The 135,782-nt window shown below is 36.8% G+C and overlaps 14 protein-coding genes across 25 annotated transcripts; 8 read left to right on the forward strand and 6 right to left on the reverse strand.

Annotated features, from left to right (window-relative positions):
- Positions 1-2,319: 2,319 nt before the first annotated feature.
- On the forward strand, positions 2,320-12,922 carry LOC109112353 (phosphatidylinositol 4-phosphate 5-kinase type-1 alpha-like). The gene is made up of 16 exons (XM_042744979.1): positions 2,320-2,601; positions 2,868-2,971; positions 4,484-4,518; positions 5,083-5,172; positions 5,647-5,777; positions 5,868-5,985; positions 6,303-6,455; positions 6,567-6,866; positions 8,454-8,650; positions 9,874-9,957; positions 10,034-10,082; positions 10,194-10,278; positions 10,361-10,558; positions 11,939-12,071; positions 12,232-12,325; positions 12,842-12,922. Exons 2-16 carry the CDS (start codon positions 2,929-2,931, stop codon positions 12,842-12,844), a joined length of 1,713 nt encoding a protein of 570 aa, XP_042600913.1. The 5' UTR covers positions 2,320-2,601; positions 2,868-2,928; the 3' UTR covers positions 12,845-12,922.
- A 2,702-nt stretch (positions 12,923-15,624) lies between these two features.
- LOC109111865 (26S proteasome non-ATPase regulatory subunit 4-like) lies at positions 15,625-19,200 on the forward strand. Its single transcript, XM_042745956.1, has 10 exons — positions 15,625-15,781; positions 16,406-16,546; positions 16,651-16,765; positions 16,942-17,028; positions 17,159-17,227; positions 17,324-17,539; positions 17,712-17,820; positions 18,239-18,370; positions 18,463-18,515; positions 18,724-19,200. Exons 1-10 carry the CDS (start codon positions 15,756-15,758, stop codon positions 18,892-18,894), a joined length of 1,119 nt encoding a protein of 372 aa, XP_042601890.1. The 5' UTR covers positions 15,625-15,755; the 3' UTR covers positions 18,895-19,200.
- Positions 19,201-19,283: 83 nt separating this feature from the next.
- Positions 19,284-30,931, reverse strand: LOC109111861. The gene is made up of 5 exons (XM_019124855.2): positions 30,416-30,931; positions 29,063-29,191; positions 28,554-28,868; positions 28,178-28,480; positions 19,284-28,063 (listed from the first exon to the last, which is right to left on the reverse strand). The coding sequence occupies exons 2-5, from the start codon at positions 29,144-29,146 to the stop codon at positions 19,958-19,960; spliced, it is 8,808 nt and encodes a 2,935-aa protein (XP_018980400.2). The 5' UTR covers positions 29,147-29,191; positions 30,416-30,931; the 3' UTR covers positions 19,284-19,957.
- A 308-nt stretch (positions 30,932-31,239) lies between these two features.
- LOC109111873 lies at positions 31,240-36,824 on the reverse strand. The gene is made up of 9 exons (XM_042745983.1): positions 36,681-36,824; positions 36,525-36,579; positions 36,273-36,423; positions 35,623-36,180; positions 35,010-35,019; positions 33,509-33,668; positions 33,150-33,300; positions 32,718-33,005; positions 31,240-31,754 (listed from the first exon to the last, which is right to left on the reverse strand). The coding sequence occupies exons 1-9, from the start codon at positions 36,807-36,809 to the stop codon at positions 31,427-31,429; spliced, it is 1,830 nt and encodes a 609-aa protein (XP_042601917.1). The 5' UTR covers positions 36,810-36,824; the 3' UTR covers positions 31,240-31,426.
- A 1,733-nt stretch (positions 36,825-38,557) lies between these two features.
- On the reverse strand, positions 38,558-43,477 carry tomm40l (translocase of outer mitochondrial membrane 40 homolog, like). The gene is made up of 10 exons (XM_042744921.1): positions 43,323-43,477; positions 42,688-42,893; positions 41,908-41,975; positions 41,731-41,823; positions 41,498-41,599; positions 41,295-41,400; positions 41,045-41,167; positions 40,464-40,540; positions 40,267-40,369; positions 38,558-39,361 (listed from the first exon to the last, which is right to left on the reverse strand). The coding sequence occupies exons 2-10, from the start codon at positions 42,890-42,892 to the stop codon at positions 39,222-39,224; spliced, it is 1,017 nt and encodes a 338-aa protein (XP_042600855.1). The 5' UTR covers position 42,893; positions 43,323-43,477; the 3' UTR covers positions 38,558-39,221.
- A 2,705-nt stretch (positions 43,478-46,182) lies between these two features.
- Positions 46,183-53,109, reverse strand: LOC109112355 (probable ATP-dependent RNA helicase ddx6). 4 transcript variants are annotated; one of them, XM_042745205.1, is made up of 14 exons: positions 52,917-53,109; positions 51,235-52,048; positions 50,658-50,721; positions 50,316-50,420; positions 49,220-49,349; positions 48,984-49,130; positions 48,790-48,884; positions 48,487-48,609; positions 48,250-48,378; positions 47,430-47,546; positions 47,236-47,299; positions 46,999-47,100; positions 46,653-46,881; positions 46,183-46,482 (listed from the first exon to the last, which is right to left on the reverse strand). In XM_042745205.1, exons 2-13 carry the CDS (start codon positions 51,417-51,419, stop codon positions 46,673-46,675), a joined length of 1,470 nt encoding a protein of 489 aa, XP_042601139.1. In that variant the 5' UTR covers positions 51,420-52,048; positions 52,917-53,109; the 3' UTR covers positions 46,183-46,482; positions 46,653-46,672. The 4 variants fall into 4 exon arrangements, with proteins under 4 accessions (XP_042601139.1, XP_042601138.1, XP_042601140.1 ...); XM_042745204.1 differs by having other exon boundaries at positions 46,183-46,487; XM_042745206.1 differs by having other exon boundaries at positions 46,183-46,487; positions 52,952-53,105.
- A 352-nt stretch (positions 53,110-53,461) lies between these two features.
- LOC109111883 (hormone-sensitive lipase-like) lies at positions 53,462-60,471 on the reverse strand. Its single transcript, XM_042745303.1, is given in 12 exon segments — positions 53,462-54,838; positions 54,914-55,284; positions 55,406-55,633; positions 55,873-56,017; positions 56,129-56,281; positions 56,423-56,608; positions 56,935-57,080; positions 57,210-57,301; positions 57,464-57,571; positions 57,573-57,697; positions 58,101-58,353; positions 60,251-60,471. Coding segments are annotated over 11 exon segments (2,031 nt in total). The 5' UTR covers positions 58,344-58,353; positions 60,251-60,471; the 3' UTR covers positions 53,462-54,604.
- A 1,855-nt stretch (positions 60,472-62,326) lies between these two features.
- Positions 62,327-66,980, forward strand: LOC122140765. 6 transcript variants are annotated; one of them, XM_042745663.1, is made up of 8 exons: positions 62,606-63,362; positions 63,435-63,515; positions 63,993-64,044; positions 64,657-64,828; positions 64,912-65,090; positions 65,197-65,338; positions 65,490-65,629; positions 66,476-66,980. In XM_042745663.1, the coding sequence occupies exons 5-8, from the start codon at positions 64,989-64,991 to the stop codon at positions 66,779-66,781; spliced, it is 690 nt and encodes a 229-aa protein (XP_042601597.1). In that variant the 5' UTR covers positions 62,606-63,362; positions 63,435-63,515; positions 63,993-64,044; positions 64,657-64,828; positions 64,912-64,988; the 3' UTR covers positions 66,782-66,980. The 6 variants fall into 6 exon arrangements, with proteins under 6 accessions (XP_042601598.1, XP_042601600.1, XP_042601597.1 ...); XM_042745664.1 differs by lacking the exons at positions 62,606-63,362; positions 63,435-63,515 and adding an exon at positions 62,327-62,589; XM_042745666.1 differs by lacking the exon at positions 63,435-63,515 and having other exon boundaries at positions 62,603-63,362; positions 65,206-65,338.
- Positions 66,981-70,655: 3,675 nt separating this feature from the next.
- On the forward strand, positions 70,656-82,503 carry LOC122140816 (sodium/hydrogen exchanger 3-like). The gene is made up of 16 exons (XM_042745917.1): positions 70,656-71,216; positions 75,736-76,038; positions 76,252-76,412; positions 76,568-76,646; positions 76,859-77,036; positions 77,172-77,392; positions 77,492-77,694; positions 77,877-77,966; positions 79,069-79,139; positions 79,255-79,384; positions 79,572-79,735; positions 79,891-80,008; positions 80,177-80,350; positions 80,650-80,701; positions 80,834-80,914; positions 81,165-82,503. Exons 1-16 carry the CDS (start codon positions 70,934-70,936, stop codon positions 81,431-81,433), a joined length of 2,577 nt encoding a protein of 858 aa, XP_042601851.1. The 5' UTR covers positions 70,656-70,933; the 3' UTR covers positions 81,434-82,503.
- Positions 82,504-83,743: 1,240 nt separating this feature from the next.
- LOC109112356 (sodium/hydrogen exchanger 3-like) lies at positions 83,744-92,410 on the forward strand. The gene is made up of 17 exons (XM_042745918.1): positions 83,744-84,280; positions 85,237-85,539; positions 85,622-85,782; positions 85,876-85,954; positions 86,056-86,233; positions 86,711-86,931; positions 87,650-87,852; positions 87,953-88,042; positions 88,232-88,302; positions 88,403-88,532; positions 89,216-89,323; positions 89,591-89,743; positions 89,823-89,996; positions 90,077-90,125; positions 91,252-91,323; positions 91,458-91,701; positions 91,772-92,410. Exons 1-17 carry the CDS (start codon positions 84,052-84,054, stop codon positions 91,788-91,790), a joined length of 2,484 nt encoding a protein of 827 aa, XP_042601852.1. The 5' UTR covers positions 83,744-84,051; the 3' UTR covers positions 91,791-92,410.
- A 713-nt stretch (positions 92,411-93,123) lies between these two features.
- ago3b (argonaute RISC catalytic component 3b) lies at positions 93,124-112,459 on the reverse strand. 3 transcript variants are annotated; one of them, XM_042745914.1, is made up of 19 exons: positions 111,756-112,451; positions 107,546-107,717; positions 106,502-106,622; positions 104,553-104,761; positions 104,192-104,328; positions 103,769-103,903; positions 103,136-103,223; positions 102,551-102,698; positions 102,283-102,402; positions 101,975-102,118; positions 101,176-101,309; positions 100,896-101,080; positions 100,596-100,755; positions 100,388-100,478; positions 99,993-100,187; positions 99,122-99,256; positions 98,920-99,021; positions 98,539-98,738; positions 93,124-97,850 (listed from the first exon to the last, which is right to left on the reverse strand). In XM_042745914.1, the coding sequence occupies exons 1-19, from the start codon at positions 111,772-111,774 to the stop codon at positions 97,742-97,744; spliced, it is 2,604 nt and encodes an 867-aa protein (XP_042601848.1). In that variant the 5' UTR covers positions 111,775-112,451; the 3' UTR covers positions 93,124-97,741. The 3 variants fall into 3 exon arrangements, with proteins under 3 accessions (XP_042601848.1, XP_018980397.1, XP_042601849.1); XM_019124852.2 differs by having other exon boundaries at positions 101,996-102,118; positions 111,756-112,449; XM_042745915.1 differs by lacking the exons at positions 93,124-97,850; positions 98,539-98,738; positions 98,920-99,021; positions 99,122-99,256 and adding an exon at positions 99,578-99,640 and having other exon boundaries at positions 111,756-112,459.
- Positions 112,460-122,118: 9,659 nt separating this feature from the next.
- On the forward strand, positions 122,119-124,783 carry olah (oleoyl-ACP hydrolase). Of its 2 annotated transcripts, none has more exons than XM_042745217.1 (7): positions 122,119-122,203; positions 122,731-122,864; positions 123,051-123,189; positions 123,412-123,511; positions 123,692-123,861; positions 123,950-124,032; positions 124,226-124,783. In XM_042745217.1, exons 2-7 carry the CDS (start codon positions 122,735-122,737, stop codon positions 124,366-124,368), a joined length of 765 nt encoding a protein of 254 aa, XP_042601151.1. In that variant the 5' UTR covers positions 122,119-122,203; positions 122,731-122,734; the 3' UTR covers positions 124,369-124,783. The 2 variants fall into 2 exon arrangements, with proteins under 2 accessions (XP_042601151.1, XP_018980414.1); XM_019124869.2 differs by lacking the exon at positions 122,119-122,203 and adding an exon at positions 122,215-122,580.
- Positions 124,784-124,924: 141 nt separating this feature from the next.
- On the forward strand, positions 124,925-130,026 carry tekt2 (tektin 2 (testicular)). Its single transcript, XM_042745218.1, has 10 exons — positions 124,925-125,095; positions 125,941-126,101; positions 126,190-126,315; positions 126,922-127,127; positions 127,277-127,417; positions 127,612-127,729; positions 127,901-128,008; positions 128,565-128,708; positions 129,647-129,726; positions 129,822-130,026. Exons 2-10 carry the CDS (start codon positions 125,946-125,948, stop codon positions 130,018-130,020), a joined length of 1,278 nt encoding a protein of 425 aa, XP_042601152.1. The 5' UTR covers positions 124,925-125,095; positions 125,941-125,945; the 3' UTR covers positions 130,021-130,026.
- Positions 130,027-131,466: 1,440 nt separating this feature from the next.
- On the forward strand, positions 131,467-134,117 carry LOC109111872 (free fatty acid receptor 3). Its single transcript, XM_019124867.2, has 2 exons — positions 131,467-131,600; positions 133,096-134,117. Exon 2 carries the CDS (start codon positions 133,248-133,250, stop codon positions 134,115-134,117), a length of 870 nt encoding a protein of 289 aa, XP_018980412.1. The 5' UTR covers positions 131,467-131,600; positions 133,096-133,247.
- The last annotated feature ends 1,665 nt before the right edge of the window (positions 134,118-135,782 follow it).

Below are 135,782 nucleotides of genomic sequence, written 5' to 3' on the forward strand. Positions count from 1 at the left end.
AAGTATTCTCATAGCTTTGTAAAATTGCAGTTGAACCAATGATGACACATGGATAATTTTAGTGATCTCCTTGCTACGTTTCTGAGCCTTGATCGTGTTAGGATCCTTGCTGCCGAACGTTATATGGGAGGGTCAGAGAGCTCTCAGAATGCATCAAAAATTAATACAGTAATTAATGACATAATTTTTGGGTGAACTATCCCTTTAATGCAGCGCTGCACAGACCGATCGGTGTATCATTAAAGTACAGCAAGAGCGATAAGAGGGCAGACCACTTTCACGCTTTCGAATCGCTCTCGCGATACTTCGATTAGTCTTCGATCAGCTGCTTCAAGTTGTGCACACCTGTTAGCATATGGTCAAACTGACAAAACGAGCACAGAAAATTTTAACCAAGTCATGTGACCGCCATACTCAGAACAACCTCAGCTATGATAATGATAAAGGTATTGGATGAAAAATTCTTCCTCGCGCCTCCTACAAGAGACTGAAGAATATGTATCCTGTGGTGCATGTTGCCTGTTTAAGGGTTAAAGACACAATATATAATTTTCACCACTGGAGGGCACATATTCAAAGTAAACAAAGAGACAAGGGCGTAGTTTGATGACTCCGTGACTGAGTGTGGAATCATGGGAGTTGTGGTCTTCATCCCCACAGCCGATAAAATCCGATGGGACTCTGGCAGAAATCATGTGCATGGATGAGCTAATGATTTATTAACGTAGTAGAATGAAGTGTGAGGCTGAAAGCCTCTAAAAACAAAACCTCTAAAAACAAAACCGGAAATCGAGGGGTTATGACGTCATTGGCAAGCGACACAATCCCTTCATTTTAAAGTGCCTACTTATACTACACACTTAAAGTATGTACTCTTTTGGTGAAGAAAAAGTACACACTTTTGAGTGTGTAGTAGAATCCCTGCGTCTCAATGTTCATACTATCCATCCTAAATAGTATGTAAGATTAGAATAAGCGTGTCCTAAAGCTTAGTATGTTGAAAAGAGTATGCCAAAAGTCCCCGGATGGTCTACTATTTCAGGTAGATTTCTGAAGTGTGGATCTGTGCACACTTTAATGGCTAAAATTACCCACAATCCATTGCGCTTTGGCGAAGGAATCGGTCCAGAACTACAAACACAAATAAATATGTTAGAAAAACTACAAACTTGGCGAATGCGCGCGATCGACAGTTAGGTAGAGAGGTTTAATTAGGGCTGGACAATATATCGAACGATATGATCATGCGCATCTCGTCAGTAAAGCCGGTTCCATGATTAGCGGTAAATCCCCATCACCTGCTTTCAAATGGAGCTGCAGTTAATACACAAAGCCGTAGTTCACTGAGAAGCTACGCTATATCGAGTTCATTATCAAAGGCGATTCATCTTCAATAATGAACTCGATATAGCGTAGCTTCTCAATGAACTACGGCTCTGTGTATTAACTGCAGCTCCATTTGAAAGCAGGTGATGGGGATTTACCGCTAATCATGGAACCGGCTTTACTGACGAGATGCGCATGATCATATCGTTCGATATATTGTCCAGCCCTAGGTTTAATAATAATAATTCCTTACATTTATATAGGGCTTTTCTGGGCACTCAAAGCGCTTTACATAGAAGAGGGAATCTCCTCAACCACCACCAGTGTGCAGCATCCACCTGGATGATGCGACGGCAGCACTGATCTATATATGATCTATCTATATATATATGTTCTATATTATAGATCAGTGGACGGCAGCCAGATTGCACCAGAACGCCCAACACACACCAGCTTATTGGTGGAGAGGAGATATGGGGATGGTTAGGAGGCCTTGATGGTCAGAGGCCAACGGGTGAATTTAGCCAGGATGCCGGGGTTACACCCCTATCCCCTTGGGATTTTTAATGACCACAGAGAATCAGGACCTCGGTTTAACATCTCATCTGAAAGACTTTTTGTCAGTATAGTGTCCCCGTCACTACACTGGGGCGTTAGGATACAGTCTATGGTTAGGACCCACACAGACCACAGGGTGAGCACCTCGTGCTGGCCTCACTAACACCTCTTCCAACAGCAACCTAGTTTTTCCCAGGAGGTCTCCCATCCAGGTACTGACCAGGCTCAACCCTGCTTAGCTTCAGTGGGCAACCAGTCTTGGGCTGCAGGGTGATGTGGCTGCTTTTTTTGCAAAAAGGGGTCTAACACTGGTGTAGTGTTGTTGTTTTTATATATATATATATATATATATAAAAAATCTTACATATTGTGACCTTAAATGCCCATTTGGACTAGTCTGTATCAGTCGAGCGCCCCCTGTAGTGTAGAAAGCCAGTTTATCCCACTTCTACGGACACCGCGCCCAGCAGGACAGTGCGGCGCAACAACGTCACTTCCGCTCGTTTGGGAGTGCTCGAGGAACGAGGACGCTTCTGCGCGTTTCAGTTGGTTGTTTATTGCGAATGGACCCGGTAAAGTAATAAAAACAAGAATATCGAGTACCTGAAAGATTCACACGAAGCATCGAGCAGTTCTGAACGTAAACAAAAGTCTAACGGCCCTGTGTTTGATTCTTAAATAACGAAGTGATAGTTAAAAACGAAGTGAATAAGTGAGGTAAGTTAAGCGCTTTTACCTGTTGTTATTGTGGCTCTCTAGCCATTAAACCACTAGCATGCAAGCAAGCAAACATTTTTTTATGTTTAGCATTTGTTTTAAATGAGAAAGCAAAAGTACGACAGCTAGTGTGGAACTAATACCACGCTCCTCCAGTAACTTACATGTCAGGATAGAATATTACCACACTAAGTTAAGTAACTTTTGTAATCTTCTATCAGCTGGTTTCTTATAACGGACCTTATTTGACCATGCTCATCTTCCAGGGCTGTGGGGCATAAACCACAAGTGAAAACAAGCAGGACCATATGAAACTTCCGCCAGAAGATGGCTACGCCGGCTGTAGTTTCCACGGATGGAGCGAGCTCCAGTAAGACAGCGTTTTATTTCCTCTTCGTGTTTATGACACATTAGTATAAGGAGACGAAGTTATTGTGCTCTGGATTCAAAGAATGAAGCTCATGTAAATCAGGCTTGTGTTTTAAAGTAAGAAATTAATAACTAGATGTGTTGAGCCTGTGTGGAAGCAGTGACCACACAGAGCTATTTTATTATTATTATTATTATTACCTGGTGAAGATTTTGATGTCTGCTGCCAGGACGTAGTTCAATAACTAACATATTTCTTTTTGCGGCCTTCAGTTTAGCACACAATGATTTTCTAGTCATTACTTCTAAATATGCATGAATTTTGCAGATATTCAGTAGTTCCCAAAGCCTTTAGTGGCACAGATAAAATATAAATATGTATTATAATGCTCAGACAAGTGATGTTTGTTTTCTAACAAAATGAGATCTGAAAAAGGTGCTCACTTTAATTATTATTTCATTAGTATGAGAGTCCGTTCCTGCCATGAGACAAAAAAGGGTAATTGGACTTTTTATGCCACAATTCAATTCAACAAAAAACTCATAGAGACATAAGCTAAGAACTGTAATATATAAACTCAATTCTAAGAGGAAAAGCAATAATTGTGAAATATAAAGAATTTCACAATTGTGAGAGAGTCACAATTAGCTCCTTTTTTTTGATTTCATGGCAAAAATGGCCTTCCATATATTAGTGATAGTAAAGTTAGAAAGTTTCCTATGTTTTTTTTTTTTTAATTACTGTTGTCACTCTTCAGATGTCTTTATTTTGGAGGTTATCCCAGCAGAGAGGTATATGCATGTGTGTAAGCACATGTGTGCCTGTGTTTGCATATGAACTCGGTTTGAATATCAGTGTCTGTAGTAGGCCTTTGACTGCCTGGGTTGTTATTTTGAGCGTAGTACTAGAGCCACTACGCACTCAGCTGGTGTGATTGGGTTACATTGTTTTCTGGGAAGAACAAAGGAATTGAAACCCAGGTGTCTGTGCATGGTGCATGCTTACACTCATAGTTGTGGTTAACGACACATCTCAACTCAGTGTGAACAGCTTTCTTTTGCATTAGCATTTGCATTATTTAGCATTTTATTTGTAGTGTAGTTTTTCACACAAAAGCGAAAGAAGAAAAACACCCTCAGGCCATTTAAGAGGTAGATGAGTTTGGCTCTTCAACAGAACAGTTCTGGAGAAATTCAGCATTACATCAGTTGCTCACCAACGGATCCTCTCTGGTGAATGGGTGCCGTGAGAATGAGCGTTCAAACAGCTGATAAATCACATCACAATAATCCACAACATGACTCCAGTAATGTCTTGTGAAGTGAAAAGCTGCCTGCTTGTAATAAACAAATCTATGAAGACATTTTTAACTTGGATTTTGATATGAGAGGGCTTTTTCACTAAAGGAAGTGTTAATGTATTATTATTTTTATAATTATTATTATTTATCATTATAAAATTTGGGTGAAACCTTCTTTTTTTTAAAAAAAAAAATTCTTCTGGACTCCATAGGTATTCCTGGAAATCGAAAGGTGGCTTCCTCTGAGGTAATTATACGCTTCTCTATTGCTTTAATAATAGCTTCACATTCACTTTTTGTCCCATCCACTTTCTGTGGTTATTGGCCAATTTATTTATGGCTCCATACTGTAACTGTTTTCCTAATCAGTGCTAGCAGACATCATAAATTGTCTACAATGTGATTTTTGGACTCTCTGTCCTCTTCTTTTATTTCTATTTATTTCTCATGAATCAGCACAGCTCTTGATGCGGGTCTTGATTTACATCCATTAAAGTGTTCACAATATATCCTGCATAACTTCTGTGCTACAGTACCTGTGTTACTTTATTCTTGCAATTAATTTTGCTTGTTTTTTTGTTGTTGCGTTGAGAATAAACAGTGTTTTCTTTTTCTTTTCTTTTTTTTTGAACTTGAATAAATCACAATTTTAAATGCAGTCAGTGATGCTGAAATGTGTTCTAGAATCGCATCGTTGTATAATTTGTTCAAATTGTTGTTAACATCCTAAATAAATTATTAATAACTGAAATACTCAGATGTTTTTGTCTTCTTGTCTTATGTGTTTACTGAGCAATCATATATCTTTCAGCTTCCCAGCATCTCTGGTTCATCCCAGACGAACAAAAAGACCATGGGCCACAGAGGAATTGACCCCACTGGGGAAACCACATATAAAAAGGTGTGGATATCCAGATTTTATATCCTCATTTTGAGTACTGCTACATATGCACTGTAAATATTTTAAAATAGAAGTTTGTAAGAGATGGGACCAGATCAAACGTATCGTCAGTTCAACTTCCAATCTCTGTGTCATGATGCACATTCCTGAATTTGTCAAATCTTCCTGCAACACATAGATTATTATTGTCTTCACTGTTCTTTGTATGGCACCATGAAGAAAGATAAATCCTAATAAATGGCATGGGCAGGTACATACAGATAATACCAGCAGGCCTTGAGTTATTGCTACTCCCTTTCAGTTTTATTAAATCACATGCGTCTTTTGTAGGCCTTCAAACAAGATGTATGTATCAGTGTTATATGTAGGCTAGTTTTAAAATTAGTTCCAGATGAACTGTCTTGTTATTTTCTGTATTGCACACAAACACATTCTTATTCTGTTCTTCATGTGCCCTCCATTGGAACCCTTCAGACCACATCATCTGCTTTGAAAGGTGCCATTCAGCTGGGCATCACACACAGTGTGGGAAGCTTGAGCCAGAAGCCAGAAAGAGACGTGCTCATGCAGGACTTCGAAGTGGTAGAAAGCATTTTCTTTCCCAGGTATGTGTGTCTGCATAAAAGTAACCTTGAAGAACATTTCATTAGTAGTCACACTGTACATAAATGTGCTTGTTGTTGTCTCCCTCTTAGTCAAGGCAGCAACTCAACTCCAGGTCATCACCACGGTGACTTCAAGTTTAAAACATATGCTCCCATTGCGTTCCGCTACTTCAGAGAGATGTTTGGGATCCGACCTGATGACTACCTGGTAATCTTGTTTGTTCACAAAATAGGGTTCCCATGGTTTTTTTTTTTTTTTTTTTTTAGGTGTGGAATTGTCATTGGAATTTTTTTTTTAGGGGAAATATTAATATTAATTTTTGAAACTGGTCTGAAATATTTAATAAGCTACAACTTCCTGTTGTGTAGAGTTAAACTTGTGAATGATTCATCATCACTGGATTCTGAATCAAAACAATATCTGGAAAAGCCAAAAGCTCTTCTCAGTGACACTGCATTTAGTTAAGTGGACACCTGCAAGCCTCCAGTCATATGTTAACTGCTGTGCATGTGTGTTTTCTGCAGTACTCTCTTTGTAATGAACCTCTTATTGAGCTGTCTAATCCTGGAGCGAGCGGGTCCATCTTCTACGTATCTAGTGATGATGAGTTTATCATTAAGACGGTACAACACAAAGAGGCAGAATTCTTGCAAACACTCCTGCCAGGTTACTTTATGGTAAGTGTGTATTTCTATGTTTTAAAAAAAATCTCAACATTTGTTGTTCATTTTATCATAACATATTAAGCGCAGTAGATTACACCACATAATTCACTTTCCATCTTCTAGAACCTGAACCAGAACATGCGTACGCTGCTTCCTAAGTTCTACGGCCTCTACTGTGTTCAGGCTGAGGGGAAGAACATCCGAATTGTAGTGATGAACAATCTGCTGCCAAGCGCTGTACCCATGCACCTTAAATTTGACCTGAAGGGCTCGACGCACAAGCGGCGTGCTTCACCGAAAGAAAGGGCCAAGGATTTGCCTACATACAAAGACCTAGACTTCATGCAGGACATGCCTGAGGGCATATTTCTGGAGAGTGACCACTACAATGCCCTATGCAGGACTATTCAGAGAGACTGTCGGGTAAGAGTGTGTGTGCTGTAGACCGAAGCTGACATATTGTAAGAGGAAAGAGATGCAAGCAAGGATGGCGGAACATTGTCCTTGAATTTTTGCTTACAAATTTTGAATTGTCAGAGTAGTAAAAAAAAAAACACATTCTTTTTCTTTTTCACACTCCTTTGAACGCTCCGATCATTTCCTGTTTTTATGAAGCCCCTCCCTCAGAAATATGCGATGGACTCGGATTGGTTCACTGACCCAGTGTGTTGTGATTCGCTAGATTCGCAACTAGTGCATGTCTAAACGTCACGCCCCTCACCTCAGTGCATGTGCTTCAGTTGTATTGTAAACAATGACGTCGTCAATATTGCTTATCAATTTGAGCCCGATTATCTGAATGAGAGAGAGAGAGATGCAGAGCAGGGGGACGCGAGGAACAGGATTAAGAACCGCTGCTTTAGAACATTGATTTTGAAACTTGTGAATCCATTAGAATCGTTAGAAGACAGAATCACGATTCATATATGAATAGATTTATTCGTGCACACCTAGTTTTCTCTTCCTCTTCTCTAAAGCAGTGCAGCATGTCCTCACCCCCTTTGCTGCATGTTCCCAGGGGTGGGGTTTAGCAGGGTTTGTGATGTCACAAACCTGGGAAGTAACTTGTAGTCCCTACGAGTCGTTTATGTAGGCAAAAATTGCAAGAATTTTAAAGGGGTCCTATTATGCTCTTTTACAAGGTCTTGATTTTGTTTTGGGGGTGTGCTAGAACAGGCTCTCATACTAGGTTGTTCGAAAAACATTATCTTTCACATATTTTACATTATTACAGCACCTCTCCCAGTCTGGCATGAATGGCTGGAATAGTTCCTGTATTGAATGAAGGCCCGCCTTCTGAAACACAAAATGCACTGTGATTGGTTAGTTGGGCCAGTGTGTGTTGTGATTGGTTAGTTGGGCCATTGTGTGTTGTGATTGGTTAGTTGGGCCAGTGTGTGTTGTGATTGGCTCCACTCGGCGCCTGGTCGGGAAATGTCATGCCCCTTACCATAGCCACCTGAGAGCTTCAGTGTAAATATTGCGTCAAAATCAAATCAATTTGAGCACGATTTGAACCTGGTTGATTGTAACCACTCTAAGTTCATCTGCCTTGGGAACACTAGCGCGTCTCCGACATAGTGATAACACTCGTTGTCTTCTCTAGTGCAGCTCAACCAGGTCTCGTCCCATTTGTCGATCTGTGATATCACAAATCCCGGAAAATATGCGTTGTAGTCCTAACGAGTAGTTTGTTGTAGTTTTTGTAAAGTGATTTCTGTTAAATAGAATACCTCCTTTTGAATTGGACTTTGAGCTAACTTTGCAGATATTGTTTATGCTCAAACAGCAACATCACACACTAACTAACGTTAAAAAAGTGAAATCGCCATCAACCACCCCTTTAAGATACACCTGTGCCTTTCACATGATTCAAGGTTCTCATGGTCCACATGGTTTTGCACATTCGTGGTAGCTTAATCCATCCTTTAAAAAAAAAAAAACTGTTGTAATTGAATCACTCTAGGTTTGCATCTGCTGATGTGCCTCTCTATATTCCTGTATGTTTAGGTACTGCAAAGTTTTAAAATCATGGACTACAGTCTGTTGATGGGTATCCACAACTTGGACCGGGCAGGTGAAGAGGCATCTACTGCAGTGCCCGATACCCAGAAAAAGGCACAAGGCCAGAAGCCCCTATACTGTACAGCCATTGAGTCTATTCAAGGAGAATCCAAGGGCAACACTTCACCACAGCCCTATGAAAGGTTAGTGATCCACGTTTGGCTGGCATCTTTTTTTTTTTTCTTCATGTATTTTAAATAGGTTTCTTAAGCTCAAGACTGCATTTATGAACAGTATCATTGTGCAATTTCAGCTTTAAAATACAATTTAATATATTTTCGAATGTTATTTATTCCTGTAATGGCAAACTCAATCAACCATTACTTCTGTCTTCACTACAGAAATCATTTACTAATAGGTAGGGATGTAACGATATTATCAATATTGTGATAGCTAAACTGTCTCGATATTATTAGATTAGATTCAACTTTATTGTCATTATGCAGAGTACAAGTACAGAGCTAATGAAATGCAGTTAGCATCTTATCATGCTCACATGACGATATGAAATGATAGGTCTTCTTGGCAAAAAGTGTAGTTTTTAAAATATATTTGTTTTGGGCCATTATGCTTTGGCACAGTCTCTGTCAAACAAACCGAACTCGTTTATTGCACATGCTGAGTTTAGTGTGGGTTTGGGAATGCAATAGCCACAAGTTAGGCTTTATTTATATGGCAGATGATTACAGCATTTCACTAGATTTGTAGTGAGACACATTTTTGTTTTTGTAAGCGTGTTTCCACTGAAGCTGGAGTTTCCTTCAAAATAAAAGCTCTACTGCCGTTTCTCTCAAAATAAAAGCTTAAAAGTGCAGCATGAATTGCTGACAGCTAGCGGTTTACATGGGTAACATTACTGCAGTCCAAATACGTCATATCAAATATATTCAAAATATCTCTTTCAAGTGTTGAAAGAAGGAAAGAATTTGTCGTTTCCGTACTGTAGTGTAAAGCAAAAAACTACTGCTGTCATTGTTGTTGTTATTATTATTATTCTATTCTAATTTGTTTGGCTTCCTAAAACACCAGTGTGGATGTAATTTAGACTGAGACAGTATATCAGAAAAAAAAGATTAGATAGAATAATTTAACTTTAAAATGTACAAAATTCTAATTTTCCCCCAATTCTTCATTTGTCTTTTTTTATTTATAAATATCGCAGTAAATATTGTATCCTGGGCTTCATATCGCAATAATATTGAGATTTTGATATTGTTACATAATAGGTTAATTGGCTATTAGGTGACTAGTCAGTCAATGTGACACACCCTTGGTTAAGAGCAATTTTACTGTTAAGATTATTATTACTGTGAAATTATTGTGCTTGCACATTTGTTAATGTGTGATATTTGTTCTCTATTTGCAGCATGGGAGGAATTCCAGCATTTAATTCAAAAGGAGAAAAATTGCTGGTTTTCATCGGCATCATTGACATCCTTCAGTCTTACAGGTAAACTGTATTTCCATATCTTTGCATTTTCTCCAAAATAAATTGCTATAATTTGTTAATAACGGTGTATGTTTAGGCTTGTGAAGAAGTTGGAGCACTCATGGAAAGCTCTGCTGCATGATGGGGTATGTCTCGTATTTTATATCAAACATTGCATGAAGACTAACTATACAAATGTATTTTGTGTGTTTATTTTGTATTTTTTCTCTCTCCGCTATTTTCCATTTCCTCTGCAGGACACTGTATCTGTGCACCGGCCGAGTTTCTATGCAGATCGCTTCCAGAAGTTTATGTGCAATACAGTCTTCAAAAAACCTACTTGTAAGTTTGATAGTCACATTGAAACATCTGCAACAGATGCATTAAAGGGCTAATGCATTAAAAAATTGTATTCTTCTATTAGTGAAAACATCTCCCTCAAAGAAAAGTCGAGGAGGAACTGTGGGAACCGGTGGGAAGAAGTCAAACATTTCAGTATCTGGACTATCACAACAACAGTCCCTTCCTGTAGCAGCAGAACAAACACAGCCACAACAGACTACAGCGCAGCTGTGCAGCAGTGGAGCTGTGTCCCTCAGCCCAGACACTCAAGGAGACAGCGGTATGAGAAGACATTGAGCGATAGGAGGGAAATGGGAAGGATAAGCAGGATAGCCTACCAAGATAGCAGTCAGATGAGCCTTTAAAATGCTTGTGCTTCCCAATATCATTCTCTCATGATAAGAATATCTTCTAAATGCCTTAAATGTAAATCAATAGCCATGTTTCTAGACTGGTTGAGATTGCTCAAGGAAATCATCTATGCGTTTCCTCATTGGTTCAGTGTTAAGATGTAAAAAACTTAAAATTTATGCTGTTTTCTGAGTAGATTAAAAATTAAACATTAAAAACTGAAACACTGATAACTGGATCGAATGTTTAAGTTATTTTTGGCATTATATTGTAAATGATGAAAAATTTATACTTAAATGTAAGATTACATTTAAAAGTGTTTTAAAATTTAGTTTATAAAGTTCATATAAAAAGGCAAAAGGTAATATACATGTACAAATAGAGGAAACGAGAAATCAAAATTAGTCAACATGAAAATTAAAAAAAAAAAAAAAAAACTGTTTTCTAAATATATGTAAGTGATCTTTTTGCAAACAATTCTTTTATGTATACATATGCTGTTTTAGACTTTTTGACTTTGTAATTTTTTTCTATTTAAATATCATAAATAATCCACTCCACCCCTGCAAGCTCATGTCCACATGCTTTCACTTTTGAATGCAACAGCTATATCCCAAAATCCAGTCAACAACCTATTACTAGGAAAAAAAAGTCCCTATCTTATTTTCTTAGTATCTGTTACACTCAGGTATACGTCAAAATACGGAAGAAAATGTCCTTTCCATTTCATTGCAAATTTGAAAGGCTACTGATACTGATATATTAGAAGAACATATTAAATATTGGCCTAAATAATATGAAACTGATATGTTGTGCATATCTAATCGTGTTATTTTCATGATTGCTAATGACCATTTCCTCTATGCAGAGTTTACTTTTTGCATTCAAGCTATTTGGAGGTCTGAACTCTTAGGCCAGGGTTGCTCAACTTGTCCTCGAGACTATGGAAAACGTTGTTCGTGCTATGCTTTGTTTGATTTCAACACTAGCAGAAATTGCATGATAACTTTGTGTAGTTTAATAGTCAGATGTCCTTGTGTGCTGATAGCAGAGCAAATAATAGCTGTAAAGTCTGCCCCCTACAGCCCATGCCCTACAGACAATGTCAGCATTGTTCTCATAATTCAGGAATCAATAAAGCCTTCAGTTCTCTCTGAAGTTTATGCATTTGAATCTTCTGACATTTTAGAAGCCTAAATTGACTCATCAGCTAGTAGTGAAAAGCAGTTTTGTAGTCCTTCCTGTCATTGTTCATTTCAGATCATTATTGACTAAGGAGCGCTTACTCTTTTCTCTCGTCTTTCCTCAGGTGTGCAAACTGCTCGTCCTGACCTGCTCCCACAGCACCTGAATGAAGATGAGATCACAAGTAGCTCAGCTGATACGACACTGTCAGCAACCTCTCCTGGAAGTTTTCAGCCCTCAAACACTGTAGCTCTGAGGTAAGTGGATTAACAAGTTTGGTTGAATTTGTTTAAAAAAAGTCAGCTACTACTAATAATACTATGTATTGATTCTATGACATACTGATGCACACTGTCTTTTCACTCATAATAAACATTTACTGACATTTCTGTTGATTCAAGTACATTTCATTCCCAGTCGTAGCAGTATAGCGGCTCAGTCATCAGGGGAAAGCTTGGATGTGGAAGCCATTTCATTCAGTGAGATTGTTCCTCAGACAAGCACGTCAGAAGTAAGAGACATTTTGTTCTGGGCCGCAATCTGTGTCAGTGTAGACTAAACAGTCACACTTGTTATTTTAGGCGTGTTTTGAATGTCCTGCAGCAGTGGTTCTCAAATAGTTGGTTGCAATGATTGACTTATGAAACTTGTCATATTAATCATTTTGCATATTGTTCAGGTTATGCATGGTAATATTAATGCAATTTAATGTTTGATTTTGAGATTTATTTAAAACCATTTTGCTATGGTATTGGGTCACCACTTGATATCTATTATAAAATCTGAAACCATTTTATCTTGCCAACAAATATGAAATGTGAAATGAAAGGTTCTCTTTGTCCTCAATGCATGCGCATTTACAAATCCTTGACTGCAATGTGATCTTTGTGTCATTTAATAGCCCTTGTATGCTGATAACAGGAAATGAGAGCTGCCTTTTACAAAGCATGCATTGCTGGATTACTCGTCTTAGTCATTCTACTCTATTCTGCAAAAGTTTAATTTATTCTTTTTCTTGCTATTGCAGTGAAAGACTTCGGATAAACAGGACAAAATAAAGCCCTCAAGGACAAAGACGTATTCTCTTTTAAGGACATCAGAACGGAAAGAAAAAGAAAAACATAAAAGTAAGATGGACTTGCTATAAACACCTGGGAAGTGGAAACCAGAGAATCTGGATAACAGAAGAGAGTAGTGCACATGTTCATAGAACTGTAAAGACGTAAGGATAAAGATATTCTCCCGCTTTTTTATATATATATATGTATTTTTTTGGATGTCAACCGTACAGCATCCAATACTGCTGCTATGAAATGGAACCAAAAGAAGATGCCACTGTAGTACCTCAACAGTGTGATATCACTGTTCTCGAACAGTGCCATAATTACAGGAACTTCCAGAACCTGATGATGTTAACAGCAGAAGTAGAGTGATGAACTTCATGTGACCTGCTCTTGGAGAGCAAACAGGTCTTTTGAGTACCTCTGTGAGAGTTTTCTAGTGGACTTCATTTGACCATGCATCTTTCTTCTCTTAGTTTGCCTAGGAGACGAATCTACAGGAGTCATGTTATTTACTTTGCTAAGGGACAAAAGGATAATCTGGTTGATTGTGAGTTTTTATTGACTATTTTAAAGACATTTTAGGAATATGGCAAGATTATCAAAAAAAAAAAAAAAAACGTAGGATGAGTCGAGCCACGGTTGCCTGAACAATCACATGAGAAGACACTTTTCAAATCTATCAAATGTATTCGACTTGGTTTTATGAATCGATTCGATTGCAGTACTGTGATATTGTATTGGATATTTAAATGTGCCTTAATCACAAGAGTTATTTTGCCTTGTCTTGAACAGGAAGCCTTTTACCATGCATGATGACTGTGAGTTAACTGCGCACAATTGCATGGTCTCCTCAATTGTGGAAATTTTTTTTATGTGACTATTATCATATACTTATTTTTTAAAAAATATTTGGAGATTGTCAAGAAAATGTTTTTCCTAGTTTTATTTGCTTTACATTGTTTGCGAGAGAGAGAGAGAGAGAGAAACAAAAGCAAACACAGGGTAAAAAGATACCACAAATTAAAGACCAAATTCAGTATTTCGGCAGGCGGGACTAATTTTAGTATTTTCTTTGTTTAGCATTGAATTTAAAATGTTTTTTTTTTTCTAGGGCACAATAATACTTCATACCTGGCAGCCTAACTACTGTAACACATAGCATCTGACTGTTTGCAGTATCTTTTTGTTTACATAAACTGGGTAGAATAGGAACTTATCTTAAGGCCTCGGTTTTGTGAAGAGAGATGAAATCAAACTCAATTAAATCCTAAACCAAAACATTTTTCATTATTTTTGAATATGTTCATGCTAATCAGTAAGTCTGAATGCAGAGACATTGGTAATGAAGATATTTTTTTAATTCAATTAAGTAATGGATTATTGTTGGATTTTTTTCTGTGACAATTTTTATAAACAAAAGAAACATTCCTGTACAAAGTCATATTTATTTGGATGTTTGCATGTAATTTATTTCTTTAGCTCTACTTCTAAAGTGTCTGATACTCGAAGGCTGTGTTAATTTGTTTAGGAAGCTGAATGCGTTTTTTACTGTACACTCACCATCTGGGATTCTTGTGCAATTGCTGTTTATTCTGAAAATGCTGCCTTCATTCTCATCGTCTTATCAAACTGAGAATGGTGTTAAGTAGTAGCTTTAAATGAAAATATTCCCCACTCTTGCAATGACATATAACTGCTTTCTTTCAAATGATATTAAGACTCGGAGTAGAAAATATCACAACATTTCATGCTGTATGCAAATGAATGAAATAAACAACACTGAAAAAAAATAACGGAGTGTCTATTTATGCTAAGTGCAAACAGCCCACCTTGTTGTTCAACTCCACCCACCAACGTGTGACTGGGATAATCAACATTACAACACAGGATCGTCTAAAACGGGTGCCCAATAGGAAAATGACACAGAAGGCCTACAATAAAAGTATCTAAAGTAATTTCAGGATGTTTCCTATGATTTTAAATTATCAGAATGTGTCTATGACAAAGGGTTCTAAAAATGGCTTCTTAATAAAAAAAAAAAAAAGTGTTTCTGTGGCTCAGTTTGCCCCAGGGTGGGGGTAAGTTGACCCAAATCAGTGGGTGAGATGCACCATCTGAGTGTAAACTGACCATCTGACTGAATCTGATTCAAACCCATGTGAAATGTTTAGATTATTTACCTCTTTTAAAAACTAATTTAATAATCAAATTTCTTTTTTTTTCAAACAGTCATATTTATTTTCTTAAAACGAACTTAACATAAAACCAACCAAATGAAGTTTAAATTTCAATCTTTAATTGTTTACATTTCTGAAACAATATATTGAATACCAAAGTTGTAATCTTCCAAAAAACAGACTAAACGGAGTTTGTTGAGTAAAATTAAATAAAAAACTGAATAAGAATGAAGGAATAAATGTCACTGAAACTAATAAACATTTTAGCTTTTCTGAAATGTTGAATCGCTCTTTAGGGACTACAAGGTGGAAAGATATAATCTGATTATAATGTGATGAAAAGCAGCTTCTGGTTCTGAAGGATTTGGTGCATTTGTACACTGTCCCTATTAAATAAACAACAAATAGTACGTAAACTGTATATATTGTATGTGTGTATAATAATCCCAAATGTGGGTGAGAAAATTATGGCAATTTTAATGTTTGGTGTGAACTATCCCTTCAATCAACGTCTTCAGCAACGCGAACTCCCTCCACACGTGGGCGCGACAAGTACATTTCTACACCGCGTCCTGCAACAGAAGTAGCGTCGGAACCGTCAGCCAATCAGCTTTGCTGTTACAAATCTCGTCAGTGTCCTACATCTGTAAGCCAATCAGCGACGGCGTGACTTTGGGAAACGGACTAGAGGATTTCCAAGATGGGGCTCGAAAGTACTATGGTCTGGTAAGAAATAAACAAACGCGTTGTTTTAGATATATTTGCGCTTTTTTACATAGTCAATACTCCTCTTAATTACTGTAAATCCATAGGTTTTCTGTTCTGTCACACTTCTGAGCCCTTAAATGAGAACAAGTCAGAGAATTCAATAGTCGGTTTCTGATTAGAATGACATTCTCCTGAGTCATTATTCAGCACGGAGCTCTGCCATGAAGAAACGGACCACTGACACAAAAACAGATTTATGAACCATAAACAATCATCACTTATTAGTGATTTCAGTTTGATAGCGGCTTATTTAGTCTTCTAAAACTGTCATGAAGCGGTACTAGCTGTGTCTCAGACACTAGTGAGCAGAATTATTAGTATAACGCCCTCAAAAGATGTCTAGATAGGCAGCTCACTTGATTTTGATTCACGGACATTCATCTAAAGCAGTTTTCCACTGCTGGGATCCAGTTTACTTACTCTGGCTGTTATGTAAATAAAACTAGGACCACCAAATGCTAGTGTTTTTTATTTAGTTATTTTTTTTTTTTTTTATCTCTTGCAAATGTCAGCACTAAGGTTCTGCTCTTGCACTTGTATACATTGGATGGAAACATGCTGATTGTCTTCCTGTCTTAACAGTGTGGACAACAGTGAATACATGAGGAATGGAGATTTCCTGCCCACCAGGTTGCAGGCACAGCAGGATGCTGTCAACATTGTCTGCCACTCAAAGACCCGTAGTAACCCAGAGAACAATGTGGGTCTAATCACAATGGCAAAGTAAGTATGTCGGTGTTGTATTTTATGTCATACGTGTATGATCTGTCAGACAATGGTGTTGTTTGCATGTAATAACTAATAACACATCTTTCGGTTTGGTGCAGTAATTGTGAGGTCCTCACCACTTTAACACCAGACACAGGCCGCATTCTCTCAAAGCTTCATGCGGTTCAGCCACTGGGAACAATCTCCTTCTGCACTAGCATACGAGTGGCACATGTGAGTACACTCATAGACGGCTAAATGGATAGTTTACTCAAAGATAGTTCCTTTTGTGTTCCATAGAGGAAAGAAGTTCATGCAATCTTTGGGGAATTTCCTTTATTAAAAAAAAAAAAAAAGTGAAAGTAGTTTTTAATCTGCTAACATTTACATTTGTGTATGTCTGCATCTAGTTAGCACTAAAGCATAGACAAGGCAAGAACCACAAGATGAGGATTGTTGCTTTTGTGGGCAGCCCAGTAGAGGACAACGAAAAAGATGTACGTTTATTTGTTGTTGTTTTATTTTTCATGAATGAAAAATTATTTTCATCTTTCATTACTAATCAATTGTGAATATTTTGGGTAATACAATTAAAAAAAGATATAATTTTCACCAAATCTTTTCCAGCTGGTAAAGTTGGCAAAGCGGTTGAAAAAAGAAAAGGTCAATGTAGATGTGATAAATTTTGGAGAAGAGGTAACTGGCATGAAACCTTTCTTTTGACCACTTTAAAATCTTTCAGATTTCCTTGCTTTGCTTTTTCACTTCCTCTCTTTTAATCACTCTGTTCAGGAAGTGAACACGGAGAAACTGACTGCATTCGTGAACACTCTGAATGGAAAGGAGGGCACAGGTTCTCATCTGGTCACAGTGCCCCCTGGTCCCAGCCTGGCTGATGCCCTTCTGTCTTCTCCCATCTTGGCTGGTGATGGTGGTACCATAATGGGCCTGGGTCCAAGTGACTTTGAGTTTGGAGTGGACCCCAGTGCAGACCCAGAACTGGCCCTGGTAAGATACAAATTCTTCTTTTGTATAAATGCACTAAAGAATGAGTCCATAAACTCTGAATGGAAAGGAGGGCACAGGTGAAATGTATCTTTTGTGTGTGTGTTTTTACTTCATTCTAATTCTAAAGACATTGGAAGGGGAGATATTTATTTAAGTTGCTCTTGATCCACAGGCTCTGCGTGTGTCTATGGAGGAACAAAGGCAGAGGCAGGAAGAGGAGGCTCGAAGGGCGGCCGCCCAATCAGTAGCTGAGGCTGGCATTCCCACCTCAACCGCTGACGGTTAGGATGCGTAAATGTTTGAAATAGTGAAGGATGATAAGCATCTGGGCTAGTACTGGGTAGATTGCAGGTTTCAAAATTGACCAACATTTTAAGGATTGCACATTAGGTCTTGCTGGTTAGTATGACCCTGTTAGCCACTGCTGGTAGATGCTGGTACTACACGATCTGGCAGCATAATGCATCTTTCACATTTTTGTAGCCTTTCATGGTGACTTTAACATGGTCCTAATTCTGAACAACCTTTTCATGTATTGATTCATTTGTGTAGCCTGTTCATTTTGAAGTAGTAAAATTGCACTGATGTTTGCTTTTTATTATTAAACAGATTGTCAGTCTTTGATTATTTACAGTTTATTTGATTCCCATTGCAAGGCCAAGTCCTGATTTTCTGTGCCACTTTTGTTCTCCCCTTCAGAATCAGAAGAAGCTCTTCTGAAGATGTCTGCCTCTCAGCCTGAGAGCAGTGTGGCAGCACTGCCAGACTTCAGCAACATGACAGAAGAAGAGCAGATAGCCTATGCTATGCAGATGTCCCTGGCAGGTGGAGGTTTGTGCCTCCTCCTTGTACCTTCTTAGTCTTAGAATATGCTCTGTGCTTGACATAGTATGTAACATTGACTTTTATTCCTCTTATGTCAGAATTCGGAGAATCAATGGATACAGGAGCTCCAATGGACACTGCGGAATCTAAGGTAATAAAAATATCTGCTGGGCTCATCACAGTCTCAGGATACTGAGAAATCAAATTTCAAATTTGCTTGTATTTTATAGTGTCAAATTGCTGAGCAGTTTTTGTTCATTATATATATGGTACCCATGTCTTCCTTGTGACAGAACACTGTTCCCTTATATTCCCTGCTGACTTGTCTTTTTTCTTGCGCTTTTTAACTGATTCTACAGGAAGAGGATGATTATGATGTAATGCAGGACCCAGATTTCCTCCAGAGTGTCCTGGAGAATCTACCCGGTGTTGATCCCAACAATGAGGCCATCCGTAATGCCATGGGCTCCCTAGCCTCTCAGAGTGGTAACAAACAAGAGGGGAAAAAAGATGATGAGAAGAAGAAATAAATTCAAGTGTCCTGTGATTGATGTACAAGCAGTTTGACATGTGAAATGTGTTCATTCAAGAAGTGGCCATCAGAAGTCCTTATAAAAGCAGTTTTAGATGCATATGGAGTTGCTAAGACATTCACTACCAAATTACTGCAATGTTGTGTGGTACCTCAAAAATTCACACATAGCTTGCTTATAATCTTTTTCCCCTTCTGCTCTGTGCACAATTGATCGAATATTTGATAAAACCATGCAAAACATGTAATCTGAACAGTTTCTGCTTTTTCTATTGCCATTAAAACACATGACATCTGGTCACAAGCCTTACAGTTTGTTATTTTGCTGAGAAACACATATCTTGGTTTGTCAGTAGGATTTTTGACAATATAAATAAAAATTACACGTCAAGTAGTATGTTTTATTAAAAAAAAAGAATCCACTTCTAAAGCATAGAATCTTTTGGATCTTTTCAAAGCCATAATTTTCCAGAAATATTCTAATGTTCTCAAGATCTACACATTTTTACAATAAACAATATATTTTTGTCCCAGCCAGCAGTCATATATGAATGCTCAAGGTTAATCTACATTTAACCACCTCTCAATATTACAAAATTGAATTTTAAAAGGTGTTGAAAATGTAACCATGAGATTTTTACAGAGGAAGGACTAGGAGGTTTTGGAGTTATACAAGATTATGTATATCTATTTACAGATCTTTTACAGAACCTAAACTCGCTGAAGGCACAAAAAGAGATGATAAATGGCAGTACAGAGATGACTGAGATAAGGCATAGTGACATGACTCCAGGAATACAGTATCTAAGAGTGGCTAGTGGGCAACAACTTTTAAACTGATTAAACCTGAGGGTGGAAAAAGCATGTTAGAATGAAGAGTCGTAATGCAAAATATTCACACTGTTCAACGTAAAAAATACAAGTTAAGCATTCTGCCAATATTTGCTTTAAACATTGCAACTGTAAAACAGATAACAGTGTCAACACATATTTGTGTCAAAACATTCATTTTAAAGCATAATATCTGTGGGAAAATGTCTACCTTAAAACATTATCAATGATCAGTGTACTTGTACATATGCATCTCCCATTGCATGAAGTATGTAATGCTCATAAAGGCCCAACACGCTGGTTAGTTTTTCAGTACAGTCTGCACATTCAAAACTCTCCTCAGACTCTTCTTCTTGAGTAGGTTGTTCTACTTCCATGTCAACACTTGTCTCCACAAATGTAGGGCTTCTCTGACAGTTGAGGCTGTAATTATGTTGACCATTTGCCATCATCTTTATGCTTTCACTTGAGTTTAGGTTGGTGGTTTCCTGATCTGAAGTGGCCTGAGGTAGGTGTGTGCTGTCAGACTGAGAAGTGATTTCACTATTTGGAATTTCAGGACCAGGATTCTGAGAGTCTGAGACCTCTGGTTCATCAGGGTCCAAATTAATGACTGGAAGTTGTACTCTGTGACTAGGGGACACATAGAGCTTGTCAGGGTGGGAATAAACATACAGGCTGTCATCATTGGGTATGCCATCAAGTTTGAGGTTTGATATATGATTCCTGTGAGTGGAAGGTGGGGAAGATGATGTGTCATTACAACAAGAATCGGACAGTTTTGAGGTAGGTAATACTGCTGGACGGATGTAAGTCTTTGCATCTCGAGAGTGGCGTATCTGATGAGCGTAGAGCAAATCTCCAGTTGAAAAGCTAGCTTTACACCTTTTGCATTTGTGAGGAAAATCAAGTGGCTTTGATGGAATATCAGGGAGGGCCGGTCCATGGTGTGTGGTGTGTGTTTTCAAGTGTTCCTTTAAGACTCTTGTATTTGTGAAAGATAGATTACAAAGGAGACAAATGTGAGAGGTAGAACCATTGTGCAGAAGACTGTGCTTGATTAGGTTTGTTAAACTACTGAAAGTCTTAGAACAGACATCACATTTCAGACTTTTACAAAGTTTATGAGACTCACATTGGTGAGCATGTAAGCTTGCCTCCTGAATGAAGGTTTTGGGACAGAGCGGACAAGCATATGGTCTCTGCCCGGCATGGTCAATCATATGCTCTCTGAAAGAGCTAAAGAAACGAAACTGCAGATTGCACTGCGTACAGGAGTAACAACGGCTTTTTAGGCGATGACGCTGCTGATGTAGCCATAGTTTACTCCACCTTCCAAAGAACTGTCCACAATGTGCACAAGTATATCTGAAACCAGGAGCATGCGTTTGCAGATGAGCACTCAAATCCCTGTACCTCTCGAATCGCTGACCACAACGTGAACATTTAAATTTCCAAATACTCCGAGTGATTTCAATGCATTCCAGAGAGCTACTTGGGGAAGTACAGTTAACATCAGAACGAGCGGGTGATTGGGCATTTGGGAGCTTGATGGGTGAATGAGCAGAATATGTTTTAGGAAGTTTTGAAAGCTCTGTATCTCTTGTTTGTGTAGGTTCCACATCCATCAATCGAGGCAGCTGCGGGAGCTGTTCTGAGCTGGATGGTGTTTGGGAATTCAGCTGAAATCCTGTACTTGGTAGACTCTGAGATGAAGTACACTTTAGAGGGTAGATTTGGGTAACACTTTGCAAGATTTCGGCGAGTGATGCACCACAAATCTTCTCCTCCCCACTTGACTGGCAACACACTTCACAGTGCACATTCATCTCTGAATCCGTCTCATAACACTGTCCACAAGAAAAACAAATATATGGGGGAGAGCTGGTGTGTGTTTGAAGGTGAAGAGTGTATTGGCACCATTTCCTGAAAAGCTGTTTGCATATTTGACACTTGAAGAATACTGGTGTGTTCACTTGACCGTCAACTCCTTGACTCACAATGAAGCCCTCAATGTTACTGCTCGCCTCATCATTTTTCCTTGCGATGCATGTTTTGGATGCTTGGTGCATCCTAAGTGCAGACAGGGCACTGAATCCACGACCGCAGTGAAAGCAGGAGAAAGGTGTCTCACCAGCATGGTCTTGAGAATGCTTTTTTAGGGCTTTTAGTTTGTTAAAGCCTTTTCCACAAATCGAGCAAGCATATGGTTTAACAGGCCAGTGAGTTTTTTCATGTGCTATGAGGCTTGACTCTTTCAAAAATGTCTTCCCACAGTCTTTACAAGTCAAGGGCTTTTCCACTTCATGCACTTGCATGTGATCCTGCAATTTGACGCGTTTTACAAAGTTTTTCTTGCGAATAAGGCATCCACAATTGTTTGGGGTCTCCGAAGACACATTTGATGAAGTATTTCTCTTGCTCTTTATGTGCTTCTGTGGTCCACTGTTTGCTTGTGATTCCTGCAGGTGAACTTTGAAATGACATAGCAAATCATCTTTCTGCAAAAACCTTCGGCTACAGCAAGGACAAGGAAAAGAGGTATCCTGTTTATGTACGTTATGGTGGGATTTTAGTTTAGACAGTTGAGAAAATGTTTTTCCACAGATCTTGCATTTGTAGGGTTTGTCCCCTGTATGAACACGTTGATGAATGGTGTATGCTGTAATGTGCCGAAAAGAAACTCCACAGTATTTGCAGGTGAGAGGTTTCTTCACTATTTCTTTAGGCTTGGATCTTATTGTCCTGTTATTAGTCACTTTGTTTGGCATTACAACACAGTCTTCACTATCCTGTGTGAAACTATCCTCCTTCCATTCTGTAGAAGGCTGGAATGCATTTTCTGGCTCTGGTGGGTTATCAAGTACTTTTTCTCCTGACGTTTCCACGCTTAGTGCATCAGCTTCCTGAGTACATTTCAGCTCAATGTTGGGTTTCATTTTTGTATCCAGAGAAATTAGTTCTGACTCCTCCTTGACCACATTACTAGAAATTAAATTACAAATTCCTCTTGAGACTCCTGTATTATCAGTACAGGATTGCACAGAAACCTCAAACGCACTGTGTTCTTCCACTTTGCACTTCTTGACTTCTTTCATTAAATTGGAGGACAGGTCACTGGGAGAACTGCATAGGATGTCTTTTTTTGGTGTTATCTTGCAGGTCTCTGCAGTTATTGGTGTGATCATTTCAACATTGTCTGACTTGGTTTTTTCAATATCATTTTTCTCTGGTGTGAGTATATTATTTTGGTCCTCAGTGAGACATTTACTGGTCATACTGAACTTTGTCAGTAAACCTTTGGCTGGTTCACAACAATCTTGTGTTTTTAATCTTTGAAGCTGTCCATCTTTAATTTTTCGTCTCTTCCGACCACGTTTTCTTCCTCTCAGTACTTTAATTGTTGCCTTATTCTCTATCTTTTTATCTGCCAACACACTGCCATCTTGAATAGCATTTTTTTCACAGAGTTTCTGTTTCTTCACTGTCCCAGATATAGGCAAAGATGTTTTCCCTTCCTCATTAAACACATTTGTGGAGTTTTGTAGGAGGGAAGTTATGTCTGCTTTTTGAAAACCTGTGACGGATGTTACAGATGTTCTGCTAGATACTCTCAAGCTTGTTAACTTTGGGTCTCTTATTGGTCTTTTAGGGTTCTTCCCTTTTTTACGCCCAGATGTAGGGATGCTGGGTGACAAGGGATCATTAGCACTCTGAAGGGATTCTGAGGGATCAGTCCCCAATTGTTTGGTAACAATTACATTTTTATCCATATCTTCTTGCTTTATTGGACTTGCAGCTGCTTTGACAGTACTTTCTGTGCTGTCTGGACATGGAGAGAGATCTGAGATCTGGACAGATGGAGAGGTGTTATCTTCTAAATGTGCTACAAATAATTTCTGTTTCTTGCCTTTCTTTGAAGGGGGTCTTCCTCGTCTTCGTGGCTTTTTCTCAACAGTGTATCGGTCTTCACAATCAGCAGTTTGCATGGAATTTGAAAGAGTCTCTCCAAGTGTTGTGTGACACCCAGTGATGTCTAAAGAGACTGTGCTCTTGCCCTGGGTTAACAAATTCTCAACAACTGGACCTGAGTTTATTTTTTGTGTCCAGGTTGATTTTCTTGATTTCAGTACTGGTTCTTCTGGAATGTCAGAAGTTTGAATTTGTGTGTTGTTTTTAAAATCACAGGCAGTTCTGTTGTCATAACATATATCTTTATGTTCCTCTTCTTTAATGGTTTGAGTTAACAGGCAAGCCATCTTCCTCTTCTTTCGTCCAGGTTTTCTACCCCTTTTCTTAGGGGGATTTGTGGCTTTGAAGTCAACCATAGCATCATCTTTTTCAGGCTGCTGTGAGCCTACGGTCTGACTATCAGACAGTTTACATAAATCTGCAACCTGTGTAACAGTGACCATGACACCTGCCTCATCTGATCCAGTATTGTTCTCTTGAGACAAAGAAACACTAGTAAATCCATGTGCTTCTGCAATTTCCATAGATTTTTTGGATTTCTTCTTAGCAACCTTTATATGCTGGTCACAGCTGACTGTTTCAAAATTCTCAGAGGCTACCCCTCTCACAACAGATGGTAAATCTGACATTTTGTCCTCTCTGTGAGCCAGCTCTAGGATATTGCTTTGTTCATTCTCTTCTTTTTGCTCAAGCAGTTGTTTCCTTTGTGTTTTCTTTGCCTTTTTCAGTGAGCTCTGAGGGCTGGCAACATCTTTAGTAGTGATGGAAACCTGGTTTTCAACATGACTTTCAGCTGTTTCATTCACATTGTCTGTCTTTACGCAAGGGTCTTGTGTTGCATCCTTACTCTGAGATACTGGTGGAGGCAGAACCACGTCCTCTGGTTGATCATTTCTGACTTCCAGTGCCGATGTTCTCTTTTTCTTACATTTCTTTGTCATGTCTTCTGACCTTGAATTTGTGTTTCTGTTTGAAACTAAATTTTCTTGCTGCACAGTAGACTGTTCTCTAATATCGCTGATTGCTTGGGTAATGTGTGTTTTGCATTTAGTGGCCTTTTTAGGCTGTTTTTTCATCTTCACTTTTGTCTTCTTTTGTTTGAGAACATCTGAATGATCCATTTCTGTGGCTGATATAGAATCAAATGGATGGATTTCTTGTTGCATTGTTTGGTCAGCTGCGGGTGTATGTACTGCTTCGTGTTTAATGTCAGACATTTTCCTAGATATTTTTGCTGTGCTGTGAACTGAAGTTGATGAACATTCCGTTTGCTTCAGAGTGAGTGTAGAAGCCTGCATTTTGAAAAGAGCAACTGAATGGTCATCCTTAATTTCCTGCCTAATTGCCTTTTCCACAGTTCTTTTTTCTTTTAAAGTCATTTGTGAACTGGAGGCTACTATGTTTGCACCAGATTTTGAGGGTACTGCAGCCGGATCTTCTTGCTGGTTTACACCGAGTATTTCTGCTGCCTCATTTTTGATTTTGGTTACAGTCTTTTTTCTTGGCTTTTTCAGTGTGCTGCTTAGTCTAAAACGTCTTGAAGAGTCAATCTTTGTAGGTAAAATAGAACTTTCTTGCATCACAGTTGCTAATAAAGATGTTTCTTCAACCAAATTGCCATTTAAGTGGTTGTCACTTGTTTTGTTTCTAGAAAATCCTTTGTCTTTCACAGTCTCTTCTGGATTTGAAACCACAATAGATGAAGTAGTAGTGGATGATTGAGCTTCCATAAACTTGATGTCTGTCTTTCTCCTCTTACTTGATGTATTTTCTGTGTTCTGATGGCTGGAACCTGAATAGTCAGTTTCTGTAGCATACACAGAATCAATTGAAGAAAGAGTCATATGAGCGGGTTCACAGTTCTCACCAACTGTGTTATGAGAAACTTTTTTGTCAAGTTTTTTTCTTGTTCTGAATCTTTTTGTAGTTGGTTCCACAATGCTGACATCAGATTCTGAGAGTGCATTCAAAACACTTTGTTGAGCTGTTGTTTGGTCAAATACAGGTATATGTATTGCTTCACATTTAATCTGTGACAATTTCTTTTTCTGTGACTTTCTTGGTGTGCTGAGAATAACAGGAGACTCAACTTCATTTCCTACATTTGAAACAGAATCTGGTTGCTTAGCAGTGGCTGTAGAAGGCTGCGTGTCCAAAAGAGTAGTTTCATTGTCATCTGTTCTAATTGCCTTTCTTAGGGGACTTTTTGCTTTCACAGTTTTTGTTTTGGGAGTCATCCTGATTTCCATATCCTCTTGTGGGCACACGTTGGATGTTTTTGCTGATTTGTTGATATGTGCTCTTTTCTTCTGCTTTGATTTCTTTGGGTTATTCTGAGGGCTTAGAGTCTTTAAAGATTCAGTCACTGAGGTTGAAACAGAATCTGTTTGACCCTCAGAGTCTTGTGAAGACTGTCTATTCAGCAGACTAGTTGCATTCCTATTTTTTCCTTTACAAGCCTTTAAAGGAAATCTTCTCAACTTCTGATGCCCTTTGACATCCATGTCTGCCTCAACTTCTGAAAATGTTGGGGGAACATCTTTATGTGGATCATCTTTGCTTTGTAGTGTTTGCGTTGTAGCCTTTTTTCTGGATTTTTGTAATTTTTTTTGAATGGACTCTAGACTAGAGGTGGCATGTTCCAATACTGTTGGATTACTGACTCCTTTCATTGGAGTTGTGTCACTGACCGGAAAATGTGATGTACAGTCCTCTTCTGGGGACAAGACAGTACTTTGAGACGAACACTGATTGCCAAGGCTAGCAGAGTTTTTTGTTTTTTTCTTCAGTTTCTTTCTTGAAACAGCCTTCCTGTTGATCCTAGCATTTGATGCTACTTCTTCCCGTGTGGCTTCAGAGCAGCTTTGATCTGGCTTTTGTGAGGACTCTGCTGTATCTGCCAGTAGCTCAAGTTGTGCCATCCGACATTTTTTCCTAGGTGCAGGTGGGTTTACATCACCATATGTAATTAAGTCCTCTTTTGGTGCAGTGCTGTCATGATCAGCCAATAAAACATTTTGATTAGCTTTCTCACATCCTGTTGTGTCTAGTTTGACAGCACTGTCTAATACTTCTGATCCATATATAGAACAGTCATCTCTTTTATTAAATTTGTGTATTGGTCCTTTTAATGCCTCAAGCTCAGATTGTTTTCTTTTTCTTGCTTTCTTATGCCTTTGCAATTCTTTTTGTAGGTTATGCTGAGAGGAGCAGTCCGTCCTTGATGTGGGAGAAGGTGGAGCTTCCTGAACATTCTCAGTAGATGAAGGAATACTGCTTTCTGAAGTAATGTTGAGAAGAACCTTTTCACTTCTTTCAGAGTTTTTTACATTCTCGTTAAAAGGCAGAAGAACTGGACTTGTTGGGGTTTGTTTTTCTTGGACATGAATATCACATTCATCTGCAGTTCTTTGAGTTAACACAGAACTTGAGGTAAGTGTCAGTGTCACATTTTTTGAATTGCTCTCTTGAAAACAAAGCTCATTTAATTTGCCACTTTCGACTGGCTCAAACTGAGCATCTCTGCATTTATAATCAGTGTGAATTCTGTTGGATACAACAGGTAGATCTGGAACTGTCTCTGATACTGAAGAAGAGTTCGGAATTTCAGGGGCAAATTTAGTTTCTACCTTTAGACTGAGTTCAGTTTTTGTGTTAATAGATGTCTCTTGAAAATCATTAGTTTCAATTTTTCCTGGCACAGGTAGACTGTTCTCTTCTGTTGGGATCCGCAGTTTTACGTTTTCACATTCAACCTCAGCTGTGTTTTGACTGCCCACTGAGGCTGGAGTGGATACAAGATCATAAACCTGCCTTTTTAGCTTACTGCCAAAGTATTGACTGTTGGGCAGATATGCTGCATTTTGTTTTATTACTGTAGTCTCAGAGACATGCGGATTGCTTGTCTTTACTTTCTCATCTTGCACATTGTGCTGTGAGGAATGATCCTGAGAATTAACTGAAGATTCTCCATCTGTAACCTCTGCTTGGTGACAGTCCTTTTGAAGATCAAGACGATGAAGACCATATACAGTCGAACTTTCAAGAACAGTTTCATTGTTTACTTCTGCATGTTTGAAGCCAGTATTTGTGCTGGCAGTTTTTCTAGGACTGACACCTTTGCACGACAGCCCACATTGTTGTGTTGTTCCCTGGAGAGTGTGATCAACAGACTGGTTGTGCAAACGATTACCTGGAAACTGTTCGCTTTTCATAAGACTTTCTGATGAAGAAAAAGGAGTGTATGAACTAGTGTTAAATCCTGGTAATAACCCTAACTCATGTTCTCTGATTCCAGTAATTCCAAGTTCCTTTTTTCCTAGAGATGATCCAACATCTAACATGCTTGGCTCCTCATGTTTCCCCTGAGAACAGATGAAATATATGACAATAAATTAATTATTTGTTCTTTGATGGCTTATTTTACATTCTGTTTTATAAAATCTACATTCAAAAGATTTTTTAATATCAGCCCCTACCATTTCCAGAACATCCTTATTTTTACTAATGTCATCTGACAACATTGAAATAAAGGAATCCGATTCTTCTTTTACTCCTTGCCCATCCATCTTCTCATTTAGTTTGGAACCTGCAATCTGATAGTGGTCCTTCAATGTAAAATTTGCCTCCGTTTCAGGTCCTCTATGTATAGGATTATAGTCCATTAGGGGGCCACGTTCATCCATGGATAAAGTTTGTTCCATTTCCATTCCATTACTCATCTCTAAAGCATCTTTGATCACTGATGTCCAATTACCATTTTTCTGGTCCACTTCTCGGTTCTGTGAAAAGACATATTAAGTGACAATGGAGAAATAACATTTATTTTGGTAATGCAGTGTAGAGGTTACATACCTTTTCATGTGTCACGTATTGGGCACACCTGAGAGGAAGCATATGTGTGGCACCAGCTAATGCTTCACCCAAAGGGTCTTTAAAAAAATCACTTTCTTCCCTTCTCTCCACTGATATCTTTTCATCCACTGCAGTGTCAGGTTTGATGAGACAATGATTATCAGGAGAATAGGAATATTTATCAGAGTTTGTTAACATTGTTGAAGAAGTCCCATGGTAGTCTGGTAGCAAAGCCTTAAATGCACCACTCATACAAGATGACAGTGGTGTCATTGGTTCTCCAGCAGCAAAGCTGTCTCCTATCACGTCATGCTCCTAAAGAGATACTTAAGTTTAGAAGTGAGGAACTGGATGCAACCTAATATTGTTGCTCTTCAACCTTACAATTAATTTGTCACCGACCTTTGGCTTTGTTTGGAGCCGTGAGAGAACTCTTCTGCTTTCTCACAATAATTTTCCTCAGTCATTACTTTATCACAATGTACAAAAATAAAATGACTGTAACCTACCTGCTGATGTTCCCCTGCTGTAGCATAGGGAACCCTGCTGTTATGGCTTCCATGTTTATTCCACGGTGGTAACTCTCCATCCATGGTACCCAAATAGTTTATTGGAGATACAATGCTATTATGAAATGCCTGTGAGGGGGGAATTGTTTAGATTAGATTAGTTTAAACTCAAGATTTTAGCATTTCCTATAGATCAAAAATGTTAACAAGCAAAATGAATTTTTTATATTTAAAACACACAAAAACACACACACACACACACACACACACACACACACACACACACACATATATATATATATATATATATATATATATATATATGTAATACAGCGTATAATTCTAATTGATTTTAGCTACATATTTTATGTGTCAGAAAACAGAAGACTGCTTCATCAAGACCTGAAGATGGCTGCATAAGATAACGCTCTCTATTAAATGATTTGCTTTTAATCTCCATACCTGCACCTTCTCTGTCTTGTAAGGCAACATTCTCAAGTCTGAAACTGCCCAAACATATCTGACATACCTCTATGATATAGAGTAAGGAAGTAACTGTGTCAAATTTTTGTAACATCTTTTTATCCATCCATTTTATATTCATTTCTACTCAGTTTTACAAGTTTCAATAAAATTTTCTTCATTTTTTTTACAGTGTGAAAACTGATAAATTAATTCTTAATTAGGCTAATGCAATTATGATACTTGTAAATATATATTCTTGTAAATAAATACTTGTAAATATGTATTTTCTTGTAAATAGGCTACAATAATAGTTACTTATTTTGGTTTTGTTTCCCTACCTAAATTTGTATATACACGATTAACAAACACTAAAACAAACAACTCAGACTAACTGCCTAGGCGATTTTTTTTTTTTTTTTTTTTTTTTTTTTGATAGCGACAGAAATTATCATTATAACAGTGATTTTTTTTCATCTACATTTTAAAAGCACAGGGGGAGGGGAGTGTTTATGAACGTACTAAATTACTTGCTAAACAAGGTGGTGGGGAAGATTCAGTCCAAGCTTCTTGTGCAGTCTACCATAAAATATTCCTCAAAAGCGTTATTTCTAGTGCACAAATAGTATTCAAATAGTAATTCGAAGGTTTTGATTGACTGAGTTTGTTTGTTGGTCGCGCTTGAACCTTAGCTTTGTGCTAATTCGCAAACTATACATTACTGCATTTATATAAATGTGCATGAAACACGACTTAAATGTTAAGTGAAAGCCCCAGTAGCCATCTGCTCGATGAACAGTATAAACCAGTTCGCGTTGGCCAGTTTTGAAAATTAAAAAAAATAAATTCTCGGCAAGCCACTGGGAGAAAACAGTGGGCTCGTGCACTCACCGATGTGGTCGGCGCGCTCAGTCCCTGGCTCGCGCACGGTCATTTATTATTGGTTGTTCCGAGTATGTCCATTTGCGTTGCAACTGTATGAATATACTTGTCGTGTAATTATTTTTCCTATTTAATGCATCTGCTTATGCTCCTCGTGGTGGTCTGTTGTGGGGTCCTGGTATATCCAAACACAACATCCGTAATAGACCGGAAGACCGAGAGGTCTGTGTGGTGTGGGACACCTCTCTGTGTTGTACTGTGAGTGCTTGAAAGGTAAATATTGTTATATTTAGGGCCCAAGCTACTAAGGCGCAGACTTTAAAAAGGCGACTTTTGAGTAGCGCACACCGTTTGACCAACACTCACCAAAACTCACACACTTTTAGATCTCATAAGGCCGAACAACTTTCGTGCTGACAGTCAGTACTGCTCCATCCAAGAGGAAGTCGGCTATTTAAGGTTTTTTTGTGTAGGTTTTTTTTTTTTTTTTTTTGTGTAAAGTACAGTTTATTTTTAAGAATAATAATAAAAGGTCTGACTACTCATGTTAATATAGGTCTACCCCCCCCCCCCCCCCCCAAAAAAGTCTAAACCTTTTAATTTTTTTCCCCTGTATTTTCATATCCAGACATTTACAAGACCTATACATTTTTAACCTTAAGATACACAAAAAGATTACTTATCTACAATTACTTAATTATCCAGAAATTAAAACATGTTTATCATATATTTTCTTATGTGTGTTTAAATAAGAGATTCAGACAAAAATAAGTGATGTTATTGACCCATATACATGTTATACACAGACAGTTCATTTAACCAGGATACTTATACTCATTGGTACATGCTGGTTTTATTGAGCTTTATATTACATAGCTTACATCTGTTGTTATATCCATGTAGTACTAATGGTATATTTCACTCATTATTTTGACATTTCCATTACTTTCATTTTTGTAAGCAACGTTTAGTGAAAAAGTTAATCTATTAATTTTCCTATGAGACCTCATTCTTATGGTATTACAAGCCCTCCATGACTGTCTCCAGTTGCTTCTGGACCTGAGACACATAGGGATTAAACCAATTTTTTATCTCCTCTGCCTTTTCCTGGATTGTGTTACGCATGTTTTCTGTGCTCTTCTCAACTTTCTCTTTGAGGTCCTGCATTTGTGATTCCAGTTTCTCTTTTATTCCTTCTCCCTGGCTTCTCAGCAGGTCTCCCAGAGTTGTCAGCTTCTCACCAGCACGCTCATGCACTGAGGTAAAGTAAGGCTCGAGACGATCCTTCACATCATCCATACCCTGAGTAGCACGAGAGTGAACCTCCTCAAAGTATGTTGACATTTTCCTTTAGAGCAGAAAAAAAAACAATCATAGAAATGGTTAAAAACTGAGATTTTCATACATTAGAATTTCACTTGTAACTTATATATTGTATATATATATATACAAAAGATTATATATTATATAGAATGCATATATTATTATTTTATTATTTTTATTTTATCTAAAAAATGTAAAATTGCATATCTATTTTATTAATTATCTTTTGACTATCATATCTATTGCTACTTCTACGGTAATGGAAATATCAAAATCAAAATGATGAATCTTTTTATTTATTTAATGTACATCTTAAACTGTCAGTGTCAATAAGGCATATTAAACAGTGATGTCCAATATTAAACAGTGATATATACATGAACAGTAAGTTATGAATTCAAAAATATGGGGTTGGTAATATTTTCTAATGTTCTCTTTGAAGTCTCTTGTGCTCACCAAGGTTGCAGTTATTTGATAAAAATCTAAATTTGTAATATTATAAAATATTATTACAGTTCAAATTAACTGTTTTCTATTTAAATATATTTTAAAATCGAATTCATTCCTGTGATGACAAAGCTGAATTTTCAGAAACCATTATTCATATTTTCAGTGTCACATGTACCTTCAGAAATTCTAATATGCTGATATTCTCATTCAAATATTCTGATTTTCTGCTCAAGTAACATTTATTATTATTATTACTATCAATGTTGAAAAAAGTTACGCTGTTTAATGTTGTGGAAACAGTGATTTTTTTTCAGAATTCATTGATGGAAAGAAAGTTCAAAAGAACAGCATTTATTTGAAATATAAATTTTTGTAAAATTATGAATGTCTTTACTGCAACCTTTGATCTGTTTAATGCATGCAAATGATTTTATTTATTTACTTATTTTAAATCTGCACAAACGGTAGTGTACCTTTTATAGAGGTGGAACAAAAGATATGCAATAATTTAGATTGGATTATTACAGCCGTAACTCACTTGTTGATCTCTTGGATGTCCTTGTTAAAACGTTTCCTTAGTTTCTTGGCATAGTTGTTGACCTTGTTCTTGACCTCATCAGCGTTCTGTTCCACAATGGTTCGGAGCTCCTCTGTGTATTCATTTACACGATCCGTAGCATCCTCCATATGTGTGCGGAGCTTATTCGCCAGCAGCTGAGCGTCTTCATTGAATCTCTTGGCAGTCTCCTGTGCATAAGGGCCCAGTTTGGAATTCAAGTCATCTTTGTAGATTTGCAGCTCCATCATGGTGTCACTGATCAGTGTGCTGCAAAGCAATGAATTTCAATATCATACATCAGCTTTCTTGACTCTGGACTTCAGTTTCACTGAGTCTAGCCTTTTCTGCATCGTTACAGATTTAAACTTTAAAATATTTGCTCTGCTACAATGTTTTGTAGCATTTACTCACTCTAATTCTCTGCCGAGCTGGGTGGCCTTGATGTTGTCCCTCATCTCCTCAGCCTTAGAGGTCAGCTCGGACACATGGTTCCAGAACTGATCCACTGCCTCTTCCCAGCGGCTTTTTGGCTCATCCTGAAACAGGAAGCGCCCCTGGCAGCCTACAGAGTCAGAATGGAGCACAAATATATTCTTTAATGTGTCAAATAATTTTTAATGTAGTCCGTTGTTAAAACAGTTCATCTGTACCAACAAGCTCTCAAAGAAAACCATCACATAATCCGATCTGCCGAAGTGATCCAAGTTCTAAGCATAAGTATAGAAACATTTTGAATTTGTGAAGATTTGCGTTCGTTGGTGATCTCTTACCTGAAATAACAGCGAGAGCAAAGATTACAGCCACAAACTTCATGGTTGTTTTTGGACAGTACACCAGACAGATTTTCCAATGTGTTCTGTAATGGGAGTTTGGAAAGCAGCTGGTATTTATATGACTTAGATCACAGTCATGTTGATAGCCCTTATGTGACTATGAACAGGTGAATTGGCAGCTTGTGTCCAAAGTTCTTCTCTTTAGATACTTGTTTATCGCAGTCTTCCAGTCCACGTTGCATGATTAAGGTTCCAAAAGGACAAGATGTTCAATAATTTAAAAACTGGTTTATTAAAAATGAATGTGGCTCATTGGGTTAGGTGTTCTAGCCAGAGCACAGAACAAAGTCACAATGTCATATTTGAACATCAATGTATTTTTATTGAACACAGTTGAATTGTTAATACCATAATAATCATAAAACAGCAGAAAAGAGATGGACCAAGTCATAAAAAGTGGGACATTGATTTTAATGTAAAAAAAAGAAGACATTTGTTGCATAACAATTAATATTTCATTGTTATGCAACAAGACATTTGCTACTAAAAAGCATCTTGGCTTGCATGATTCAAGGATCAAAGCTTATCATTTATCTCTCTTCTATTTGCGGTTTTATCACTGTACTTCACATTCATCTCATTTGGAAGGAGCATGTTAAAATGGATCTGTAACTTCAAGCTCAGCAAGCTAAGAAGACTTGACTCATGTATCCATGTTTTCCAGTGTTGGCTTCTTTTTATAGATGATATTATTTTCTACAATATGTCTGTTTTACAGTTACCTATCAATTATGGGAAAATGTCATTGTGTTTTAAACTAAAACAGGATAAGATATCATGTCAGCAAATCAGAATCAGTCTATTATCTTGAGCATTTCTTGCATGAAGACTTTGTGCAGAGGAATGTGATAAACTCATTTTGGCTCACGTACCACACATAATAAACAGATTAAATAATAGGTTGTTTTGTAAAAAAAAAAAAAAAAAAGTATCTGTTTAATAGGCCTCAGTTGAAATATAAATATATATCAAATGCGTAATTGACAATGCATCAAAGTTGTTTATCACATTTCGTTTTATATGCTTATTATTTAACATGTAAAGGTGCAACCATGAAAAAGGGATACATTATACATTTTCACAACTGCATTTGCTCTTTTAATGTCTCAGTAGGCCAGTTTTTTTTTTTTGGTCACAGACAATCAATAACTGATAATGTCAAGCCCTATGTGTTGTGGGCCGACACACTTTTATCCAGGCTATTTATCTTAATTGTTACAAACAAGTAGGTAAAGCATTCCTCATAGGGTTCAAAGGCCACATGACCTTAAAATTGAAGTGTGAAGTGAAATGGCTGGGTACTTGGTGACAGGGTGTTGTCAAAATGAACAGGATTTGAACCCTCGTTCTTTTGTCTGACTAACAAAATCACTTTTTTTTTTTTTTTTGCATATGGACAGCTTGGGTGCTTATCCAAGTATCACTCCTAGTCCACTACCTTTGTGGCTCTAAAGACTGGAATACATACATGATTTTTATACAGATATTTGCACAACTGGACAAGTAGATGCTAGTTGCTGAAAGTCAGAGCCAGTCTGCCAATTTTGGGCAGTGGACAGAGTTCACAGAAATTCACATAGTGTGTGATGGCCACAGACTCACTTGTTTTTATTTGTCATGTCCTAGCAAAAAGGCTCATGTTTCTGTGTGATTTTGTTGTGCTCAGAATAACTTGGAAAAAGTCTGGTAGTGTGTGAGCCTTAGTAGTTGGAAAGTCAAGTGTATGATGCCTAATGTTTATTCTAGCTTTAAGTAATCATATTTGGGTTGCCAGAATTAAATAAAAGTTCAGAAGCCTCACACACATTTCTGCAATTAAAATCTTGCATATGGACCACAGCATTACTAATATACATAGTGTAGTATATTAGACATAGTGAAAAACCCTCACACAATTGGAGTGACCACATCATTATAAATTAGTGTTTGTGCTATTTTATTGATTTTTTTTTTTGAAAAACATACATGAGCAACAACGAAATATACTACGTGAAACCCCCAGTGGTAACAGAAGTGTCCTTTTGCATTTCCCAAAAGTCTCTCAAGAGTGCTTGTTCTTGGCAAAGGACTCCCAGAGAGCTGTTAACTGGGCCTTCAGGTCCTGGGCGTATGGATCCAGTTTGCTGAGCTCCTCTGAATAGGGAGCCAGATTCTTCTGAAGCTCCTGACTTCTCTGGGCCATCTGACTCTGAAAGGTTTGGGCTAATGGTGACATGCTCATCTGAAAGTCCAAAAAGTGCTGGTCCAGTTTCTGCTTCAGCTCCTCGGCTTGAGGACCCATCTCCATCAAACTTCTCTCCAGCTTGGCCTTCAGCTCCTCGGCCCCCTGGACCAGAGTAGATCTCAGGGCCTCAGAGTTCAGGGCCTCTGCATATGGGGCCGCATCCTTCTTCAGCCGCTCAACCTGCTCCTCAATATCACCTCTGATCTCCTCAAAGTAAGGCTTGAGCTGGGACTGCACAGATGTAATTTCCTGTTCCAGACGCAGTTTCAGCTGATCTGCCTCTTGGGAAAGTTTGGCCATCAGGGTTTGAGTCAGAGGAGTTACTTGACTTTGAATGGCCAGGGTGTATTTGTTGATGGCATCTGCACTTTGAGAGATCCTGTCACTGAGGAGAAATGGAGATAGATGTTTGTGTTTTTCAAAGTTTCATGATTTGTTTTATAGCCGGTTTATCAGTTCATCATCTTATATGCTTACTTGATTTCTTGACCCAGTTCTGAGTTTCGGATCATCTGCAGGGTGTCCTCAGCTGTGAGGGTTGCCTGAGACACGTAGTTCCAGAAAGCGTTTTTCACCAGATCCATACTGGGCACTGACTCATCCTGCCACAACATACTGGCATGACAACCTAAAGGATTCATTCAAATATATTAACTGGTTTAAAACAACATTTTCTGACCAGTTTTGAGAGCGCCTCCAATTTTTATTCAAACACTAACAAACACTTACCAGTGAAAACTGCAATGACAAACACTACAAGGCCCTTCATTATTATGTGTAGACTCTACAAGAAAAGAAAAAAAAATCATTTTGTCAGGCAAGACAAGACTTTAACCTAAAAGAACCTAAGTATGCATTAATTCATGTTTTTGTCCAGTTCCTTACCTTTCTCTTGTCCTGTTCTGTGTGTAAGTGTTGAGAAGGTATCAGCACTGTATTTAAATGGGTTGCTGAGCTCTGATAAAGGCAGTAAAGTCCAGAAGGTAGTGCCCTGCTGTCAGCTGTACATGCCATGTCACTTATTCCACATCATGAAATCAACCGAACTGAACTGAACTCAGATCTGTGACTCACAATTATTCCTACAGAGTCAGATATAAGTACTGTATAACAAGCAAGTCTAAAATGAATGTCCTTTAAAACTTAAAAACTTCCAAATGAAGGAAAAGGGAGTTTAAAGTATTGTTTTGGAAGATAGTTTTGAGGAAAGTTGTCTTCATTATTGGGGGAAAACTTTTTTTAACACCATGCCAGCTCCCATGGCTATTTTAATGAAAGGACAATTTTACTTTTAAGTATTTTTAATTGAAGTGCATTTTTACAAAAATCTCTGAAATTATAATTGGTTTAACTTTGTTAAATATTCTACATCTACACCATAAATCTGTTAACTTTACAATATGTTTTAGGCATGAATTCAAGGTAACATTCTCACAAGCCACATTTAGCAATAAGAGGTTTTCCTGTGCATGCAGAGTTATAATTTTTACTTTTTAAAATGAAGTACACATTCAGCTACTAAAGATTTGTAACCAAGTATTTACAGTTTGATTTTTTCCTTAAGCAATTAAGGAAAGACTATAATTAAGTAAATGATTAATGAGAACACAGCATAAGGTTACTATGGGATCTGCAGACTCAATGTGTTTATTGGTTTGATACACAGTCTTGAAAGAAGAAATCAGCGGTACGTCAGTGAGGTAAAAGGTTACTTTAAGCAGTATTGTAAACCACTCGCCATCATGTCTAGGCATTCATCCAGTTACACAAAACCGCCATCAAGACTGTTTGCATCTGCACTTATCAATCAGGTCAAGGAGAACAGAGAACTGACCCCTGAGCTTCTGTCATATTGATTCAATTGCATTCCAGTGAACACAGCTTATTATGGTTGCATTCCAATGCAGAAAATATGCTGTGTATTTAACATCACTGTTGCTCAAATCATCTGTTCTAAAATGGTCCCATTATTTTGATAAATTAATTTATGGTAGAACTCAAAGGGAAAACTTTGTAGTTTTCATGTTATGCATACTACCTTGTAAAATTATTACATTTGAGTATTTTTCAATAAAAGTATGGTTCAGTAAAAGAAAATTAAACTGAGCATTGCCATAGTCCCAATGAAACAACATTTCATATAAAGTATATACTAGCAGTACTCTCTCACAATCATTCAAGTACAGAGGTGCAGCTCTGTCTTTGCATGTTGGCCTGCACGTATTAACATAAGGTTGTTGTAATGATGATTGATGAGTCAGGTATTAAAGAGGATCCTTTTGGACATTGCCCTCTTCATCACAACACTTATCTGCATTTATAAAGAGTCTGATATCTGCTGAACATGCAATCACTATGGAGAAGGAAGCAAGGGACATGGGACAACTAATCCGTTTTGTATTTTTTATTTTTCTATATTATGTTCATTCACCTAAAATTTTTTTTTAAACCATACAGGTTCAGTGGGTTTTATTTTTTTCTGTGTTAATGCAAGTAAAGCAATCATATCAGCTACAGACACAATATTATAACCATTCATTATGTCTAATTAGCCATTTTTATGTTTTACACAATCATACTTCAATCATACACGCACTATACTTGGTGTCGAGACATTATTAGGCAATACACAATATACATATTTATAAAGTGTTTATGAAGGCACTGTATGTGGTGGGAAAAAAACTCTGTGGCAAATATCATAAATTTAGGATTTGGTAATAGAATAAAGCACATGAATTTAATCTCCTTTTTTGTTTCTGTTTCTTAGCTATGCAACAGTGTATCAGACAAATTCATGAGCAAAACAATTCTACCTCTAAATAAAAATATTTACACCAACATACATTCATAATGTATTATGAAATACATTCATAAACATGCATCTCAGTTTTATGGACAGATATATGTTTTGTTTTAAGAATTTATCCATGTTTCACAATACTTGCAATGCATATATTTTATTTATATAGGTACCTATATAAGTACAGAGATCCAGCAACTTGATTAAAATCATTGTGAAAAAAATCCCTGCTCATTGCTTAGGGAAAATAAACGAATCCAGAACGTCTTCATTAAACACAAACAAAAATAAACAAGGAAATAATTTATATATTTTTTTTAAAAATGAACGTAAACAACAAAATGAAAGGAAAATTGTATATGTGTATTTGTTCTTGTTTTCTCTTATAATGTATCAAGCAGTAGTGATGTTTTTAAAAGTACTTATTTGGATATTGGAATTATCACTGCAGAGGTTGGTCTGATACATGGAACTAACAACAAATATTACTTTATTTTGCTTCATGTTTACTGACTGATTTTGTACAGATGTGGATAAATATGCAAGTGTGTCCAATCTTTGCAGTTTCACCAGCAACAGCACTGGTGTGTAAACTGCAGCATTAACCAAGAAAGAAGTAAGTATTAACCAATAGTGATGCCAAACCCACACTGGAACTTGCTTTTTCTGTGGTTTAGGAAAGCGCAGAGGGCCAGTGACAGAGGCAGAGGCAGCAGCTTTTTTTCAAGCGTGGCTCCAACAACCCAGTTACTGTCTAAGGAACCTACAGAGAGAGTGAATAATTCATATCCCATACATTTTAACCAAAGAAATCTCATGCAGATTGCAAAGACAGGATAAAGATTTGTAAAAAGTAAGGATTCTGGGGTGGATTTTCATTGGAATATCAGGCAACACTCTTTGGAATGACACAAATGTTTTAAATAAGACTGAAGTGGAATGCTGCTCAATGAATGATTTCAATTTTAATTACATATTTGTGACTAAAAATAGATACAAATTTATTTAAGAGTATGTGAGTGAATAAAATGACAAAAGTCTTGAATTAAATTTTTTTTTTTAATTTAACATCATGAAAAGTCTTTTAGACTTTTGTTAGATGATATAACAAAAGTTGTAATTATCATTATAAGAGTTTAACAGGAAAACAGGAAGTGTGATAAGGATTAATGTGATAATTATTTAAATCACTATTTGAGCACTGCAGGTTTCAAAGTAAAAAGTAAAGAATATCAAAAAAAGACCCCTGGAATAGTTTGGGCATGTTTATAATTAAAAGTACTGCATTATGCAGAACATTTTCTGGTTATTATTCTTTTCATTTTTTTTTTTTTTTTTTGTTTGGTTACATAAACTGTATCTGACATTTAATTCAATGTTTAAAAAACATTTTATTAATCCATAATTATTAAATACAATTTGAAGCATTTAAAAACCTAGTGTACTCTTAATATCAATTTGCTTGTAAATGCTGCCAAATATCCCTTTGTTTTAAAAGTAATTACTTAACACATTTATATTGAGCCATTTTTATTAAGCTCTTTATGCACTCTTACATTGTTTATAACTTAGGAGCACATGCAATTGCTGAATTCATCATAACCCTACAAAATGAGGAGATGTTGATGATTACTGTCTATATGTACAAATGCATGCACATTTACCAACCTTTAAAGACCAAATCAGCTTTGGGGACGTCCAGTTGGTATCCAAATGATACACTAGTGTCCTGCATACGGGTGCTTGCTTCAAACTCCACGCCAACCTGCAACTAATACCAAACAACAAAACAAATGTCATTATAAAGCAATAAAACAACAAATGAACAAATACAGACATGACTCACTCTGCTAATGAACATTTACCTGATCATTGGCTTTGTGGTAATATGACCCATGAGCTCCAGCTCCTCCTAGTGTCAGTGTGGCGATAAAGTTGCTGCCTGTTTGCAAATGCCCATTCAGATTTTTACAATTCAATAATAAAACTTACAGACTGAATATTTGTTTTCAAATAAATATTGCACTTTAACCAACTGTTTACAATATCCATTTACTTTGCACATTTTTACTGCATATTATATTTAAAAGGCTCTATTGTTATTTGAAAAAAGTTATTACATTTTATTAAGGCTACATCTGTATTAATCTCCATATTTGCGAAAACAATAAATACATAGATATATATGGGTACAATATGCATTTCTATGCTGTGTTTTCAAATGCATCCACTTTTGAGAGTGTCTTCAAAAAGCTGTTTTCACTGGACAAAAGGCCAAAGAATAGAAAAAAAAAAGATGTGTTTATTCAGATTAATGTGGATGTAGCCTAGGAGGCATCTTTTCAACTTACTTTGTAATGTAATTCATCACTATGATATAAAGATTTTATTATCATGGCATGGAAATTTGATACGTCACATACCTATTCTTTCTTTCTGTGCTTACCTGTATATCGGCCCGCCAGAGACATGACTGTTCCCTCCTCTCCAGGCCGTCGGTGGTACACCAGCTCTCCCCCTAATGCCAGCGACGGAGTGACAGACTGGAGATAATGAGCTATAACAATTCCTGAGAGAGATGGAGGGACAGCAGGAGAGAGAAACAGAGAGTTAACAAGACTAAAAACAAATAAAGCTACTGAAATAAAGCTCAGATTGGAGCACAAATAAACAAGGATGAAACAGAAGACAATTACCTGACCCAACCAAGACGTCTGGGTTGCCAAAGGTCACAGCAGCAGTGAAATCTTCTCCTTTGAATTCAGCATCTCCTTGCCAGTTCACAAACTTCTGCTGCTGAGTCTGATTTAGACAAATACGTCCAGTAATGCATTAATATCGCATTAGAACTCAACTAATCATAAAATAACCCACACATGCTCTTTTCTTGAATACACACCTGGAATGCAAATTTCGAGCGCACTCTGTCTGTGATCTGATGAATAATCTGTGCATTTAGGGAGCCTGTGTTGTCCATGTCACCAACCATGACGGGAAAAGCCTGAGAAAAACATTTAGGTAAATTATAAATATTTGGATAAATGGCACAAAATCCTTTTTCAAATTAAACAGACTTTTCAACAGCCTTTGGTCTGGGAAAATATATTTATATTGCAAGTTAAATTTGTGTACCTCTGCTGGTCCTGTTTGTTTGGTCCCCACATAAGTAGCTCCAAACCTGTAACTGGAATCTCCTAGAGTGCTTAACAACACTGTGTGGTTGACCTATCAAATAAAACAAGGGATGATGTTGATGATCAAGAATACTTCCTTTAACAAAATCCACCAGTGTACAAACACCGGACTGACCTGGAAGTGGTTGCTCAAGCCCTTGTTCACTGTTAGTCTAACACCCTCCATCTGCATAGGAAACACCTCTGAGGGACAAACAGACATTAGTGTAAGAATATTAGAATTTGTAATCATGTAAATCAAAGTCATACACCATACGGCTGGATTTAGAATGGCCTTTCGATTCCAATTCATTTTTATGTCACATTTAAATTTAAAGAAAGATTAAAATTGAATGAAACCCCCCCCCAAAAAAAAATTAATTAGCTGATTTTTAATAATACATTTTTCAGTATAAATCAGCCATTAATGTAAATGTTATCTCAGACATAGGCCTACAAAAGATGCAATTTTTTAAACATTTTTAATTAAAAATGTTACATTTTTTAATCTCTTATTTTTAGCATGGCTGCATTTACATTGCCAGAAATACATTAAAGACTGTAATAACATTACTAATATATATATATATATATATATTAAAGTGTAATTTATTTCTGTGATGGCAAAGCAGAATTTCCAGCTGCCATTCGCCGGTCTTCAATATCTTCTAATTCTAATAATGATGATTTGGCACTCAAGGAAAATTTCTTTTTATCAGTGTGGAAACCATGACACATTTTTTCAGGATTTTTCATAAGTTAAAAGGGAGTTAAAACAGCAATTATTTGAAACAGAAACCTTTCTAACATTATGTCTTAGCTGTCACTTTTGATCCAATTCATATGTAACTTCTATATTAACTACTTTGTTAATAATTTTGATTCCTAATCACTTAAAAAGTAATTATTTTCTTACCTTTGCATTTGCGGTGGCACTCTTCAAAGCCGCCGGGGTTTGAAAGGGAAGGTTCAGTCTCCTGGGGCCCAGATGAAGAGCTGGCAGGCACAGAGACGGGAGAGACGGAGGGCATCGTGAATCCTGGAGGTACTGACACCAAACCTGCTCCACCTGGCCCTGGTGCAGGAGGGCTGGGGGCACTGGCAGCCAACACACTGCCCATTCTTAAACAGGACAGAGGAGGACAGCACGTTAACACAGATGGAGAGCAGATTATTAGCTGAAATAATAGAATGTTATCAGTAGTTTGGGTCTAAAATCAGTAGTTTTCATTTGTGAACGATAAACATGCATGTCCCTGAAGGTCTTTTGCATAAAGAAAATTACTGAACAGCTGGATTTGTACGATTAGAAGCTGGCTGCTGCTGTTTCGTCAAGCATCCAGGTTAAAATTCAACGCATAATCCATTGACAAATTAGCTTGAAAGCTAAAAGCCACATGATTTTTGTTATTCGTGAGACACTACAGACACTGGAAATACAAATGCTGTTTAGATGTAACAAGTAGCAATATTTCTAGCTGAGAACTAGCTAAGGGGTGCTGTTGATTTTTAGAAAATAAGCCCAATAACAATGAATCAATGACAACTCACGTTGAGCTTCACAGAGGACGGTTCTCCAGATTACAAAAACACGTGCTCTTTCTAACGATGTCCGTTTTGTGAATGATTCATTCTGTCAGAGTCGGATCTTCTCAGTGAGTCAGTTGACTCGCTTCACAAAACCACCAGTCTCAGCTACTCGCTTACGAGTCGGACAGTTTGATTCATGTAAGAATCAGTCCGAGCAGTTCTCGTGTCAATATGCTAATATTTTGACGTTACGTTGCGTTATGTCTTCAACAAGCTTAAAACTAAAACACCCTCATTATAAAATGTGATAGAAAAAAAGTTTCTGCACAGCGATGACGCAATTACGTCAAGACGTACAAGGATTCCTGTGTGTTCATTCAGATGAACTGTTCAAAAGAACCGATTCATTGAAACGAGTCAGACTCCCTTTGCGCCTCCGCCCTGTAGCCCTCCTACTTTCAGCTCGACGAAACCAAAGCTAAATGTCTATTGGTCGGTTTACCTGTCAATCACTACGTCAAAATGAAGCGGGTTTGAGAGAGCGAACACAAAGTAAAAGGGCATTTGCCTGAAGGTCAATGAATGGGCTTTGGAGGTCGCTTGGATTCTCATAACCTGAACTATAAGATGTTCATAGAATTATAAAAACAACCAAACAGAACTAGAGTTTAGTCATTCGATTTATGCAATGAATGCTTAGTGTCTAAATTAAATATTGAAAACCCTGGACTAGATAGGCTACTGTAATAACTAGTCATTTTAAAACTCTCCTCTAATGAACAACGTTTCCAATTAGTAAATAATAATAATAATAATGAAAGAGGAAATAGGCATATAATAATAAATAATGATAACAATATAGAACACAATTTAATAAGATTTATGAACACATTTGAATGACAAATGTATGTTCAAATTGAAGAAATCAGAAAAATAAACCTAAAAAAAAAAATGTAGATTCACAAAAATGATTTACTACAGTCAATTCAATAAGAAACAGTTTACCAATTTAATCTTTAAATTGGTTCCTCTGGAAAATTAAAAAAAAAAAAAAAAAAAACATCCCTGATATAGATACTTTTTCAGATACACAAAGAAAAACCCTACTGTTATCACTCATATGAATGTACTGAGGTTTGGGACAGATGGCACAATCATTCTATTTCATGTTTTACTGTAATACATACTATAACCTCCAGCTATATTCAAATGAAATAAACAATAGAGACAAAACATAAATCACTCACAAAGTCACACAGTCATGAGCATTAAACCATTCTTTCATCAATTACAAACAGGGTATCACACATCATTTTTTAACTGACATTAAACGACTGTCCCCATAACATCTGCTCCTCACATCCATTAACTGTAATAAACCATATAAAACATAAGAAAAAATTCACAGCTCATCACTGCATGACAGAATGGATAAAGAATTAAAGTTTGTCCACTAAAATATGATTTTGAAATATGCTAATAATCTTACACAAACAAAAATCTTTTGAGTAGCACAGCATCAACAGCAGAAATTTGCAATCTGGCTCAAGGTTTCCTAATTTAACTGCACAATGCATATTGGCCTGAACTGTGATGTTTTAATAGCTAAAGAAACATGCAAACTGAGGTTTCTACACTAAAGCTTTGAGCTACATGCCACATATACCTGCATAGCAAAAAAATGTAATAAAAATAAAATTCCCACAATAGAACATGTTCTGGAGAGAAAAGAAAAAGAAAAAAAAAAAAAAATCACAGCTGCCACTGAGAAGATGCTACAATTCTGCTGTACGAAAATACTCTCTTAATCAAATTATCTTATAAATGCAACATGAGGTTATGAAAAGCCTCTTGCAAACATCCAAAAGGGAATAAAAAGAACATTTTGCCTCCTTTCTGCCAAAAAAAAAAGATATATATACATACACATAGCTGGAAATAATGTAATAAAGTCCATTCATTACCAACTTTACACATTCATTCATTTCAAAATAAATGAAAACTGTAAAAGATGCTATTTTTGAGAAAAAGAAAAAAGAAAAACATCTCACCAACCTTTAAATGAAGATGAAGAAAAAAGAATCCAAACAGACTCTTCTGACAAATTATTTAACAGTTATACATACATATGTGAGGATCTGCTAATTTATAATGACTGCATTGTGGTGAATTTTTAAATCAGCTTTCATGTAGTAGTCTGACATCTTTCACATTATGCCAGTTTTGGCATGCCTCTTTAAGTTACTAATGTCTAATATAATGTTTTAAGAATTTATATATATATATATATATATATATATATATATATATATATATATATATATATATATATATATATATATATATATATATATATATATATATATATATATATATATATATATATAAATAAAAACAAACATCACAAGATACAAAAAATGCACAAATTTAGTCTCTGACTGAAACCATAATTTGCATCTATATTTCTTTATGAATTCCAAATTTGCATTTGTCTGTGACTACTAATGAAACTACAAAAAGCACCTATATTAATGCAGATTTTTTTTCTCAGGCAGTTTAGTGCAATGGTTCATGTTGACACCTGAATCCTGAGCTCTGCAATATTTCCATGGATGCTGGTTTCTCTAGCTGCCTCAGACTGAATAGGAAAAGAATTTGAAAATGCTTCTCATCAATAAATCAAAACCAAAACTCTTTCACAGAATCCAGTAACACCAACATGCTGCAAAATCCCGTGTTAAATCTTTGGGAATACTTTAACACAGCAATAACATATTAATCTTAGACAGAGACGATATATATTAAGGCACTTGGGTTCAACAGGTTTTGTTCTAGGGTTTGTGTGTAAATTTTCAACTAATGATGCAAGCGTGCTATGGCCTAAGTTCACCATTACCTTTGTTTATTGTTTTCTATCAAACAGGAACTTTTCTCTGAATGTTTTCTTTTTATTCTTGCATGTCTCAACTGGAATGTGTTTGGTCATTTATGAAGAGGGTATAACCACCCCAAAAATGAACAATGAACGCAAAAAAAGAGAGCAAAACACTGACAGCAACTAAAAACGAAAAGAAAAAAAAAAAAAAATACTGTGGAGGTGGAAAAGATGAGGAAAGTTATGAGCAGAAAAGTTATTGGTTTGTGCAAAAGCAGATGCAAAAGTCTGGTTCAGTTTCTCCAGCTGCCCTAGAAAAAGCAAATGGTAAAGTTAGTCCAATTATCACTGATTCAACACGGAAATATTAACAGACATTGTAATATTAGGTATTCTCAGGTCAATAAACAAAGGTTAGATGATTTTCCCCATTGCATGACATAAGTACATGAAGTCTCCCGACTGTATGCCTTTACCTGCTCTCTAATGGTGCTTCCTAATGGGCTTCAGACCCTTCGCCGGGCTCAGGCTCCTCTGCCTCACAGTCAGAGCTCACAGAGTGAAACTCTGCCACATACAGGCTCTTATCAATGCTGCCAGGAATGGGCTTTATGTCCGTCATCAGCTGGTCCTCAACGGTCTTCAGGTTAAAGCGATCCTCAGCAGTAATGAGATTGATTGCCAAACCCAGATGTCCAAACCTGCCTACAAATTAAACACAGGGACCACATAATGATACATAATACATATTATAAAAGTGTCAAGTCTAGATAATGTAATCCATATTTAATCCACCACATCTTTGTTGTTTGTTAACCTCACCTGAGCGTCCAATGCGATGCAGGTATGTTTCTGCATTCTTGGGAAAGTCAAAGTTGATGACCACATTTACTGCCTGGATATCGATGCCTCTAGTGAATAAATCTGTTTCAAGAGCATAATAGTGTTAGAAACACCTTGACAAAACATACATCTTATTTTTACAGTTGAGGTTATTATTATGCAATTACACAAAAAAAAAAAAACTGGTAGGATGCTATATAATCTACTACTGGTCACCTGTGCAAACAAGGTTCCTGCAGAGCCCGTTTCTGAAGTCGTGGAAAACACGGTTTCTGTATTCCTGCCATATGAATGAAATGCCGCACAATATTGACGCACATAAGTATTTGACTGAAATGAGTAAATCATGCTGAACAGATTTGAATTACACTGGAACTGAACACAGCAAAAAAAAAAAAAAAATTCAGTACCTGCATCATCTTTGCATGAATGTAGAAGCAGGAGTAGCCCAGCTGCGTGATCTTCTTGGCCAAAAGCTCCACACGCTGAGTAGAGTTACAAAAGATAATGGACTGATTTATCTGCAGCTGTGGAGGGAACAAGTGCTTGGGTCATTTTTTTATAATTCACAAAAGAACAAACCTACAACAGCCAAAGCTAATACATAAAAGGACCAGTTCACCCAAAAATGAACACTTGGTGAAAATTTACTCTCCCTCAGTCCATCCAAGATGTAAATGATTTCTTTCACTTGAACAGATTTGGAGAGATTTAGTATTACATCACTTGTTTAGTGAATGGGTGCCATCAGAATGAGTACAAACAGCTGATAAAACATCACAATTAATCCACGCGACTCCAGTCCATCAATTAACGTCTTGTGAAGTGAAAAGATTTTGGCTAAAGTCTTCCATCTATAACTTTGCATCAGATCAATAAACAAAAGTTAGATGATTTTCCCCATTGCATGACATAAGTACATAAAGTCTCCCCACTTTATGCATTTACCTGCTCTTTAATGGTGCTTCCTAATGGGCTTCAGACCCTAAAAATCCTTACTTATGGATTATTATGATGTGTTTATCAGCTGTATAAACTCATTCACTTCAGAGGATCCATTTGGTGAGCAAGTGATGTAATGCTAAATTTCCACAAATCTTTTCTGATGAAGAAACAAACTCATCTAGATCTTGGCTAGCCTGAGGAATTCATCATTGCTGTGACATGAAATTTTCCCCGCCCTAAATATAATTTTTTTTTAAATGTCCTAAACAGAAATGGACTCTTTACCCTGGAGAACAGTGTGTTAAGGCAGTGGACTTTCTGTCTTTCTGTGACATAAGCATAGTACTGAGTAATGCCTTTCAGGGTCAGTTCCTCCATCAGATTAATCTCATAGGGCTTCTGCAGGTGCTTTGCCTGAAGAGATACAAAGTGTATAAATGTAAAATCTGCAGCTGTAAAAAGAGACAGATGAGCACAATGAAAGCATAAATGTCTTCAGATTGATGCACAGATTTCTCGAACCATAAACTTCTGTACGCTGATGGGGAATGTGGCTGAATAGAGCAGAATCTGTCTGTTCTTTGAAAGGAAACCAATGATGTCCTCAATAATAACCACAAAGTCCTGAGAGAGCAGCTTATCAGCCTATAATAAAACAAGCCATGAAGTTTAAACTTAGATAGTGGTATTGATAACATATAAACAACTAAATAACTCTTTTAAGATGTTCAGTTGTGACAGCCTGCAACAGATATAATCATTTTATTAATTATAATTTTATTCATATTCTGACAGGTATGTACAGTTAGCATGTGCAATACTCACTTCATCCATAACCATCATCTGAACTTTATCCACTTTGGCTATGCCCTTTTTTAGCAAGTCCAAAATTCTGCCAGGTGTTGCAATAACAACATGAACTGCAAAAAAAAAAAAAAAACGTTTTGAACAACATGCTTCTACTGCAGAAGATGGTCACACTGTAATCTATTTATGATTAGATGACCACTGAACATTACCCTCCTCATCCAGGCGCATGATATCATCTCGTAGGTTGGTCCCACCTGTGGTTGCCATGACGTTGACACCACCCAGGTGCTTGCTGATCTGAATACTGATCTGACTGACCTGCAGAGCCAGTTCACGAGTGGGAACTATCACAATGGCTGCAGGTAAACAGAAAGATAGTACAGTAAAAAAGGGGGGTGGGGGATAAGAGGTACACCCTGTGTTAACTGTTTTGGGATTGAGATACCTTGGATATGATCCTTTTTTATGTCAATTCTCTCCAGAAGGGGGATCAGGTATGCTCCACTCTTTCCGGTCCCGTTTTTGGCACGAGCCAGTATATCGCGGCCAGAAAGGGCAATAGGAATACTCTCCTCCTAAAATTAATTAATGAATTAAAAAAAAAAATCATAAAAAAAAAAAAAAATCAAAAGGAATAGTTTACCCCTCCCCCCCAAAAAAATTTGCTGAAATTGTACTCATCCTCAGGCCATCTGAGAATTTGATTACTTCATCAGAACAGATTTGGGGAAATCTAACATTACAACATATACAGTGAATGGGTGCCGTCAAAATGGGAGTCCAAACATCTGATTAAAACATCACATAATCCACATCACTCCAGTTTATCATTTAACATCTTGTGAGGAGAAAAGCTGCATGTTTTCAAGTAACAAATTTCATTAAGGCATTTTAACTTTAAATTGTCGCTTCTGGCCAAAACACGAGTCCATAATACAAAAAAAAAAATATTCATCCCGTTGTCCTCTCCCATCAAACTCCACTGATATATTTGTTTAGAACTGTTTTGGACTGTTTGCGCTTGTATCAGGTGCATGATTTGTGCATTTCTCTCCTGATTCAGACAAGATGACTTTTCAACCACTGTAGAAAACAATATTATGCTCTATTATAAGCTTTATTACTATTATGTGGCTTTTATGCCAATATAGGAAGCAACAGTTTGAAGTTAAAAATGTCTTGAAGAGATGGTTCATTACAAACATTCAGCTTTTCACTTCACGAGACAATAATTGATTGACTAGAGTGTAGAGTGGATTATAGTTATGTTTTTTATCAGCTGTTTGAACTCTTATTCTGACGGCACCCATCCACTGCAGAGGATCCATTGGTGAGCAGGTGATGTAATGTTAAATTTGTCCAAATCTGTTCTGATGAAGAAATAAACTCATTTACATCTTGGATGGCCTGAGGGCGAGTAAATTTTCTTCAAATTTTAATTTTTAGGTGAACTATTCCTTTAAGCATAAACACTGAGGATACCCATGTTGTTGAGAAAGACTGCTAACTTGTCTATGTTTTGAAGTTCTTGCATATATTACCTGAATGGGGGAGGGCTTTTCCCAGCCCATCTCAAAAATGCCCATCAGCAGCTCTCTTTTTAGACAGTAGTCCTCAAACTCATTCCCTTTGGTTGCAGTCACATCCGTGAGAAAGAAAGAGTATCAAACTGATGGATCATAAGGAGAGCTGTACTTATACTTTACAAAATGATAAACAATCTCTATTCATCAAATGCATGTTGCATGTTTATATATGAATTCTACAATCGTGTGTTATGGTGAAAAAACAAGACATCCTTATAATGACATTGCAATAGTTGTGGATATTGTTTGCAATATTTTTTAAAGTGAAAGTTTAAAACATTTCACTAAAAGACTTACAGAAGTTTTGACTCTAGTGTCCTTAGCGGGGAGCTGTAGGCTGTTTTTCCAGTCATCACCAAACCTGTGTGTCAATATATTAATATATATACTACTGTTCAAATGTTTGGGGTCAGTAATATTTTTAAGAAAGAAATTAATATTTTTATTCAGTAAGGACTTATTACTGTAAAGACAAAGATTCCTATTTCTATTACACTGTTAATAAGAAATGTTTCTTAGCAACAAATCCATTCATTAGAATGATTTGTGTAAGATCATGTGACACTTTAAACTGGAGTGCTGAAAATTCAGCTTTGCCATGATGACACAAATTTTTATTTTAAAATAAAGAGTTATTTGAAATTATAATAAATTATAATAACAATTTTGCTGTTTTTGCTGTATTTTTGATCACATAAATGCAGCTTCAGTGAACATAAGAGACTTCTTTCAAAAACATGAAAAAAAAAAAAGAAAAAATAATCAAACAGACCCCCATTTTTAAACACAAGTGTACACGTCATACATGTCACGTATACCACACATACATTCCAATTTAGCAAACAAGTGTTAAATATGACTATAGCAAGCTTACCTGATACCAGGTCCTTCCTGAGATGCATTGGCTGGTTTCTGGGTCACCATGGGCTCCTTTCCAGGCTGAGCACTCACAGTTTGGGGTCCTAATTGAGAGGGGGCTCTAGGCTGTCCTAAAAGCTGCCTGTTGTGTGTGTTCAATCCCATGACAGCCGGGCCACTGTTCTCCATCTTTGTTGCCATTTTTTAAGTTTCTAAAGCTTTTCACTTCTTTATCACTTTTTTAACGCCTGCCTAAGGTCTAATAAGATCCTGTAAACCATTCACAGTGTCCACAAGGTCTCAATAAAAAGTGTCACTAAAGAATCTTATGAGATATTTACAAATTCTATGTACAGCTTAGGCTCTATAATTAAGAGCAATGCTGCCACACAATATATTACAAGGTCTCTTCTAAAAGAAGAGAAATAAATATTTATGTGTATAAACACTGCAAACCTGCACAAAGTATAGAAAATTATAGCTGGACAGGTGTAATAAAGAACTAGTCTGCTAAGGCAATGTGAACTACAGAAAGACCTAGACCAGAACTTTCTTTTCGTGTCTACACTTCTGCAATGTTTGCAGTATGCAAACGGAGCTGTGTGGTCTTCTGGATGCCAGTTCTCACTTTTTCTTCTTCAAATGCAGTTTAACTCTCAAATGTCCTGATCACAGAGATCATTTGTTTAATTTATGCACTTGTCCGGTAGGTAGGATTTAAACGTCCAACAGGGCTGAATACAAGTCAGTTGTTTGAATAAGTTAGTCGGAGATCTTGTGGTTGTCCTTTCCTCTGTGTTGACATCCAGTTGTGCCCACAGCTGTGCCACCTGCAGAAGAACAATGTGAAAATCAAAGACAATTCACTATACAAACTGAAAATGAAATATCCAGTATTAATTTATTCCCATTTTACAGTAGTAACTATATCATCTGTTATATTGGTAAGCCTTTGGCTATCATCATAATTTATTGCAAACTATAATATATATATATATATATATATATATATATATATATATATAAAAACTTTCTAATGCTGATGTGATAGAAAAAGCACTGTTGTGGTCTGGTAGTATAAAATGGAAATACTAAAAAAGTACCTTGTTGTCACGATACTGAATGTTTCCCATATTGAAAATCCATTGTATTTATGTTGTATTTTAAGGTACTTATAGTAATAACATTAAATTACCATGGCACTTTTACTGTGAGTGTCACTGACAGTGCAACTTTATCTCTGTAAAATAAAAATATAAATAAACAAATATAGCCTAACTTTCTGACAGGTGGTAAATAGAGTTAACTACATCTATATTTACTTTCGCTAGTTTAGAAATTACTTTTCGGTTCAAACTTCGAACCAAATGTTTTATATTAAGCTGTAAAAGAGCAAATATAATGACGCCAGTCAGTCCCTTCACAACTCTACAACATGAAATAAAGTCTGGATTGAACTTTTAAAACACAAGCATTTCAGACTTACAAACACAGAGACTGATAATCGGTTCCAGTACATAAATGATATATATATCGCTTCACTTGTTGTTAGTTACCGTTACTTCAGGCAGGCAAAAGATAATCCCAAACAGACCGACATCAAATACTTTAACGTTAATTGGCAGGTGGATTGTGCTAAGCTAGGCTAACCATATAACATTACTGCATAATATCCGACAGTTAAAACTAAACATTTACCTTCACCAATGTCAGTATCCTATGTTGCCATATACCTGAGGTAAATTAATTGATAATCAACGTGGTGTGTATCATGTCGCGACAAGCAGATCGTCTCTTTGTTGTTTTTCTGTCAACACGGTCGACATGTTTTGAACGTCAGTGGGCTTCATATGAGGTGCTGCCATCAGCGGTACGGAGGCTCGTATGACCACAGGACGAGCACACATGCGTTTATTTACTGCTTTTCTTTCTTTGAACGTATGCCTTTATTGATCCGTTAATTACTGTGGTATCCATAGTGTATTTCAGGCAGTCTTAGTCATAATAAATATTAATAATACAAGACAAAACATAAAAATTATATTAATTATATTGAAATAATACAAAAATAATATTAATAAATTAACAGTTAATAATTTCAGACTCACTCTTTCTGAAATTCTTTTAAATAAGTGATTAGTACTTATTATCAAGTTAGCATATTTTTCTTGTAGTAACAACAGGCTAAGTGCATTTTGTAAAATGTAGACCAAAATGTAAAACAGCACGGGAAACAAAGTTGCTTTAAAAATAGTGGATTATTTATTTATTGCATTTGACATTCAGTTAATCAAAATCCTCTCAGAAATGTACTGTATAGAACAAACATCTTTAGTGTTATGAGAAAAAAAGTACAGGTCTGAATCTAATTTGGTTATGGTTATGAGCACCCTTCAGCTGTTTAGTTTGCTGGATGTACTGGTAACAAGTCACAGCGAACGTTTCTGGTGAATCTGGCCAGTTCTTCTTTAAGAAATGATGAGGTAACCTGTTAATATAAAGGTTCAAGTGTAGACAACGGTACTCTATGAAAAGACACAATGTTGTAAATGCTTATATTCGCATCCTTAAAGGCCTCAAAGTTTTGTCTGGTGTATAATGCAAATATATTTGTCAAATTAATTATGCATTTTCAAATAATGCTACAGCTGACATTGTAATACAATGAGGGGTATCAAAGTAATTTCAGTTCATGAGCAGAACTGGATTAAATGCCACCTTACGTGGGACAATTAACAATTTTTTTTTTTAAATACCATACAGAGCGCATGCACAAAACATGCCCACAACTGTAGAATAAACTTTATGCGGCTTTAATAACCAATAATGAGGTACAAAGAGAGATTTACTAAATTTTAAAAGGTTACATTTTTAAATTAAACAAGAGAGAAAAACTAAAGCTGTGCGTTTAACACCCTTCTCTTTAAACATTCAAACCATTTTCATTTCAGATAAACATAAGAGGTCAGAAATGGTGACTTAAAATCCAAAGTGCAATTGGTTTAAAAAGAAAAATGTTAGTTTGCAGTGCAAAAACAGCTAGGATTGATCTTATTGCATCACTACAGGCACAATGGTGAAATTTTGGTGGATGCTGAGACATTCAGTTTGGTCAGAACACAACAGTGAACAGTTATTGTGAATACCTAAAAATGAGTCACTCTGATGAAAAACCTGCACATTAAGCCTGTAACTTTTGTATTGCACGCTGAATATACAATTGCTTCCAGGAGTTAAGCTGGTGGATTGACTCCTCTTTTTTTTTTTTTTTTTTATAAATTTCTGGTTTCGAACCTGTCAAAACTAGTTTCACTTTATTGTTATTTAGATCTATGGAACTTCTTGAACCTTGGAGGTCTATCAGGACTTTCCCAAGCCTAAACTGTCTAACTGAGTCCCTGCTGCCTCTGATCAGCAGGTTGCTCCTCTAGCTGGAAGACTTCTCTGATTCGTTTCACACATATATCAGATGCTTCCTGGGTTTCTTTGGAAAGCTGTACCAGGCTCAGGAAGCCATGGGGAAGGTCTTCAACCACAGTGAGTGTCACAGGCTGGTTCATATTCCTAAGCTTTTTGGCAAACATCACTGAATCATCCAACAGGGCATCCAAAGCAGAAGCCTGAGAAGAACAATCAAAGCATTAAAATAACAGTTTCAACATTGTTCCTGGAAATGCATTTTCATCGGGTCTTACCACTATATGTACTGGTGGAAGCCCCTTGAGAAGACTGTCCGGAGCAAGCAGAGGAGAAACAAATGGGTTCTTCATTAGTGGTGTGCAAGGTGTGTGCATATCCACCAGACACCTAGACCGGAGTGGCTGAAAGTTTTCTGGGTATTCTTGGACTACCCGTGGTTTCTCTACAGAATGTGACTTGGAAGGTGAAGGAGCGTCTGATGGTATGGTTGAAGAGGATGCTGCTGCTGCTGCTTTTGGTTCTAATAAATTCTGAAACCAATTTGTCGCTCCTTGGGTGAAGTTAGTCAACAACTTTACTGTGTCCTGTCCCAAAGCAGCCAAGGTGTCTATCTGTTGAGCTGGCTGCAGTGACTGACAACTCGAACCTGAGATAGAGAGAGTGACCAAGAAACAGTACAATCACGAAGGAGCGGTGGATAAAGCTGTTCTGAAACAATCTGTACTGTATAAGCCCTGTATGTAACATGACTTGACTCAAAAGCTCACCAGCATAGGCATCGATACACTTATAGAGCACGCTCAAAGGCAGCAGAGGGTCGATTAAAGTGAGCAGTCTGGATGGTGAGGCGTCTGTTGTTAGCAGAGTTGCTGGGTAGGCTGCCACAATCCCATCAGGAACACGTACACCGTGAGACATTGCCCTCATAGAGACAGTTATGCACAAGTTACCGCCTGCACTCTCTCCCACCAAACAGACACGCTCTGCAGTCGAGCCTGTTAAGCAAGATCAACATTTAGAGATTCCCGAGGCATGGCTGGCATGGATCACTTGTCATGTCCACACGTACTATTATGCTCACACCCCTAAAAGTAAAATTCACCAAGGTTGCATTTTATTGAAATTGTACAGTATTATACTGTAAATATTAAAATTACATCATATCCCCATTAAACTATTAGCGTCTGCATACTACAGTAGTTATTCCATTTGGAGAGGAGTATGCTTTACAAACCCAGCAAGTGGCAATTCTTTAAGGCCCAACAGTAGGCATAGAAACACTCTTCTAGAGCCCGGGGGAACGGGGCCTCTGGAGCCAATGAGTAATCCACAGAAAGAACAGGCACATTCAGTTCCTTTGACCAGCTCTTCAAGTAATTCTACAATAGAGAGAAGATGACACAAAGGGCCTCATCCAAAAAAAAATCCTAACAAAGAAATCATTTAGGAGAGAAACCTTATATATGGAGGTAAAACTGCCACAGCCATACCTCATGGGATTTTGAAGTTTGTGCAACAAAGCCTCCACCGTGGAAGTGTATGAGCAGGCCTGGAGAAAGTGGAGCTGTCTGACGACTGAAACCCCCTGGCAGAGAGAGCTGAGGCCCCTCGGGATGAGAAAGGGCCAACAGTTCTGCACTGTCCTGTAGGAAGAGTTTGAATATGGAGGACAATTAGCAGAATTTTTGAATGTCTGAAAGAAAATCATTCAAAGTCATTCAAAGTCTAACTGTTTGAATTAAAAATGTGTAATTAATTCTTTCTTTTTCATGAAACACACAAACCTGTCCTTGTCGGAGTGTGTGTGAGATCAAGCGCACTTTGACTGGCCCAGGGCCCCAGTGTGCAACTGGAGGATTCACAGAGACTGAGAGACTGGGGTCAGAGGCCAGTGGCAAATTCAGATTTACAGCTGGTATGATTAATATTACATTCACTTGCACCACAGTGGAAGCAATCCTTGTCAAACTCTTTAGAAGAGAAAAAAGATTGAAAAAAGACAATTGAAACTCTGCTGTCTTATTTAAACTTATCATTCAAAAGTTTAGGGCCAGTCAGATTTTTGAAAAGCAATGAGTATATTTATTCAGAAAGAACAAACAGTTATTTAAAATTTTAATAATATTTCATAATACTTTTAACTGTATAAGAGCAGAAAGATCTTTAAATCTTACTGACAATAAACTTTTGAACAGTACTGTAAATATCACTGCAAACCTACAGTTTAACAACAAGAACAATATAACAAGGTACTGTTATCTGTTCTCATAGAAGCACACAACATACTTATACTTACTGATAATAGCTCAGTCTCAGTAAGGTTCCAAAAGGTTTTCCAAAACTGCGTATCTAGATTTTGAGTGATGCGCTCAAACTCCGTCCCCCTCAACTCAGGATCTACCATGTATTTGCCAGATGTGAAGAAAGAAAGAGCAGCAATGCCTGTAAATAAATCAAAGTTCATTGGTGAAATGGATATGTAATGTGTGAGAATTGTAAAAGACTAATTTCCCCACAGCAGTTTTATGGGAATAACAGACATGAACACATCAAATCTGAGTCTGCACTTACCCAAACCAGTCTGCTTTTTCTTGTAGTTTTCACCAAAGGACACCATACTGATGACCGCTGTCTGTAGAAAAGGTCTGAGAGAGGGGGAAAACGGAGCAGAGACAAATAAATAAAGACTTTGTGTTTCTGGAACCAATTTGCATACATCATAAACAGCACGCACCAGTGAAATGATAGAATCTTTTATTCACGGGAGGTTTCTACTGTTAAAGAAAAAACTCTTTATGCAAAAGAACTATTAATATTATCTCACCTGGAAGCCCAAGCAGCGACCATAAAAGCAAGCTTTGTGCATGGATATGTACTCTTGCACAAACCGATCCTTTAAACCCCCTTCCTCCTGTGAATAGAGCTGACCGGTGGCAAAGGGCACTACAGTATGCTTCCATTTCTGCCATATTATGGTCCATCCGAAAAAATGCTCCACTGCAGTTCGATGCGATGTAACGGGCCTTCTGAAGGATGTGGGTGACGCAGGACAGGACCACCTATCGAAAACAGAAAACATCAATGGTCTATCATTGTGGATATTAGGCTAAATAATTTTTTTTTTTTGTAAAAAAATAAAATAACAGCAATATTACAAAATATAATAGCATGCCCTGAAGCATGCATTGAGTTTGGTGGGGGTGGGGGGGGGGGGGGTGCGTTCTGTTCTGATCCCGGAAAATTTAAAAAAATAGTTAAACGTTACAATTATATACCACACACACACACCACTAGATTACAGCGAAAAGCAAATATCTTCACAGCTGAAAGGATTTTATGACATGCCTTTATTTGCATCTAACCCCTCATTTGCAAATATAAAACAAAAAGTTATTCAACCTATAAAAATCCCCTTTTTTATGCATTCAACTTTTTTCTTTTTTTAAATCAACCAGTAGTTACCTTGACTAAGGTCCGATATCCATTACCAGGAGTCTGTGCATCCAAATCAAAATGGTGATAGACAGCAGTAAAACCAGTAATCAAGGGTTCAACAGCACGACCGTGTTCTTGAATCTGCCTCATGACCCCCAACAGACGATCAGTGGCGTCGGCATTTGAAGAATTGCTGCGGGATCCGTTAAGAGCCAAGATGACTTCTGAACATACCGTCTGCAATGCTGCGAATACATCCTTATGATCCATGTCTGACAAACTGAGGACAGAGATATCAACAATAAAAATGTGAAACAACCCAAAGAAACAAATCACAAACAAAACAAAACCCAGTCTGGCAATGGCCAAACAATGTCATGAATATACACTATTGTGTTCAAGAGAGAGCAGAGACACTGGCCTGTGTCAGCGGACACAAAGACTGAATGTAGGATCACGCAATATTCCTGCAGCATCTAACCCTTGTGTCATCAAAGTCCAAAAGAACGCATAAAACCAGCTACTTTGGTGGTATGATGTGTGACACAGATTTCAAGAAAATGCTTTTAAAAGGATTTGATTATCCTCTGTTATAATCACTGGAATAGGATTTCCAGACCATGATGAGAAAATGCAGTGCAAATTGACTGTGTTAGACATGACACTGGATCTCAGTAGCCAAATAAAAGACTTGCTTCATGATTAGACACAGTAGACTAATTAGTTGTGAGTGGTAATATATAAATTTAAACTATTTGCCCCAGGAAATGCAAAATTTGAAAAGGAATTCAAATTCAAACCTGGCTATGGACCATAGCTTAGAAATGAATTATTCACTGCAGCCACTGTTACAGCTGAACTGATCCCTGTTCAGCACTTAACTAAACAAACACTTAAATGCACTGAGAATCCAATTCACACTCACAAGTAGATTGTGTGCTGGAAGATAACAATCCAATCTGATCAATAAAACAATCCTACAAAGCCCCTTTGCACTTTTAACCCACCATCATGTCAGGAATAGTATTGGACATCAGCATATTATAGAAGCATATATAGTATGCTTATGGGGGAGTCGTGGCCTAATGGTTAGAGAGTCGGACTCCCAATCGAAGGGTTGTGAGTTCGAGTCTCGGGCCGGCAGGAATTGTGGGTGGGGGGAGTGCATGTACAGTTCTCTCTCCACCTTCAATACCACGACTTAGGTGCCCTTGAGCAAGGCATCGAACCCCCAACTGCTCCCCGGGCGCCGCAGCATAAAATGGCTGCCCACTGCTCCGGGTGTGTGTTCACAGTGTGTGTGTGTTTTGTTCACTGCTCTGTGTGTGTGCACTTCGGATGGGTTTAAATGCAGAGCACTAATTCTGAGTATGGGTCACCATACTTGGCTGAATGTCACGTCACTTTCACTTTTTCACTTTCATAGTATATTATTGGATCACTGATATTTTCTTTAGAAAATATATATGAACTTTGTCACACAAAACTGTAAAAATAATAATAATAATAATAATAATAATAATAAAATAAAATAAAATAAAAACTTGTTTTAAGTATACCTTATTAGTAGATGGCAACACCAGAAAACCAAAATGAATGCTGTTACGAACAGATGTATGGTGTGCAAAAAAAAAAAAATGAGTTATAAAATATTAATTAGAAAGAAAATACACAATATAATATTTATTTATTTAATATTAAATTGAATGTTAAATTATTAACAAAATATAAAATAATTATTTATTACAACTATTTGACATTTTCATGAAGGGTTTTACAGGTAATGTGAAAGAGGTTTTTAGAGAAAACCTATGAAGGTGGTTGCACCTAAATATAAAAAGCATTAAATATTTAATCAGATGTGTTGCTTGTTTTCCTGAGTTTTTAACAAAACAGATGCTATGTGGCCTATTATAGTAGCCATGCAAAGTAGCCTAAAACAGCATGTTATATAAAAGGATCTGACAACACAATTTGCGCGACGCAGCGCTTTCCAAACAGCTCCAGGGTGCTAAAGGTTGCTCATTCATTTTCAATGGGATGAAACAGATATCACGTTTGGGATTGGTGGCCTCCCACTCACAAATTTAGGTGACGACAGTCAAGACGCCAGCTAGCCCCCAGAAAAGTTTTACCCATGCAGACTGGAAGGTTTAGGTTTGTTAACCAGCGCTTACCTGTCACTCAGTGAGCTCCGCGACGTGTGCAAGTTTCGCCTGAACCGCGAGCGTTCGCAGACAGCAGCACCGCATACTGTCACGGCAAAACTATCGACACTCAGGCATTTTCATATCCAAACTCAGCGTGTGTTTTCGCTTTAACTTGCTTGTATACGCTTCCGTGCCTGTCAAAGTTTCGACAAACCCGCAGCATCATGGGTACACGAGTTCAGTACAGAGTCCTATCGACGTAAACGCGAGTGACGCGACGCGAACGCTTCCACTGCAATCAAAGCCTACTATGTAGTGCTCCAGTTTAGTTAGTATTAGGCCTACATATGAGGACGTATAAAGAAATCTAGTAATATCTTAAAAAAAAAACATTTAAAAAAGGTAGACCTTTCGGCTATATAAATACATTATAGGCCTATACAAAAACCTATTAATAAACATTTTTAACAGATAAATAAAACTTTAATCATTAAAGTTTTCAGCACTAGAGTATTTTTTTAAATAAATATCAGCTTTTTTTTTTTTTTTTTTTTTTTAGAATATCAAGTGGGATTTATTTTATTTTCATAAATATCACTTGTGTTTTAAATGTTATAAATGTATAGGCCTACTGCTTATTAATTGCAAAAGCCTGTCGCTCAAATCAATTTTTACATTGTTATATCATCTGCATTTACATATTTGCTTTCCAGGTTAACTTATAGCAAGATCAATTAATTATAGACAATTCATAAAATATTAATAAATAATGATAAATAATAATAACAACTTTAACTTTCTTTTTTTCTTCACTGTGAAATGGTCACAGTGAGCACAGAGTGGCAGACATTACCAAGATATTTCAAACTGAATCAAACAGGTCTGAAGTATAAAGACTCTTCAAGATGCCCATGCTTGTCAATAATGTCTCATTTAGATTTGATGAGCCTATGCGCTGATGTTCTGCTAATTGAATCAGAAAGGTCTGCAGTTTACTGATGTTTAGTATGACTGCTTGAGAGGTATTGACCGTTGCAAAGTGAGGTGGTTATTCAATGTATCTAAAGTTGTGTCTGTGGGATGAATGAGGACAATTCCAGGCTTTTCTGGGTCAGTCATCAATCAAACCAATCATGATGACTAATGACTCTAGATTTGGCTAAATGCACCCACAAGCAAATCCCAAACAAGGGGTCACGATCACAAAATCGACCAACAAGATCATGCTAACCTAACCAAACCTCAGATATGACCTCACTCTCTTTGGTAATACTTTGAGGTTCTTGGTAGTTTTGAATATGATTTGTATATGGGTATTAACAACACAGTGGTCTGAATGGCCAAGGTGGGGCACGGGAGTGGTTCTGTGGGCGCTGCCCATTCTGGGCTATCCATCTTTGATCAACAGCACAAAGAACAAAGCACAAAGACTCACTGCCTGTGATGACCAAATGGATTTTTTTGCTTGGATTTATGAGCTAGCAGCATCAGTTTTATACCACTACAGTTTTTTAACGTTAGAAAAAAGCCTCCTTACTTTCTTACAGACATCCTTTCGCTGATGCACAAAGCACTAATGTTGTTATTCACTGAAAACCTTGCCTTCCATCCTAGGTCTGAAATCTTGCTTGTGTTCTCGCACTTTCAAACCAGAACCAATCAAATTTTTGTTAATTTTCTTCTCTTCCTTCTCCTTATTCTGTTTAAAAAAATGCAAAAAACAAAGAGAAATGAACAAAAAATTACAAAAAATGGCTATACACATTGAAAACAGTAAAAACACATAAATAAAATTGTTCATATGAAGCAGAACAACTGTTTTCAATATTCTTGAGCAGCAAATCGGCATATTAAAATTATTAAAATGATGAAGCATCATGTGACACTGAAGACTGGAGTGATGATGCCGAAAATTCAGCTTTGCCATCACAATAAAAAAATTATAGTTTAAAATATTTTTTAACAAATTTTAATGGTGATGATATTTCTCAGCATTTTTATTGCATTTTTGATCAAGAAAATATATTTAGATATTTAAGGAGAGCAGTACTAATTAAATAAAACTTTTTAATGATTTGGAGAGAGGTCAGCTTTCATATACACACTAAAAAATGCTGGGTTATTTAATCTACCCAACCGCTGGGTTATGAAATGCTCTACCCATTATGGGTTATTTTTATGGAATTTGGGTTATTTTGTGCAACTCATGCGTTGAGTCAAAATCCATCAACCCAACTTATATCGGTTGACCCAGCACGTGGGTTGTTTGTGCTTCGAACCTCATCATCACCAGAGTCTACACACCGAGCGCTCGTCACAGCAGAGAACCTGATTGCTCATTCAGCGAGGCCAATAAATAATAAAAGGTATGTGTACACTACATGTCTAATTCACTTTGTCTGTGTTGCATTACAAATTAAAGTAGTATCTTTATATTGTCGAGGCTAGTTGGTTGGTTTGGCTAACGTTAGCCATTATCATGGAAGCACGGATAGCCTACAGCTTATCCGTTTGCTCTGAATTATAGTAATGAATTAAATAAACAAGTTCATAATGCCCATGGGCATATAGTCATGTTTATTGAATTCGCCAGGCTAATTTGCCAGCTAGTTTCAAGCTTAACTAGTTTACTAGCCAACAGGCTGTCAGTTAGTTGCTTTGCTAGCTATATTATTTTAACTGGCTATAAACGAACGTGCTTGTTTTTCCTGAAGCTTTTAATGTGACATGTGAAGACATAGCACAGTGTTTGACTGATTAAAATATGTAAAAACAGTGAGATAATCTGATACGTCTTATGTAGTGACCAAATTCTTATTTAAAATGGCGGCCTGGCCACTTGAGTGAAGGGTTGATGTGACACCACAAAGTATGTGCACATTTTGTGTAAAGGTGTTATACTTTAAGCAAAAGTTTATTTTTATTCATGTGAATTGTGAGAGATATGGGACTTGAAAGTAAATCAGTACAGGGCTAGTCTAGAATAGTCTGTTGTGGTGAGAAACCAGGACTCTTATTTTGAAAACTGAAAGGAGGACTCTGATATAGGAGCTGTGTGCGCGCCCGCGCCTTTACATCTGAGCAACTGGTGCGACGTGACACGGACGTTTCCTCATCAAATTTTCCTGTTGTTTTGCAGGTACTATTGTTACAACAACTTGCTAATATGCACACGAGATCTTTAATGCAAATGTATATGTTCATACCGCAGATATTTCGGGGAATGACGTTCGGGGTTGTGAATATGTTGATATGCAGACTGCCCGCCATTTTGTAAACGCTGTAACACGAGGTGATTGTGAAATGCGTTTAATTCGATTCAAATTGACTTCATTTACAAGGTTATAGTGTTCATTATGAGTTTACTTCAAATTTGTGTTTGGTTTGAGTTATGTATACATATAAAGATCGGATGCACTTATTTTGCAGAACTGTCTTATCTGTCTAACGTTACTTGGCCTTCTGCGCGGGGTCTGTAACATCAAGAAATATATATTTATGTGCACTGAAGGCTATGCTGTGAGCAGCCACAAATATTCTTCTGCAGTAAAAGCATAGACAACTTACATATATGCAATTTGTCATATGAACTGTATAGAGAGAGGGAGGATTGTTTCCTCTATAGTTTGTGATGCTAAATAAAATGGCTGGTATCTTCACATTGTTTTACATTTCTGCTGCTATAGCATTGCTTTTGCATGGTGACATATGAATAGTTAATACAATAGCAATTGTATTTTTGCTTAAGCTCTTTTTGTGTTTGTTTCAGATATCAAAAAGGCATCAGGTTTGGTTTGAAAGACTCCTCAAGCAGTGGCAGCGTAAGTGTTTTTTTGTTTTTTTTTTAATGTCATTGAGATATTTATTTGGGTTGTCATGATCCTTAAACTGATTCAGTTTGATTAAGGTTCCAATTTGATTTTCAATTTAAACTGAACTTGGTTAACTGGAGTCAGCCGAGGGCTCTATACCAGGCCCCCTTCTGTTTTTGCTAGATTTCCAGTGAAGATCTCCTGTTTCTGGTGAATCCTCACCAAAGAATACACACTAGGGTTCGTACATGTGAAAATTATTTTCCCGCAGGTCCTTTAAAAAGTTTTAAATAAATAATTTAAATAATTTAGCTGGAAATCACAACCTCTATGTACTGTGAGCCTGTAGGTCTGGTGTTTTTGGCAACGGAGCGTGGAGAAGCATAAACTTAAAATAAAAAACAAAAAATTAACATAAAAAACACAACACACCCCACCTCTACACAAAACACTTCTGTGTTGTTTGATGCCTGCTGTTATGCACTAAGCATCAGGAACAATAATTGATCCACTATTCTGAGGACAGACAGACGTACAGACAAACCCTGTTCTAACCAAAGCCCATGCTGTCAGTCAAATGTGCCTCTTCTCTATTCATTAAAGATTTCGATTTCTTGGCAGGAAATATGGTACACCCCAGGACGGAGCCAACGGCCAGCCACTGGATTCCTGGAGGAAAGGCTGCAGAATGTCAGGAAGCGGCTGAGATCAACCAGCAAGTCGCAGAGCATGGCACAGACGACACCACCACAAATGCCAGATGATGGAACTCTTGCAAGGGCTCTCATACCAGGCAATTATTAAACAGAAAAATTATTTGATGAAGCAAAACATCCATATTTCAGTGACTGACAACTTTGTTGTTCTTTTTTACAGAATGTACCATATCAGACAAATAGTTTAAATAATGGTTGAGAAACAATTCTCAGCCCCTCAGCCAGATAGAGACCTACATGCAGAACACAGCAGTCTACAGGGCCAAGAGGATTAGGGACAACAATTGGACCATCGATCAGATCCTCGAAGAGTTCCCTCGCTTAATGACCAAAGGCATGGTAGGTATAGGGAAATATGATCTTACATATGAGGAAACATTGTTTAAAACGTTTTATTAGTGTGCCACATTAAATTGGTTTTAAAAATGTGTTTTCCATTGTATAGATTGCACAGGACTTTCTTGTCCTACATGGGGATGCTGCATCAAAGTTGTTTGAAACTTGGCTACCCATTTATGTTGAGAAGATCCTGTACCTGGCAAGACAGGAGGGGAAGCTGATATTGCCCCTGGATAGATTAACACCAGGTAATATATTCTTGTCAGCAGATCTTGTAAATGCAGGAAATGCGATGGAATATGCAGGATATTTATGCAATTTTATGCGATGAAATTGCAGGGATTGTGAAATCACAAGTATGCTATTTCACATCGTATTGATACCCGTGTCTTCCTACAGATGGTGTTGGGGAACTCGCCCTGAGGCAGTTGCCAGCCTTGCTTTCACCTACAACTTACAAAGTTGGCCGTGGCTGCGGTGTGAAAGTAGTTCGCCACACCATTCAGGAATGCAGCTTGGCCTTCATCGACCATAAGCCTGTAAGTCCTCAAGCACATCTAAAGGGGAAACTTTATTAATTTTATCAACATATCTGAAGTCAGCAGGCACACATGCATATCCAGGTTTGTTTTACTATACTTTTGGGGACAGGCATCAAATATAGCCTGACAGTATTAGCTGTTCTACAAGCTTACGACTCGTTGGTTACTATTAAAGCATCCTAGAACACCTCAGCAGTGCCACAGGCTGATTACCTCTGTACCACACCGCACTGATGCAGTCATTTGTTCTAAAACAGGCACCAACAAAGTATTGAGTGCAGAAATTAACATTTATCAGAAGGTTGACACTTTTGTATTTTAACCCATTTGGACCTGACTCCATAAGGTTGACTCTAAAGAAGTCTTCTAAATCTACAAAGCATTTGCGGCCCACCTATCTGACCACCTAACCCTGCTGCCTGTCGGTCAGATAGGATAGTGAGATAGGGGGGCCGCACGCATTTTCTGATCCTGTTTATTGTAATGTTAGATCATCAATCAATTTTATGGCTTTTTAGGTCAATTGAGGTCTGAATCCTTTTTTTTTAATTGTTTTCTGTAATGTAAGCTATATGCTCTAAGACTTAGTCAAAAAAGGTTTGGAATATTTCGTTATGTGCAATGAAATGTAGACTATTACAGTTCAACTTTTTGAATTAGAAATGCACTGAATCTTTTCCAAATTGTAAAGCTAACTAGACTTTATCATAAAACAATAATTTCTCTAGTGAGGACCAGGAAAATGGTCCTCACAATGACTATATTTTAATTCTACTATAATAGTCGGTAGACATTTGGTCCTTACTCACTCGCACTCTCACTCTCTTGTATTTTCTTTTTTAGCCTGGAATAAACATGGTGCAGTACCTCCATGAGGCCAAGGCATGCAAGCCTTGCCCCCACATCCTGACGCTGGGAAATGATCAGAGTGCATTTCAGGCCTTCGTCATAATAGCTGGACAGGCCCTGGAACAAGAAACACTGCTTCAGGCCATTGATGTCTGCTTCAAGGCATTCTTTGTCTTTGACATCGAATACCCAAAGCAGTGTGAACATGTGTGGGAATTCATACAGAATGTGATATATGAAATCCAAGGAAGGGAGTCTAAAATTAAGTTTATTAAAACTAGAATACTTGCTTGCAAGTAGAGATAATGGCTCTTAAAAGCAGCATTTAGGAATTTGAATTTATTAACTATAGAGCTGCTGACTTTTGGCCTGTGGAATGTTCAGCCAGTTCAATCGAAATTGTTGTTTTGCTCTGAATGTTTTCCAAACTGAGTGAACTGCACCAACTGCAGTTCCACTATATTGTCGATATTAATGTAATAAATTTTTTCAAAGATTCCATTGTTTTTGTATTGTTTGTTTATTGCATAATATATGCATAAATCTAGCATGTATTCTGTTCTAGGTTTGTAGTTTCACAGTTTTATATGGGTAGTCTATTGCAATTTATTTTGTTAAATTTTACTGTAATATGTTAGACTTAATCTGGCATATGGGTTAATTTTACCCATCTTAATATGTAGTTAAATCAACCCATAATTGTAATTAATTTGACCCAGCATTTGGGTATAATATTTAACAAATATGTAGTTAAATCAACCCATAATTGTAATTAATTTGACCCAGCATTTGGGTATAATATTTAACAAATATGTAGTTAAATCGACCCATAATTGTATTTAATTTGACCCAGCATTTGGGTATAATATTTAACAAATATGTAGTTAAATCAACCCATAATTGTATTTAATTTGACCCAGCATTTGGGTATAATATTTAACTCAACTGTTGGGTTAAAAATGACCAACCCATCTTCCTGGGTTAAATTAACTACTGTTGGTCTGGTGCAATAGTGATCCAGCGGTTGGGTTATAAAACAACCCAAGTTGGGTTATTTTTAACCCATCATTTTTCTGTATGTAACAAATTGCCTACCCACAGCTCTACTATAACACTATTGCCACAACATGCTTTATTGTGTAAACTTCACTTGTCTGACTCACACACGTCAAACGTTCCTTTTCATCTGCAAGTTGTAACTTTAAGAACATTTTCTCATCACCAAAACGTTTCCTCAGAAAAGTAAATGTTCAAAAAGTGTTTAAGTGGGTTTCAGGTTTTTGCAGTTTCAACTTCAGCATTTCCTGGTGAATTAAAAATGTTACTTGCTGCTTTTTTGTAATTATTTGTGAAATTTACTAGCAATTACTAAGTTCAAATCATTTACATGCTTGCATCCCTAAAATGATCAGAAAAAAAAAAAAAAAACTGGTCAGTTCATGTTTCTTCTTTAAAATAAGGGATTTATGAGCTCAGGGATTTTCTGAGAACATACAAGGAGGGAAATTTCTGCGAAAGTGATACATCAGTCATCCCAGTGACTCATTCTTTTGTATTCCTGTCAAAGTGTTTTCTATAACTGAAGTGAAAATCTTCTCCGCATCCAGATTCGATTCTAAAATGAGAAGATCAATATTTAGTTAGTGTTTATAGCACAACACTGATTGACTGGATTGACTGATTGCACCACTGATTGACTGGATGGTAAAATACACATAACGGGTGTGTTCATGTGTAAATACAGGTTAATACAGGTTCATGGCGTTCTGACCTTCTTCTTAATGTAAAAAGTACTTTCCGGCTAGCTGAGAAGTCCTTCACTGGCAACAGTAAATATTAGCAACCGCCCAGGTTGCTTGTTAGTGGCCAAACCTTTGTTCCTGTGACACAACCAGTTTCATGAGGCCTGTAAAATCTAAACAGTACAGAGCGTCTCCACCTTCAAATGCAGCTGAATGACATACACTCAGGACACATGGAGAGACGGATCTATGTCTGAAAAAGACAGACGGGATTAAACCTTATGTGTGTTGCTTTACTGTTACCTTTCCAAAGTCAACCCCCTTAGCAGGAAGTTAAAAACAAAAAAAGAAGAGAAAGCATCTTTTGTTGAACTGTGTCCAGGAAGTCCTAGAATCTTAACTAATCTTTATCTGTGCTAAAAAGAAATGATGCTTTATGGGCATGACAAAGCTTTTTCAGGTGCATTTCAGCTTGTACTTTATAATATCTCCTTGGGATTTGATGTATTTTTATTAAAGCTAAACTGAAGCATGTCTTGAGGGTTGCCTTCCTTTTGGTTGTTTATTCACACAAACTTAGCAGTCAATCAGAGAGAATTTTAATTGCTTAATAAAAGAATCTCACCATGTTAAAGAGAACAAAAAATGATACAGACAATACTGTCGATGTCCTGTTTAATGACGTCATAAATTGTGTTTAAAAGTACAGGACAAAAATGATTGCACTGTTATGCTTTAAAACATTTTTCTGCTTTCATTCCAAGAACTTAATTCTGTTCAAATGTATGTTTTATGAGGCACTGCAGCGTAAACCGCTCAAAGATGATGTCCTTAAAGCCTCTGATCCGGCATGGAACAAAATGTTACACTACCCGCAAGCATTAGTGATTCTGTAAATGTTTCCTACCTCCATATCATAGCAAAACCATAACTTTTGCAACCGCCTCTCGGTGTTTCTTTGAGAGAAATATGACATTGCAACATATTACATTGTACTGTTTCATAGATGCATAGACAGTTCATGTGAAATAAATGAAAATGCTCACTAAAGGCAGCATTGCTTCAAATTCATCAGTTCTCTTGAGTAAAGATGTACACATAGTTTTGGAAGAAATAATTACAATATTACATACTACTCTATTTTTAATAATATAAATAAAATATACAGGATTTATACAGACATTTATTGAGTATTTACATAGAATTACAAATAATTACAAATATTACATTTAATAAATAGCCCTAATGTAATCAAATATTTTTAGAAAATATTAATTGATTAAAAAACTATGTTTATTTGAACTCTGCCGCTATATGTCAGCAATTGGCATCGACACTTTGGGTGGGAAAGTTTTCTTTGTGATAGCATTTGGGTTCTGAAAGAATTGTATAAAATGTATACTGTTATCAAGATGTAAAAAAAAAATTAGCAGGAACTATGGGGTATAGGGTACTGGTCTTATCATTAACAATGTTTTAGACATTTCATAACATATTAACAGAATCCTACAAACAGATCAATATGTTAATCAATACTATATGTGTCTGTATTTGTCTGGAATCTGCCTTACCACAGGATTAATTGTAAAATAGGTCAGAAGACTAATTCAGGAACAGATCTTGGGTATGACTTTCTGATAGCACAGAGTCCTATAAACACAGATCTATGGGGGTTATGGAGGCTCACAGACGTCTCTTCCGGTGTGATGAGGGAGGACAGTGTTTTTCACCACAAACACAAACAAATTAACTGCACATTATGAACTTGCTGTGATGCAGTAATCTATATTTTCAGTTCGAGTCATGAACTGATGTCTCAGTAATAACCTTAATATTGTGAAATCAGATCAAGTAATGAGCTATTTTTTTAAATAGATGTAAAATAATAAGAAAAATATGTATATAGGATAAAATATAATAAATAAGATAATATAGATAAGACATATTTTGAGTTTATTTTTTTTACCCTACTAGCAAAAAAATCTAACAAAAGAATGGATGAATGAATGAATAAATAAATAATGTAAGAGGCATTTTCTGAACACAATGCAGTGAATGTATAATTTTAGTCAAGGATTTTTAGTAATTTCTGCATACGAACATACTGATTAAATATGATTTCTGCAGTGCAGATTAAATGACATTCAAATAAAATGATGAAGTAAAGTGGATGTAAATGATGAATGATGAAGAGTGGAACAGCAACTAGTTATGCATGTAGAAATGTCTTAACTTTGTCTTAAATGCTTTACGTTCAACTGGGGCTTGTGTGAACAGTACACTGATGTTTAAAAGACAATGGCTTGATTATCTGTCTTCACCATATGTATGGGCCTCTGTTATAATCAGACTCTTGGCCCAAGGTGTTCGAACCCTCCCACTTCAATAAAGAAACTCGTCGAACGAATCCTTTGGATGAGTCCCACACAAATAAGTACACACCTGTGAAAGACAACAGGGAGGGGTCACAATCCACCTCCAAAGTGAATCTCTATTTTCTAAGAGGAGAGACGAATAAGAGAAGGAATGTACACCATATGCATATCAATCTCAGACTGACAGAGCTAGGAGAAAGACACTGATGACAGATGCTTAAGAAACACCAGGATATGGGATTGACTACATAATTACAAGATCAATAACAGCTAATAAACGCAAGTATAAGCAGAAAGCGAAATACGTAACGTTCTTTGATCAACAACAGTCTGCGATGGCGTTTCTACAGCAGTTTGCACTCCTTCTGGCATTATTAATCATTTTCAGTACTTCATGCAAGACTGCAATGTTAGAAGTAGATAGTGCTGAAGTAGGCCTTAACTATTCTTTAAAGTCGTCAGCTACTGAAAATATTAGTACCTCTACCAATGATTCCACCGGTGGACATGGCTCTTCAACAATCACTACATTACCTATTGTCATCTGGAAATGGCATCATGTGGAAACTCCATACCTGGTGGCCCTCTGGATATTGACCTGCTGGCTCTGTAAATTAGGTAAGTTCCATCACCGAACTGATAGTTTTCATCTGCAATGTTAGTATAATACAAATAGCAAAGGAAAATAAAAATCTACTGTAAGCATTTTTGTGACTATGAAGCTGAAGCAAATATCAGTTTGAGGAATGCTGCACTGTACCCTAAAAACCTGCTAATTGGCTCATAGTAAGTTTCATAACTATATACATAATAATATATGTATCTAATTGGGGCATTTTGAGTAATTTTATTGTAAAATCCTGTTGACTTACAGCTTTTTGGAAGTGAAAAAGAACAAGCCTGCACGACACTTCACATTTGATGGCTTATCATTGAAATAACGGTTTCTTCTTATTTTGTATTGGTTATTGCATTAGTGTCCTTTTTGTTACCATGATGGTGTTTTTTATTTGGATATATAAAACTGTGTGCACCTTCTATATATTAGTATTTACCTCAGCTGTGGAAAAGCTACTTTTGATGAATTCATCATATTGCTTTTTATTACCACCTGTGTGGGTTTTTTTTTTTTCAGTAGATTGGTATATTCAAATTATTATTATTATTTTATTTTTTTTACAGTGTGGTTAAGTTAAGGTTTGGTACCTTTTCATGATTCAAATGTTCAATAAAAGGTGAGGTTATTTTGTTAAAGTACATGAACATCAAGGTTTTGGAAGTATAGCATTCTTTACCAGGAATTTTTCCACCCCATTTGACAGTCTGAATCATGATGGTACCTGTTCACCGATTGAGTTTGTAATGCAGAAAAATTAGAAGGTAAAATTTACTCCCACTGAATGGCACTGAATACCACTGAATGGGCACATTTTACAGCTTATTATCAAATGGGAATCAAATAGGTTATTTGATACGCTCAATATCGGATTACAGACAAACTCTCAAGTTCTTTTTTGTACTTTAAAAAAGCCCAAATAATGTGCTGCAAAACAAAATCAGTCATTTTCTGCCAGACACTTCAACACTGCACAATGAATAAAGCTGGCCAGCTTTCTTTAGCAACGCTTCCTTTTTATAAAAATTAGACATATTTGGATGGTGAACTTCTTCAAACCAAACAGTTACTCAGTTGTCTAAGAAATCAGTTTCATAATAAAGTAGTATTTATGCCTGCCACCTACAGGCTTCATGAAGGTACTACAGTCTGAAACTCACATTTACATTAATGCTTTTTACTACAGTGATTGTTCTGAACGTGCAGCATGCAGTGCAACAAAGAGCCACTGAGTGTGCAGTTTTATGCTGAATGGTGTTAGATCAGGTTTCGAAGAAGGTGTAGATGGCATTAAGGGATTTTAATGGGGAAGCTTGAATAGTCTTGTCGAAACAACTGTAAAAAGAATTGGGCAGAGATTTTGCTTTTGGTAGTGGCATAAAAAGACAGCAGGTGACCAGAGCTGTTGAAGCTTCATCATCAATTAACGAGTGGACACGAAATTAGCAAAGAATACAAAGAGCACAGTGTTATGAAGGTTGAGTTAAAGGTGATCAGTCAAGTTTAGGCAAGATAAGCTTAATGTTTTATACATGGAAAGGAAAGGAGCATTAGGAATAACCAAAACAACAACTTCTTTTGCCACAATATGTCTAAAAGGTTCTTAGTACTTTCAGCCAATACAGAAAAGATGTAAATGTACTTTGAAAAGTAACTTTTACAGTGAAGTACACATTTGACAGTCAAGTAAAATCTTTTTTATCTTGTTTGTCATAATGACTCAATGACAAACAACAGGTAGATCTTTTTTTTTTTCACTGCTAAAGCCACTTTTTTATAATGTCTTTTTAATAATTCATTATTTTAGATTGTTTTGTTTCTGCAAATACAGTTAATAATCAATGTAATTAATTTGATTCAAATGTTTCATAAATTCACAGCCTAATGTTAAAGTCTGGATTTGAGTGCTAACTGTATTTCTTCATGTTTCATGTCAATGTGACCTACAGTTTTACGTCCAAATTCTGTGAAGATCCCATGTTCATAAACTCAGTTAATTGTCTGTTGGCAAGAAGCAAATGAGGTATATAATTTAGACTTCGTTCCAGGACATGATCTGTAACATCACTGGCAATCATGGACAAAGCTGGAGAGATCTACTGTCTAAGAAATTACAGTGCTGAAACAATACCTTACTGCTAGTTAATAATGTACTACATTAAATAATTAATAGAGTGCACTCTCAGGGCTGGGTTGCGGCAGGAAGGGCATCCAGCGTAAAACATGTGCCAAAACGGTTGTGCAGATCACCCCTGATAAAAAAGTGAGCAAGCCGAAGGAAGAGAGAGAGATTAAATAATTAATGGGCTGCCTGAATCTTTGAATTTCCTCAGTGGCACAGTGTCAGGTCAGCTTTAGTGTATGATGTAATGAAAATGAGACTATAGTATAATGCTCATTTTGAATTTAAAGAATTGGAGTAAACCACACTAAAATATCCAATACAATAACCTATATGTATATATATATATATATATATATATATATATATATATATATATATACTACTGCCCCATATAAACAAACAAATAATACCATAAAAAAGTGTTCTGCCCTGTTCATCCCATCATTTCCTGTCCTCCCCACAATTTGTATTATTAAAAGTGACAAAAAAGACAAAAATATAACAACAGCTAGCTTTTACTTATTAAAATCAATATTTAATGTTAACAAATGCATATAAATCTGACAGAAATTGAAAAATATAATTGTGTCCCTTTGTGAAAGTCACTCCGAGCATTGCAACATGCATCAAAAAGGTGGCATAAACATATTCAGGACTTGATGCATCATGTACTCTCGAATTTTGAGGTATGCGGTGTACATACTCACTGTACAAGTCGGGACTACTGATCGCAAAAACATTGAGAAACAACTACATCATTCATTACTTAACATTTCCATAAAAGATGCATGCCACTATTTTAGTATATTCAATTGTTAAATAATTTTAGCTCACTTGTAAAAACATTAAGTCAAGGTCACCAACAGCATAACGGACATGGACGTCCCCTTGAAGCTGTAACTTTCCTGGCTATTTTTGACAATTGGTGTAGTTATAGAAAAATATACAAAAGAGGGGCCAACAAGGTACAAAAACTGTTTACTAGTTTAGGCCAGCTATGTTTGTTAAGAATAAAATTTTTTATTGCCCAGCTGCACAGCTGGCAAGATTTAAACTATTTAACTACCCCAAACCCAAAAGTAAACACATATTCCACATAAAAATTGAATAGTGTAGTCTGTAATTGTTGGTTGGCTGAACAATTGAAGCCTTACAATATGACACGTTTGAATAGACCAATGACGAAAAAACACGGATCAAAGTGAAATAATCCTGGTGCATACTATCATTTACATGCTACAAAGGCATTGTTAAGTTCAGTAATTATGGGCATTCAAATGTATAATCTCATTGAGATGAAAGCATGACGGACCTTGTCTGGCAGTGGCAAAGCTTTTAAATAAGTAAGGACTCATTTCTCTTACTCAGAATGAAATGAGAGCAAATTAAGTGTTTTGCTTAAATATTCTGACATTTTTCACTTAAAAAAATGTTCACACACTGTCTCAAACTGTGCTCCAATTTGTCAAAGAGTGTGATAAGTCTGATCTGTGCTTAGATAAAACATTTCTTCCAAAACCAAATGAATAAGGTATAGGTGAAGTGATATTCTGCTAAAAAAACAATCCAATAAGATTGACAAACTGGTCCACAAGATAGAAAATATGTTAAAATATGTCCACCTCTAACTTCCTTTCCTGCGGAAGAAGATGAAACTCCAATCTGTGGGACAGCTTAATTTTTAGCTCAAGTAACTGATGTTAAAAGAATCACATGGAACACAAAGTTCCTGCAAAGTAAATCGTTTCAGTTGTTCACTGTCTGTTTCACAAAGTGAGCTAAATATGATTGAAGAACGTTTCTTCAGCTACAGGCACTTTTAAAGCTGTGAACTTTGACACTTCTCACTAGTTGTTCTAACAGCGACTCGCATCACATTTTGTTACTTTTTTGAAAGTCATGAACATTTCCCCATTCCTCATTTCTGATACATTGAAAAATGATGTGTTGAGTTCGACATGCTGTGGCGCAAATGGCATTTTTAACATGTTTGGATTAAAATGACTGACTCCTTTGTCTTGGTAAGGTTAATTGTAATGTATACAAAAAACTGGTTATAAAATAACATAATAATGTGGTTATGGAATTAAATCCAATTCAAGAAATGAAAATGCTGAAACGTATTATTACTACAAATTTAAAGTTGAGGAATTACCAAAATGTGTAATATATACACTACCCTTTAAAAGTTTTGTGCTCATTTTTTCTTTCTTCCTCTTTTTTGAAGAAATGTATACTTTTATTCAGAAAGGACACCATCAGTTGATCAAAAGTGACTAAATCAGCATATTAGAATGATTTCTGAAAAACACTGTGACACTGAAACCTGAAGTAATGGCTGCGAAGAATTCTGCTTTTCAGTCATCTGTTTCTTTGTCTCTTTTCTCTCTTTCTAGTTGCTGAACTGAACCACAATATCACCAGTGTGATCCCAGAGAGTGGGCTGCTCATTATGATGGGCTTTATTTTGGGAGGAATCGTCTGGGGAGCAGACAAGGCGCAGACTTTCAAACTGATCCCCGTCAACTTCTTCTACTACTTGCTTCCCCAGATCGTCTTGGATGCAAGTTACTGCATGCCAAACAAACTATTCTTCAGCAACCTGGGAGCCATTCTCGTCCATGCTGTTATCGGAACATGCTGGAATGCGGGCACAGTGGGCATTGCACTATGGGGCTGCTATGAAGGGGGTGCAATGGGTAAATTTACAAACTTTTATAAGAAGAAGAAATGTTTTGAGCATCAAATATTAGAATGATTTCTGAAGGATCATGTGACTATGAACATATGACCATGGCTGCTCTAAAATACATTAGAACAGAAAACATGAATTACTGAATAAATGCAGCCTTTTGGTGAGCTTAGTTGAGTTTCGGTCAGTTGATAAAACAAACAATTTCACTAACCCTCAGGGAACTTGAACATCGGCCTTCTGCAGTTCCTGTTGTTCGGTGCACTGATGTCTGCCGTGGACCCTGTGGCAGTGATTGCCGTGTTTGAGGAAGTGCATGTGAATGAAGTGCTTTACATCCTGGTGTTTGGAGAGTCGCTGCTCAATGATGGCGTCACAGTGGTGAGTCCCAGTTTTCTACAGTAACTAATGTCACGACTCATTTTTTGAATAATCACAGCATGTGCATATAAAATGTATTTGACTGTCAGAGTCTATTTAAAGGCCTTTACGTCCATCTAATATTATGTATATCTCTCGCGTTTTGGCTGTCACAGGTGCTTTATAATGTGTTTGATGCATTTGTGTCTCTGGGAGGCCCGAAGATCAACGCCGCAGAGATTATCAAAGGAATAAGTATGGACACATATCTTCAATGAAAATGAGAAATGCTGCTATAGCAACTAGCTGAAATAAAATAAGTCCATTTTTGCTTATATTTTAATTAATTTCAGATAATGTATATTTTATTTTATGTAATTAGACTTTTTTATGGTTTTAGTTTTAGAAATAACAGAAATAACCCCTGCTGACACCTTCTCACAAAACACTTTTTTTGGCTCTCCTAGTTTCGTTCTTTGTTGTGTCATTTGGAGGCTCGTTTCTTGGGGTTGTGTTTGCCGTTCTGATATCCATGCTGACCAGGGTCACCAAGAACGTCCAGGTCATCGAAGCCGGCTTCATCATTGTGCTTGGCTACTTGTCTTACCTGACAGCTGAGATGCTCTCACTCTCTGCAATTCTTTCGTAAGATCTTCTTAAGGAACTGCTTTCCTGATAAACGTAGACAAATAAGTACATTTATAAATGATTAAACTAATGTAAATCATTCTTATAGAACAGAGTTTACAATAATCATCGACATCGTTTTGTGTGTGACAGGATCACATTCTGCGGTGTCTGCTGTCAGAAGTACATTACCGCCAACATGGATGAGAAATCTGTCACAACGTTACGTTACGTTCTAAAGGTGATGGCCAACGGCTCAGAGACCATGATCTTCGTCTTCCTGGGACTTTCAGCTATTGATCAAAACATCTGGGTTTGGAACACTGGCTTCATCCTCCTCACAATCCTCTTCATTGTTATATTCAGGTTCATGGGTGAGTTAAAAGTCATGAATTCCTTCTGAACTCTTTCTGAAACTATAATTATGTTCATAAAAACTGACATCAACTGTGTGTTTTTTTTTTTTTATGCAGGTGTTTTCTTCCTCAACTGGTTGTTGAATCAGTCTCGATTAATTCCTATTGACTTGACAGACCAGTTTGTAATGGGCTACGGTGGCCTGCGGGGGGCAGTGGCGTATGGACTCGCGGCCTCTTTAGATGAGAAGAAGATACCAGAGAAGAATCTGATGCTTGGTACAACACTCATTGTGGTGTATTTCACTGTCATTCTTCAGGTGGGACCCTTCAACCACTCATTCTGACCATAACTACGGCATTCAAAAATGCATTTGTTTCCAAAACATGACAGTCACTTGAATTCATAAAACCTGTGATTTTAAAATTATATGAGTGGGCATTTTGTGATGTTTCCAGTTGTCCTCATCTGACAACATCACTGTGTGTGTTCTTTTTGTAGGGGATCACCATGAAACCACTGGTCCAGTGGTTGAAGGTTAAGAAAGCAACTCAGTCGGATCTGACTCTAAATGGAAAAATGAACAACAGGGTAACCAGCACTCCTGACACATAGTGTATCCCTCAAGTCTAGTGCATCTTAATATGATAGAAATGTGACCCTGGACCACAAAACCAGTCATAAGTAGCACGGGAATATTTGTAGCAATAGCCAACAATACATTATATGGATAAGAATGATCGATTTTTCTTTTAAGCCAAAAATCATAAGGATATTAAGTAAAGGCCATGTTCAATGAAGATATTTTGTAAATTTCCTACCATAAATATATCAAAACTTAATTTTTGATTAGTAATTGCATTGCTAAGAACTTCATTTGAAGTTCAGGTGATTTTCTCAATATTTAGATTTTTTTGCACCCTCAGACTCCAGATTTCAAATCGTTTTATCTCAGCAAAATATTGTCCTATCCTAACAAACCATACATAAATGTATTCAGCTTTCAGATGATGTATAAATCTGAAATATAAATCTGACCCTTATACTGGTTTTGTGGTCCAGGGTCACAATAATAATGTGACCTTACCACACTGCTATACTGTCAAGACAAAAACTCCATTCTGCAGACATACTCTGTCAAGGCAAAAAGTCCCAGTTAGAAACAAACACCTCCAAAAGAACGTTTCTCTCTTAAACAATATTAAAATGTATTTTGTGGCCAGCTTGACATATTAATGTTGTGCTGTTACCATTATCCTTAATCATGTGTTGTCACCTCACCTGACTATGTCTGTGAGTAGCGTTACCGCCTGTAGAGTAAGTTAAGCAGTTAGATTACTTTTTGCCTATTTCAGTGAATCTCATACAACTGGCAAGCAGTGCCATGGTAACTTATTATTACAGCATTTGGGTGAGCAGTGAGGTAGCCTAGAGGAGTAGTAAAACTAGACAGGAATAAAGGCTAAATGCACGAGTTGCGACGAAGCTGCCTAAGCCACCATCGACGGTTTACTATCGGCATTCCTCCACCGCCCCATCTCCTCACTTCTAACTACACTTATACGCGGGGAGTGCTCTGTACCTTCCCTGTAGGCTATGCGCTGTTTCATAGACAACATTTAGGTAGAGGTAATTTTCAACATCAAGAAATTAAGTACAGTAAGAGTGATATTGTGTATGCCTATTTCAATAGGTTTTTGAACACGTACTGACAGCGATGGAAGACATCTGTGGCCGAATGGGAGATAACTGGTGGACCAGACAGTAAGCATTTCACCTCAGAAAAATACTTGTGTAAAATTGTTTGAGAACTTCTACTCATCTTGTTTGATGAACTTCTATTGTTTGAGAACTACTCATTTTTTTCTCTCTTTCTTAGTTGGAACTATTTTGAAGACAAGTATGTCTGCTGGCTGCTAATGACGAGCGATGCCAGAAAGCACAAAGACCCAATCTTTGGTGTCTTCCACAAACTAAATCTGGAGGATGCCAAAAAATATGTAAATGAGGTGAAAGCAAAACTACTGATTCAACATAGTATCATCAGTTTCTATTTCCAGTTTTCAGTACTATTCTAATGACGTAGCCTACATATCTTTTATAACACCTCATAGCATTTTACCTTTATTTAATCAACTACTTTATGTGAATGATCTGAATAATTAATATGCTCAATATTTTTTTCTCCACATTTAGGGTGAAAGCAAAGGTTCTCTGGCTTTCATTCGTAATTATGACAATGCCAGTGTAGACTTCAAGAAGCAGCTTGCTTTAGAGTATGCAGACATCATGCCTGATATTATGAATGACATGTCAGAATATGATTTTGGCATTGACAATGTCCCAGTGACCTCTGTCATGTAAGTATTTTGTCAGATGTGTTCAATATTCGAAACTGAATGTAGTTGGCAATGCAAATATAAATGTTTTATGAGCTTTTATGAGAAAATTTTACAAATATTTAGCTGGCTAAATGTGTTGTGCTAAACACATGTTGATTGCAATTATTTGGTAGGAAGAACCCGCTTCCCTCTGTATCCCTGAATGTCCATGAGCTAGACAGGAAGAGCATGCTTAATGACCTCAGTGCTCATCATTTACTAGATCAGCACTTGTACAAGAGCAGAAGAGATGTAAGAACTCTCGTCATCCCTCAAACATAATTCTTCTTTTTTTTTTAAATGGAATATTGTTTCCTTATCAATATTTGCATGTCTTATTACAATACATCTGCCCAGTGGAAAAGCTCATTTGAATCCCATTCCATCCAAATCAGTTCCATTTCTCCTGTTTTTGACCAGAACCGTCCCACTTACAGCCGCAGTCACTATAACACCTCAGAGAATCCAGATGAAATGCAGGAGATCTTCCAAAGAACCATGAGAAGCCGTCTTGAGTCCTTCAAATCGGCTAAGATGGGTGTCAACCCAGCCAAAAAACTCTCCAAACATCCCAAGAAGGATTCAACACATAAGGTATTAGACCTTCATGTTCTGCTGTCTACATTTAGTTTCTTTTGAAACAGATTTCAATGTATGTTGTTTGCAGTCACATATATACATAAATAAATAAATAAATAAATAAATAAATAAATGATTGATTGATTGATTGATTGATTAAATAAATGAGGAGAAAAAAAACTTGGATAATATAAAAACTTAAAACATTTTTTTTTAAATATACTCAATTAAATTGGTTAAGAAAAAAATGTATTATGAAGTTATTTTGGTACATAATTATACACAACACTTGTGTTTCTAATGTGTATTTTTAGCCTAATGGAAAGCCAGCAGACCCACACAGAACCCATCCATATGGAGATGAAGGTATATTTTTATGTTTGATATTACTTAATTACATAAGTGAACATAAATTACATACATAAATTACATAAGTGCTGGAATTATAATTATGTTAGCATGAATATATATGAATGTTATTTTGCTTTGTCCAATCAGATTTTGAGTTTTCTGCAGACAGCGCCTCTAGCAGTGAAATTGCTGGTCATTTCCCCAGGAGAAACACAAATGCACCTGGTGGTAAGAATCATTTTTGTAGCTACAGTACATATTGAATTACTGCGACATATTAACATCATATTGTATATTGCACCATTTTTGCATTTTCGAGGTTCTTTGTAGTCATCTTCGTTGAGTAAACTTCTATGGTGATGAATGGAAACTTTAAAAGCAATTTAATTTGACATTCCCATTTGTTCCAATAGCAAAATAAAAATGATAGTTTCCATGGTGTCTCATTTCAATATCATAATTACTCTAATTACTGCAGCTGGTGTAGATAATCCAGCATTCATACCCGAGATGGACATGTCTCCACCCATGCGAAACCCACCCTGGCAAACAGAGACAGCAAACAACATGGCTGTGGCACCTTCCCAGACAGCTCAGGGTCGACTGCCCTGGACACCCACCAACCTGAGACATCTAGCACCGCTGAGAATGAGCACCCGCTCCACAGACTCCTTCGCGATGGCTGATGCTTCGGTTGACGACGAGGCACCTGAGGAAAAGTCTGGATCACATCATACTAGATTGTAATCTGATATTGTTCCAGCATTAACCTGCCAAACAAGCGATTAGGTTAATCCTCTAAAACTCCACAGATTAAGGAATCATGGTGTTGAATCATAGTATTCATCATATATCTTTAAAAATGTATATATACATGCAGCAGTAACTTGACGTCATGCTGCTTTGGTTTTCTTCTCTGAAATGTTTTACCTATTTATATACATGGAAAATTAAAGGGAAGAAGATAAATACGGATTTAGAAGAGACATTGTCATTGAAGAACTTATGTTTGTGGTTATGGAATGTTCTTGAGGGTTTCTTTATACAAATCCACGTTGTTGTGGAAGCTGTTATGGCACTTTATCACACACTGACAGCATGCTAGAGAATAGAAAACATTGAGCTCAAAAGACAACATCATTATACTCTTAGGCATAATTTGTCTTTACAAACTGAGTGATGAATGAGAACTAAGAAGCAATTGTCTACTGGTTTTACGTTCAGGCATATCTTATTTTTTGACCCTATATACATTTTTAAACTTAGCATGCTGTCTATGATTATTTATTATTGCATGGTCATTCTGTGGGTGCTTCTTTGTAGTGTCACAATATCTGTTCCTGCATTTCTGTAATCTGGCAATGATTTATTTTTGAGTTTTAATCAAAGCTATTAATGTTTTATTAGTCGAATGAAGACCATTAAAATGTAAGTCTTTAGAAATAATAGTTTAACAGTAACTTATATTAATAACTTATTTATAAATTTTATGCTTAAAGAGAACTGGTGAAATCTGTAACTTGAAATCAGTTAATAGTGTCTGATAAAACATTTGAACTCTAACTCTAAGACTGAGTAATACATTTTAATTTGTTACAAATGAGCAAATAAAAAATTACAAAAAGCACAAGAAATATTAATGATCGGTCCTTTGAATTTTAAGCTGATTTGAATTATATAAATATTATATTCATCTTTTATGAATACATTCTGGCATGACTGATATCAAGATATTCACTGCAGTAAAGGAAAACATGTATAGCCTCTAAGCAAAAAAATCTTTGAGTAAAGGTTCAAGAAAGCATTTTTGAAACAAACTGCAATCCATTATTATGTGTACATTGCAGTAAGCATGTTGTGTAAATCATTACACACACACACAAAAAAAAACAGCCAGATTTAAACAAACACAAAATATTAAAAGAGAACAATTTCCCATAAACTTATTAACACATAACACAGCGTGACGTAAAGCAACACATAACCTAAGAAACAGAACTACAGTATTTACTCAGTTTACAGCAACTATACAAGTGGAAAGTTATTTACCAATAAAATTTAGTAGATTTAAAAATTTGTGAAAAAAAAGGTTTGGGGTTTGGGGTGGGGGTTGAAATACTAAGCAGTTCACTCTCAAGGGAAAGTTGTGTCATTTTGCCTTTAGCCTTTCCATTTATTTTTCACTTCAGTAGGCAGTACAGCTGTCATCTTTATTATTAAAGCTGGCCCATGTACAAGGGTACAGGCCATACCAATCACTTCCTTTTATTTACGTCACACTCAGACAGGGCCAAGCAAAGTAACAGTTTAACTCAGATGTGTGGAAACGTTATTTTTTAACTGGTGTATACTAAAGCCATCGGAAGTTGGCAAAACAGGAAGGCTTAACATCCTTATAAAACCATCTTTTTTGAAAATTGATTTAAATTTAAAAAAAAATAAAGCCATAGTTTAACTAAATATGACCAGTGTGTCATCATTTACTTACCCTCATGTTGATTCAAACCAGTTTGACTTTCTTCTGTGCAACACAAAAGGAGATGTTTAGCAGAACGTCCAAGCTGCTCTTTTCCATTTAAAATAAGTGGATGGTGACAAATCATTGAGAAAGTCATTTAGAATGACATGAGTGTGAATAAACAATGACAGATTTCAATCTCTTACATTTTACTGAATGAAGATAATGTGTTTTTTTTTTTAAGGAAATTTGCCAGCCAATCACTTAGCCATATACTTTAATAAAATGCACTCAACAACTCCCACCTTCCAATACTGTTACAGGTCTACATGTTTTTAGTAGAAAGTCTCACAAAGCATATTTGTACCAAAATTTGTCCGAAAAGTCTTCAAAGTAACAATGCAGCAGGACAGCCTGTTAAATTTGAACACTAACCAGTGTGAAGTGCAAGGGAAAATTTTCAACGGAAGCAGAAAGAGTAATCATCATAAACGTGACAAAGTAACAACAGTCCGGTGACATAGATATCAGCCCCCTTTCTGTGTAACCAATTAAAGGCTGACTAGAAGTTTCAGCACTGCTCTTATTACACTCTTATACTAACCTGATTGAACCACTGCTCTCACCTGAACCACAGACACAGAGGGTCAACTGATGGAAAGACAGCCAAGTCACTTGGAGAGGGATGAACCATGAAAATGACCACAGATTTTAAGGAAAACTAAGTAAAAGGGGAAACTGAAAATTCTTTGTCTTACCAAGCACTTCAGGACAAGCAAGCAGAACAAAGCACACTGGGAACCTCTAACGGATTATTGTGTGTTTCTGTGAAGGACAACTATAGTATCCTACACACAGACTGGAGACAAGAATACTATAAGTGCATCTTTCCCACTCATCCATTGCAATGGCAAGCTCTATTTGTCTCTGCCTGCTAAGGGCAGTTTTCCTGGTGTGTTTTGTTAACCCTTTAATCCAAGGACTGAGTGGAGATGTAAACTTGGTCCAGGATCCTCGTCATCGACTGGAAAAGAATCTCACTGGACTTTCAATTGTCACGTTTGATTGGCATCATGTTCAGACTCCATACCTGGTGATAACTTGGGTATTTGTGGCTGGATTGGCAAAACTGTCAGGTATGTAGCTTGAACTATGAAATAAAAATTGACTGACAGTTACCAAGTAGGAAATTTAGTTTGTTTAACATATCTAAAGCTGCAGTCTATTACCGTTTAAGACATGAGTGGTATTCCTCATAGATGAATTAGTTAGATCTGAAGCTGATGTCCTTTTTTAATGATAGGATGAATTTCAGTTCAGTTCTGAGAAGGAAGATGATCTCTTGATGATTACCTTGTACTAGGAAGTTACTCTGTAACTTGACAACTGCAAATACTGAGTACAATAGCAGTCCTGCAGAAGCTCAGCGATTCACACGAAACAATGTTTTAAACACATTGCTACTCATGTAAAGTATGGAGTGATCAGCATCTGTTCAACTCAAAAGCTGTTAATGTTTGGGTTGATGTAAAAAAAAAAAAAACTTCCTTGTTTCATAAGTTTGATGTTAAATATATGGATGCTTCTGGAAGAAGGAGAAAGAAGAATAGTAAAATAACATGGGATGTTAAAATTAATTAACAGCTTTTAATAGCTTTCAGGTGCTTGATCCAGTATGATAATCATAAATGAATCCTGTTTTATATTTAATTACTGATGATATTTGGCCATTAAAAAAAAAAAAATAGAAATTGCACTATAATTCTGGTGCATAACATCACCAAATGCATGAATGTAATTGTTAATGTATAACTGTTTCTCATTTTAAATTGCATAACCATTTTGCTGAATTTTTGGAGCATTGCTCATGACAGCTACGTCTTGCAAATATAATATTTAAAGCTCACAAAACATAGTATGGACAACAAAAAAATGCTTGGATAATCTGAGAAGAACATCTTGATTAAATACCAGTCTAACAGAATGCCAATGCTAAAACAATCATTATTATATATTTAATATGCATCTTATTAACATAATTGGTTACAAAAGCTGTCATCCGTTTTCTCTCTGTCTCTCTCTCTCTATCCAGTGATTGAACTTAACCATCATGTCATCAGTGTGGTCCCAGAGAGTGGTCTGCTCATCATCCTGGGCTTTATTTTGGGAGGAATCGTCTGGGGAGCAGACAAGGCGCAGACATTCAAACTGCTTCCTCCCACTTTCTTCTACTACTTGTTGCCCCAGATCATCTTGGATGCAAGTTACTTTATGCCCAACAAGCTATTTTTCAGCAACCTGGGTTCCATTCTCATTTACGCCATCTTTGGAACGTGCTGGAATGCAGCTACAGTGGGCCTCTCGCTCTGGGGCTGCTATGAGGCTGGAGTGATGGGTAAATTTATTTATAATACTGAACTTTATTTTTAAGAATGTAGAGGATACTGAATTAATCTGAAAACTTCTCTAATCATCAGGTAACTTGGACATCGGTCTCCTGCAGTTTCTATTGTTTGGCAGTTTAATCGCTGCGGTGGATCCGGTGGCCGTGATTGCAGTGTTTGAAGAAGTACATGTGAATGAGGTGCTCTTTATCCTGGTGTTTGGAGAGTCGTTGCTCAACGATGGCGTCACAGTGGTGTGTCTCAATTTCCTCAAATGCTCTAAATGCTATTATGCTCAGTTAGTATATCAATGTGCTTATGTAATATTCTTTTTGTCTCTTTTGTAGGTGCTTTATAATGTATTTGATGCTTTTGTTGCTCTCGGAGGCCCAAGGATTGACGCAGAAGAGATTTTTAAGGGCATTTGTATGAATACTCAACACTACCACTCATACATAAGGATTAACATAACAATATACATTTATTTAATTACCAGATTTATTTATTTCACTTTCCACCTCTTACAGTTTCATTTGTTGTGGTGGCATTTGGAGGCTCATTTCTTGGCGTTGTGTTTGCCGTCCTGCTGTCCCTACTGACCAGGTGCACCAAACACATTCAGATCATCGAAGCCGGCTTTGTCTTTGTGGTGGGCTACCTGGCTTACCTGACAGCAGACATGCTCTCCCTCTCTGCAATACTTTCGTAAGAGTCTCTTGAATAACATGTGACCATGAACCACAAAAACAGTCATAAGGGTCAATTTTTCGAAATTGAGATTTATACATCATCTGAAAGCTGAATAAATAAGCTTTCCGTTGATGTATGGTTTGTTAGGATAGGACAATATTTGGCCGGAGAAAATCGTCTTAAAAGTTGTCCAAATGAAGTTCTTAGCAATGCATATTGCTAATCAAAAATGTACAAAATATCTTGATGGAACATGATCTTTACTTAATATCCTAATGATTTTTGGCATAAAAGAAAAATCGATCATTTTTAATGTATTGTTGACTATTGCTACAACTATATCTATGCTACTTATGACTGGTTTTGTGGTCCAGGGTCACATATAGAGAACGTACAGTAATACAACCAGTACTGCAGTTATTTATGCTCAATGCACAATGTTTCTAAGCAATTCATTCAGCTCATGGAGAAGAATGCCTTTCTGTGTCACAGAGTCACCTTCTGCGGTATATGCTGTCAGAAATATGTGAACGCCAACATGGATGAGAAATCGGTCACTACGGTTCGTCATGCCATGAAGGTGCTTGCAAACGGCTCAGAAACCATGATCTTTGTATTCTTGGGTATTACAGCCATTGATACAGAGATCTGGGTTTGGAACACAGGTTTCATCCTCCTCACCCTCCTCTTCGTCTTTATATACAGGATCATAGGTGAGCGCAGTTGTAGCCTATACATTTTTTTTTTTTGTACAAACATTTTATTGAATATAATTAAATTGATAATGAATTTTCTCCACTGCTTTTAATTATATATACTTTTTATAATTACAAAAATCTGTTTATATGTATTTTTCAAGTCTAAATATACTGTAACTTCAAGTCACAATAAAAAATACGCACATACAAAATAAATAACACAGATGAAACAGACACAAACTAGATCATCGTGGCTGTAATCAGCCACTACCTCATTTGTAAGGCAAAAGTTCCACAGTGGTAAAAAATATTCAAACATGCAATATAACAGCAAATTCCCATAGCACACTTCACTAGAAACACTTACCAAACCTGTTTTGCTTACCTTTTCTGAATAGTAAAGTATTGCAGTACAAACCTTTTTAGTCTGTAATGACACTGCTGCATGCTAGGTAATGGGCCTTGCTAATATATTCATTCTCAATCAACTAAATCATAAACTTATAATATAATATTCATAATCATTTGAGTTTTCAAAGAAGCCAAAATCAAACGTTGATGAGATCTATGCTCATTGTAACATTCGCTGGTCGTGCTTGACATTCAAGATTAACTGATATACTCATTACAAATAAGAAAGAGCAGTGTTTATTTTTTGATCTTACAGAAAAGTCATATTGTTCATGGATGTGTTTTTATGACATGTTTAGGAATGTTTGTTTTATATTTGCAGGTGTTTTCTTGCTCACCTGGATGTTGAACAAGTTCCGATTGGTTCCCATCGAGGTCATTGACCAGGTTGTAATGAGCTACGGTGGCCTGCGGGGGGCAGTGGCGTATGGACTAGCAGCCATGTTAGACAAAGACAAGATCCCAGAAAAAAATCTGATAATTAGTACCACACTCATTGTGGTGTATTTCACTGTCATTCTTCAGGTTAAAACCCCTTATCACAATTATGAGAGTCTTAATGCTTGGATTATTTTGTACGTTCTACCTAACTTGTAGTGGTTATGTCTATGTGGGTTCTTTTTAGGGTATAACAATGAAGCCATTAGTTCAGTGGCTCAAGGTCAAAAGAGCAGCTCATGCGGACTTGAAACTTATTGAGAAACTAAACAATAGGGTAACTATTTGACAGTATATGAGTTTCACATTTACGTAATGTATGTATATATATATATATATATATATATATATATATATATATATATATATATATATATATATATATATATATATATATATATATATACATTTATGTGTTAATTTTAATAGTTATAGAAAAAAGTATATATATATGGTGTTTTTATAGGCATTTGACCACATACTATCAGCAGTGGAGGACATTTGTGGACGTATAGGAGATAACTGGTGGACCCGAGGGTGCGTTTTCATCATTTCTGTGTATATACTTAAATATTAATTAAAAAAATAAATTAAATAAATATATTGACACACATCTCTTCTTTGATCTCTCTCCCAGTTGGAACAGGTTTGAGGAAAATTATATCAGCTGGTTATTGATGAAACCTAAGGCCAGAAAGAACAGAGACTACCTGTTTAGTATCTTCCACAAACTCAATCTGGAGGATGCTGTTAACTACGTCAGTGAGGTAAGAGCATAGATTGGAGTTGTATATTGCATAATATTGTCATTTGTTTGGTTGTCTCAAACTGCATGTGCTTCCTGTAACAACAATGTTTGCAATAGTTCTGTCATGAGAACTCTCGGAGGGATTGGCATTGTAATGTACATGACAATGTCAGTTAATGTATTTGGTCTTGGCGGGATAGATCTGCTACACTGCTCCTGCGCCAGAGCAAGTACTGAGACGTGCTACTGCCATTACATCCACAACATGCTGCTGTGAGCATGTAAGAAATACTGCTGCTGCACTAATAACATATATGATAACCCCCATAACATAGACTACCTACATGATCATCCCCTGGCAGATCTATACAGGTGGAGCTGGGGAAGGTGGAGGGTTTTCTGATGTGTGCTGCAACTGTTACCACAAGCATTAGCCAAGTATTTGAATGCCGAGCAGTGAGCTCACTGGCTTAAGATACAGAAGAGAACCAATCAGCTGTGACATGTGATATTGATGTCATTATGTCATATTGAGTTAGATCTATTGGACTGCACCATCTAGAGTTTCATGCCAGAACTTTGTATTTTCGCATATAATCATAGTGAATATAGTGATCATAATGCAATCCATGTGCTGCTTGTGTACTGTCAACAAAAAAAGCTCATGATAAATGTATGTAACCTCTTTCTTTCTTCATGTAGGGGGAACGTCAAGGATCTCTGGCATTCATTCGTAGTGATGAAGTAGCCAATGTAGATTTCAAAAAACAATTTGGTTCAGAATTTACAGATGTGATGCCTGATATAATGGTTGATATGTCAAATTATGAGCTTGGAATCGAAAATTTTTCAGTAACCTCCATTGTGTAAGTGAACTGACTGTTTAAATCACATTTAAACACAATTGCGTAGTTAATGCATCAGTTGTAATCAATCGTAAAACAGTTATGAGTAATGAAGGAGAGGGATAATCGCTGTCTTTACAGAGATTTACATACAAGACTAAGAATCTTTGATGGCGTTACAACGCCAAAAGCGCTCAAATTTGACAAATAAATTCCTAAATGGTGAGATGAGGCGATAATTGAAATTGTTTTGTCTCTTGTAAATAAGAAAGACACTATTCCCTCTGTATCTCTGGACATCCATGGGAAAGACAGGAAAAATGTGGCGGATGACATCAATGCCCATCATCTTCTACAGCAGCACCTGTACAGGAGCAGAAAGAATGTATGTATTGATCTTCTCACAGAGACATGTATACAGTTTGCATCTCATTTGACCCACAACTTTCTCTCTTTCCGGGCAGCATCGTCACAAATTCAGTCGCAGTCACTTCAGCATCAACCAGAGTGAGGACGAGGTGCAGGAGATCTTCCAGAGGACCATGAGGAGCCGCCTCGAGTCCTTCAAATCAGCTAAGATGGGTGTCAACCCTGCCAAAAAAATTACAAAGCACCACAAGAAGGATCTTACACACAAGGTAAAAGACTTTCATGATGCCTCTTTCACCTGGATTGCTCAATTATAGTGTTGCATCTCTCAATTTATACATATTTTCAGATGGCTAATGGACACCCAGACGGTACAGACCATCTTTATGGAGATGAAGGTAACAATATTTTGTATTAGCCATTTATTAGTATTTATGACACTGAGCAGCTAGCTAAATTAGTTTTTTATTAATTTGAAATAAATATTAACAAAATAAATATATGAAAATAAATATTATAATCAATTTAATAATAGTGTAATAAATAAATAGAATTGTATAAGAAAATATATAAATAATAGATAGATAGATAGATAGATACAGTAGATAGATAGATAGATAGATATTAATAAATGTATATTTTAAAATAAATCATAATAAATTATATCTATACATTTATAAATTAATAAATGTATATTTTTTTCCAAGTGTATTTGTAATACAAATGTAATTGTTTTTTTCAAGTATTTGCTTTTAAACATAATGAAATAATAATAATAAAAAAACTACATACAAAGTTGTAACATAATTAAAACATAAATTAAATTAAATTAAATTAATAAATTAAACATAAACCTCCTCAACATGATTTTCTTTTGAGTAAAGGATCCGTTACAATAAAAATGGCATTTTCCACTATTTATTTATTAAACTTTTCTGCTCTAATTATCATTCTCTGACAAACAGTGTTGGGGAGTAACTAGTTACATGTAATGGCATTGTGTAATTTAATTACAAAATAAATTTAACTGTAATCTGTTAGAGTTACTTAGAAAAAAGTGTCATTAAATTACAGTAACTTATGAAAATGTTAACAATTACGAAGGGGGTTACATCGGAATATATTCTTCAAAAAGCTAGGATATGTTGAATAGTATTAATTTGTTGCTTTACCTGTTTTTGATGTGCACATTGCCTGCCATTTAAAAACCATTTAGTAAAGTAATGCTTTTCTAATGCTTTTTATTGGTTCTCTTATTTGAATTTGCAGCACACCACGTCTGCCAATTACATCAATCTTTTGATTTGATTTTGAACATCTGAAAGTAATGGGTTTTGAGTACTTTTGTAAGGTTGAAAACAGTTGAAAACATTTGTTAGAAATTTAGAAATGCAATCAGTTACTTTAATAAAGGAATTGAAATAGTTAGACTACTTACTACATTTTTTAAATAGGGTAACTTGTAATCTGTAACCTATTACATTTCCAAAGTAACCCTCATAAAGCATTAGTTTGTGTTTTTAGTTGACAGTGCTGTGGGGAGTGAGACTGGTGCTATCCGTGGTACTTTCATGAGAGACACGTATACAGTGAGAGGTAAGAAAATAGTCTGAACAGATGTTGTTTTGTACATAAAATCTATAGGCCTACGATATAGTTTGCATAAGTTCCATATTTGCATAAGTAAGAAGTTGAAGGTTTGTCTATGTTTCTTTCATGTCTCATTGAAGCTGGCATAGAGAATCCAGTATTCTTGCCAGCTATGGACAGTCCCACTCACAGCAGCCTTCCCTGGCTAATGGAGACTGATGCTGTCGCACCTTCCCAGAGGGCCCAGTGGCGCCTGCTCTGGACACCCAACAGACTGCGGCGTCTTGCACCCATGAGGGTCAGCACCTGCTCCACAGACTCCTTCCTGATGGCTGATCTGGAGGAACATGAGGAAAAGCCCCAAACAGACCATGAAGAAGAAATGTGAGTTTACACACACTTATCAGAAAAAAATTCAGACATTGTTACTGACCATGCGTTTTCATGACTACAGACGACCAGTCTTTGACTAGATACTTCAGGACAATAAAGCAGCATGTCACAAAGCACATCCGCAGGCATGGAAGCATGCGTCTACAGATTTCAGTCTGGACCTCCAAAAAAACATAGCTGCAGGAAATTCCACTGAAATAAAACAGCATGGACCAAAATCTCGTGGATGTTCCCATGGAATCCATCTAGGGCAACATATTCATGTACTATTGAGCACGTACAGCAGTAGAAAAAGAAAACAAATGCTTTCAAAGTTTTCCAAGTGACACTTCTGCCTTTTCCAAATTTGATATGATTTTTAAAATGTAAACATCTTGTGAAATGATTGGTCAAAAAGAGTTTCCTACATGTGCTGACATATTTCCCATTGCAAAAGGAAACTTGGGCTATAGCCAATAACCTTCAGTTTACATCACAGCCATGACGAACATTATTTCATAACTCATATCAGTTTTAAAGGACTTAACTACTGTAGATTATAGATGGTCTCAAATCTAACAGACACTAACTATTAGCATCTAATTTTGATCTTTAACACTGTGGAAAGGTTGAGAATGTATTTTGTGCAAAAATGCTTATGTAATATTATGGAAGCTTGTTTCTGGCACAATGAAAAAATAAATTAAAAAAGGAATTGTGATTACTTTTACTCAATGCTTATTTCAATACCTACTTTTTTTCTCAGAATTGAGAGTTTATATCTCACAGTTGTGAAAAAAAAAGTCTGAATAGTGAAGAGTCACAATTATTTTTTTATTTTTTTATCCCAGAGTGGAAACTGCTTCCATATGATGTAGCAAGGGAAAAGCCATATAGTCTTTTCTAAGAGCCAGCTTGTAATTTCATTTCACTACAAGGCAGTTTCTTGCCTGTATCACAATGTGCAGCTAAATTAATAAGGAAGGAATTAAGTAAATTTTATATAGTGAGTTTTCACTCATAGAATTAATTTTAGATTGTATGTGAGTAAATTGAAGTGGTGACTGTTACAAACTATGTTTTTGTATGGAAAAGGTCATATTTTAAATCAATTGATTGTATCTTTCATTCAAATAATGTATTTCTTGGGACACTGTTCTTTCCTTTGTGGGATTAATAACGTATTTATCAACATTTCTGTTGATCTATTCTACTACGTTAGCCATTCTTATGTCAATCTACATCTGTATAAGCTTTTATTTTGACATTTTTATTTTTCAATTGGAGTAATTTTGCTATGTAGAATTTTTTTTTTTTAAATTCTTTAAAAAAGTTCTCTTTATTATCATTTCAGTTTTATTAATATTTCTCATTTATATTTAAGTGAATAATCTAATATTTATATTTTATTGCAAATATCCAACAATTACTTACTTTTTAATAATAACACTGAACTACATACTCCTTTATTGCACAGTAAACATAAATACACATACATTCAATATTTATTCATACGTGTCGTTTTTGTCCAGGACAAAAAGTTCAAAAGACACATCCAAAGTTTGCATACATACAGTTTTAATTAAAATATTGACAATTAAATAGAACTAAATAAAAAGACCCAATGAAAGACTACAATTAGAAGGGGTGAGATAAAACAAGAGACAAATATATATTTTAAAACTGGACAGTTCTGTTATCATTAATATTATTTCATCACACTTAAACTAAACCGTTATATCAGAGCGCTGAACATCATGTTGCATCACAATGAAAAGAGTGCTGACTTTGAAGAACCCTATGAAGCTCCTTCAAGATGAGAAGAACCTTGCATAGTATGATAAATCTGATACATACGGTGCTGTATTTAATCACAGATACAGATATCCTCATTTTATAATCACCAGATCATCATGTTAATAAATGTAACAGTTGGATCCGTGAAGTTCAATGATGGAAAGAGTGACTAAAACTGGAATGTAAACCAAATATTAGTGGCATTACCAATTCCGTTATTGCTATTTCATCACGTATAGAGAACACAGATTTGTCTTGATTGTTAGAAATGGTTTGAAGACAAAAAAAAAAAAAAAAAACAATAAAGGGAAAACATCACTTGGGATGAATTTCCAGGCTTCTTATTGTATAGCCTGACTGGTCAGTGCTTGATCTATTAGTTTTGTAGTGCCAAATCCTTACAAAAAGTTGCTATAACCCTTGTAGAAAGTTTGGTCCAGAGACCCTGTAACTGGCAAGCTCAGTGATTTAATGTGTTCTTGGCGAATAAAGAGGCACAATCACACCCACACATACAGTTTTAACACTCTTGAACACACATTATACAGTATATCATATTAATATAACTTCATACAGGCTTGTTGGGCCTTTAAAAATGTCGTATTTTACCTGTCTGAGATCAGCACCATCAGAAAAGGCACATTCCACTTACTCATCTGCCCAAAGGATGAATCTTCACCTCAACATAGTCAGAAAAATAACCTCAAGCAGCAAATACTCTAGGCTTGAGGAAAAGAGTTTAGCACTTTAGTCCAGACATAATTAATGAGTTCAAGAGGGCTTGATGCCTACAGGCATTTTTTATGTGCTTGTGTGTGAATCATCCTGTTTTTAATCAAACAAATGTTTGAGGCGGTACCTTCATGTTTAAGTCAATAAAAGTAATAAAGCGAGAGGACTGAAGGTTCATCCCTTTGTGAACTACATAATTTTGCTCATAAATACCATAGGACAATGCAAGGACACTCACAAATGACTTTTTCTTCAAAAACAAGACGAGACAAATCTACTAGTCAATAGTCTATTGCATATTAGCCCAATTTATATTAGTCACTATCATGATTAAGATCACTATTACCATCTTTTGCTTATCTTTCACACTTTGATAGCAAAAATAATTGATGTGCATTATGCAGTTGTGTTAATTAAAAATATACTTCTCCTCTGAATTAAAAATGCTTTAAGGTATCCGCAGTCCAGCTTTAAGCCAAGGGGTAGAGAGTGTCGCATCACAGTTTCAGTGGGAGGTGCCATTTAAACCACACCCACCAACTCAAATAGCCACACCTACAGGACTTTTTTTTAGCGATTTATTCCGTGGCAACTTCAGAAGGCTGTATAAATGGTCATCTAAAGCCAAACATGCATACGGGTGAAGGTTCTACTGATCACCCCCCTTATTCAAGTAAGTTCAAATGCTGGTAGCGGCAGAGAAGTGACTGTTCTCAACACATTGAAACAAACGAAAAAGAGCACTTAAGCCATTTGACTCCAGTTAACTCGCTAAAAGTGACATTTTATTTAAACTGTTTGGATATAATATCACGTATATGGGTTGGGTAATTCGCAAAAAAAAAAAAAAAAAAAAACTCTTGAAAAATTAGCGAGCTAACCGAACATCACACTCTTAAAAAAAACATCCAAACAAGGCTCTAAAGATGTCAAATTTTTCACCATACATTAAAAATGCTAAAATTTTCGCAGTAAATGTGCGGAGTTGACACATTAGCATAGTTAACATCCCCGAATTACAGCACCACACCTCTTAGCACCTTGGGCATTTCACCAAATCTGAGACTGTACAGCTTTTTAAGTGCAGCAAAATATTTGTCAGTCATTTCTCAGAATCTCTCTTGTTCTCTCTCCACATATAAAAGCAGATGTAGTTTATGTAAAATAGCAGCTACACTGGTCAACACATATTTGTGGCTATAGGCCAGAAAGACCATAGTGCCATTCACATTAAGGGTGATGTGAAAGTGTGCCAGAGGCCAAGGAGTTAACACATATAACCCTCCACCTACCCTACTGCAATCCAAATGCCTTTACTCAATACTCCCTGCTACCACTGTTTTCCGAGGCACATCGGTTTGGTCTGTATGGAATGCAGCTGAATATACATGGGTTGTGAACATGCAGGGGTTTGAAAAAAAAAAAAAAAAAAAAAGGGTCTGAAAGTTCAAAAGAATGTTTGAAAATTCAAACAGTATGTTTGAAAATTTTAACTTGAAGTTCAAAATAAAGTTTGAAAGTTCAAAAGGCAATTTAAAAACTCAAAAGAGAATGTCCAAATGTTTAAAAGAAAGTCCAAAAAGAGCTTTTGAAAGTTCAAATGTTCAAAAGAATGTCTGAGAGTTCAAAAGACCATTTGAAAGTTCAAAAGAAAATGACCCAGTACTTGGTATATTCAGTTTTATATTAGTTCAACTATTCAAATTGCCCTTAACAACAAAAAGACCTTAATAACAACCATTTCAATAGATAAATACCTGTCCAACCTATGTACACACCACTAACTTTAAATATGTATTTAAAAATACCCCAAAAGAATTGCATTTTAGGGATATTTCCTACAAAACAGGCACTTTGTCTCATTTGACATTTTACATGAAAGGTTTGTCCAAGATCTCTTGACAGCAAACTGATTCTTTCCCATAAAACATACCCATGAGAGTATCCATCTCCTCTGTAAACGCAACCCAGCATTCTAGCCTTAAAACACATCATCCACAGTTCTCTTACACAATGGATCATACAAAAAGACGTTTTTTAAATTAAAGCATTCACTCATAAGGTACGGTTTGCATTGTATAATGAAAGTCTACGACAGAGCCGTCAATAATTGGCTTATTGCACTAAAAGGCTTATGGGACAGTGTTTGTCAGAGTTCACAGGGCTAAAACGTGAAATAAAGAAACTGATAAGTTAAACAGATAATTTACAGATGCGCTATTGACAAATGCAAGTTAAAAGCAACATTATAAATAAGCTCAGAGATCATAAGTCAGAATGAAATGTCTAACAGCTGTAAAGTTAATATTAATGGATGACGTAGGCCTCTGAGTAGCCTTGGGTGGAATTATATGTGCACACACATCCATCAAATGTGTTATGGTCACGCTCTGACGGATTTGAATGCTTGCGTTGTAAGCGCACTCAAAATAAATGAGGCACAAAGCATTCAACAAACATACATAAACAGTTGACTATGTGGAAACATTTTGCCAACCCTTGAGTTTCAAAGTTCATCTTTTGTTGATTACGCAGTCCTTAGCTAATCTGTCACCTCTGCTAAATGCGCGAGCTGAAAAGAAAGCCACCATGAACCGAAAAGAACCAATTGTTCAATGATAGGCGCAATATTTTCCAGACAGCGCATGGACTAGAAAGTTAATGTATCACAGAGGTATATAGAATCATTTGAAAGACCGTGAAATTGGAAGAAAAGAGGTTCCTCTAATGTTCAAAAAGCAGAATAAGACATGGACACGTGGAAAATGAGATGTAAAGGAACAAATATGGATTTCCGACTGGTTGGAATGAAATGGAATGACATTTCAATTGTCTTTTTTGCAGATGCTAGATAAGATTTTGCTGGAAAAGCATGATTTACTAGTAAAATATCACAAATGGTTTCAGATTAATGTCCAGTGGAGGACCTACAGTAAGATGTCATAGCCAACTTTGCACTGCCCTCTAGTGGCATTCCTCCAGCAACCGACTTCATCAAACCTAAAAAAAAAAATAAAAAAAAATACTAATCCTAAAACAAAAAGGTGGTTCCAAAGATTAGTTCAAACACGCCTGCCTGACATTTTCAACTAAACCAGAAGACACTGATGTTCAACTTCATGTGTGTTTGATCAGTTGTGGAACAAAACTCTGTAAAAGGAGAAATCCAGATGAGTAGGGCTCATGAATCTGCTCCTAAAGAAATAACACTGCCTCATTCACTGATCTAGTACGAGTTCATCGAGCAATCCTTCTTAAGCTTGGTTTTGTGACCTAAATAGGCAAAATTAATAGTTAAACAGATCTACAAATCTAATAAATAATGGTATAGCTGCAATCTACATATTAAAAACAATTAGTAAGCGAAGCATACTGGAAAGATTGGCTGTTTTTCTATTGCATAACAGTGCTAGTTCCTCCTGTAAGTTCTACATTTGGTTCTCTTTAGCAGCCTGTGATTTGGAGAAGCCCTCCTCCGCTAAGTGCACGATGACCAGCGACTGACAGGTCTGTGGAGGTGGGGCTAAGCAAAGTACATGGTCCTCAGAGTGTCGTGATGGATCTGCACAGCTTTGGCCAAGGCCTGGGGGTCTCGGCCATTACTCTGGCCCGACACGTGGCTGCCTTCCGCACTGTGAAAGAGGAGGAAGAAATGAGCAGATGCATAAATTTATACTTTGAAATACATTTTCCCTGACTTACCAAGGAGATACAATTTTATTTTTATTTTTTTTAAAGAAATCAATCAGCAATGAAATAAAATGTCAATTAAAAGCTGACATTTATATGTGTTTAAAAAAAGATTGCCATTTTTCCATTCGATTTCGATCCCAAACTTTTGAACAGTACATACACTGTACACAGTAGTAAAGTGCAAACATCAGTATATAAAAACTGATTAAAAAGTGTTAACTTGAAACACACATAAATATAAAGAAGAAAAAAGAAAAAAAATCTCATTTTTTTTAACACTCAAGAGTTGTGAAGATGTGTAGATACAGTCCAATGATATAAAATACTATTTTTATATGGTATTGCAACACAAATCTGTGACTGTATGAATTGGAGTCTGTCTTTTAGGTGGCTGGCTTGAATAATTAAACTTCCTGAAATCAAACCATCACTCTGAATCATTGAAATGAAGAATACTGGCTCACTGTGGAGTCTGTGGCAAAGAAACACCTGCGGCAACCAAGAATATGCAAAGCCTATTCAAATCAAAATAATTGACAGCTTCCAAAAGCCTTTAATTTAAACCAAATAGAACATTTCTACTTTTAGAAACCAAGACGGCGACAATCAGGCCAGTAAATCCCTCACCTGTCGTGCTCTTTATCCACTAAATGGTAGCGGGCTCTAAAGGCCACTAGGTGGGCATAGTAGGCAGGCGCAGGGATGGAAACGGAGCGGGTACAGCGCACATATGTGTGGCACAGCTGGTAGGTCAAGAGCTGGAATTCATCGGCTGTAAAGCAGTTGTCGTCCCATAGCACATGGTAGTGTGAAGGTCGGCTTGTACCCTGGGTAAGAGAGGTTAAATAATCATTTTGATGAAATGCATTATGTTAAATTCTTTCAAATTGTGTAACTTTAAATGGATTTCATTTAACAATTAATCAATCAATTGATTTGACAGGCAATAATGCAGCAAAACAAGGCCTAAAATGCACTAATACAGTTATTATGTCTGTGTGTTCATACCTGTATTCCAGCATGGCTGCACAGATAAAAGTCAAATTCGTAAGGATGGGTGATATCAGTGTCCACTGTGGTACCTGCTGGTATGTTACCACTGCGGCCCACCTTTAAAAATAATATGAAAAGTGAGCGTGCGAGTTAAAAAAACTTAGGAAAAAGTGAGGAAAACGTGACAATGCTTTTAGGAGAAGCCTCTCATATTCACCCTCTCAGTGCGGTCAGCGCAGAAGAGACGAGTGTGGTGACGTTTCTGCACAACAATGTAGGTAATTCCTGGTTGATATTCCTTCTCGAGGCTGATGCACGCTTCACGTATGGCCAACAACTCGTAGTACAGCACCTAGAAATAAAGATGCAAAATACAGTTCAAAAATACTACTGAATATGGCAGGGCTGCATGATAATGGCTGAACTGATAATCGTGATTATTATAAGTTTCATTTTAGAAATGTATTTTTACATTTTAATCATAACTCTAACTTGAATGGGTTTTTTTCCTCATCTAGTTTCCTGATGTATTATATTTACCATACAAATGAACACTTTAAAACTGTACTAAAGTTCTCTCAAAAGCTAAAACATAGCAAACAGCGAGGTTAACCACGTGAAAAAAACAGACTGGCTGTATTACACTTTCATTTAAGAAAAATATCTCAGGGGAGACTGCTCCAAAGACTTACATTTTTGTTAGTGTTTTCGGCTCATCAGCGCTTTTTTTTTTTTTCTTAAAGCAAAGAAATGTGGGCATGGTTAAAAGGTTGGGAAGAAAATGTATCCATTTAGGAGAAAAGCTCTGATTGGGGGATTTTAAACTCTTCAGATCTGGCAACTGCAATCATTAAAACTTGCGGAGTTTTGTTACCATTGCAAGATAATGCAAATGTTAAATGAAAATGAAACATTTTCATGATATATAACCAGCTGGCAAATATCACAATTATTATAAGACAATTACGCTTAAGAGAAATCACAATAAATCTGGATCATGATTTAAATACATTTAAGCATCTCATGAGACTCTTTTGACCACATGCAGTGGAGGCTAAGGGAAGAGAGGGGGCGCTGGAGAGCCTCACCTGTCTGAACTGTCCCTCAGACACACCGTCCCTGTAGAAGATGATTCTGGTGGGTTTGTAGTGGGTGGACTTGTAGAACTGGATGAGCAGCTCTCGCACCATGGACGCCAGGTCTTGAATCACCTCCTGTCTGGGCCTCTGAACACGGACGGTAGCGCAGTACCTGCTGGGGTGAGCGTCCATGCTGCCCACCACCTGTCCAGCAACAAGAACAGAAGCAAAAAAAAAGTATTTTTAAAAATATCCAGTCAACCAGACTAACTTTCAGGTCCATAATGAGGATATGATTTTAGGGTTTGCAAATGACTTTTTTTTTCTTCACAAATGTGCATTATGTGATTAAATTGTAAAGAATATGACAAAAGCGGTGTGTAGATGTGGTCTATCTTTCTCACAGCTGCAATGGAGGGTTTCTTGCCATCTCCTGCGGGCGGATGAGTGACATCAGCTCCCAGAAAAATGACAGGCTGCTGGAATACAGTTGGGCTGAAAATCAAACAACATAAATACACATAAACAAGGCGTTTGGTACATTTAGGGGCATTTTGTCTTAAACAATGAAACCAAGTTTTCAGTGTAAATGGATTTATTTTATTCTCTTACCGCTGATGGGGTACCAGTATGTTGTTGATGCCACCCAGTTTGACGTTGATCTTGAGACAGAGGTTGGAGAGCGTCTGAGGGGAGGTTTTCACCACGTTCTTCACCTGAACGCACTGAGTGGCCATTCCCAGAAGAGTGTCTCCAACACGTTTCACTTCAGCTGGAGAAAGAGAGTGCAGACTTCAGTGCAACAGTGAGGAGCTCAAAGAACATATCATGTGAGAGCAGACACCATATTTAAATCTGATGTGAACTAAATCCAAACTTAACGACCAAAAAACATCGTCCATAAATAGCTACCGTAGACAGGAGTCTTCCCAGGCAAAATGACAATGATGAGTTGGAGGCCAGCGTAGGTGTTTTTCAGGTGGCGGAACATGGGCTCCACATTATCTGCTCCCTGAGCATATTTGCAGAAACATGGCTGGCCCTGTATGGGCATCCCTGCATCCTTAGAGATCTTCCGCAGCTGGTCTGTAAAGCCCCTGCAAAAAGACAAGAGAGACACTTCAGTTTTTCTTTTTTAATTCCATTAATAAATGGTGCTTTGTTAAAGACCAAAAGCTGGAAAAAGCTTTACTTGAGAACTTCCTCTCTGCATTGTCTCTGAGTGGCAAAGCAAGCAATTGCCCACATCTTGATCTCCACACCAGTATGAAACTGCTTGCCTCTCATATCCCACACTCCATGACTTGGGGTGGCTACTGTACGATTCTGTAACACATGGATACAGAGGTTGTCTTAACTTGAGATCAAATAGTATATGAAATTAAACGGTATACAGTGTTAAATGTTGGGCCAAACTTATAGTATATGTACTTTTATACAGCTGTTGCAATGAAAAACATCAAAGTTTTTATTTGTTTTTATTTAATTTATGTCTTTCAAACTACTTAATTTTGTGCTAAAAAAAAAAAAGTTTAAAAAAAAAGTTATCATTTTCTCAAACTGTTGACATTCCAAAAACTTTTGGAATTTCCTTTCTACTGTGGAACACAAAGGAATTTTTAAAAGGACTGTCAAGCTCAAAAAACCCAAAGAACACCATAAAACAACATAAAACTACAACTAAGTCTTCTAACACTGTACAAATCTTGCTAGACAATCATAATTCACACATTCACAATTTAACAAAAAAAAAAAAAGATGCAAAGGCAGACCAATGGTATAAAAGATATAAAAAGCAAGCAATTGCACACAAACAATAAACCTCATTACATTAAAATAACACAGCAACTCCTCCCACATGTAGACATTAAAATTAGCACACATTAATTAAAATTATAAATGTTAAATCAAGCCTCAAACCATGACCACTTTCTAGCCTTCTACTCAAACACAAAAACACATACAGTGCATGAGTGAAAGGGAATGGGTACCATAAAGTGTTCAGAGCTCACCCTGCCGCCGTACTGCAGCATAGGGGCGGGCAGGACACGACCCGTCACCTCCGCCATCTCATCCCGCACACGGAACTGAAACTCCTGCACGAAGGGGTCCGAGTTGTAGTTGGCACTGCGCACCTATGTTTTCAGAAAGATTGAGAGTTGAGACTGATTGAAAATCCTTGTGACAGTTTTGGTTTTTGCCTGGATACTATGAAGAATTTCCATGATACCAACATTTTGGTAGTCTACAGGAAGAATTAGGCCCACTGCAGCATCAGACAGCAACACACTGAACTCACCAGTCTGCTGATCTCCTCCTGTCTGTCCGGTGCCGAGCGGGCCGTGGCTTTAATCATGGTGGAGGTTTGGTTGTCTGTTAATTTTTTAATGCAGCGCTGGCCTGCCACAATGTTGCACACCTGAGTGATAGAGAGGACGGTCAATTCTGGCATCTTTAAAATGAATCGAGATCTGAAAACTTCTTAATGTGTCTAGACGTGAATCCATAAATCAGTGAAGAGAAGGAATTGGTAGCTACTGTAACTGATCAAATATCTTGACTCTTACCTCTAAAGGCAGGTATGTGTGCTTCTGCTCTTGTCCTACTTGCAGGCAGGGGAGATGGGGGTACTTGAGCTGTAAGTTGTACTTTTCCCTGAAGTATTGTGCCACTGTTCTCTCCACGGTGTGTCCATTTTCCAACTGTAATGGAAACCTGACATAGCAAAAGAAAAATTCAAAGAAACTTAATGGAGAGCTGGGGTGACTAGCTTTAAACAAAAACGTATGAAAAAATTCTGAAAATGTTCTCATCAGTTTTTGCTCTTTAAAGGAATAGTTCACCCGAAAATGAAAATCTGCTGAAAACTACACATGCTTGGCCTATTTAAGATGTATACGAGTTTGTTTGTTCTTCTGAACAGATTTGGAGAAATTTAGCTTTATATCACTTGCTCTCCAATGGATCCTCTGCAGTGATCGGATGCCGTCACCATTGGTGAGCAAGTGATGTAATGCTTCAATATAACAAAAAGGACAGTAAAATATTTTGTCTTTTTGACACAGTACAGACTTATTGGCCTGCCAACTGAGACACAATCAAAACTCACGTTATCGTAACAAATACACAAAATACATATTCAATACACTTACGTCTGGTGGCTGGCTGGCCGGCGAGTAACATTACACACCCTGTACTTCCTCCGCATGGTGCCACAGTGGGTGACCTCCACCTTTAGACCTGATGGGAGGAGAAGATCGAATTTACACCACTATACAGATGCAACTGCTCAGTTTACAGCTCGGAGTATTTTGACTATTAAATACAGTACAGGTAAATATTAGGTTTCAATCCCAGTTGCAAATTTAACTTATGCAAAAATTAAAGGAGAAATTTGTAAAGAAAGCAGAATTTCCTTTCCATGTTTCTCCTAAACAAAATGGTCACTTACACCCGTCACTCACATCTTTGGGTTTACATCTATTTTTTTTTTTTTTTTTTTATATGTTATCCCAAAATGTGCATAAAAATATGTAACCCGGCTACTGATCTATAACATTTACCATTCATGCATTTTTAAATATTTTTTTAAGTCTGCATTTATTTGATCAAAAAATTCAGTAAAAATTGTAATATGAAATACAGTTACAATTTCAAACAACTGTATTTTATTTTATTTTAAAATGTTATGTATTCCTGTGATGGCAAAGCTGAATTTTCACTTTGATGTTTATTCAGGATTCTTTGATGAATAGAAATGACTCCATTCTTCCATTCGCACAAACCTTTGATCTCTTTGGTGAATTTGACTCTATGGGAATCAGTAAGAGGTCGAGGCTGCTCATCGATGTTGTGGATATCCAGAACCTCACACATGAACTGAATCACAGGTTGAGCTTTGTAGAATGCAGTGGCAGACACTGTGGAGAAAATAAAACATGGTCAATGTTACACTATTAGTTAATGAAATAGTTAACAAGTCATTTGCAGGTGCTTTTTCATTTACGATGCTTTTAAAAGTGGGAGTATCTGTTTGTCTGACCAATGACAGATAAAAATGTAATTAAATAAAATGTCAATAATGGCATTATTATTTTGGTATTATTTGATCTTTCTCTTTTATCTGATCTTTTATAACCACTGTCCAGATCATGTAACTGGATAATTCAGACCAAAATGGTTTGACCTATCATAACACTCTGACTTACCATCAATGTTCAACATCATTTTCCACATAGCTGGACGCACTGATTGGTGGAAGCCAAACCACACCTCCCTCCCCCCACCCAGTGGGTGATCATAGCCCTCGGGGGAAGAGAAAAAAGATCGTCCCACTGGGGTGTACCTGAAGTGAGAGAAGACAAACACAGTCGTTACCTGCAGAATAAACATGTGCACTCCTAAATTATCCTTATCCAACCGCTTACTGTTTATGCTACACTAATCTACTTAACTCTCATTTTACTAGTTATGCACTGTATCGTTAAAGGCATAACAATCACTTAATGCTTTTCTAATTGTATTAAATGCCTTTTATGATCAGGTATCAGTACTCATGAGAACTCTTACTTCATAGAGGGCAGATGGCGCATAACAACATCTACAGCGTGTACAGGATTGGTGCTGATTGGCTTATCCAGGTTCAGAGGATCAGGTGTGCTCCTCCCAGTGAGGACCTCATGCAGCAAGTTCCAACTGACCAGTGACACAAACTTAATGGTGACCTTAAACAGCCTGTCCTTCCCACCTTCACCTGGCAAGGTCACATCCAGGTCCACCTTCAAATAATACACAAATGTACAGTATAATTTTTAACACAAATTTAGAAATGTGCTTTATATAGTCACACAGGTTAAAATAATAAAAGACATGATCATGAAAAATGTCCTAAAGTATGAGATGTTCCCTTTTATGTATTAAAAAAAAAGTGTTTATATTTTATATCATATTTTTATAAAAATGTGCACATGCAGTAAGCCTGCACAAAAAATACTGCCTTTTAATTTAGTTCATTCAAATGAAATAAAATGTTAATGCAGCACAATGTTAATTAGCTTTTTTATTTTTTGATTGTGCAGAATTAAATGACATTCTATTTTCCTGATTTGTGTCAATACTTTAACATCCGAGTACAGTCATTTGTTTTTGTTATTCAAAAAAAAATATATGAAGAGAGTCTTGATCTGGTAGCTTATCTTGCGCTTACTCATAGCCAATATAGCATCATCCTTTCTAGATTTGGCAGTGTAACTTTTTTGTTTATTTAACAGTATTTTATTTTGATAATGAACAGGCTGTGATGTGAAGGTAGCAAAAATATGTTGTGTGTGTGTGTGTGAGGCTCCAGCGCGATCACAGTGTTGTTTTCCCATCTGTTATTCCATAATTTATGGTCGTACCAAAGCTACAGATGCAAGACATCATTCAAAACTGTAAATATTTAGCAAAACAAAGAAAACTGAAAAATAAAGAAAGCTGTCAAACTTTTGCAAAATAAAGAAAATGGCTTTCTGCCATCTCGGTTTCCTTTCCGTGAACATTGGAGCGCGTGATCACATCACAATGACCCCAAACTCAGCACATTTTTCATTATAATAAAGTATATAATAATGCAATGCTAATCGACATAGACTTTATGATTGGTTAGAGTACTATGAAATATGTTGCGTTGCCTTATTTCTGTTTAAGAAGCCACATCATCTCACAGAAGGATTCATTTCAAACACTCGACTGACATTATCAAGTGAGTTTGGAGTAAAAACGTTATTAAATGTGGTATTTTCACTTTCAGATGGAGCAGCATTTACTACACAGAGCCGTAATTCACTGAGAAGATACGCAAACAGCTTTCATTATTGCAGACGATATCTTCAATTTCATTATTGTGTGATTAAACCGTCTGCGATAATGAATGTGATATTGCATAGCTTGTCAGTGAACTACGGCTCTGTGTTGTAAAGGCTGCTCTATCTGAAAGCACGTGATGGAGATTTACTACTAATCACAGAACCGGAATGCACATGACTATTGCATGTGATTTATTGTGGAGCCCTAATTTAAATTAAATATATTTTGTGCATAGGCCTATATATTTCTTTTTATGTATAAAGTTTGATTCTGTTTTCTCCATTAACAGAAGTGCTGCAGGTGCGTGATGTGACCTTGTTGAATCAGAGTTCTATACTATCCTGCAATTTTTGCTGGTTTCAATACACACAATAAGCTGTATTACCTGCCATTACTTTTCACTTAAATGTAGGCCTAATGCGTGGTGTTTTCTAGGTTAAACTTACGCCAGGGCACTGCCATTGTGATTTATCTATGATAAATTTACAGCTGAGTGCGGGCATTTCACTCATTGGATGCTCCAACATCACATTTGCATAGGCTACTTAAATTTGTGATTGGTTTCTATTTTCTGTTTCTGTTTCCGGTTTTCGTTTTTGCTCGTTGAACCAGTTCAGAGCCCTGCTCTAGGGGACTTTCCACCACTCCTGATGTCCATTTATATGTCTTACCCCTCCTGTGGCCACTGGCAATGGTTGGGCGGTGTAGAGGCTTTTCTTGCCATCATAGACTGGTCTCCTGTCCCCAAAGATTGTCACCTTAAAGTGCTGCACCATGGAATCCACCACCTCTCTAGAAGCCATTACAGAAAGGGTCATAATAGTGATTATTGTAGGTTTAAAGGAATAGTTCACCCAAAATTGAAAACTTGCTGAAACTTTACTCAACCTCAGGCCATCCAAGACATAAATGAGTTTTTTTTTTTTTCTTCATTTGAACAGATTGAGAAATTTAGCATTATTTCATTTGCTCACCAATGGATTCTCTGCAGTGAATGGGTGCCGTTAGAATGAGAGTCCAAACATCTGATAAAAACATCACAATAATCCAAGAGTAATCCACGCAACATGAGTTCAGTCCATCAGTTAACACCTTATGAAGTGAAAAGCTGCGTGTTTGTAGGAACAAAATCATTAAGGCATTTTAAATTTAAACCATCTCTTCTGGACAAAATACCAATAATAATCTAAAACCTGCTTCCTCCAGTGAAAAAAAAGTCCATCCCCCGTTGTCCTCTCACATCAAAACACATTGGCATAATTGTTTAGAACTGTTTTGGACTGTTTTCACCTGTAAACATTGCTTGATCTGTGCATATTTCTCTCCTGATTCAAATGAGATGAATGGAGAAAGCAACATTTTAGATTGAGGACTCATACTTTAGCTGAAACAATGGTATGAAATTGTCTAACGTTTACACACTTGCTGCTTTTAACTTCACAAGACGTTAATTGATGGACTGGAGTCAAGTGGATCAGCTGTTTGGACTCTGGACTCTGACGGCACCCATTCACTGCAGAGAATCCACTGGTGAGCAAGTGATGTAATGCTGAATTTATCCTAAACATTTCTAATGAAGAACCAATTTTGTCTATTTTCTTTTCAATTTCACTATATAGACTGATTAATGCAAAAGTCTCTTGTGAATGACATGGTCAAAACAAAATAAGTGTTACAAACTATGTCAATTATTATTACTGCTCAGTGTTTGGCACCTGTTAACACGACGTGGGCACTTTTCGGGCTGGATGTCCACATCGTACAAGTAGACGTCCATTTTGGGGATGTCCACCTGGAAGCAGTTGGCCAGCAGCTTGATGGGCTTCCCCATGGTGCCATAGCCTGGCCTCCGAGGTACGGAGAACAGGGGTGCAGCCCCAACGGCTCCTGTCATGAAAATTTAGAGGGGATTTCCATCCATATGATTTTTTTCCAAAATGTATGACATTAGTTAGACTTTCAAAATCAGTTATTACCACTAAACTGAAAAATTAAAACCACAAAAATATCAGACATGTAATATCAAATAGCCGACACTGTCAAAGCCAAATCAACCTGCATAAAGTCATAACAGCGTTATTTCTCATTTGTCAATATTGACATTTCATGGAAACATGATTAATATCTAAATTAATAATAATAAATCTCTCTTTCTTGACACTGACATTTACACAGTGGGTGTTTTTTGTCTTATCAGGAAATTTCCTCTAAATGCCTACTCAGCGGAAACAACATAACACTCAGAATCATCACACCACACACAATACCAATAACCCACACCATTCACACATGCACTATTCTATAACTCCTAAAAAATAAAACAAATACAGTCACCTAAGACTTTTAAAGAAAGATTGCAATCAATTTGACTTGACTATTCAAAAACACACTTTTTCATATACTCAAAAAGTGTGCATTTCATATACTCTGTGTAGTCAAATAAAAGGCTTATTTTTTGAGAACATCACGAAACAGAATGTTTTGTTTGTTAAACCTGCTGCATTTTTCCCCTGGATCCAATTTTGAGATGATTCAACAACTTCATGTAATAACTCAAAAGGATACTTCACTCACAAATGTAAGTTCTGTCACCTTTTACACAAAATAAGACATTTTGAAGAATTTTCCACACTAAAAGTCAACAGTTTGGTAAGCAACAATTTTCTAATATATCTTCTTTTGTGTAAATATCATGACAGAAAATTTTTATTTTTGGGTGATCTAGACTTCAAGTTACATTCATTTTACAACACTGAAAGTTTTAAGATGATTGGGATCTCTGTTCAAAGACAATATTACGATTTCGGTAACTATAATTTCAGATGATCAAATCAACACATGTCCAAAAGAAAACTGTTTTGGCAGAATCACCATTTGTTGATATGACTGTAAAATAATAATGACTAAAAAAAAAAGTCTAAATAAAACTATTAATATTGTAATAGTCAACTGTAAATAAAAAAACTGAAAAATAACACTGTAAAATTATAATACTAAAAGATTCAGATCTATTAGTTCATGTGAAGCAGCATTCACTGTGAACCGAAGAACCTTTGAGCCTTTGTCATCCGTTTCAATTTTCTTTCACTCTGAACATCAGCGCTGACATCATTTTTCTCGCACTGAGTGGCATACTACATTATCACATCATGTCACAGAAGGCGAGACTGTTATTGCTGTTGTAAAGATGCTTTAGAGGGGGTTTACAGAGTGAAACTGTTACTGAGAGATGTGGAAGGGGAATTCGACTGCAACTGCTTCTTACACTTCCCAGTGTGCCGTTGCTATGCCGGTGGCACTCACGTGGCTTCTTTTCACCATTGCAGCCAAGACTACACTAACAACCAATTAAAGGACGAACAGCTGTTTCTATAGGTACAACTGATCTTGTAGGTCACACATGTGCATTTATTCTACGATGTTCGTACAGAAATCTCACAATGAAACACTTGTCTGTACTGGTCACACACTTTCAAGCTCACATGAGTCCACTTTTCTCACTTTATTTGAAACCTAGCAGTTTCTTGACATCATAGACTAAGAGGAACTACAGGTTTTGACAGTGATGTGGTGAGATCGGTTTGAAAGGCTATTTTGGGTCTGGTGTTGGAGTGTAATGCTCACTTAACTGGCAAATAGTTGCCTGGAACGTTTACAAGGGTTTCACTCATTCAGGGACTGAGACACATCTCCTTTTATTTAATTATTTAAAGCTAGTCTGGCAAAAGAATTTAAAGTTGTCTGATACTCATTTAGACAGCACTATATATGGGCTTCTATTAATGACAGATGGATATATTCTCAAATGTGGCTGTGAAATTGTCGTCAGCGTTGATAATTACTGTCCCTGATTCGCTGATTAACAGAAGTAGTCGTTCTGCCTAGTGTCAGTTACAAAATCTGCAGCTAAGCTGGTTATATAATGTTGTCGATATTTGTGTAAAATGTGTTTAGATTTAAAATTGAACTTGAGCAATTAAAAAGATCTGTATTATACTGTATACCAGTGGTGTCCAATCCTGCTCCTGGTGATCGACTGTCCTGCAAAGTTCAGCTCCAACCCTAATCACACACACCTGAAGCAACTAAGGGCTTCAGGGTCACTTGAAAATTAAAGGCAGGTGTGTTTGATTAGAGTTGGAGCTGAACTTTGCAGGACAGTCAATCGCCAGGAGCAGGATTGGGCACACCTGCTGTATACAGTGTGTGAATTTTACTGTGACTTTTGGTCAAATTAATTATTATAGGAAAATTGAGAGGAGGGGCATTCTGATCTCCTATCACGCAAATCAAATTATTATTTGGTCGCACTGGCACAGTTAGCCAAGTCAACTATGTTATAGACATTTTAATCAAAACAGTAACTTTACTTAAAATATTGGATTATTAGAAAGGGATAAATAAAACTTGTGAAATTGAGATATATATAGTCATGAAAATCAAATTTACTTTAAATCATGGAATGTCATGAAATGTGGCAAAATTTGGATAAATTAAAAGCAGGCCTGTACACTTAATCAAATCATGATGCATGCTTTTAGAATATTAAAATGTAATTAAATAAGAACTTAGAGAAAAATCTGTAATTTGGTGTACCTAACGGAGTTAGCCAAAAGTCAACTATGTTAAAGACTTTTTAAACAAAAGACTAGCTTTTCTTGAAATGTCTATAATAATGTGATAATGATTCGAGAAGTGCTTGAAAAGTATTATTGCATGTAAAAAAAGGTTTTTGTTTTTTTTTGCAAAGTGACTATTAGTCAAATTTGTTACATTATTTACACTTTTTTTTTCTGAGCAAAACAAAAAAAAAAAAAAAACTATCATCATACATTTTACCATGATTTACAGAAAACGTCATTCAGTGTAACAATAGTTTGTATATCAAAAAAATCTTGTCAGGCATATTTAGAAAGATAATCATTAGATGACATTCAAAGACTATTTACGAATCACAGCGCAGTCTCAAAATACTAATTCGTTGTCATTTTAAAGTTTTTTTTTATTTTAAGTTTTATAAGATCAGCAGATCAGACTTTAGATCAGCAATAAGTTTTTTTCTCAAAATGATGTGTGATCACTTTTACTTTTATACACTGTACTAAGTCAGAATAAGATCGTTGTTTCATTTTCGAAAGAGTTATGTAAATAGAGAGATATGTAAACGTTGACTTTTCTTAAAATGCATGCATACATAAAGTGATAACGATTCGGTAAATGCACGACTACACCGTTGCTACTATTACCTCATCAAACAAACGCAGCGAGTGTAAGTTTACCGCCTGGTAACTTGCGTGTAACATGAACAAGGATTTTAAGATCTCAACCTCTTCCTTCCTAGAGGCTACTAAAGGTCCCAGCACCCCCAAACGCCCCGATACACATTATCTCGGCATCTCTATAAATTCTGAGGAACCCACAATGAATAAAACTTTCTAATGAACCTCTGGTTAAATACAAAACTATTTCCACGTAAGAATCTCACGTAAGATCGGTCAGATTGATAAAGCGGGGATTCTGTGACAGTCGTCATGGCAACGGACAATCAGAAACTCGCCTCCTCCCCCCGGCGGCTCGAGGACTGCAGCACCTGACGCACGCGGCACCTGTGCGTGACAGCTGTGCCACAGCGGCGTGACGTCAGCAGAGCGAGTGAGTCAGGATCTTCCACACTCGGCGTGTGATAGCCAAAAAAAATAACCAAACCCTCACACTCATTTGGCTGCAACGCCAAAACGTACGCGAACAGTGAAACGGATCTAAAAGCTCATTCTTACCACAAAAAGCAGTTATTAGCAACTCACCGAGCGCGTTTGCTAAGCAATGAACGCGTGCTGACGGTGGACGTAACAAAGTTAGACCGATCAATACGTCATAGTTCGGAAAAGAAAAGAATTCGAAATCGTTCTGAAAAAGTCGAGTTACCTGTAGTTCCGATTTCCATTCATGAGGTCTCTGTCCGGATTCTAGCCGGCTCCTGTGGATCAAATAGGGGCTGAAAGGTGTTTGTTTAAAGCCGTTGAATGTCCTCCGTAAAACGAACTACACCCCGGCTCCCACCGCGGCGGTCGAAGCGGGCCGCTCCGAGGTTCTGCTCCAGTCAGAGGTCCACCCAGCCAGGACCGAGTCAGTCAACCAAAAGGCACGAACTCCCCACCGTGTCTCCTACCGTATGTCGATGATCTGTGATTGTTACCAGCTGACAACCCAAAAGACCCAGAAGAAAATATTTTTAACAGCCGTCGCGAAACAGTTTGTCAGGAGCCTCGGACCATTCGCGGTGTCTTCTAAATGACAGTCTCTTATAATTTAAAGACATCCACTCATATATGAAGTTCATAGATGAATATCCGCTGCCCAGACGAAAATGTGGGTTTTATTTGAGTCGCTCTAGTCCGAGTTTGGCAGCGACGGTGTCGTCTCATCGACTCTGTCGGTGTGTTACCGGTTTGCCTTGGGTTTACATCTATGTACAGTCAGGGTAGGTTGCCAGTTATGTACTAAACAAGCAAGTTGGTCTGATAAAACTAACTCGGGACCCACGGCCTGCGTATTTAAAATGAACCCTACATAACAGCCATAATTTTAGCCTACAGTTTTTTTAATTTTTTCAGTCACTGTAAAACTGAAATAACCCTAAATCTGAATTCGCCTTTGTTTATAAGCAAAAACCTACAAAAACTTAAAATACACGGACATGGCAACACTGAATCAGGGAGACCCACAGGAAATACCAAACGTAGGAAACACGTCACTTCCTAGCGTAATGTAATTTATTTGATCCACCTTGGATTGTTAATTAATGAGTAGAGTAAGAACAAAAAGAACAAATGAACTCTATAAAAATGTTTTAATTGTGTATATTACTATTACTTTTTTAAATAATTGATTTCATAGCAGTAAGTGAAAATATTCCTCCCATTGTTTTACAAGAACAGTTTAAATTCTCCAATTTGTTCATTAGTGTATATATAGGTTACAATTATATATATATATATATACACACACACACACACACACACACACACACACACACACACACACATATAAACACACATCAGAGTTTTAAAGTATTAAAACTGAACATAAAGACAAAGCTTTATGCCAAGTATTATTTTAGTGTCGTTTTCTATGTTGTTATATTAAATATTATGTACCATATTTGATTTTGCTCTTTGTCTTTTTCTTTGATTATTTTTAGTGTTCATCTTTGTTATAGTGTATACATATTTGTATTATAAACTGTGAAGAAGAAAAAAACTGATACTTATATTTATTTTATAGCATCAGTACTACAAACTATGATCTACAGATGGCAGTAGTGTGTTAAGCATGTATATCATTACCATAGAAGAAGATTGTACAGGACTCAAACTAACAATGTTGTCATACTGGACAAATCTGCATGGGCATTTGTCCAAAAAGGTACTTGAAGAATGTTGGGAGTATAGCCGTATCAATATTAGTAGCTTTGGATGGAGGGGAGCAATAGAGGCAAAGGAAATGGGAATAGACACTGTTACATGCTGTAAGACAATAAGTATGACTGCCATCACACCATGGTTATTCTGTTTTCCTATAGTAAATATGGAAATAAAAGGCATTTTAAAATCTGGCATATATCAAAATATTCAACATAGAAACCATGTATGAAGATGCAATACAGATATACACATTTGCATCCAAAGATCCAATAACTGGCAAAACAGGATCAGCTGTATTCATCCCAAAATACAATATTAACATCCAAAAAATAATTTCAGATCACCTATCAATCTTTTCATCTGGAATAATGGCCATTATTCTAGCACTGCAATGGGTAGAGGAAGTTAAGCCGCATGAGATTGCACTCCATGTCCTCCTTGACAAGTATCCAGAGTGGAAAATCTGTATGTAGGCAAGATCTTTTAGATGAAATAAATCAATTAATTTTTAGACTAACTCAACAACAAAATTATACACAGTTTGCATGGGTTCCAGCGCATGTGGGTATTGAGGGATATAAAAAGGTGGATAAATTAGCAAAAGAAGCCCTGAAGACAGAAAATATAGATATAAAAATACCACTTAGTAAATCAGAAATTAAAGTTATCATTAAAGATAATATTAATAAAATGTGGCAGGATACATGGGATCAGGAGGAGAAAGGAAGACATTTATATAGCATTCAGATAGAAGTATATTAATCTGAGGCGGCAGGAGGAAACTATTTTAACAAGGCTGAGAATAGGGCACACAGGGTTAAATAGTTGCTTAAGATTAATAGGCAAACACCTGACAGGATTATGTGTACATTGTGGAGAAGTGGAAAGTGTAAAACATGTACTCTTAATATGTAGGAAATACTCTCTGAAAAAAGGAAAGAACTACAGAGGGCATTGAATAATAGATAAAAACTTATTGAGTCTGCCTTGCACACAATATATAATTAAGGCTGTCCTATAAACAGGTTTTAAAGTATATATACATATACATACAGTACAGGTCAAAAGTTTGGAAACATTACTATTTTTAATGTTTTTGAAAGAAGTTTCTTCTGCTCATCAAGCCTGCATTTATTTGATCAAAAATACAGAAAAAAATGTAATATTGTGATATATTATTACAATTTAAAATAATTGTTTTTAAATTTATTATACTTTATCATTTATTTCTGTGATGCAAAGCTGAATTTTTAGGATCATTATCACATGATCCTTTAGAAATCATTCTAATATGATGATTCATTATCAAAGTTGGAAACAGTTCTGCTGCTTAATAATTAATAAAAACAAAACAAAAAAATAAACTATACTTTTAAAAAAAAAAAATAACAAAAAAAAAAAGAATCCAAGTTTATAAAAAAAAAACATTTTGTAATAACAATATACACTACTGGTCAGTAATTTGGGGTCAGTAATTATTTTTTCTTTCTTTCTTTTTTTTTTTTAAATAAAATCAATACTTTTATTCAGCAAGGATGTGTTAAATTGATAAAAAGTGATAGTAAAGAAAATATATTATTAGAATATATATTATTAGAATATATATTATTAGATTTTTTTTTATTTTGAATAAATGCAGTTCTTTTTAACCTTTTATTCATCAAATATATTAGACAGCAGAACTGTTTCCAACACTCATAATAAATCAGAATATCAGAATGATTTCTAAATGATCATATGATAGACTGGATGTTACATGTGACACTGAAGGCTGGAGTAATGATGCTGAAAATTCAGCTTTGCATCACAGGAATAAATTACTTTTTTTAAAGTATATTCAAATAGAAAACTATTATTTTAAGTTGTAATAATATTTCACAATATTACTGTTTTTTCTGTATTTTTGATCAAATAAATGCAGACTTGATGAGCAGAAGAGACTACTTTCAAAAACATTAAAAATAGTAATTTTCCAAACTTTTGACCTGTACTGTATATATATATATATATATTATGAGATCCAGAAAGCATATGCACAGTGAAGTCACCACTTGTCATGTCCTTCCTAGCTGTAAAGCAAAGGAGACAATCCAAGAATTGGATAGATATATATATATATATATAAGTGCTGACACATATATTATGCAAACTAAAACTTTTATTTTGTATGTGATTAATCGTGATTAATAGTTTGACAGCACTAATATATATATATTGTTACGTCCCCCTCTGTGTCTAGGGGTGACAAGGGGAGTAACATATGCTATTTAAGAAAAAATTGTGTCGGTGAACTTGCAAACAAAATAGTGAGAGAGAGTTGACTATCCGTAATCCCAGCACTCAAACTCATGAAAACGCTTCAAGATTTTTATTTACAATATAAAGTCTTTGTACAGTGGGGCTAAAGGGTAAGGGAAAATTAAAGATTTAACAATAGGGATAATTCAAAAAGAAAGAATAAGACGCTTGTAGCTTCAGGAGGGGGTTAAGGCAAAATAACAAACAAAAAGGGGATGCTAACTGAAAACAAAGTAATCTAACTTACCTAGCAAACAAAACATCAAAATCAACAACATGTCTCTTCCCTGACTTCCTCACTGTTCCACAAAACCAGGAGAAAAGCATAAGTTGATCAAATAAAATGGCACCCACCTCCTTACTGCGTCTGCAGGCAGAAGAATAAACAGAAAAAGAAACACATTTCTAATCACTACAGCCAGTACAACAGGCTGTCTTGAAGATACACTACAGGCCCTGATCACACAATAGCAATCAAATACAACAGGCTTTCTTTAAAGCAGCACCACTGCTTTAAACCACCAACTGTGAAAACAGACAAGCCAAACTCTCTCTCCCCTCTGGTGTTGCCCGTGTCCTCTGTTTAAATACAAGCTCCTCTCCACAGCTCTGACGAGGAACAGGTGACATCAATTAGGTCTTCTGTGAGAGGACAGGGAGGAACAGAGGAAAACCAACAAAAACTACAACTCCCAACAGGATGTCAAGCATCAATGAAGCACAGTTACATAGAGTTAACACACAGTATTAACAGCAACAATAACATACATCTTAGGATGTAACACCCCCACCCATAAATTTACAGATTACCACCGTAATTTGTAACAATTCATCCAAACATGTACTCACGTACAAAGGGGCAAAGTATCCACAGGTCAACTGTCTGCACTATTTTGTTCTGGACAGTGCATCTGCAATGACATTTTCGGAACCCTTTTTATGACGAATATCCAAATTGTACTCTTGTACAATAAGGGACCAGCGCATCAAGCGTTGATTAGAGTTACACATTCGAGATAAGAAGGTCAGGGGATTGTGGTCAGTATAAACTAACACTGGGGTACAACTACCTCCAACATAAACTTCAAAATGTTGCAAAGCCATGAGGAGAGCTAAAGTTTCTTTCTCTATGGTGCTGTAATTCTGCTGACATTTGGAAAGTTTTCTAGAAAAATAACATACTGGGTGGTTCACTCCAAAAGGATCTTCTTGCAGGAGAACTGCTCCTACTCCAGTTGCACTGGCATCTATTTGCAACTGGAAAGGCAGGGTGAAGTCTGGGGCAGCAAGCACAGGGGCATTACACATAATGTCCTTTGCAGCAGCAAAAGCGTTGGCACACTCCGCACTCCATAGGAATTTCTTAAAGGGACTCAGAAGGTTAGTTAATGGAGAGACTACGGTGGCAAAATTCTCACAAAATCCTCTGTAGTACCCTACCATACCCAAAAATCTACGCAACTCACCAACATTCTTACCAAATTAAAAAACAATGGATGGCTAACACTTTAGCCTCCACCGGGCAAACTTGACCATGGCCAACTTTCTTACCCAAGTATGTAACAATGGCTTTTGCAAAAGTCACATTTTGCCAAATTCAACGTCAACGAAGCTTCAGCCAAACGACTAAAAACCTCAGTAAGTGTCTCTAGATGGTTTTCCCATGTATCTGAAAAGATCACTACATCATCCAGATAAGCTTCACAGTTGGCTACTCCAGATAACACTCTGTGCATAAGCCGCTGGAAGGTGGCTGGTGCGTTTCGCATCCCGAAGGCCATTACAGAATATTGCAGGAAGTTATCTGGAGTCACGAAAGCAGAAATTTCAGAGGCCCGGTCTGTTAGTGGCACTTGCCAATAGCCCTTTAGTAAGTCAAGTTTAGTGATGTAGCGGGCTGCACCAATTCGGTCCACACAATCCTCCATCCGAGGTAAAGGGAAAGAGTCTGGTTTAGTAAGACTATTAACTTTGCGATAGTCTGTACAGAATCTATACGTAGTGTCAGGATTCTGTACCAGCAAACAGGGTGAGCTCCAGGGGCTTTGACTAGGTTGAACGAAACCATGCTGCAACAAGTATCGCACTTCCTCTCTCATTATCTCACGTTTTTGATGGTTAACCCGATAAGGATGCTGTTTGACAGGAGGGGAGTTTCCAACATCAATGTCATGACAAATGACCGTAGTTTGACTGGGGACATCTGAGAACAGCATAGGGAACCTACTAATTAGACACACAATATCTTCACGTTGACATGTAGAGAGATGAGCAAGATAAGTCTCTAGACCATTTATAATGGTTGAGTTCTCTAGGCGTTCACAGGACACGTTCTCAAAGCCCATGCCTAGGCCATCCTGTGCAGGGGAATATACAGGTGAACAAGCAGCAGCAATGACAGGGGTAACACTGGAATCATGGAAAGTATTTGACTTCGCTAATGTAACATATGCTTTCAGCATGTTTATATGACATACCCTAGTCTTTCTCTTTCGATCAGGCGTATTAACAACATAGTCGGTTTCACTCAATTTCTCTTTAATGGAGTATGGACCAGCAAATCTAGCCTGCAAAGGAGAATTCTGAATAGGGAGCAACACTAATACAGAATCCCCTGGCTGGAAGCTGCGGCTTAGACTTTTGCGGTCAAAATGGGTCTTCATTTTAGCCTGGGCAGTTAACAAGTGACTTTGAGCAACATCGCGGGCTTGATGAAGTTTCTCACGAAAACGGCTAACATAATCCAACACTGACACTGGGCTTTGATTTGCAGACAGTAATTGTTCCTGCAGTAGTTTAAGAGGACCCCTCACAGTATGGCCGAACACCAGTTCTGCTGGACTGAACCCAGTTGACTCCTGTTTTGCTTCTCTGACGGCAAACATCAGCAAGGGTAAGCCTTCAACCCATTCTTTCCCAGACTCTAAACAATATGCACGCAACATTGACTTAAGAGTCTGGTGAAAGCGTTCCACAGCACCTTGACTCTGTGGGTGATATGCGCTTGACAGCACATGACTAACACCTAACTCTTTTGCAACCTGCGCAAACAACTTTGAAGTGAAGTTAGTCCCTTGGTCCGTCTGGATGACTCTAGGTAACCCAAAAGTAGAAAGAAACTTAACTAGTTCTTTGACTACTGTTTTAGCTTTTAAAGTATGCAGAGGGATAGCCTCAGGAAAACGAGTTGCAGCACACATTATAGTCAAGATATACTGGTGTCCAGATTTGGACCTGGGCAAAGGACCAACACAATCAATTACTAACCTTTCAAATGGTTCCCCCATTGCTGGTATTGGATGTAAGGGGGCTGGGGGCACTTTCTGATTGGGTTTACCCGATAATTGACATGTGTGACACGCTTTACCAAAATCGGGACACACTAGACTTAACTCCAGGCCAATAAAAAATACTTCGTGAGACGGTAATATGTTTTTTGCAATCCCTAAATGACCTGCAAGAACATGCTCATGTGACAGCTTTAGGACTTGCGAGTGGTAAGCAAAGGGCAACACTATTTGACAGCTAGCGAGAGCATCATCAGCTAGTCTAGGGTTTCCATCTCCGCATCAAAACCTCATTGTCCCAATAATACTCTACCCCGGCTGGCAATTTAATATTCGCATTAGCAGCTTCTATGCAATGTTTAAGGGTTGGATCAGAGCGTTGCATAGAAATGAGCTGCTCCCTACCAGTCTTCAGGAATGGCAACTCTGCAGGAGGAGTCTCTTCATCACTAGGAACATCTAGCTTAGTTTCAATCTCAAGCTTACACTCTGCAGGTTCAAACGATGGTGCAATAAAGGAATCAGAGAGATCAATGACGTCCGAAAATTTTCTGGCTTGTGCACGAGTAACAGCACAATCTGGAAATACAGTGGAAAACCTAGTAGATAAATTCACGCGACTAAACAAGTCAGGTTTTTCTATCATAATTGGGGATGAAAACACTTTACTACCTGCCAGATCATTCCCTAGAATTAGGTCTACACCGTTCACTGGCAATTCAGAGCGCACACCAATCTTAACAGGTCCTGAAGCCAACTCAGATGACAAACAGACACCATGTAGCGGTACCTTTACACAACCCAGTTCAACACCTCTAAACCAGGATGCTTGTGCCCGTATAAGACTCAGATGAAAAAGGCAGTACACTATCCAGTATAAGGGACTGACAAGCCCCAGTGTCACTTAGAATCGAGACCGGGTATGCAGGGGAATCAGGGGAGAGCGAAACGGTTCCTCTTAACATAAACGGTTCGTAACCAGAGATGTGTGATGGCATAGAATTCTCAACAGCTGCAGCAGAGTGAATGAAAGCAACACTTTTAGTCTTGGTTCCCATTTTCTGCTTCCACGCTTTACAGTCCACTATTTTATGGCCAGGGTCAAGACAATAAAAGCATACACGCTTATCTCCAACACGGTTCGAGACGGTCTTATGGCCTCTTTCCAATTTACTCCCTAAAAATCTGTCCCTCACACCACTCTCGGTAACGGGAGGCTGATTATGAAACATACGGTTCACCGGAAAAACATTTTTGTGGGTAAGCACAAATTCATCAGCGATAACCGCTGCTTCAGAGAGTGTCATGACCTTCTGGTCATTCAAATGAACAACTACACTCTCTGGCACACAATTTTTAAAATCTTCTAGTAAGATAAGTTCTTGAAGCTGTTCAAGACTCGAAATTTTACCAGCACCACACCACTTTTCAAAGAGGTTTTTCTTTTCTCTAGCAAATTCGGTGTAAGTTTGATTGACTGTTTTCGTTAATCTTCTATAACGCTGACGATAAGCTTCTGGCACTAGCTCATAAGCTCGGAGAAACGGCCGCCTTAACCACTTCATAGTCCAAACACTGCTCAACTGACAGAGCAGAGCACACTTGCTGTGCCCTGCCAGCAAGGTTACACTGGAGCAATAGCCCCCACATATCTTTTGGCCACCCCAGCTTACCAGCTATACGCTCAAACGCTATAAAATTAGAATCCACCTCAGTTTCTTTAAATGGTGGTACAAGCTTTATGTGCTTCGTCACATCAAAAGTGGAGTGAGACTCTTGCGGGCCGGAAGAAAAAAGTGGTTCGCACACTAGCAGGAGAAGAGGGAAGTCTAGCACGCGGTGCCGGGACAGGTTTTTGCCGTAAAGTCTCTGCCTCTATATCCAGGGAACGCAATTTAATATCTCTGTTAGCCTGTACCTCTAATGTACGAAGATTAACTACTTGGAGCTCTTGTTCCTGCTTTTTCAACTCAAGATCTAATTCTTTAAACTTAAGCGCAAGCACAGGGTCAAAGCGTGGACTGGTAGGATCAATACTTGGAGGCAGACCAGCAAAAGAACCCACATCTGCAGTCTCAGTATTTTTCTCCATGTCTTCAGAATCGCTTGGCAGAATACCAGCAGTAACTAGCTCCATGTAAAGCTTATCTTTAATTACCCGTTTAGCAGCTTCTCTTGGAACAGTGATACTAAAAAAATCTGCGATCACCAGCAAATCCTGCTTTCTGCATTTGTTATAGACTTCAATAGTAGGAGCTAAAGTAAACGCTGTTAAATTGAACTCCATACTCACGCTCCAAGAGTTCTCTCTATCGCCCAAAAACGGAAACAGTCAAGCAAAGTAGAGTAAGAAATAATCTCTTTAAAAAAAAAAAGTTTAAGACGAGCCCCCAAATATGTAACGTCCCCCTCTGTGTCTAGGGGTGACAAGGGGAGTAACATATGCTATTTAAGAAAAAATTGTGTCGGTGAACTTGCAAACAAAATAGTGAGAGAGAGTTGACTATCCGTAATCCCAGCACTCAAACTCATGAAAACGCTTCAAGATTTTATTTACAATATAAAGTCTTTGTACAGTGGGGCTAAAGGGTAAGGGAAAAGTAGAGATTTAACAATAGGGATAATTCAAAAAGAAAGAATAAGACGCTTGTAGCTTCAGGAGGGGGTTAAGGCCAAAATAACAAACAAAAAGGGGATGCTAACTGAAAACAAAGTAATCTAACTTACCTAGCAAACAAAACATCAAAATCAACAACATGTCTCTTCCCTGACTTCCTCACTGTTCCACAAAACCAGGAGAAAAGCATAAGTTGATCAAATAAAAATGGCACCCACCTCCTTACTGCGTCTGCAGGCAGAAGAATAAACAGAAAAAGAAACACATTTCTAATCACTACAGCCAGTACAACAGGCTGTCTTGAAGATACACTACAGGCCCTGATCACACAATAGCAATCAAATACAACAGGCTTTCTTTAAAGCAGCACCACTGCTTTAAACCACCAACTGTGAAAACAGACAAGCCAAACTCTCTCTCCCTCTGGTGTTGCCCGTGTCCTCTGTTTAAATACAAGCTCCTCTCCACAGCTCTGACGAGGAACAGGTGACATCAATTAGGTCTTCTGTGAGAGGACAGGGAGGAACAGAGGAAAACCAGCAAAAACTACAACTCCCAACAGGATGTCAAGCATCAATGAAGCACAGTTACATAGAGTTAACACACAGTATTAACAGCAACAATAACATACATCTTAGGATGCAAACCTCAGTCCTGCAGATGGCGGTAATGTACTTCGTTTGTAAACTGTCAAATAAAAACCACAGAAGAAAAAGAAGCAGAAGAAGAACGTACTGCACTATAAACGTGAGAACAGTATCTGGTGGTTTTATTAATCCTTTTGTTGTATTGATGTCATTTCTATTTTCTAAAACAGAAGGATCAATTAATTAAAATGCATTTTTTTTCTTAAATCATCCCATACGAAAGATTAAATCATTTGGGCATAAATCAACTGCTTACATATTGAAGTATGTAAATAACTAGCTGCATGAAGTCGTGAATGTACGCCAGAATGCTGATAAACTACAAAAAGCTCAAACCTTATATATACGTGCCACTCAATTAAAATTTTATTCTATTATATCCATGTGATTGATTAAGCTAAAATTCAGCTAAACGAGCATTGAGATCAATAACTTAAAATCTGTGTATCTCACTAACATGTGGAATATTCTCTCCAGGTAAACAAAAGTACTGTATTTTTTCATGTTTGTAGACTGATATGTGGCATCAGTCCATTTGCATGACCAGATAACTCTTTTTCCTATATGTATTTTATCAATTGTTTTGCCTAGGATAAATGATTCTTAATTCACGTTATAATGTTTCAGAGGAATGGATAAAGTCATAACCTGTTTCAACAAGCGCCCAGATGCTTCGGTCCGTCTCATCTGTTTTCCCTGGGCAGGTGGAGGCTCCATCTATTATGCTCGCTGGGCCAAAACCCTTAACAGCTCTATTGAAGGTAACTCCACTACTTAAAACAGTCAATCAAACAAACAAACAAATATATTAAATATGCACATAAATAGCATTTTTTACATTCATTGTTTTTTACATTACATTCATTACGCATTCATTGTATTAATGTAATTGTTTATTCAAAGGTAGGATATTTTTTAGTTTTATTTAATTGTTCGTTTATTTTCAGTGTACTCAGTTCGATTGCCAGGCAGAGAAGGAAGAGCTAAGGAACCATTTTTTCAGAATATGCAGGAAATCATTGATGAGGTCATCGGTGTGCTTCTTCCACATCTCAGAGAAAAGCCATTTGCACTCTTTGGACATAGGTTTGTGATGCTGTTGCTAAAGTAGCAGTAAATGATGTCCGTTTTTTTAAAAGGTGTATAAAAGTATATGATGTTAAATTATATAAACAAATGCATATGTGTAGGGCCAGAACATGATAGTCAATTTAAAAGGAATTTGAGCCAGAACATGACATGCATTATAAAATATAAATATATACCTTTTTATATAAATACCAGTTCATTTGCAACTTCTTTCTGTAGTTTTGGAGCTATGACCTGCTTCGCTTTTGCCGAACACGTAAAGAAGGTCTACAACCTTGAGCCGATCCACATGTTTCTCTCTGGAGCCTCCGCACCATATGTAAGTGTGATCGGTTCTGTATGTTGTCATATCTGTCCATTTTGTGTGTTGTGTTTTATTTTGTTGCAAAGGTGAGATACTTTTATTAGTATTATTTAACTAATATAAAAACTCTACCTTTATGTGTAAATAGATTTAGATGTATATGTTTGTGTTCTAAACTTTTCAACTTTTCTGTAATCTGAAGCAAGACTGCAGGCACCAAGAAGAAGTCATCTGTCAGATCAAGAGTTTCTTGTGTGGGTCACTTCTATTGGAGGCACACCACCAGAGATACTGGCCAATGCTGAGCTCGCCAAACTCTTCTTACCTGCGCTGAAAGCAGATCTCTGTGTAGTGGACAATTATAGGTGGGTTCAGTGTCTTTCTTTAGTGTAAGAAAACATCAACATATGTGGCATGGAACAACATTGCATATAATACAAATCTGTCCGGCAGATGTAGCAGACCATCAACACCCTTCCTGTCATGTCCAGTATCATGCTTTGACGGAAAAGAGGATGCACCCCATGACTTACAAGGTGAATCTGACAGATAAATGGTTCAGTTTTTACTAAAACAATGTTTTAAATAGTTTCAGTTTTATAACGTGGTAAACTTAGAGAGAATAAACTGCTTATTTGTTAATAATTAGAATCACATATGCATGATTTTGTCATCATTTAGCTTTAGTTTTATGTGCAATTCTTGGATTGTGTCTCTTTTGCTTTACAGCTTGGAAGGACATGACAAGTGGTGACTTCACTGTGCAGATGCTTCCTGGATCTCATTTTTACTTGAAAGAGGCAGCAAATGAAAAATATCTACTGGACCACATCACAAAACATCTTGAGACAGCAGAGATGGACTATTTATAGAAACTCTGTCTTTTTTTTATTATCTAACTGCAAACATGATACATTTATGATATAACTACAATTTATTTTTAATTCATATTCACTGATGGAACACATTTTCTTAATAATCAGAATAGACACAGAAAGTAAACTAATTGATGCCAAAATAATCATTCCATTAATTGTGCAAAGAAATATTCATGACTTATTTTGACCAATAAATCATGAATAACTTAGATGTACACAGATACAGTAATGTTAGAGGATAAAAATATGCTATATGAAAATAATTGTCAAGTATTCAATGTAAAACTGATCAATGCAAAATTGTATGTATTTAAACAGAAGGAATGGTTGAATGAAAGGGGGAGGGGGAACTATTAATAACATTTCAAAATAAAATTTGTACATTTTCTGAATAAAAAGGTGAAAAGTGCAAGAAGTGTTGTGGGAATTTGCCACGGTTACTAAAGTGTTCTGAGTGGCTATTAAGCGTTGCTGTGAGTTCTTTAGGGCGTTCTAGATGATGGAAAAAGTCAAACTGATTCCACCCCAAGTGATTTTCGGATTTCTGAGTGGTCATGGGCACATGTCACGGTGAGTGAGTAATTGTTGAGTGCTTGCTATGCTGTATAAATTATTGAATAAGCTGCAGTTGCGTCGCCCCGTTACCAAGAGACCCGCTTACTGTGTTTACTGCTGGACTCACAACAGCGACTGACAACATCTAAAAGTTGCATCAGTTTCGGTAAGTCAAATGAATGCTTTCAATGGTTTACAAATGATATGTATATGAACTTTACTGTTAAATGTATATGAATACATAAGTCAAAGTATATTTTAGGTGCAGAAACTCCATTTCCATTTATGTTTTTCACCTAAGTTTAACTAATAGTCCTGCTGTATGATAAATAATTTAATAAAAGTACAAATATTCAATACAACCTCTCAATTACGAGGTCGTGAAATACATATAAGCATAAATATATTATAAATGCATGGATAAATACACAGGAATAAGTAAAAGTTACTTGCTTGAAATGCCACATCAAATATCCGAGATTGCTTGCTCTGGCATTATAATTTTTTTTTCTTTTATCATTCTGATTATTTATGCGTCAAATACATTACTAAACTGTATAATAATTGTTAATTTGCAATTATTACTAGTAGTTTTACCAAACTATGATGCTTCTTAAAATGGAGAAAAGAGAAGTTTGCCTTACCAGAGTGAATTTAACTGATAGGCAAATAATGTCCAAAAATAATAGTAATTTTAAAAATAGTTTTATTTATATATTTTTGTTCACACGAATAACAATTGGGCCAGTTAGCCACCATGTAAAGACTGTCTTAAGAACTAGTTTGACCAGCAGTTGCCAAGGGGTTATCAGTCTTACGTTTCCAGTTCAAATAAGACCAATCTACCTTTTCATAACTGAATTTAAAAAGATATGACCAGTCTTGAAGAAAAAATAAATAAAAATAGATGACTAATTTTTAAAGACTAGTCTAAACAATTACTTACCATCTGCCTGTTTACTAGAACTACTTCTTTTGTCTTTAATTGTCATCTTGTTTCTATGATACCAGTAAACATGGCCACCCTGAGCTCGAAGCCAGGCTTGCGCTACAGTGTGTCTGACTGGGCGACTAATAATAAACAGATATCACACACGGCTGAGAACAAGCGCAATGTTTCACACGACATACGCCAGGAAGGAAGAGCTCTGCGCAATGAGACGACCAGTAAGGTAATGACTGGGGTGGTTTGAAAGTTGTTCGACAGCGTAAAAAGACTGTAGCACTAATTATCAAACATTTTGCTGTTATTGTCATCAGACAAACTGGGATGAGTATGACAGCAGCAGGCGACTGAGTGACAGGATCAATGACGTCACGCGCTGGAAGGAGAATCTGAAGGCTTGTGCACAGCAAGTGGATGCAGAAATGGACGCTCTTACTCTGGTGATTAATAATGAGCTCATAAAAACCATGTTCACTCTTCTTTTCTCCATCTTTTTAAGTTATCTTAAAGCAACTATATGTGTTTTTTTAATTATTATTTAACCTTGAAATATCAGTTTTAAAAAGATTCTGATGGTACATTTCTAATAATGAAGTTTATATTTCGCAGTTTTTAAATTTTTCTCATAATTCACACAATTTCTCACAACTCTGAGAAAAACAAAAAGTCAAAATTGCAAGATAAAAACTCAGAATTATGACTTTTTTCCTCACAATTCCAAGTTTACATCTCACAATTCGGATTTTATATCTTGCAATTCAGTTGTTGTTTTTTTCCAGCACTGAATAAAAATTGCAATATTTTTCTTCACAATTCTGACTACTGAGAATTGTGAAAAACAAGTCAGAATTGTAAGATATAAAGTTGCAATTACCTTTTTTATTCCGGAAGCAAGCTTCCATAAATAATCTTTGTTTTAATTACAACTTTTAAAAAAAATTACAGTGAAAAAATGTATTGTTAAAAAAAATGAATGCAATGTAAAAACAACAACAACATAAAAAAAAAAATCTCAAGTGTAATCATGAACCCATAAAACATTGCTATCCAAGGAGGAGACAGAACGAGCCCTTGCTGCCACTCTTCTGCCCCTTGAAGTCACTGCCGAGTGCTTGAACCTCAGGGAAGGTCGTCGTGGGATGGAGCTGGTCTGTGACCCTGTAGAAGCTGAACTGAAGAAGGAAGTAGAGGTGATTGATGGAGCACAACGCATCCTTCAGCAGTGCATCGATCAGGCTTTTGAACAGCTGTGGTAAGTACATTCAGATAGACATTAATTGGTTTGAACCATTCAGTAGCAATCTGCTTTGTTTATTTTGGATGACAATCTTATCTCACTTGACTTTTGCCTGTTAATATGATGAAGATTATGTGGTTGCTAATCTTGGTATATCTTCTTAGTCGCTTACAGGAAGCAAGGCAACAGCTGACCATTGACCTTCAGGATAAAATAGAGGCCCTTGATGTGGACATGTCATGCTTGTCTCTAACAAAACGTCAACCTAAAACCCCCCTAAACCAAAACCAAAAAAAATTCCACCCCCGGGTGAGCTTAAGAGTAATCTTACCTCTAAAGAGCTATCTTAACATAATAATAATAACTGAACATTCAGAGACTATATTTAAAGCCAAGTTTTACGAAGGGACCCCAAATAGGTAAAATCTTAATAAAATATTTGTAAAAAATTTAATAAAATATATAATATAAGTTGTTTTTGTTTTTTCATTTTTGTTTGCAGTTCCACAACTCCACAGCAGTGGGAGCAGTTCAGTCGATACAATATTACTCGCGCTAAAGAAGAGATGCAGGCCTCTGTGCAGATAAGAGAGAACAACAGCATCACAAGAGCACAGGTGCCACATCTGGTCTACAGATTTAAACTCAATCATTTAGTGTAGTAAAAAGCTCATTTTTAAAAATATTCAAGGGACTTTTAAGATGTTCAAAATGACTTGCAATTCAACACTGTAACTGGATATCCATTCAATATGATATCCATTCAGTAAATGCATCTTCTCTCTTAGGTGCAGAATGAGCTGGAGGCCCAAAGAATGACAGTGGAGTTTGCTCTCCGTAAGCGAACTCACCATGAGGAACAGGCCTATCACGAGATGCAATGGCAGCTAAAAACTGTAAGGCCTCTTCTTTATTCTCCCCGTTTTAATATCATTCTGGTGTTTTTGAATATGCATTGAAACTAGGAATGATGAACTATCATCCAGTATAATAGGGAGTTAAAGAAAGTGCTTTACACACAATTGAAATATGAATGTGGAAGTTAAGCAGTGAAATATGGGTCAGTTGGTCTTTATTCCCAAATAAACCCCGCAGGGTTATCAAATGAGGTGTAAAAGATTTTGTATCATTTTGAAGGGGTTTATTTTGCTATAATGACCAGCGAACTGCAAAATATCCTCCTTTTATATGACTTCCCACAAAAAAAAAAAAATCAATACATAGACATTGATTTGAGTGTATACTATTTGCTTTGACTGTGGAGTGATGTGAGAGATGTGAAACTAGCACAGTGGTTGTTGGGGTCTATACAAGTGATTATTCAAAAATATCTGATACTGTAATGTAGCAATTGACCAATCAGAAAGTAGTATTCCATGTGGTAATGGATGAATACAATAAATAAAGCATTTTTCTTTCTTTTATTTTAGTATGTGTGCCAAATTCTTTCAGACTCAAGAAGAGATTGCTGAGCTGGAGAAGGACATTTGTCACCTAGAGGAGGACATGCAGGCCAAGACGGCTCCTCTAAAGCTGGTCCACACCCGTCTAGAGAACAGAATCAAGAGGCCTGGCATGGACCTGTGCCGAGATGAGGTAAACTCCACCACCGGCTGATTGGCAACTTGCATAACAGTGCTGTCACATTAGCAAAAATTAGCCATAATTTTGCAGGCAAAAAAGGTCTATTGTGTGAAGATGTATGCAGTACAACTTGCTCAAAAGTTACTTTCAAACCAAACAGCTTTTCTTTGGTCAATGCCTCAATTTCACCCTCATGCAAAATTCCATATTTATTTTCACCTTATTTGGCAGCACAAAAGTAAGCTATTTTCTGTAAATGTACAAGACTTCTGAGTCAGTAGCTATCCACCTTATTCTTCCCGTAAAAATGGGTGTGGCCATTTGGAAATTTTATGGGTCTTGCTTCTGGTTTTATTCACTTCCAGCTATTTTTAGTTGTACAAAACTGCTCATTTTGCTGCTTGATATTGCAAACTGGTGTGTCTTACCCTATTATTTTTTATGTATTATCTTAATTATGAACACACTGGTTTGTAGTGCAAACAATTTTACCATTTACCACACGTTGTAAATCTTCACGGTATTTCCCTACAGCGGCTAATAAACCGGAAGTCTTGCTCATAGGCTTAATTCAACACTGAAGAATAAGGTGGATAGGTAAATATTAAGAACAATAATAAAGTGTAGTAAACAATAAAACTAATTATGATTACAATAATAAATTAAAATATAATATAATATTAAACATAACAAATATCAAGCAGCCTATGACACCAGAAGCCTTGCACATTCAAGTTACAAATGGTTACAAAACCCACTCTTACGTTAAAAAATAAGGTGGATTGAAATTACTGGATTTCTCCAAACAATAATGTGATTGTACATTATGTCATCAGCAATAAAGAGATGCATGACCTTTGTTCTAGTTAATTCCACCCAGTGAAAAACAAACACAATCCATCTTAATCTGCTGTGTTTTGATTGGTTATCTCATAACTTTTTACTCCCAGGTTCAGTTTGGTTTGGTGGATGAAGCCAAGCAACTGGAAGCCACCATTCTGGCACTGAAACAGAAGTTAGCACATGCCCAGTGAGTCCAATGTTTTAACTCAGTTCCCCCTTGTATTTTATATAAATACTGCAAATTCAAAACACGTCTAACCTGTGAACACCTTTGATTCCCAGGCACTCTCTGCAGTCTCTGAAACAGCATGAAGCTCAGATGATGGAGGATTTGTCTCGTAAGCAGGACGCCCTGTCGCTGGAGCAGCGCAGCAACCAGACCCGTCAGTGCCTGACTCTGGGGGTCCAGACTGAGGGTCTGCCCTCAGCTGTGGTGCCTCTCACCAATTCTAGTGGCAGACACAAGCTGGACCTTGCTTGAGTTGACACCCTGTTTCATACCTCATACTTATAGTGACGTCACATTTGCCATTGCTCAGCAAAACTTTATGGGAAAAATCCAGTCATTCCCACAGGAATACAGGAGGAGTTTCACATGAGGGCATAAAATAAGGTGACCAGACTTGCCACTTCATGGGGACACATTCTGCAATAAATTGCCTAAAAATCAAGCATAGCATTAGTTCTGGCAGGTCAGGTTAGTCAAGCTCGCATCAGCTTCTATAGGGATGCAACATCTATCACAGCACCCATATATAAGAACCTTAAGTATTATCACCAGCTTTCACGTTGCTCAATAGTTAATTACCTTCCTCCATCCCCAACTCCTCCTCTTGTTCAGTCAGGATTCAGCCTTCTGATTCCCATTCAAATCAGAATTACTTCTAAAATGCTTACATTAAATTATTGAACATTATTGATATCTGCAATACATTTATGTTGGTTCTGTTGGTTCACAGTCTGTTTACCCTGCTACAGTGTAGGCTGCATGGATGCACAGGTAATTCTTGCCCAGAACAGAACCAAAACCTGGTTATTTTAGGCAATCTAGAAATCCTGAGCAGAATGTGCCCCCGGGAATCGGCACATCTGGTCACCTTAGCATAAAAGTTTTCCATGCAGTCTTCACTTGTGTTTAAGTTGGAAGTGTTGGTATTGAAAGTGACTGATATGTGTGTAGTTTTTTATACATCTCTACACTATTGACAATGGATGTTTTTATTATTATTATTATTATTTGTTACTATATTATTGTTTATACCTTTAGTCTAAATATATTTAAAGGACTCAAATTATGAAAAAACAAATTTTACTTGATCTTTTGAAGTTGAAATCATAACTCAAAACTTCCCCTTCAGCCCAATGCAGAGTTGCCAGCTCAATGGCAGATCAAAATTGTCCCAAAAAACCCTATCGCAAATATCAAAACTCAAAACATGCCACTCCTATACCTAAAGTATATGTTTTACAGTCACTGTTATGCATTACGCATAATTTCAGCTTGAAAATCACTATATAGAAGTAATCATAAACACAGTCTGTTTTCATAAACCGCCCAGTCATTGCCTCTTACTCACAAAACTCATCATCCAGCACAGTGATTGGAAGAGTATAAAATGGGTAAAATATTTCAATACAAGCACTTCAGTCAAATACAATTTATGCAATATGTCAAACCTTTAAAACCAAAAAATAAAAACATAAAATCAACCTGTGGCAACATTGTAAAAGTAGGTTTCTTGGTCCAATGGCTTGTTCTAAACTTCCACAACTTTTTAATGTCAGATAAATGAACATATTGACACAGGACCATACACATTTATAAATCATTGACGTAGGTGTGACATTTAGCAACTTGGTCTGGCCAGTCCTGGTGAGGTAATGAAGAGGAAGTACATTAGATAGACACATTTCGCAAACACTTTTATCCAAAGAGGCTTACAGTGTGTTCAAGGGATACATTTTATCAGTACTTGCATTCCCTGGGAATTAAACCCAGACCTTTGGAGTTGCCAGCACTACGATCTACCAGTTGAGCTGCAAAAATGGGCAATTTAATTGGTAAGAGAGAGGATGGAAACCATATATTAATTGCGAAATAAATTTTCTTGATTCCAGTATTTTACAAATTTGTTTCCTCTTCTTATGTTTACCAAGCCTGTGGTAATGGTTTCTGAGTATCGCATTTCAAACATTTATTTGACTTTATGAGCTAGAATGGAGCAAACATCTTAAATATGAAAACATACTAACATGTTTTAATAGTTGTATAATGATTATTTTCTTGACTCACGGTAACCTGCATGTAGATCATTGTGTTGCATTGTTTAATGGCCTTTTTTTGTTTTCACAGACCTTTACAACAACAATGTTAATCCATCTGTCTACAGATTTCTGTTTTATGTCTGGGAAGGGAAGATAATGTCATATGAAAGCCATTATTTAGACTGGACTTTGACTCTCAGTGATGAACATGATAAAAGAATGGGTGACACAAAAATCTATGCCTATCCACTGGTGAGGATTTATCAGTTAACTGCTACACTAATGTATCTAAATGGGACTATTTACGTCTATGCTAAATAATGAGGAGAAAGGTATTTTTAATGAGGTTAAGTGCATGGCAAATATGGCAGAGCTCAAATCATGGTTGGTCACAAGAGTATGATCGGTTTAGATTTAAATGTCATTATATGAAGACTAAGGTGCTACTTTTGGTGTTGATGTGTTTGTTGTTATAACTGTTCTTAATATCCTAAAATTGAGGTTGTACACAGCTGCTGAACTTTCTGGTTTCTTTGGTTTTCAAGCTCAGTGTCTTTAAATAAATAATTTGACATGGTTAGGCATGCTTGGTTGGAGCTGGTGTTGTTTGAAATGTAATTGAAATATTTAGAATATACTAAACGCACTGGTTTGAATTGTTTTAGACTTTTATTAAAGCATTTACCTTTTCTTGAGATCCCTTGTGAATAAATCACTTATAATTTATACTTTGCATGTTTATACTGGTATATATTGGAATTTTGTACTGAATGTATACTAATACATTGGAATATATGCAACCAGAATGATCATACTTCATAAACTGCTCCAATGGATTTTTGCAAGCTGCTATAAAAGTGTCAAGTTAATTCATTGTATGTATGCAATAGCCTTTCCTGAATGACATCCCCAAACAGACTCCTAGTGAGTTTACAGCTTTAATGGTTTAACCGTCCAGTGCATTTCAAGTGACAGAGTCACGGCTGGATGGACTCAGCTTCCTGCAAAGCCCAATTATTCTGAATCATTTCACTAAAGGGGCCTGATCTAGCGTGCGCACCAAGGGCAAATAAGGCAACGTGGGTCCGTATAAATGGCATCTTGCTGCATTAAGTACCCATCCCTGCACCTCATATCAGACCAATTCAAGCTCTTAGATGCAATAACCACCCACCTAACGCCCCTTCCACACCCCCTTTCCCCCCACCCTATTCTGTGCCTTCCAAATAAATACGAACTTTTGTGCCGATACGAACTTCCTTATTGTCTTCATGTTTTTTTCCTCACACAGATTGGAGAGTGTTCAGCACTTTATCTGATTCAGGAACAGCTATTCCTCCAAATGGAATAAAGAGGGAATATTGGCAGCCAATGGAGAGCCTATGAAAAGGGGGCTTTAGTTAACTGATCGAGGTGAGCTACGAATCGTCAAACTGATCTGACATGATGGAGTTGACCGTGTCCTTCTTCGTTTCATTGTTGGTTTACATCTTGACCTTCTTGCTTGGACTTCCTGCCAATCTCCTTGTTCTTTTCGTGTACATCCGTAAGGCTCGAAAACACGGTGCCACCCCCAATGTAGTCTACGCTCTAAACCTGTGTGTGGCAAACCTGGCTCTAGTGTCGTGGATGCCAGTCAAAGTGGCCGAGACGCTCCAAGGTTGGTCGCTTCCAGCTGCGGTTTGTCCCATTTTCAGCTTCTTTCTGTTTTCTTCGGTCTACGGTAGTAGTTTGATCCTCACAGCAGTCGTCGTGGGCCGTTATCTGAGCATCGCCTATCCCATAACTTACAAACTATACCGCCGGGCCCATACCTCTTGCCTGGTGAGCGCATTCTTGTGGCTTTTAGTGCTTGTACACTTGGGTTTTGCTTATATTGCTGAAGGAGGGGGCCATTTTGTGTCTTTATCAGAGGAGAATATCTCGGCATGCTATGAAAACTTCACAGAGGAGCAGTTGGAAGTGCTGGTGCCATTACGCCTGGAGATGGCACTGCTGCTCTTCCTGGTGCCACTTGTTTTGTCAGCATTCTGCACACTGCGCTGCCTTGTGCTTGTCAGACACTCAGCTTTGCCCTCTGTTGGGAAAAGAAGGGTGTTAGCCATTGCACTCTCCACTTTAGTAGTATTTGTGGTATGTTATTTACCCTACAATGTTTCCCACGTGGTGGGCTTTGTCTTGTACACTAATGTGGAGTGGAGAAGTGAAGCCATGCTTTCCTGCTCCTGCAACGTATTTCTTGAGCCCGTGGTCATGTTGATGCTTTCGCCGTGGACGCCGAGGGATTTGGTGGACAGATTGTGCCGCAAATAAAGGAACATGTCATGCAAGTCCTGGCATCAGAATCACTGCAACAGGGTTTCCAGGAACCCTCAAACCACAAGGACACAAGCTGCATCAATAATAAGCCATGGTGAATGTAAAGATGACAAAGCAAAAGCAAACAAAGCAGACACGTCCATAAAAGTGACGGCAAGACACTCATGGAAATAAATGAGATGTTGACTTTGAACATGGAATTATTTTAACTTGTGAGTGTAAGTCACCCAATCATATTTAGGGGAAGGATATGAGCTGAGAGATAATGTTTTGGTGGTTATTAAAGATATTGGATGAGAGTGCATGTTTTTATTATATTTTATAAGACATTAGCTGTTTACACACAGCTGTCCCTTTTCGCTTATGTTTGCTTCTGTATAATATGATTACATTTTTAGTGATTTTAACCTAAAATATAAATAGTAGAAAGTTATTATTATAATGACTAAAATTTGTAAAATAGCATCTAGTGGATCTTCTAAACACAAGGGAAGATCTATAGTAGATTTGAAGCTGTTTTATGTATATTTATTCTGTGAAACAGTTTTTCTCTAACTATTGTAATAGTTGTACTATAAAATGTATAATGTGAATGTGTAAAATGTTTGACATGGGCACTGTATTGTAAATATAAATTAAAATGCTCTTACATTATTCAGGACTGTTTCATTTTCCTGGTGCAGTTTTTGTGTATGGAAATTATGAAGTGATGCAGCATGTATTATAATAAATATATATAAATATATTTGTATGCGCACACTGTTAAATGTTGCATGTACACACAAAAGTCGCTGCAGGACCGCAATGATTTCCAGAAATTCTTGATATCCTTAATATCATTAAAAAAATTCTCCTTACAATAATTTCGGGCCTCACGTCCATACGAGAAAAAAAAAGAGAAAACAAAACAAAAGTTCTTTATTTTCACATTGACTAAGTGTGGACAATACCCATGTGATGGTTTGTGGTTTGCAAAGAAGCACTTCCCAGGAAAGATTTGAGAACTGATAAACATGCATGCTAAAAGTTACTATTTAAAATGAGATGGAAGCCTAAGCCATAACCTGAAGAGTTATGGTGAGTATTTAAAAGTCTTAAAATTTATTTAGATGTTTTTGAAATTATGTTGGACTGTAATACACCTGTTATACTTATTTATTGTGGTTAAAAACTATAAAAAACAGAACTGGTGAGTAATTTTTACAAAACATCTCCAAAGTGTAATAGGCTTTCTTGGAATAACATTGTTATAAGGTTCTGAATATGTATTTTTATTTAAAACTATAACATGATAGCAGTGCAACAATGTTGCCTGCTGATTTGCACATTTTGCTTTCACATTAACTTTCTCCATTCATTGTTTGTTTTTAGTCTATATGCATCAGAATTTGACATTTAATTATTAAAAATACCTAAACCTGATTGTATGAAGATCAGAATTAACATTTTGAATTATCTAATTTAATTTATGTTTTTGATTGGCACAGTTAATTGTTTTGTATCATACAGCATTTTTTCAAAAAGCTCTAAGCTATCAGCAGTTTGATCACGGCACATATGTGATGGATGAGATGATGGAATCAATATGAAGTAATTTAATGCAGAAGCCAATTAAGGTTTAGCCAAAAGAAAGAAAAAGTATTCTAAATAATGTTTATG

The sequence above is a fragment of the Cyprinus carpio genome, chromosome B19 (assembly GCF_018340385.1).
Source record: "Cyprinus carpio isolate SPL01 chromosome B19, ASM1834038v1, whole genome shotgun sequence".
NCBI lineage: Eukaryota > Metazoa > Chordata > Actinopteri > Cypriniformes > Cyprinidae > Cyprinus > Cyprinus carpio.

What these genes read in the sequence shown, in the direction of transcription:
- LOC109112353 (XM_042744979.1), top strand. Translation starts at nt 2,929, where the DNA reads ATGGCTACGCCGGCTGTAGTTTCCACGGATGGAGCGAGCTCCA. An exon ending in CACGGATGGAGCGAGCTCCA is followed by an intron (nt 2,972 to 4,483) that starts GTAAGACAGCGT and finishes TGGACTCCATAG; the next exon opens with GTATTCCTGGAAATCGAAAG. An exon ending in AGTCTTCAAAAAACCTACTT is followed by an intron (nt 10,279 to 10,360) that starts GTAAGTTTGATA and finishes TTCTTCTATTAG; the next exon opens with TGAAAACATCTCCCTCAAAG.
- LOC109111865 (XM_042745956.1), top strand. Translation starts at nt 15,756, where the DNA reads ATGGGGCTCGAAAGTACTATGGTCTG. An exon ending in GGTCTAATCACAATGGCAAA is followed by an intron (nt 16,547 to 16,650) that starts GTAAGTATGTCG and finishes GGTTTGGTGCAG; the next exon opens with TAATTGTGAGGTCCTCACCA. An exon ending in TAGAGGACAACGAAAAAGAT is followed by an intron (nt 17,029 to 17,158) that starts GTACGTTTATTT and finishes AATCTTTTCCAG; the next exon opens with CTGGTAAAGTTGGCAAAGCG.
- tomm40l (XM_042744921.1), bottom strand. Translation starts at nt 42,892, where the DNA reads ATGGGCAGTGTGTTGGCTGCCAGTGCCCCCAGCCCTCCTGCACCAGGG. An exon ending in AGACGTCTTGGTTGGGTCAG is followed by an intron (nt 41,168 to 41,294) that starts GTAATTGTCTTC and finishes CATCTCTCTCAG; the next exon opens with GAATTGTTATAGCTCATTAT. An exon ending in TCTGGCGGGCCGATATACAG is followed by an intron (nt 40,541 to 41,044) that starts GTAAGCACAGAA and finishes ATTTGCAAACAG; the next exon opens with GCAGCAACTTTATCGCCACA.
- LOC109112355 (XM_042745205.1), bottom strand. Translation starts at nt 51,419, where the DNA reads ATGGCAACAAAGATGGAGAACAGTGGCCCGGCTGTCATGGGATTGAAC. An exon ending in AGATGATGGTTATGGATGAA is followed by an intron (nt 48,610 to 48,789) that starts GTGAGTATTGCA and finishes GTTTTATTATAG; the next exon opens with GCTGATAAGCTGCTCTCTCA. An exon ending in GCATCGCATTGGACGCTCAG is followed by an intron (nt 46,882 to 46,998) that starts GTGAGGTTAACA and finishes TTTAATTTGTAG; the next exon opens with GCAGGTTTGGACATCTGGGT.
- LOC109111872 (XM_019124867.2), top strand. Translation starts at nt 133,248, where the DNA reads ATGATGGAGTTGACCGTGTCCTTCTTCGTTTCATTGTTGGTTTACATC.
- ago3b (XM_042745914.1), bottom strand. An exon ending in ACACATACCTGCCTTTAGAG is followed by an intron (nt 102,403 to 102,550) that starts GTAAGAGTCAAG and finishes TCTATCACTCAG; the next exon opens with GTGTGCAACATTGTGGCAGG. An exon ending in CTGAGGGACAGTTCAGACAG is followed by an intron (nt 99,257 to 99,992) that starts GTGAGGCTCTCC and finishes CTTTATTTCTAG; the next exon opens with GTGCTGTACTACGAGTTGTT.
- LOC122140816 (XM_042745917.1), top strand. Translation starts at nt 70,934, where the DNA reads ATGGCGTTTCTACAGCAGTTTGCACTCCTTCTGGCATTATTAATCATT. An exon ending in CTATGAAGGGGGTGCAATGG is followed by an intron (nt 76,039 to 76,251) that starts GTAAATTTACAA and finishes ACTAACCCTCAG; the next exon opens with GGAACTTGAACATCGGCCTT. An exon ending in TGTTATATTCAGGTTCATGG is followed by an intron (nt 77,393 to 77,491) that starts GTGAGTTAAAAG and finishes TTTTTTATGCAG; the next exon opens with GTGTTTTCTTCCTCAACTGG.
- olah (XM_019124869.2), top strand. Translation starts at nt 122,561, where the DNA reads ATGTGGAATATTCTCTCCAG. An exon ending in ATGTGGAATATTCTCTCCAG is followed by an intron (nt 122,581 to 122,730) that starts GTAAACAAAAGT and finishes ATAATGTTTCAG; the next exon opens with AGGAATGGATAAAGTCATAA. An exon ending in TGTGTAGTGGACAATTATAG is followed by an intron (nt 123,862 to 123,949) that starts GTGGGTTCAGTG and finishes TCTGTCCGGCAG; the next exon opens with ATGTAGCAGACCATCAACAC.
- LOC109111873 (XM_042745983.1), bottom strand. Translation starts at nt 36,809, where the DNA reads ATGGCATGTACAGCTGACAGCAGGGCACTACCTTCTGGACTTTACTGC. An exon ending in CAGAACAGGACAAGAGAAAG is followed by an intron (nt 36,580 to 36,680) that starts GTAAGGAACTGG and finishes CTTTTCTTGTAG; the next exon opens with AGTCTACACATAATAATGAA. An exon ending in CAGCTCGGCAGAGAATTAGA is followed by an intron (nt 33,006 to 33,149) that starts GTGAGTAAATGC and finishes ATTGCTTTGCAG; the next exon opens with CACACTGATCAGTGACACCA.
- LOC109111861 (XM_019124855.2), bottom strand. Translation starts at nt 29,146, where the DNA reads ATGGATGGAGAGTTACCACCGTGGAATAAACATGGAAGCCATAACAGC. An exon ending in CAGCAGGGGAACATCAGCAG is followed by an intron (nt 28,869 to 29,062) that starts GTAGGTTACAGT and finishes GTATCTCTTTAG; the next exon opens with GAGCATGACGTGATAGGAGA. An exon ending in ATAAGGATGTTCTGGAAATG is followed by an intron (nt 28,064 to 28,177) that starts GTAGGGGCTGAT and finishes ATCTGTTCTCAG; the next exon opens with GGGAAACATGAGGAGCCAAG.
- LOC122140765 (XM_042745664.1), top strand. Translation starts at nt 64,989, where the DNA reads ATGCAGAACACAGCAGTCTACAGGGCCAAGAGGATTAGGGACAACAAT. An exon ending in GCTTAATGACCAAAGGCATG is followed by an intron (nt 65,091 to 65,196) that starts GTAGGTATAGGG and finishes TCCATTGTATAG; the next exon opens with ATTGCACAGGACTTTCTTGT. An exon ending in CCTTCATCGACCATAAGCCT is followed by an intron (nt 65,630 to 66,475) that starts GTAAGTCCTCAA and finishes TTTCTTTTTTAG; the next exon opens with CCTGGAATAAACATGGTGCA.
- tekt2 (XM_042745218.1), top strand. Translation starts at nt 125,946, where the DNA reads ATGGCCACCCTGAGCTCGAAGCCAGGCTTGCGCTACAGTGTGTCTGAC. An exon ending in AACCAAAAAAAATTCCACCC is followed by an intron (nt 127,418 to 127,611) that starts CCGGGTGAGCTT and finishes CATTTTTGTTTG; the next exon opens with CAGTTCCACAACTCCACAGC. An exon ending in ACAGCATCACAAGAGCACAG is followed by an intron (nt 127,730 to 127,900) that starts GTGCCACATCTG and finishes CTTCTCTCTTAG; the next exon opens with GTGCAGAATGAGCTGGAGGC.
- LOC109112356 (XM_042745918.1), top strand. Translation starts at nt 84,052, where the DNA reads ATGGCAAGCTCTATTTGTCTCTGCCTGCTAAGGGCAGTTTTCCTGGTG. An exon ending in TGTACAGGAGCAGAAAGAAT is followed by an intron (nt 89,744 to 89,822) that starts GTATGTATTGAT and finishes CTTTCCGGGCAG; the next exon opens with CATCGTCACAAATTCAGTCG. An exon ending in CCATCTTTATGGAGATGAAG is followed by an intron (nt 90,126 to 91,251) that starts GTAACAATATTT and finishes TTGTGTTTTTAG; the next exon opens with TTGACAGTGCTGTGGGGAGT.